This window comes from Enoplosus armatus, chromosome 7 (genome assembly GCF_043641665.1).
Source record: "Enoplosus armatus isolate fEnoArm2 chromosome 7, fEnoArm2.hap1, whole genome shotgun sequence".
NCBI lineage: Eukaryota > Metazoa > Chordata > Actinopteri > Centrarchiformes > Enoplosidae > Enoplosus > Enoplosus armatus.
The window spans coordinates 15,831,286-15,975,464 of NC_092186.1; the positions used below are offsets into that span (position 1 = coordinate 15,831,286).

The 144,179-nt window shown below is 40.4% G+C and overlaps 1 protein-coding gene across 1 annotated transcript; it reads right to left on the reverse strand.

Annotated features, from left to right (window-relative positions):
- Window positions 1-43,437: 43,437 nt before the first annotated feature.
- On the reverse strand, window positions 43,438-116,020 carry adgrl2a (adhesion G protein-coupled receptor L2a). The gene is made up of 23 exons (XM_070908621.1): window positions 115,945-116,020; window positions 98,307-98,520; window positions 87,606-87,715; window positions 80,771-80,785; window positions 78,841-79,641; window positions 67,816-68,112; window positions 66,922-67,025; window positions 66,000-66,185; window positions 65,341-65,379; window positions 63,189-63,372; window positions 62,307-62,429; window positions 61,732-61,943; window positions 60,912-61,085; window positions 59,971-60,180; window positions 58,975-59,195; window positions 58,272-58,338; window positions 54,262-54,353; window positions 51,659-51,827; window positions 51,342-51,470; window positions 50,496-50,592; window positions 48,686-48,814; window positions 47,920-47,937; window positions 43,438-46,018 (listed from the first exon to the last, which is right to left on the reverse strand). Exons 1-23 carry the CDS (start codon window positions 116,018-116,020, stop codon window positions 45,171-45,173), a joined length of 4,515 nt encoding a protein of 1,504 aa, XP_070764722.1. The 3' UTR covers window positions 43,438-45,170.
- Window positions 116,021-144,179: the final 28,159 nt, after the last annotated feature.

The window sequence follows — 144,179 nt, forward strand, 5'->3', positions numbered from 1 at the left end:
TCAATTAGTAAATCAGCAGACTTGAGGATTAAATCTACTGACTTTCAACTAATTATGCAACAGTTTAAGCCCAAAGACTTGACTTGCACTCTTCCATGCAGGCACTTTCAAATCCTCTTTATATGTTACATTCTTAAAGAAATCAAAGTCAAAAAATTGTGCACTCATTTTCGTTTGACTAAAAATCCATCGCCTGATAATTCATTCAGGATAGGATTCATTCTGTTTGACCTGACAGACTACATCACTAAACCATTGTTTTGGTATAGATGATGTTGAAATAATCATGGCAGGTACTTTGGTCTGCGGTATGAAAACGTATATACGCATCACAATAAATAAGAGTGATTGTAAACAAGACAATATGCAAAAGCATGTATCCACATAAACAGTTTTCTCTACGCACCGTACTTTCCAAGAAATGTGTTGTGAATAAGGCAGCTGTCTTAAAAAGGTATCTCACCAAACTGAGTTTTCTACTGCGCAGTGCTGTGTTTCTGTGCATGCGCATCTCCCTGTCTATTTGTCTGCTGAATGTTTTACTCTCTTCTCAGGAGACTCGGCAGACATTTGGTAGGCATATTCGCCATTAAAAAACAGGACCACAGGGGACACTAGCTAAAGATAGGTACCAGGAAACAGCCCCAGCAATCCAAAGCATATGTGGTTTGATATTCCATTTGATAAGTTCCTACATCCTGAGTTAAATTATTTCATATGCTTAGGGAACATTGAGATTTTCATGTCTGTGGAACCAAAAGGAAGATATGTGTACTGGTCATAAGTAACACCACATGGTTTCTTTATTACATCCAGTATACTGTGGGCCAGATTTAACATTATGATCATGTCGGTACAAAAATGTAATATTCATTGACATTATGAATGCAGTTTTATTTTTTATTTTTGTTGCAGGCAACGGCTGCAAATCATAATACACAAAGGCCAGAGCAGATCTGTTTAGAATTAGATAAAAACTCAATTAAATGTACAGGAATTTGTCAGTCATGTTTTACTTTACTGATGCATTTGGCTCAAATTCAGCTATGGCTCTTTCACTCTAAATACAGAACAGTACATGCATTCTAAATTGTATACGTGAGTGCATTTCAGCAGCAGGAGACTATATTAAAACAGATGTGGCCAATATGGTTGACCTCATATGATCAGCAGGTCAACTTTCTCAGGTGGAGTCGGTCTACTGTTTGTCCTCAAGAATGACCCCAAAATGAATATGTATAAATATGTAAATATACTTAACAAGTCTACGTCAAACCCAGAGTGTAATGTATCCTTGACTGTCTAATTTCTTTTTTTCTGGCTAACTCAAACTTGGCCATCAAGTGCAATTTTTGCAATTTTCCTTTTCTAAAAAGGTTGCATTAATTCAGACATATCTGTAAAATGACACAGTGTGTGTTCTCTGATCTGATGTTACTATCGACATGAAAACATTGTTATTTCAAAATAAAACAATTCTCTTATCTCGCATTGCTATGGTTTAAGTTTAGACACAAAACCAACTTGGTTAGGGTTAGCTCACAGTTTAGGTTAAAATTACTACTTCGTTAAGGTTGGGGCCCTTCATCATCATGGTTACAATGAGAAACACTTGGTTGGGGTTAGAGAATGACCACGGCCATGGTGACAAAAGAAATGTTGACTGTTGGTTGGAAACTGGAAACGAATAGCGGTCTCCTGTATTAAATCGCATGTTTTGATCGCCCATCCATCCACCCTGACAGCTAGAGGTCTTTACCTCTTTGAACTTTGAGCATGTGTTTTGGGGTAATTTACTGGAACTACTGATGCTCTCATTGTTCTTCGGAGGACAGTCTCTGACTGCATGTAACCGGCACAACTAAGAACTTGTACCTGATGTAAGAACCTGTAATATTATCCAGAGGTGATGTTTGGGCAACTGCTGAAAGAAAAAGGTCCCAATGATCTTTAATGGATCCTCAAGATGCCTGCTATATTCCAAATGAGTTCACTGTGTGGAATAGTGCACGAGGCTGCATACCTATATTGTTAGATTTTCATGCAGCGTTGGAAGATTTAGCTAATTAACGAAGGTGTACATGGTGTTTGACCCATGTATAATTAACAGCAGCACATTCAAATTAGAGACTGCAGATGGAATGCACATTTCATTCTTGCAGCTGCAGTGTGATGGCTTCAGGTATTTAAACAATGCCAAGGGAAGGACCTTAGACATCTCTCAAGCAGCTGTCCATGACATTATTCATGAGAATGACTCATAACTCTCATAACCGGAACAGACTCTAACCCACCTGTATTGGATAAAACATGTAGCAAACTAAAAGAAGCAAAACTCAACATATGACATTTTGGAGACATCTGAATTTTGTGCCTCCTCAAGCTAAAAGACAGGATTTGCTTTTTGCAAGTACTAGAGTTACACTATATTGCCTGATCTGCATAACAATTCAGCTGCACCAATCCACCAATTTAGGCTCATGCAGGTTCATCTGGAGCCATGAGATTCCAAAACAGGTGTAAACACAACAAAAATACAAAACAAATACGTCACTAAGACTGCTTTGCAGCAGCACAAAATTGAAGGCAATTTTGTAAACAACCTTCTCTCCAACCAGTTAAGAGCAGGATCATTAATCGTCAACCTTGAGGACGGCACTATTGGCCAGTGAGTCATAACTTAATCCCATTCTTTTCTGATCTGATCATTTTCTTTGTGACTTGTTGTTAAATCATCTATAATTTTAAACTGTCACATCTTGATGAGCGCATGGCTAAAATGAAATGCATTTTTCATTAAGGTCAAAATCTTAAGTCAATAAAAGAATTAGTGTCATAAACTCTTATCCATTGTACTGTAATCTATTGATCTGATTATTAACTGATGCTAAAAGTATGTAGAATATCCCATTTATTGTAAATAATATGTCAATTCATGGTTTGTCAAGACACAGCACATGTGTAGGAGGACGTGTGTGCGACATCAAGAAACAGAAGCCATCATCATATTAGTATCAGAGCAGTAAGTGGACAATATAAGAGCTGTGTATAGAAATGTATTGATATCTAGAATATCTAAATTAAATCCTGTGCGGCAGGTGAAATGGCTTCTTAAGCTTCAAGGATGAACTTATTGCAATTTCAATAAAATTCTAAAAAAAATTTTTTTTTTCAAATCCTATACAAGTCTGCAATAGCTACATACTGTATGAATCAACTGTATCAGTCAAACTCTTACTTTTAATTCCTTGAAGAATTATCTGTCAGATTGGACTTGAATGATTCCTGGACCTCCAGTTCAATCAGAGATGCAGCTAAAGTTTCAAAGATATGTCGAATGCCAGACCTAGAGAGACCGGCCAGCCAGCCATGGCGCTTTCAGCCTCAGCTTTATTTGTCCTGGAGTACTGCTGCTCTACTTTTATTCTTTTCTTCCTCATTTCTCATTCCTGTTTTAACCATAACTGTTTTTCTTGTGTGTTTCTGTTTAGGTTTTAGTTGCCTCAGTGTTTCTTCCTTCTTTTTGCAGTGGCGGTCAATATACAGTACGTGTTACTATTGACTCCTGTGTACCAACACATTGTTTCTGATAATGAGAAAGCACAAGGTGTCTCTGGACTGAGCCAATTTACTTCTCCTTCATTAAGTACCATGTCATATATTCAAAAGTGTCTGTGCCTCAGAACTAGAAAACACGTTCTTTTGCATTACCAAATGCACAGTCATTTACTCGTGTGTGATGTTTCAACAATTACAGAGCGAAGTTCTATGGATGTGCTCTAAAATTGACATTGTATACAGCGCAAAGTTCTGCAGATGTCATCACGGTATTGTGATTTACAGACACGCTTGCCAAGACAAGGATAGTCTGTCAAGCTCTATGGCAATTGCCAAGTGTGTAGCAAAGACATGTGTGGCTGAAGCTGGGTTTCACCACACCGGCTGTCTGAGAAAACACTTCCAGAAAGACATTGTGAGTGTCTCAGTGTGTATACCTGCCCTATCCTGCTGCCATTCCACAGTAAATGGCTATTTATCATGGCAGGGATGGATTTGACAGCCTCTACCTACCGCTTGAATTCAACAGCATCCACAGGCACTGCACAGGGTAAATTGCTCCCTCAATTCAGAGGGAATCAACCTTATGAGGGTACAACTTTCGGGTGGCAGATTGGCCTATAGGTAGCAAGGCTGTCTAACAACTGAAAGGCTGTTGGCTCAATCTCTGGCACTGACAGGGGACTTAATTCCAGCAGTAGGATGACAACTGGTGGGTGGATGCTATTATACTATACCTCTATGAGAATCACTGAGACTGCGGAGATGCTTTTAAGCCAGTGAGCAACAGACTGCTGCTTTACAGCTGACCCTGAGCCTTGGATTCTCAGGAGACATAATGTAAACACTTCACGATAACCATCATTACACTTGACTGATCATTAACAATTGATTCATGATAATTTGTTTATTGGGCTATTACAGTGCATCAAATAGTATTTATTCTCCTGTGTTCTACAAAACAGTTGCTTTGCAAATCTTTTGTTAATTATTTAAGGTCAAAACCTTAAGTCAATAAAAGAATTAGTGTCATAAACTCTTATCCATTGTACTGTAATCTATTGATCTGATTATTAAGTGATGCTAAAAGTATGTAGAATATACCATTTATTGTAAATAATATGTCAATTCATTGTTTGTCTCTTACTCTTACTTTTAATTCCTTGAAGAATTATCTGTCAGATTGGACTTGAATGATTCCTGGACCTCCAGTTCAATCGGAGATGCAGCTAAAGTTTCAAAGATATGTTGAATGCCAGACCTAGAGAGACCGGCCAGCCAGCCATGGCGCTTTCAGCCTTGGCTTTATTTGTCCTGGAGTACTGCTGCTCTCCTTTTATTCTTTTCTTCCTCATTTCTCATTCCTCTTGCCATACTCGCATTGGGCTCATCCCCCAGACTTATTAGAATGGCTTTGACCTCATTATTCTGCATAGACCCAGCTGCTTTCTCCTTTTTAATATCAGCAAAAGCTACAAAGAATGAGAGGTGTGTGTGTGTGTGTGTATGTGTGTGTGTGTATGTAGGAGGTGGGTATTGGTCATCAAAATGTGTCCGAGTCCCACAAGCTGTGAGTCAGATAGAAATGAGAAAAGAGGGAAGAAGAGGAGGCCCACTGGCCATCAGGGAAGTGCGGGCAGACCTGGGGAGACATGAAGATGCAGGTGTTTGGCTGGTTTCTGTGAAGCAGGTGTGTGGTGTGTGTGTGTGTGTGTGTGTGTGTGTCTGTGTGTGTGCGCACTCTGGCGTAAGGGTAATGCTAGCCAGCAAAATATTGAAATAAGCACCGACACCACTCAGATTGAGAAGAATAATTTTGACGAGGGACTGAAAGTGATTACCGCATTAGAGTCCTTTCCTCAAAAAACAACACCTGCACACCTCCAGCTTCGCAAGCTACATCACACACAGAGGAGATGGATGTGGATGCCCCTGCTCCCTCTCTTCGTCTCTCACTTTCTCCTATCACACTCACACACACACACACAAACACACACATGAATGAAGAAACATCCTGACACACACACACACTGCGGTGCAGGTGGCCTGGAGGATGTAGAAAGGAAAAACCAGAGTTGCTAATAGATTAAAAGGATCCTCGACGTAATGTTTGGTCATTACATTTTACTTATTTTGTTGCCCTCTTTTGAACGTACAAGTTTGAGCTAATTTGTCCCATTATGAACTGTAAATGAACAAAGCCATTAGGAACATTGAGAATGCACACGAGATAGCCTGAATGTAAGTTTATTTTGTGATTTATCATTATTATCTTATAGAATTCAGGCTTGTATTACCGTTTAAATTATTATAATTTGCAGTGAGTTATTAGATGCAAAACATGTAATGTGCAAATAGAAATATAATTTTTTTTAAACATTTTTTGGGACAAGTTTTATTTTCATTTATCCTCAGCAGAATATAGGTAGATAGTGTAAGCCAACAAATTCACAACAGCCTTTATCGCTCCCTGACAGGAAAAAAATAGCTGGAGAATGTGGTGTTAAATATAGTTAGTAGCCCTGAGGAAATGTAGTTTAATATCCCTCAATAAAGATAGAAGCTGCTCAGGTTTGTCCCCTGCTAAGCAAAAACAGTGAACACCTTTCGCCGAGAGCTGCTGAGAACATTAATAACAGCCCTCAGTCTACGGTGCAACTTCAAACAGGATCATGAGTCAATAACACTTGAGGTCAAAATTAAAATAAAAAAACTGAGTCACAAGTTAAGAGATTCCAAAATGGGGGAATAATACCGGATGAATAATTTATCAATTTCAAATGAGAACACACTGATTCAAGGATGGACACGCAATCCTGCCAGTGTTCGCCCTATAAATAGGCACTTTTCCTCGCTGTGGCAGCTGAGCCCATTCAAACATCATGGATATATATACGGCGGTCCCAGGAGAGCGAGAGAGAGAGAGAGAGAGAGAGAGAGAGAGAGAGAGAGGTGTCACTGGATCGCAACAGTAGAAATAGACAGTGGTTACCATGTAGCCATCGCCGTGGTACCCAGCAGTAAACATCTGTGCCATTACGGGTGTGAGCTCCAAAGGATGAGGCCTGGAAAGAATCCGAACAGGCAATTAGACAACCTCAGGCCAGCTGCTCTCCATCCCTGCAGCAGCGGGGCCTTCTTCTCTTGGAGCTAATTACATAACAAAGACAGTCTTTAATCAGGTCCTGCCTGTCCCCTCCCCTACCCCCACCCCCCAACAGCTTCCTTCCTCCTCCTCTTCTGTCCTCTATCTCCCCTTCTCATCCTCTCGCAGACTGCAGTTTCATGCACTCTGTGAGATTAGCAAGAAAAGAATAAAAGGCAGGGGGAGGCCAGTGGATGGTCTTCCTCATGGTCAACTGCGCTGCTGTCCAACAGGCTAGCTGGTTATAGTTAACCTGCTGACCTCTCATGTTCATGAAGACCCTGACCATAATTTAATTTGGAAAGACAAAAGAAAGAAGAAGAAACATGAAATCAATTGTGTGAGCTGGTTCAGACAGAAACAGCGTTCTGAACATGTGAAATCTATTTTTTTGTGCTTCCCCATAGAAAAAGGATAATTTTCCTTCTGCTTTTGGTTTGTGCCGCCTCTTAATTATTTTACACCTTGACAGCAAAATTAAAATTGGTTTTACTTATCTTTAACCCTACTGTTGTGCTTGGGTTCTTGGAGAAAACAATCATCTTGACACTTAATTTTATGAAAATTGCTTATAAACATTTCAGAAGTTTTCTTCAGAAAATTACACATTACTTCTGTTTGGGGTGTCAAGGACCCAAGCTGTTAAACACTGTGAAACTCAATGGATTTTTACATTCTCTCTATCTGTGATAGGCGTTGACAGTATGTCTTGCACAGCAAAAATCCCAACTTTAGTTTTTTATTGGCCTATCTGGGGTCTAACCAAAACATAAGTAACGTCAGTATGTAGGATAACATATTTTATATTTCTTTGTCTGTGAATAACTTTTTGGCAAACAAAAGGTATATTTTTTCCACACATAGCCCATATAACATACAAAACGTGAAATATTTCCACATGTGGTTTAATATCAATGTTTTATGCTCACTCTGGTGCAACTTCTGTTTGTGTCAAAGGAAAGAGTTACCACTTTTAATATGTTTCTTCATATTTGGTTTTAATAAGGTTAGATAAAGAAAAAAAACAATTATTACTATTATTTCTACAGAAACAGCACAAGGGTCTGTGAGACCCCAAACAATGAGGAAGTGTTTATACTGTACATATTTAACGAGTGAGCTGTCTGGTTGAAAATACTCTCTCTACTTCAAGCTCAAGCTCTGCCCCCCAGACATTTTTGTATATTCTCACCCTAAAACAATCTGTTCACTCTGACCTGAAATAGGTGGGTTTAATAATGAAGTCTGGTGTCCACAGAATATGTCTCATTTACCCCACTCACTAGCAAAGGTTATTTGTTTGTCCACTCCCACAGATACATGGGAGAAAATACAGGTGCAGAATAGGTTTTGAATCAGTGAAGTTTCTGAGGAGAAATTAAATAAAGTTGGTGGGAAAGTCCTTGACTGTTGAATTGCTTTAGATAAAAATGTCTTTTGTATATTCTAACAAGCTAATAAAATTATTTCATCCGTCTATTCGTTCATTCATCCATTCTCCAGATGCTGAAGGTTCAGGGTTTTGGTGAAAGCAGCACCACTTCTAACTCATAAGACTTCACAAAAGAACAGAAAGTCATTCTGAAATTATTTTAAAACTCATTTACAGCATCCCAGGCCTCTTCACTTGCCTTCATCATCCCTTCATATCTCACCAGTTGTCTTCAACATCATACATGCTCTGTGAAAATTAACAGGCAGGCTTTGTAGAGCCCAGTGTAAACAGTGATGGAAAGTACATCTACGCACTACATACAATCTTTAGGTGCTTGTACTTGAGTATTTTATGCTGCTATAGTTGCTGGTTACTTTTCAGATTTTACACACTTTACACGGACAACATAAGTTATGATGTATGTTATTGGTAATAATAATATGATATATGATATATGATGTGGACACTGTGTAAAGAATCTGAATATTGTAAGTAAGGGTAAGACTATCCTATTATCCCAATGTTAAGTCCTGAAGCACATACATATTGTGCACATACATTGTTTAAAATCCTGATCTCTACCAAATGGCATCAGTGGGCCATCTGTGTCTGAGATTATTAAACAGATTCCGTCTTGCTTCTCTCTCTTTTCGTCACAACACGAGCTCTTATCCTCTTGTGCCGTCGAGGCACAGCCATTCTAAGTTGGGGATGAAACATCCATCACAGTTAATGTTCTTAAGGAAACTCTGGGTTATCCTAATTATCACAAACACAGACTAGCACAATTTACTCGTTTAATCAAATCGCATGCTTTGTTTAATTAGCTGGATATGTGCACGGAGAGGGAGAGGACAGAGAGAGAGTTTTTGGAGGAGAAAGAGAGAGAGACTGAGAGAGCCACAGAGAGGAAGAGAGAGAGATGGCTATGCATGTACAAACATTCTTTGCCTGAGGACAGAGGGAATTAGAAAGAAAATTACCAAGCCATTGTAGAATTTGCACTCAAAGCACAAAAATTAGAGACATTTCACGAAAACTCCTGCAAAGACCAATTCAAGGTACAACTAAATCTGCTCAACAACCAGGAAACTACACCGAACACAAAATGGTTGACACCATGACAGTTATTGAACTGCATACTTGTTAGATTGTATTCCTTTGTGTGCCGTACCCAAATCATTTAACACACAAAACTGGTTTGGCTTGCATCTCACATATTTTCATGCCTGTTTATCTTTTCTTTTGACTTTATTTGTTGGGTTGCCATCTGAAAAAGCTCTGTCTTTTAACAAACTGTGATGTCTGTAACACTCATGAAGTCGGGCGAATGTCGCTGTCAGAGGTTAATTACATCTCAACTTTTTCACATGTAATCCACCTTGACTTTCCACTCTTATTTGCTTTGTGTGACAAATTAAGCTCAGGAAAAGGAGAGATCATGCGCTCTTTTGAAGTCAGATACAATTTTCTGAAAAAGGTCCATACTTGCATTAGTCCACCATTACTCACATCATAATTACTCTGTCCTCTCAGAATCCAATATTTAACTCCCTGACCTTTGCTAATAAAACCACAGAGTCTTCATTTGGAATGATTAAAACAAAGGACAAAATCAGGACTATTGCACCACAAACCTTTCTTCATAATCTAAACTAATGCTGCAATGCAATTCTACAAATATGTATGTTTATATAACGTGATTGATAATGTTTAACCAGAGTTGGTTCTATTAAATTTTCATGAATCCATTTGTTTTTAGAAAACAAATTTCCATTGAAGCCAGAAAATCTGAGTATCTAAATTAAACCACATTTTGCTCACATCATGATTTTACATATGTAATGTAGGTTTGCATCATTTGAATCAAAGGTAACATAGTGTATATTATCTATAAAAACATATTCTTCAAATACATTCAAAATGCCTGTACCATTATTAGATAATAAAAGGTAATACAATTTTGATAATGTATTCAGACAGTGTAATCCTATAGTAAATCATAGACATCACTCTCATTGTTATTAACCTGTACAGAACAGCTCAGGTATAATGCCAGGGATACATGAAGGGAAGTTACACAAGTCCAGCTTGCAGTAACTTTAACTTGAAAAAACTTGTAAAAACAATGGATGAAAGCTTTGAGGGCAAGTACCTAAAGTCTTTACTCAAGTGGAAGATTGTGTTCTTTTCTCTCCTGGACAAGAGTGCACACCTGATCCACTCCTCATCCTGTATTGCAGTTCCCCGGTCCGGCTCTCTGAATCTAACCCGCTACAGTGTCAAATGAGACCAATTACGTCTCCCACCAATCAATCGTTCCCAGCAACTGAACCAACATCAAACTCATTGATTGAGAACAAGGCTCCGGTCGACGTAAGGTGATCAACCCTCACAACTGCTCTCAGCCACATTGATTTTTTTGGCACTGCACTCTGGGAAGATAAACAGATATTGTTAGATAAAGTACAGTAGATAACACCTACTGTTAACCGTAACTTCAGACGCTTTTGACCCAATTTCTAGAAAAGTTACTGTGGGGAGAAACAGAGTTGGGCCACTCTCAGGAAACATTTAGGAGATAGAAGATAAAAGACGGGATTCAAAATGTGCTTTCGCTTCCACCATGATGTTACTATGCGTTTCAGATACTTATCTGATGCCCCTTTTTTGATAATAATGTTTTGTAGTCATAGTAACAGTAAAAACAATGACAACAGGGGCTTACATGTTTACATTTCTGTCTATACATTTTGAATCGATGTATATATTGTTGACAACAAATTGTCAACAGAACAGAAAACAAAACAGGACAAACGGGACTCAACACAACTCAGTCTACTAAAAATTACATTTGTAAAGTACTTATTTGTTTTCCTAATTACGATTTGTTGGGGAATGTAATTGCTGCCTGGATAATGTTCCCTGGCCTAGTGTTTGCAAGCACTACATTTATGTACCACATGTGAGCTGTAGGGAGGAGGCCGGGCTGGGTAGAGTGCATACAGAGTGCAGGACTTTGACACCAGAGACCAGGGTCTGCATCCTGAGTCCAGTGTTTGGTTTGGCCGAGGCAACAGAAGGCTAAGGTTAGGCTACGATTGTGGTTTCAGTTAAATGTTGATAAAGTAAACATGTCCTGTCCCATCCTTAGAGTCACTTTTGACATTTTCAATTTTTAAACAAGAACATGATTTTTTCCCCCCTGACCTTAACCAAGTGCTGAGTGCCTAAACATAAATAATAATAAAAAGTTTATTCATTCTTTAGTTGTTATGAGTGGAAATTGTATTACAAGAACAAATAATGTCAGTGAACATCCTGCAGATCCATTCAGTATCAACATTTAGATAAATATGTTAATTAACAACATTTTCTCATTATGTTAATAGAAAATGTAAATCAGGCAGCATTATGTCTCAGCCTAAATGTATTTGACTACCAGGTCTGTTTATACTTGACTTTAACTGTGTGGATAGTTTGAATTGTATGGCACAGCGGTGGCACAGGATGTTTCCAGGTTTTGTGAAAGTAATGAATATCTACTTTAAAAATGCTGTGAGCTGAATAATTTAACAATCTGTCAGGGGATTTAATGAGTGGCTTGTGCACAGTTAGCAATGGTTTGTTAGTGAGTAAGACAAGTTTGAGGTTGTTGGGAATTTGTCGATCAGATACTGTGACTATGACAAAGAAAGGTTCAAACTAAGAATCTCAATTAATGGAAGTTTAACTTAAAGTAACATTAACCTTTGTACAATAATCTCCTATATCCATTGTCATTACTGTCCGTTAACAATAAGGATAGCAAGAGTCAAAGACACACACACGTATATATATATATAGCAGTATAGCAGTTAAGGCTTGTGTAAAATGGAGAAGTGTTTGATAAAGTAATAAGAGCCAGAGGAAAACTAAAAGTTTTATCTTAAAGCTACAATGAGCTGCAAGAGGAAAGGGTGGGCGAGGGGATGTGGGAGAGGAGTATATGAAAATTGTTCTCTCATTTCCTAAAGCCTAATAACTTTCAAAGATACATGAGCAGCATTGTTTTGTCATTTTCACCAAGCTCCACTATGTGTTTTTGTTTTGTTGTTGAAGATTTATTCAATATCTGATTGATAAGTAGATTACAGATAGCGTAGGCGCACATGCTTCTCCCTAAGCTGCTTATTTAGTGGATTCAGCAAGTCATCAGTTACCATGATAACAGGTCTAGTAGCTAATAGTGAAAGGGTTAACAGAGGAATTATTATGCGCACACAAACACAATAAGTAGGTTACAATGCAGAGACTATTAGATATTATGCATGTGTATTAGAATTTCATACACCCAATAACATTTCATTGCATTGTGTAATGGCGGTATGAATCATTTTTCCTGCATCCTGACGGCAGATGATTGTATTAAATATGTCTACTATTGCCTGCATATACTGTCTACCCTCTACTTTAACAAATTTCTTGCTCCATTGCTCTTTCACTTCTTTCAAAGGCAATGTTTAATAATAATGCACTCTGAGAATTGTCAACCTTGTCATTCAAAACAATCGCAGTGACTTTCTGCTACCAGGGATTTTTTTTTTTGCTTTGCGTCTGTACGGTCTTAGGAAACAAATCTCTTGCCCTTGTTGCAGCTCAAGGACACACAATGCAGTGAGGCCAGTATTATCAAATTGTTACAAAGACAAACCTTGAGAGCCTCAGGCTACAACTGCCTGGGAAAGTGTTTTGAATTTTTTATGAAGCCTACCTGATGTAGAGCCCTGGACTCTGTGATAGCGTCATAATCACAGGCGAGCGCAAGAGTAATCAAGTAGTTTGACTCGAGTACTGTGCAGCTGTAGGTAATGCATGTACCTGAGTTGTGAAATTGGAAGAAATGTGATTGTTTTACTGAACTACATGATATATTTAATAAAAAACAATGAGATTCACTGGGAAATGTCATGTTTCTTCCGGGATAAATACATTTTAATACAGAATCTGTGTACCCCTTTATGTCAATTTAACGACAACAGACTTGACAATTCTTTCCAGGATTATCACCATTATAGTCATATTTGTCAAAGTGATACAACATGTCAACATATGAATATAATCATTATTGCTAATTGTCACTTGAAAATGTTTCATGAGCTGAAAATGCACTGTAGAAACTAATTTGCAATTATTGCTGTGCAGATTTTTGTCATTCTGGTTTGAATAAATTGGTAAAAGGGAGTTTGTTTGCTCCACTTTAAAGTGATTTTCTTTTAGTATCAAATGACAAAACTGAGATTAAATCAGCCTCAGCTGCAGTTCTATGTGAAGGAACAAACTACAAACTTTTTACAGCATTTTATGACAGTATTTCATATTCAAAGAAGAGATTTGGGGGTGGATTATCACTTAATGCCACAGACTCTAACTCTAACCCCTGCATGTTAGCATGTTATTAAACATTTTTAAGACGCATTAAAACAGCATTTGGAGGCCATATGGCTGATCTGAAAGGTTTCATGTTGAAACAGGATGTTGGGGCAAAACATGAGGAGGGACCAAAGTGTAACGCAGGGGGACATTAGTTAAGGAAAGAAAAGTGGAATTATGTCATGGGAATATTGTGATTTTATTTGTTGAAATTTTAAGTACATCCATTGGCACAACTGGACATAATCACTAGAGATAGACAACGCAATTTCTAAGGAATTACTGGTGCAGTCAATTTGCAAATAAATTGAAAAAACTTTTTTAATTTCATATCATTCTTTGGTGTCACTTTGAATAGGTGAGGCATATTCTTTTGCATTTTGTATTTTTTCTTATCTGCTCCTCCACATGGGATCAAACTCGTCAGAGGTGGTGGACTAAAACACTCAAACATCTCTTTTGGTACACAAGATTCCTGATTTGACATTATACAGATGTGAACAATAAAGTAAACTGTTAGACATTTCCATGCTGCAAACAGACAGTGCTCTGTTAGACCAAACAGAACCTGCAGAACTTCCTGGCCTTTTTTTTATACCATGTACCATTATCTGTTTTAAAAACACCTCCAATTGAGCCTGGAAGCTCTAAAACTGGAGTCTGGCTGATATTCGGATATTCTGAGATCATAAAAAACAGCAGTCTAGTTTCCCTTTAAAACCTGTGCACAGTGGTCCACCAAGGTAGTCTAAAATGCAGCTCTCACGCATGGTAATTAGATAAAAAGGTTTGCCTGAAACTGTGTGATGACCACATTATAACAGATAACCAGATGATAGTCAGACAAAATCGTCTGTAATAACAGGAAGGAAAATGTTGGACTAACAAGTATCAGATAAATGTGTGGCATTAATCCTCTGTTTAAGCCAAAGTTAAATCCTGTGTTAAAATACGTATAATCCCCTGAAATTGTACTAAGCTTACTTTTCTGATAGATTATGCCTCCTTATTCTACAAAGTCACAAAGGCAATAAGGAACAGAGCATTTGACATTTGTAAGGGTATTATCTAAAGTATAATTTTCTGTTGATTATCAGTTACATGAGAAAAACATCACATCATGTCACACAGATAATGAGGTGTCTGTCTCCTTAAAGCTGGAATGCGGGACTTTTACATGTAAACAAACGTCCGTTATGTTCAAGATGTTGCCAAACAAGTTCACACAATGCTGATGTCTTGGAACTGTGAAATTTCTCTGTATTTTTGTGACTATTTCTCTCCTATTACTCCTCTGATATAGCATTGCACGCCTATAACATTGTCAGACTCACGATGTACAGTTTGGAAACACAGATGCAGCAGAACCAGATTTATCGCCTTTAATTTTAATGCTATTAGCGGCTAATGTAACCTCGAACCGCTAGCCTCAAGCAGAGATGATGAGCAGATTACAGAGGTCTGGTACGAACTTGTAGTCTTCAATCCTGACCAACATTGATCCAAAGGGCTTTACAAAAAAAATTTTCACATATGCAGTAGTACTCCCCAAGACCAGTAAACTTTGACTTTGATGTGCAAAATTGGCACACTTCCCCTTTAAGTCAGGGTCATGAGCTGATTCGTTACTCCATTTGGAATCTCACAAAACCCAGCGTTTTTATTACTGTCAACAATGTTTCCTCTTCTTTAGTATCAGGAAAGTCCTTATTTAACTAGCATTAGCCACCTTTTAGTTTTTCTGGCAGAACCGATGAAGTCTCTAGCTCTTTGACTGAGGAAATACTGCACAATAGACTCAGATTTCTCAGACTTTGTGGAAACAACATGCTGTGCCATGTAGTCATTGTTAGCCAGAGAGTTGAATGAATTTGAATAACTGTCTCAGGGATAACAGTCACAATATTGAACTCAGAGAAGTATTTTTGGGGGGGTGTCAGTCCAAATGTTACAAACAGGCCCAACTGGAAAGAATTAGGTAATTATTTAGTGAGAGGAGCCAATTGAGCCGAATGTAGTGATATGTTTATTTGAAGTCTGCCTGCGAGGGAGAGTTGTTAAAAATGCAGTCACTTAAAGCTAAATCTGAATTTTGTCAATGTACATACTAAATTTTTAAGTATTGGTTAGGAGGTACTAAAGATCGCTGTGCAACTCACTGAATCTTTCCCAGAGATTTCCCTGCTGATTGGGCTTAAATATAGTCTTGACACACATTAAAATAGTTTGCCTTCATTCCATGCCTGGAAGATGATGAGTTGAATTGAGGGGACATTCTTGGCTTGGTGAACATCATCAATGTGAAAATGCACAGTGGCTGCTCAGAATGGTGTAATGCCCCCTTTTTGTAGATAAGGAATTAAATATATCAGTGGCTGAAGAGATAAATGAATTTGGGTGATAGGAACAATTCATCTTCACTGCTTCACTGCACTTATTTACCAAATCTTTGCTTTTACAAAGGCCCCGCAACACTGGCTTTAACAAAGAAGGACATGTCGGTGTGGCTTCTGTGGCAGCTGCGGCCATCAGTCATCTCAGCTGGCTTTAAATACTCCAGAGAGACCCATACATCTGAAACGGCTTATGGTGCCTTACAGCATGAGCTATTTATGTACAGTGATGGGAGTGAACTCACGTCTGACGACTGTGTTTCCATTCGCACAACATTTGAACATTTCTGGAGAAAGTTGGAAAAACTATAAAAAAGCTATATCTAAATTACAGTGAGCAACATGCATAGTATGACTGAACCACAGATTAACTTCTATCACTCTGAAAAAATTTAGTTCCACAACAGGAATGTCTTTTAGCACTCTCCTCACTCAGTCGTCTAATTTGTCCTGACGTGTGGATAATTTTACTCACTTAATCAAATGATCAGAAACAGGCACTGGAACTGGCAACTATTCTGGCATCCTGATGTAGAAGAAGAAATGTGGACTGATACAGGTTGTTTAAATACATAAATACTGTTGTTTATACAGCATGCTGGATGGAACAGACTTCAAATAATGCTTATTTACAAGTGATTTAAAACCAAAGAATTCCTGCCTCTGCAGTTAAAATGAGCGGCAAAGTATCAGCAAATTAATTGTTTTGTTAATATTGTATGCTTTAGAATTAGTTACTTAGTTTTCAGCTGTGTAATGAATAAATACAGAAATCTGTCATGTGATATAACCAAAACTGCTTTAACTTAGACAGAAAAGGTTGTGTTCATGAAGGACCCTGTCAGTCACAGTAAGAAGCTGATTGAAAATATAGGTCTGTTTTAAGGGTCTTTACTGTAAAGGGATACAGTGCTTCAGTCACCATCACAACGGGGTCAGCTCACTGACGAGTGCCCTTAACGACACGGGTGCGTGTCCAATGACCACCTTGAAAGAACAACCACATGGAGGGCATGTTAGCCTTATCAAAGATCTATTGATCACTTTGTGTGAACATTTTTCAGCCAAGAACGGCAGCTTGCCAGCACTTCACTTCTTCCTGCTGACAACACAACTTTAGCAGCGCCACCTCGTCATAAATGGATGAAAATCGGTCTTGTTTTTTTCCCTTTACAGTTGACCAGGCTCCCGACACTCTCGACCATAAATCTTGCCCGGCTTTTCTGCACCCATTTGTTCAGAGCCCTCCCTGGAGCAGCGCTGGCAGGGGCCCCAGTCCAGGGGGTTCGATCGACCTCGCCAGACGGATGGCCCCTGTGCTGTAATGGCAAAGTTCTTAGCAGAGCCTTAAGCTTTCGTCAACAAGGCCTTGACTGATGAAGACACTCATCATTCCAGGTTAGGGGCCATTAGTCTAAGATCATGCCATTTATCTTATCCTGTAAATGCCTAATGCATATTTTAAAATGATGTCTTGTGTTTTTTCGTAATTTCAGTGTTCTTGGCAACTGCAAATAATCTTGCAAGTGAGATCATCCCCCCTTGCACGATGCAGCCAAATCATCTACCTATTTATATAGTAAACGTTTTCTCTTCAGTTTAAGCAGCCTTTGATCTGATTTCACCATATTTTCCTTGTGTTCTTCAGGTGCAGTATAGATCAAAACTGGAACATGGCATTCAATAAAAAAGCTTTTGCTGGCTTTAATGGTAAAAGCAAAGTGTATCTTCTACGCTCATTCACAGGGAATATATTTGTTGCACAGTGTACTTAACATGCATCATGGGCTGTTCTGTTAACGTACCACAAATAAGACTCAATGATCTGAGGATTTCAAAAATTCAAGATGTTTTTTCTGATTCAAACTAAATGGGCAGCATTAGACGTCATTACACCATTAGACCAAGTATACCTACCTATTATACACAATGTTCACTTCCTTACCTCCTCTTCAAAATATTCAGAAATCAGTTGACATTTTTATCACTTAAAGACGTTGAAAGGCCGACAATTACTACTTTTGTATTTGTGGCTTTTCCTGCTCAATTGAGTCCACTCTTATCTAGACAAAGCAGATTAAAGTGAAGGCCGACATTAATCTTGTTGAATGTCTGCAGGAGGAGTGAGGCCGACACCGTCAGGTTAAAAGGTTACATTAGTTGTTGGTTTCTGTGGGAGGGAGTGAGGAATTTTGTCAAATTTTAATCACAGTGCAGGTTGTGGTCGTGTTCAGTCATGACTTTAGTCATCTGACCTGCACACAAATCATTCAGCTCAGTTTTTATCTGTCAGACATGCTGGAGTTTTAGATACAGCACCGTGCTATGTGATATAACATCACGGTGGGTTTGTAGCCAAGAATTACAAATCAGAACACTCCACTCATATAAAAAACAGATTCAAAGAATTAAACCAAAGAGCTTCACAGTCCCATACCATGAACTCTTTTAGGAAACAGAGATGCTGTAAAATCAGTGAGACTTTGGAGTTGTCACTCCATGACTACAACATGATTAACCTAGGATTACAAAGCAAGTCAAGAGTTGATCAGTGGGGGTTATGGGCTAATTTCAGTCATCGACTGATGAATATCTATCAAGATAGAGAAAGAAAACAACATGCCTCTCTTGATCATTCAGAAACTTTTGGCAGAAGTTGAAAGTCTCAGTGAAAACTGCGGACTCCTCTTAATCACTGTGTGGTTTGCTTAGGGATGCCAATGTTTACAGAGAGGAGGCTGATGAAAAACCTTTGATTGCACGATGAGCATCCACATACTCGCTCTGTCGATGCTTTGGCGCTTCATACACTATAACTCCAATTTCATATCATCAAATGAATGTCCAAAAATAAACTCTAAATCATGAGGGATTCCTTTCTAACTGTCCTGATTAGTGGTTGACAAACTAAGAGCTTAAACCAAACAGCACCTTTTGTGATATCAAAATCATACTGAGCAGAGCTGGCAAGTTGTTTATCTTCCATTTCCTTTTGTGCCATGACATCACTGGAAGAAACGCTAACAAATGAAGTCTTTGTCCAAAAAACTTTATTAAATTAAGTTTGTTTTTTTTTTGGGGGGGGCATACTTTCAAAATCAGATATTACCACAATTCCAGTTTTCTTTAAAACAACATACATACTGTAAATGATATACAGTACATTGACTATAAATTGCCTATTCACAAAGTTTCAAAGCAGATCTATAAAAGAGGAAGGCACAGTCTCAGTAAAAAGCTTGAAAAGGTGGCTACACATCTTGAAAACTTGGTGCACCTCACGGAGTGTGAAAAGAAGGGCTGGCTGTACAGTGGAGCCACTGCAGCGTTGCAGTGCTGAATCAAGAGAAACTAAACAACTTTGTGCTTATTGGAGGTGGAGGTTTAGTATGACCTGTACACAACACCCCAATAACAGGCAATAAAGAAGGAGGAAATAGTGTTATTAGTTTAATTAGGCGGACCACTGTTGTTTTCTTTTTCAGTTTGCTTGAAATACAAACTCGCAATCATGCACACTTTTGCTTTTGATTTTTGAGTAGTATTGTAGTAGTATTGTTCGTATTGTTACTAATGACTCCATCAAATGGTTTTGTGTTTTGCTGAGTAAATGTGTTTAAATTAAACTCTAAACATGGACAGAGAAGAGAGAAGCATGTCTTAATAACTTGATGATGCTAATGGGTTTCATGGTTCACAGCCTTTATTTTTATTTCTCTTTGTTCTCTTATTGAAATTTGTATTGTGTATTACATGCTACATACTGTATGTGCAAATAAACAAATGGAAAGTACAGATGAAAAGCCCATTAACAAAGGCTCAACATAAAGCCTACTCTTGAGGGAAGTAGACCATAGGGTTAAAACACCTCATATAATGGTGATAACTAGCTAGCGATCTACTGTATTTCCCAAGTGAACTGTTAGCAGCACAGAAAACAAACAAGAAAGTAAATTAATTTAATTTACTAAGTGTTCCTGCGTCAAGAGGAAAAAAAGACTACATTTATAAAGTCAGTGAGTGGGCCTGATATTTTTACTGATGACAGCAAATATTCATTTTTGTGGCACATATTATAGCAAAGTGGAGTTAAACAAGCATTTCTTTTGTCTGAGTGGGTGAATGGAGTCAGTTGTCATTGCCCATTTTGCAACAGTCATTGATAAATAAATGCTGTGTAAACATAGTGACATTAACTACAGACAGTTAATTAAACACAGTTAGACCTACTTTAAGTTTGACGTCTTCTTCTACGCACACACACAAAAATCTCTAATTTATTTAGTCCTATTTAGTTTTTGAGGATTTCTTCCTTTGTTTCAATACTATAAAGCAATCACAAGCTTTCCAGGTGTACATACAGCATACATCAACAACTCACAGCTGCATTTAGTGTGTGTGGAAGTAGCTTATGAGAAATAAGATAAGATGAAATTAGACAAACCTTTATGGCTCTATCTTCCCGAAACATGGTACAATCAGCCTGCAAGTAGTTGGGCACAAGCAGATATAGATGTGTGTGGTTTCTGTTTTGTTTGATCACCAGGGGAGCAAGAAAAAAGACTGGAAAAGAAGCCAACACAAGGAAAAATATAGTATCAGCAGGTGGAGTTCTCGCCTCCCCTTTAAAAGCTGACGGTTTCCTAATGGACCAACCAGAGAGTCCAGACCAGCTTGTCCTCTGAGAAAACTGTCTCTGGAAGGTGCAGCGTCCCAAACGACACAGGTAAAGCATCCTTAAAGTGCTTCCAAGGTCAGAGGATGTCCCTTTTTGTTTCAGGAGATACTGAAATACCTCTCCTTGTGCGTAGTAATGCACATTAAGTTAAGGCACTTCACTTGAGATATGAAAATTAGAGATGTAAAAAATTTATTTAGATGTGCATGTAAATAACTACATAAAACATGTATCTGTGTAAAATGCAACATAATTTACTTTAAGTTTGTGGTGTTGGAGAGGTCTGTGGTTGCACCATGTTAACTAGTCTTTGAACCTGCAATTACTTTTGCTTGAGTACTGAAATTGCGCTGCACCACCTCATCTGCATGTATGCAACTTCAACTGCACCTCAGCACTAAGCAATTCTGTTCGGAGCCAATAACAGATGCAAACGCAAAGAATGAGTTTGCACCAACAAACTTGCTTAGCACTTGCATAACAATGAAGTCCTTAATAGAGTCTTAAGTACCATTTCCACTCTTGGTCACAAAGTGCTAGTCTGTGTGTGAGTTTCACCATGGCCAAAGACAGGAGTGACATAAAAAAGACACAGTTTAACCTACAATATATTACATTTATCATAAATAATGAATGTGACAAAACAATTATGAAAATGTATTAAATTGAGTGAAATAGATTGTGAAATTATTTTTAATTTTCAACTTAGACAGTTGCAATTCTCAGCGGAGACACTTCAATAGCAACTGTAACAAGATATTGTTTAATGCATGAGTGGTCTCTTCTCCAAATGGAATATAAAGTGGCTCAAATGCCTGAACACACTATTTGCGGTTAGCCAAAGCAGACACTCCTACCAATACCTGGACAGTCACGGGTCACCTCCTGATTAGCTTCCATCGTCACTAATGATCCCTTCATCTGAAATATCATTTCAGGACTTTGACAGTTTGTGCACCAATTTTCAACACATTATTAGGGGGGCTGTCGAAACAGAAACGGGCGACTTTCACGGTTCTACCAAAGCAAATGGCAATGCAAGTCGTGTTAGACTTGTGAGGCCCAAATGATGGTGAGTGAAGGAAGGACTGCAGGAGAGAGTCATTATTTTTAAGCCGCTGGATACGAGCCCAGATATTTTGAATTGGTGCCTAACAGGAGATTAGGACAAAACCTATCAAGGTCTTGTCATTTCACAGAACTTTTTATGAGGCTCCGTACTGTATGGTGAGTGATGAGCAACTTTCACTGCGGGCTGACTGGATGTCAGACTGGGCCACATTGTGTCTTAGCATGACAAGCATCTGCCAGCATACAGATGTTGCTGGCAACAGTTTAAGATGTCAATGTTAGCTCTTAACTTGGATTTAGCAGATTACCAAATTTGACAAATGCAAATTCCCAGTTCGCCCTGTCCTGAACCACAAGTGTGATGTGCCGTCATTAGCAGCATTAAGTGCTTTTAGAAAAGTCATTTATAAAACTCTTTGCTTTAAGGCATCTCTCCATATGTTGGGGGCCGTTTGCTGGGATCGAGAGGGCTCTTGGAGAAATGTGGCACCAGCCAGAACTCTCCCTTACAGTCAGGAAAAGAGGGGTCAAATCTGTTAATGATTGGCCCACTTTGCTGGACGAAGTGTGGACCTGACCCTGCTGCCCCCCCACTCAATATGCCGTCCATCTGGCTGAACCGCTCAGAGACTTTCCACCAGGAATGTGGTTTATACTTCTGTGAGAAACAGAGTGAATCATTGTTCAGGTCTCTGCTTCGCAAACCTCAACTAGAAATCGTTTCTTCTCCAACCATGATATAAACTGCTAAAGATATTGTGTTGATATAAGTTGCACTATGACACACATACGCACTTTGAAGTTTTGAACATCAAGGTATGTACACACAAAGAAATGCTGAAATTAACCCATCATGGGTTTTTTGGTCAAATATGGACAAACCCTTTTAACTTGGTGGGTTTGGTTGTAAAAGCATCAAAGTTATGAGTAATGATATTTTTATTTTTGCTGGGTTAAAATAACCAAATGTATAGGTAATGTGTTTTCAGTCTGCATAGGAAGGCCATTTGTGCTCTAGACTTTCTATTTTACTAGCTACTGTGTAGGTTAATATTTTACATACAAAATACATATCCAGCTTAAAGAAATATGATATAAATGAACTACACAACAGTAAATAAAGTTAAAATTATCCAACTACACCAACTTCACCAACTACAACATTAAACTTATAATAAAAATAATAATAATGCAAGACTCATGCTAGATAATTCACAGGATATTCTAAGACAATAAAAGTCTCTCAAACCTGTGATCCATGCAAAGTGGGAACTCCAGGCATACTCAAGCTGCACAAACAGTCCTCCCTTTGACGGGGAAAACACAGCTTTGAGTTTGATATGAATCACAATCCCTACCGTACTCCGTCCCTATTTTCAAGACAGATACACCAATATTCACACACATGGATGGTTCCAACTTCGAACAAATGAGACACAACGAAAACATGATGATTATGTTGTTTTTTCCCCCATCACATTGAATTACATCTTTCATTCCTCCACTTCAGCTCCCAAATGTCTCCTATCCAAGTTTCTCCCCGTCAAAGTCGTAGATCCATTGCTCTTCTCATGTGTGATGGACAATGTTTACCGTGGCCATGATAAACTATTTCCTCATAAACGATTTTGTCACGGCCTTCTGCTGGCTGTCATGTGGGATTCCGCCTGCAGACTAAAACAACCATAATTCACTGGGTGTATTTACCTCCTCAGAGGACAGAAGCTTGACAGATGATAAATGGCCACTGCTGACAATCATCAACACATACCGCCCTGTGTTTGCCTTGAGTATAAGTGGCGCCAGGACATGGAAATAAGACTTTGACATATCACACATGGGGAGAGAGACATGGAGAGAAGGAAAGAAAAGAGAACAAGAACAGAGAAAGAGAGCCACGGCTCTATTAGAGATTGGTGGAAATCTCTGATATGTATATTGAGCATGTTTGTTTCTCTGTTTCCACGTGTTGACTGTGTAATATTTTCCTACTGTGAATGGATTGATGCTGTACATGCAAACCCAGCAGGGGAGATGCGCAGCTGTAAATTGAAGATGTTTTTCTCTCCCCACTGCTTCTGTGTGGTACAGTCTTACAGCATGTGAGCGCATGACTCAGAAGATAACACAGTCAGGGTGATGAATGTGTGCCTCCGTACAGCACATTCTTGTATAAGGACATTTTCCACATGGCCTAATCACATGTAGAAAAGTCACCTGCTGCACAGCGTGTGCAATCTTTTATGTTTTTTTCTCTGTAGGTGTAGGCTTGTTGACGGTGTGCATACAGTAGCTCTGTGTGTGTGTGTGACAGGGTGGGCTGATGGTTAGAGAGAGAGAGACTCTCATGTAACTGTTCTCTACAGCAGTCAAATCTCCATCAACTTCCATACATCCTTGAGGAAAAGCAACTCCTTATGGCACCTCTTCACTGGCTAGAAGTCTCTCAAAATAAAAGCTTCTGCAAATGCAAACAAGACTATCACGGTGTCTCAAATCCAGACTACATACTGATTCTAAACAGGTTTTGAGTATGTAGTGTGTTCACACTAGAAAAGTGACAAAGTATTCTCAAATACAGTATATGTTTGAGTGTGTTAATGCACACTGTTCTCCCAGAATGCAATGCACGAAGGAAATGAAGGAGCAGCTCACAACTGAAAAAAATGTTGCATCTCTGAAAAATATTTTGAATTCTGAAGTTTAATTTGCAAAGTTACAGTTTGATTGACATCCAAAGTCACACATATCACATAATTTAAAACTAACTGTTAAAACAGTACACTATGAAGATAAGTATGTACTATGGATCTTAAGAGTCTACAGCATCTCTATCCATTACATGAAAAATCAGTGGGATTACCAAAGTCAGTAGGATTCATCCTCTGGGGACCATGAATATGTCTGTTAAAAATGTCATGGCAATCCATCCAACAGTTGCTGAGATATTGTCGCAGACCGACCAACAAGCTGACATTGCCTTGAGCCACGCCGCTAGCTTGGCTAATAAAGGTAATTGTTACTTTTGTGTAATAGTGCTTTCGAACTACGTGCTTGTAACTGTAACTTCCGATACTACAAAAGAAGGACTTCTCAGCCACACTGAACTCATGACACAACAATTTTAAATGCAGTTCTACTTTTTACCTTCAAACGGATACTTTTAACCATAAAAACACGTGTTTTTTTCCACTAGTCAACATGTCTGTGTAACATGTTTTGAATGTACCTCCACCCCTCCACCACATGAAACAAGGATAATTCCTAATCATCAAGCCTTTCATCCAGGTGAAGTACACCCCTGAACACAATATTAATTAGCACCAAGTCTTTGATCTTCTTCTAACATGGAAGTATGCAGAGTCGAATAAAGAGTAGAAAAACACTACTTTTTATGGATTGAGGTCTTTCCTATTTTCCCCAAATTTAGCCGTCTCATCACAGCCGCTGCATCCCTCAGTGTTGCACGTGGAGTTACATCTGTAGACTGTACAATTCTTGGCAACCTTGTCCAAAGATGTTTTGCTGCATCTTGGATAGACCAATGTGGCCTTGAACAGCATTTAACCATTCACTAGAGAAAAAAAGACAATTATAGTTCTCATCTATGCAACACTAAAGCTATTGGAGTGCCTTTGTACTCTGTCCTTCTTCCTCTATGTGCCACACATTATCTATTTGTCAGAGAATTAGGAGATTAGTCATGTCAGACCTTGCTTCCTTTGTGGGCTATCTGTGAATTACACTCTGTGAAGGACATTTTTTGCCAGCCAGCAGTGAAAGGATCCTTCGTGTTTGCATATATATTTCCCACACACATACTTTGCTTGCTAGTTTGGCACACATGGGGAGTCTACAGCTGTTCCCTACCCTCTACCCTGCCAACAATCATTACGATGGATCTGAAACCTAACAATTGGTTGCATTAGGCTTATGCCAGAAAATGTATTCCTTGTTTATTTAAGTATAACAAATACAGAGCCATTAACATGGTGTGATTTTAACTTCCAAACTTCAGAAGAAAATGCAATTCACCCACAAGATTGAACTTTTCCACCAAATGAAACTAAATCTATCCCTTTAGACAGTTTCAATAGGGTCAAAGTCAACAGCATGACATGTGGAGGCACTTCTGCAGAAAGTTAGTGATGCATCTCATATCCAAATAGTTTGAAAAGGGCTCTGAGGATTTAGATCACTGTCTAGATACAGTATATTTGATTTGTTCAATTTCACCCCTGTGAAAATCCAAAGAACAGGCCGTTTTCAGAATGTCAATGTTGTGTATCATAGCTATCATAATGCTTACATATCCTGCTTCAGGACTCTAAGGTCTCTTCAGAATCCCGTGCACACGGTGAAACGGATGATTCCCAGAGATATCCTGGGGATATTGGATTTCCCCGGCAGATGAAACTATTTGTGACCAATATGTCAATTTTTTCCACTCTGTTTGTGAGGGAGCGAGGAATGCAGGTTCTGACATCTCTCAACCTAAGCAGACACATGTTCTGCTGACCAGCAAAAGCTCCGTTTCTAGATGGGGAGAGATTGCTCTGTGGCAATTTATTAACATCCTGTCCAGGTGACTGGGTCAGCTCAAGGCCTGGCTCACATTTAGAGTAGATTTAAGCCTGGCGCTACTCCCTGCCATCAGATTCACAGCAAAAACCCACCACAGTGTTTCAGACTTTATGCTAATTGTGATTAATATGCATGAGATACAATTTAAAAAAGACTTACTAATGAACTGAAATGCACTCTGCTATCTCAGGTCAGTGTTACATTTGCCAAAATTCAATTCAGTCAGGCAAGATATGAAAGATGTTCAATATTTCATTAAAGTATTAGAATAATAATTAAAAAAATACAGACAAAAATAGCTGCCTCCAGATAAATCACCCAAACGATAACATTTCCAGATCGATCAGCGCTGGCAGCAGCCCAGCACTCAGTGAGCGTATCTACTTTTCACGAGGCATTTCTGTTCAGACTGATGTATATAAGAGCAGGCAGGCAGATGCAGCCATTCTCGGCTCGTCTGTGTCATTCTCTGTTCCTCTGTCTGACTTGAGAAAAAAAAAACAGGACTTATTGGCTCTGCAAATGAAATCAGTTGCTTGTGACACAAGCGTGCCTCCCAGAATTTGTTTATTGTGCCAAGTTTCATTAAATTCCCTTTAAAATAAAAGGGATACACGCAGTGCTCCCTGTTTAGTCACATCACTTAAAATGGTTAAATGTTGAAAGGTGACACCTGCTACTGCAGCCGTGACATGTCTGCACTGAACCATTGTCGTGGTCCAGCTCTCTGTCAGTGTTAATTTTCCACAAGTCTCTTATTTAGTCTAAATCTAGACAGATCATCACCACTTAAAATGAGTTCCTGAGCATGCCACTATTTAGCATAGTAACATAAACATGTTTTATTCAAATGACGCGCGATAAGGAGCACGGGAGGAAGCCATATCCCCCTTAGTGCCAGCAGGCAGGCACGTAGACAGATCTAGCCTCGCTGACTAAATTGTGCTTTTTTTCCCCCTGAAAATTGGCAAGCTCTGGCTCACTAGAGGCACACTATGGTGTTGTCAATAACAATGGCTGCCTGTGGCTTATTTATTTTCTTATCAGCTGTAATCAGTCTGTGTTGACAGTGACATCTGCGCTCAGCAATATCCAAATGCTACCAGTTAAGACCCATGTACATATTTGTGTTGTTTTGTGTCATATGGCTGTAGTGTATAATTTGACATTTGTGTTTGAAGATACAATTGACCATCTAATTTGGGGTATAGTCACATATGTTCTTAAAGAGCTTGAGTTACACTTTTTATGAAGAGTGTGTTTTTAGGGATCTTTCTTGACCCACTGCAACACAACACACAGGACAAGCGTCACAAAGTTCTTACAGCCTCAAAATACACAATTATTTATTATTAATTTATGTATCCAATCCAATTGGTTTCTATATTCTTTGTTTAGGTGTTTGATGTTTAGGTCTGCTATCTTCAAACATAGTCATCTTAAATCTTGAACTGAGACTTACTAAATAAAACTATTGGGGGCTATCTAATAGGACTATTTACAGTTATTTCCTGTAAAACACTGATTGATGAAAGGTTATTCAGTTCAGAGTTCATAGTTGACGAATGAGTGAAAGTTGAATAAAAAGACTCTGGCCTTTTGCCCTCCAGTCTCTAACTGAACAGATAGCTGCTGGTTTTGGACAGCTGTATGACTGACTGCATCTCCACTGAGAAGCACATTTTTCCACTTTTCTGCCCTGCTCAACTGCCGGGTATGCCGAGAGGCGTTTGCCTGTCTGGAGAAGCGACGTTGGACTTGTGGGCAAATGTGCGTGTGTGTGTGTGCGCGTACGACTCTGTGTAGCGTATGTGTATCGTCCATGTCTACCTCTCTCACTTGCTGAAACATATCCGTCCAAATTTGACAGCGCGGGGGCAGACAGCCATGTTGCAGAATTCTGATCATTTAAATGCTCAGAGGCCTGCTTGAATAGCAGAGGTGTTAAAAAAAAAAGAAAGACACACTGAGAGAAAGATGGAGAGCAGCCCTCCACATGCCTCCATATCACATAAGGGACTGCCTGCCACTTTCCTGTGAAAAATAATGCTCACTTGTCAATCTTCCAAGAGCCAGTCAGATAGCCGCCAGTCCCATGGAGACCTATTGAGGTGTATGCTTTGTTTCATCTAGGGCATGCCTCAGAGGAGATCGGAACTGTTGTATCTAAGAATTGCCTCCAAAATGTAGGGGGAAAAAGGGGTACATTTGATACAAGCCCTGAGCTGATGTGCTATCTTCAGTATAGAAAACAAAATATTTACTCATTTGTTTGAACAGAGGGAGACATAAAGAGACACAGATAAATGGGATATGCGTTTGAAATAAAGCTGGGAAGTATGCAAATTTGGATATTTGTCTCTAATGATGACATTACCACACCTTAAACTTGATAAAATAAAAGCTAAAAGGCTTAAAAGATAAATAGCATTTACGCCCTGCGGATACTGCTGTACTTAGTATAAAACACTATTTGAACTGCTATTCAATAGCACCATTGTCCCTGATCCTTTTTAAAAAATGAGATTTATCACTGCCCTAATTACTTAAATTACTGTCTGATGATAAATCGACTAGCACGCGGTTATGTACACAAAGGTACTGCATTCCTCCCGAAAAAGCAATTCTCTGTAGTCCATGGCACAAACTATAAAGGTGTCAAGTGATTTATCTATGCGGCAATGCAAATAAAGAAAAACATACCCAGCAGCTTGAGGACGAGGTCTGCATATCTGTCCGCACAAACATTTCCATGTCATTTTGAAATACACCTCCTACTACAGTGTCATGATGCATAGCACTGAAGCAAACCTTACTTGTGTAACTGTGGAAACATAACTTTACCACCAGAAAGGCCTGTTTTTTCTACATAAAGTTAACAACTAATGACAATGCTCCAACAAGTCCAGAGCAGACGATTGCGCCTTCATCCTACAGCGACCGTGTGGAAAGAGATTCTGTCCTAAACATCCCACGGGTCGTCTTAAATGAGGAGCTTTTTTTTTTATCAGTCTATCTCGTACAGAGAGAGAGATTGAATGTTTTGCAAATTATTCACAGGGATTATAAATCACAGTGGTGTCAGTGTTTCCACCGATGGGAGAGGATGCTCTCTCATTCCTTAATACAAATGACATGGAAAACAACAGCTGCAGCAATAAAACGCTCTGCCATAAAAAAAAGGATAAATAAATGTACAAAAAGGAAAAGCCGGGGCTCATCATTAAACATGTCGGCGTGCGTCTCAATGTCATCTCAATGACTTGATGCCTGTTTTATCGTTGTAGTGTTTGCTTGTTTCAGTCTTGTGTAGCCAGTTGTCAAATTCATTCATCTCCTTCATGTCGTCTTTATGTTTATCTTATTGGATTTTAATTGTTATTGTTTTCCTGTCTGTGAAGCACTTTCTCAAACTCTTGAGAAGTGACTTTTACCTTGCCTGGCGGTGACGTGCAACCTAAAGTGACTTCATTTCAGCATCTTGATATTGGTCAGTCAACGAAACGAACGACTGAATTTAGTGACAGCTTCATATTTCTCAAGAACCCAGGTGTCATAAAGTGACACATTTTAATAATGATGGCAGCGTAACAGCCTATTCGCAGATACACTCAGGAAGACACATCGGCTTGGTAGTTTACCACAAGCTGCTGGCAGATGAAGGGCTATCTTCAGAAGCTTGAATGCAGGGTTTAGAAAGAAATGTACGGTCCTCTATAGGGCTGTCACTCTTTCAAAAAAAATAAAATCAACTAAAAACGAGAACACCAAGTCTGTTCAAATTAATATATTATGTTACAAAACTAAAAATACACTGTTCTGTAATTCATGTTGCCTTCGCAGCCTGACTTGAATGACTAACTAACAGCAAACAGGTGACTTCACAATTTCTGTTTCAATTTAAAATGGTTTGGTGTCCTGTTCTGCACGGCTTGCTAGTTTCCTCCATTTTGCATTACAGAGAACAACAATAACACAATTTGCTGAGGGCAACAAGTCACAGAGTGGCTGAGCTCAAGGCTCGTCATGCTTATACACTATGAATTTTGAACTCAGTAACATCATTACCTCATATCATACCATCATAACTCGTTTAATTTTAGCCAACTTTTTGGGGCATTTTGCAGTTGTTTGCATCTTAACCACTAAACCACTGGACACAGTTTTTGACATGTTCAAACTGTAATTTGAATTTCCATTCAAAAGTGATAACCTTATTCCTCCGTCATGTGCTTTTCGAAATTTAACGATAGATTTTGTGTTCCACCGGCTCAGTATTAATGCACACTAACAGTACAACATGTTACCTATAATAGCCTTCTTGTCAAGGACCACTGTCCAGAGGCAGAAATATACAGCAGTGACACAGCTGTAGTGAAAGGATTACAAGGAAGGACAGAGGAATTTGAGAATCTTGCAAGCCTTGTATTGGTCATGAGGAAAAGCGTGACCACGCGGTGTCTGCAATGTGAGGAAAAGAATTAATAGAAAGTGAAGACAAAACCATCTTTCCATTCATACATTTTCTCTACCTGCTGATGCCTGTTCAGGCTTTATCCATTGTGCGTCTATTTCGATCCACGTTGAGCCGGAAGACTGGAAAACACCTTGGACCAGTTGCCAGTCCATCGCAAGGCCCCCTAAAACAGATAAAAATCTAAATCATACTTACAGACTATTAACTCATTTCACCAGGACGTCATGTCTTTGGAGTATGAGTGGCCACTGAGGAAACTCACTTTCAAATAGAGAAATGTGAAAATATTCAACCCTGGATGTTTGTGAGGTGACAGCGTTAACCACTGAACCACTACTGTAACCCCTGTGTATTTTGGATCTTAGCCCAAACCAAAGTGCTGCTTTATTATTTCAACAAATATTTTACTGCAGTACACAGCACACTGTGACCTTAATCCTCGAGTCTGGATCAAAACATAAAAACTAAAAGAACCAAAGTTACTGGAGGTTTTTTTTTCCTGTGACAGCAGTGATAAAAGGGCTAATAAATGACTGATGAGGGATGATATTCTCCGACAGTGACTCCTTCCCAAGGCGAGTGTCACCCTGTTTCTCTCTCCATTTACTGCACTTTGTCATTATGCAAGGCAGCAGCTGAGATGGTTAACTACACTATGGCCGGGTGAGAACGTGTGGTGACACTGGCTAATGAAGGTGAAACACAATGACACTTCATTTCCACATTAGCCTCCCCCTTTCCCCTCCTCACTTTTCTCTGCGGGTTCACAGTGACCTGATCCTCCCTGCTCATCTGTGCCCTGTGACAGGCTCACACACACTCGTGTTTTTATTAATATATTTATGGAGGACTAGATATATTAGGGTACACTGTGAACAACAAGTCACATCCTTTAACCGTCAACGACTTTCTGTTAAATTTTAAAAACAGTATAACCTTTGGTCTCAGGTTGTGCTGGGATTGGCTTGTGGCAGTGTAACAGTGCAATACAGAAGCTTTGCAAGGCAAAGTGCATGCAATGTGTGAAAATCAATAATGATTGCTTTCACTTGTGATGTGTTTCTGCAGGTACATTAACTTATACCATTAGCACTGCACACCTGACCTCAGGTTTAACCCTGACCTTAACATAAGGCTAATTGTAACCTTAAAGGGGAGGTTTTGATTTTGGACAATTGTGACATTTTTGCCAACTAAACCAGAAATAAGACACATAATTGGCATAATTTATGTTGCCTGGATGTCTATCTAATTAGCAGCACTTGTCATCGTAGTAATATACACCTTTAAGGACAAGGCTGGTGATGTTCTATATTGTTTAGCTATTGTCAACAAATCCCATGAATGACCCAAATCAACAATGCGTTTGTCTTCAACTCAACACTGTCTGACTTCCCCAGCCTGTCTGTGGCACATTTGTTCCTATATTGAAGATGTAAATCTTTAAAACCGGGGAATGAATATACAGTATAAACTTTAACGTTTTAAAAAGACAACGTGCATTGATGGGGACTATTTTCAGCCAGTATTTATGGTGGCAGGACAATATATGTGGGCATTGACTCACTAAAACTACAGTGCTCATGTTCATCACAATGAACTTATCACAGTGCAATGCTGTGGCTCACTGATGTATTTTTAATAGTTTTTGGACAACAAAGGACATCTATGGCACAGAGGAAAGAGCTATATCAGGCTTTGGATACATCCTTGTTAGTAGGGTCACCCTTTAAAACAAAGACGAAAGGCTCCTCTCACTAAAATACATTCTTAAAATAAAGTCAATAATTTCTCCATTAATTTACCATTTCAAACTTTTTTCCCTCATCCTCATTCCTGGTCTGTTTTATTTTGGATTCGGCTTCTATACCTTATGAAGAGAGAACTTGCTTGGAGCTGTAGCATCCACATAGCCATAGGTGTATGATAACATGATAAGACAGTGATTGAAAGACACAAAGTAGAATCATGAGGTTTTGGACACTGAGCGGGAAGAGGTGACCCAGAGGAGCTACCTGGGGCGGTTGAGAGTGTCAAATCTGAAGGAAACTGATAGTGCAAGAGTGGAGAAAGTCAACTGATGTTGACTGAAAAGGTTGGATTTTATTTATATGATTTATTTTATCTATATCCATGGTTTTATTAACACTTTGGGTTTAGGGTGGAGTATCACTGCTGTGACTGTAGCAAACAGTAGTAATTTGATGTTGAGTATAAATAAGGAACAAGTGAAACTATAAAGCATTAACATTGAATATTGCCATAGAAACATGTGAACTCAAATGTAAAACATAACTGACAGAACTGTTTAAGCTAATTGAGTATTGAATGAAGAACTAAAGCAGAATGCATAACTCTTCTAGTAAGGTGCTGGCATGTGTATCTGAGAATGGGAGAGAAGAACCAATTCATGATTCTGAGGCTGTCTTTTCAGTTTTTGATTCTAGGATTCAAAGTTTCAACATACTTCACTTCCTTCAGGCCAAAAAGCCACTAACCATCTGAGTGGCCTATATAGTGTAGGACAGGTGAGTCAAATCAATGAGCAATCAGCATCAGCATAGAATCAGAGTCCTTAGAGAGGTCTTTCATAGCCAAAACAGGCCTTCAGGCTTCTTTTGTCCACATTCAAGGAACTAACAAACAAAATCACAGAGTGAAATCACAAAGTAGATCAAATACCTTGTACATACTGAGTCCAGATGAGGTTTTAGCACAAAAACAATAGCAATTGGTCTAAAAATGGTCTAAAACTCATTGGTCCTCACAAAGATAGGACAGGAAAACACACAAACACAGCCAAGTTTCACATTTTTAACCCTCGTTAGGAGCAAGCAGTCATATTAGTCAGCCTCTACATTAATCTTCTACAGTGGAAATGTTATATATATTGGCCCCCATTGGTCAGAACATTGTTTCGGTGCCAGTTATTGATACTTCTCCACCCACCAGAAGTGTCAAATTGAAATGTGCAAAATAAAATACAAAGACTTTCCAAAACAACAGTGAGTGAGTGAGTGCTTACTCCAGAGATGGCTGGATTCACAAACATGGAAACTTTTGCACCTCTTGTCTCTTTTTGTCTAAACTAAATGTTCATCATACATTTGTACATCACGGTAAAAATGGACAAGAAAGACTAGATGCAGAAAAGTACGCTGAATTAGGCCTGTAATGTCAAACTTTTCTCTTAATCCTCTATGAACATTTAAAATTTCTAGGAATGAGTTGTGGGAGCTCTCTGTCACCTGCTTGCACTGTTACAGGATTAATTTCCTAATCCTTACTAATACTTTCACTTGCAAACATTTTTAAGACAGACAAGTGGCCAGTGCGCGGCACGGCTGTTCTAATATTAATTGACTGCTGTCAACTTTTTCTAAATGATGTAATGGATTCTTCAGATTGACTTGGAGCAGACTCATGATACCATGTACATGCTGTTGTAAAGGCTGGGGAATTAAGCATGGAGTATATGACCCCAATTAGCACTTATCTCCATTACTTGGAGCGCTGCAATCCCGTGAGGCGGATTTTAAATGATCATTGTCAGTCAGTAAGAGACGTCAGAGAACTTTGAGAGTGTCTCAGTTCGTCAACTTTATCTTGAGAGATTTGGCTTACTCGTTATAAAAAGTCATTTTTGTATGCAGGGAGATGTGGTGTTTCTTAAGAAAGGATAAGTCAGCAGTTTCTTTTACTGGGTTGTGGCTTAATAACACTGAGTTGCTGCTGAGGGTGTTGATTAGATGCAAAGGTGAAAAATCTACGATGCTGGAAAAAACTAACAAACCAATATATATTCATGAGGTTAATTACAGGATGTGCTAAAATGATACCTTTTCATTATGATGCCCATTGTCAAATAGCAGCTATCGCTGAAAGGTGTCAGATTACAAATCAGTGCCAATTATAAAGATATTATGAGTCAATACTTTTTCTTAGGTTGGCAGGTTTGTGCTGTTGTAGGAGCACTAAAGTACACTAAATTGTTCTGAGTCTGCTGTCAGGGAGTGTTTTTATTTACTGTTTGTTACCTCCACTGTGAATCAGCTTGCATTGGGTGTTAAAAGACAAAATGAGGTGTGGGGGACAGCTGTTGGGTAAAAGTGAATACACAGTAATTCATGATGCTGACTGTCAACTGTGGAGCTTTTTTTTTCAGTGGCTGCAAGAACAAAAACGTTTTTATTAGACTGAATAATATCAGTAGGAAGAGACTCCTTTTTTTATCATGCATGAAATCATTCATACAACGAGTACTTAAGAAAATAGCATATTTCATAAATCATGCAATGATAATCAGAGTTTGCAGGGCACAGTGACGCCGCTAAAAAATTCCGTCACAGAAATTATGTCTTTGCATCTGAGATATCATTGATATCAAATTTAGCGGCACAATCTAAGTGAATGGCACAGCAATTTGGACATGTTTGTTGATTAAGTTAAAATTCAGCACACTCTGAATCAAACACTGGCATGTCGTTCTTTAGCTTCATTTCTTTTTTTTTCTTTTTTTCTTTTTTTACCAGTCTCTGATTTCTCGCAGATGCTAAATTAAGCCATTAATCAAATCATGTTTTCGAGGAAGGTGCAAAATGTAAAGTAAATAAAACACACTGATTGCTCACTGATTTACTATTGTGTTTCACAATTGGTGTTGTTATATCACTTTCAACCAACAAGTGGCTTGTAAACCAGCTCATGCCAAGAAACACGAACAAGAGCGGCATTTCAATGCTTTCTAATCACCTTGCTTATTATTCAGAGTGGTCCATCCGCTGTTGATTACTGCCTGTGAGCAAATATGTACAGAGGGTCTGGTTAATCTGCGGTGCTGTTTTAATCAAGTGGACCTTTGTTTTTGTCCAGTCGTCTAGTTTGTCCAGCAGCCTTGCATGCTCACATGGCCATTATGTATTGATCACAGCAGAGTGAGAAGGAATTCTGTTAGACTTGACTGCTTTTTACCTCCTGCCTCACTCATCTACCTCTACTTCCTTCCTCCGGTAGCATTCAGAGTCTAACCGTAAATCCTCAGAGCATTTTATCCTGCAGTGGCTACAGTGGGCACCCCCTGTCAGCTGCCCTGACCCCAGCGGACCTCTGCCACTATCGACCAAGTGACCCAGTGTACTGTTAAGAGAAAACAACATTTCCTGCAACTGCGGCGAGGTCCCTGAGCAGCGAGAGAGAGCGGCAATGTGACTGACACCGGGTGACAAACACTTTGAACTCAGACAACAGGAAATTAATGCAAGGAGTGCAGCTCAAGGCACAACACATCGCAGGCGGCACACTTAAATTGACACTTCTATCCAGATGACACATGTTGATGCTTTGGCTGTGGCCTCGGTTCAACTTGTGATTCTCTGCATCTGGTTGTCCTCCAACGCTGCTGGCACACTGGCCACATAAAGACAAGACTCTGCAGATACTGGAGCTGCTCTGTGAATACAAATGCAAGTAGCTTTTCCATCCCAGAACAAATCTCAACATGGCATCAGCAACTCTACAAGCGTAAAGGAGGATTGGCAGTTGTTCTATGAAATTGCCCAATTTAAAACGCAGTTTGCACATGAACAGTCTGCGTCCATCAATCATTACTATAATACCAAAACACCTTTCAGTGTTGGCTGTGATAGCATCTGGTTTTTGGCCTCGTAGCCTCTGGAATGTAGGTGCTTAACCCTGCATGCCTACTGAGCAAAAAAACTGCATGTTAGTATTTTCTTCTGCCCTGTTCCAATTAACCCCTTTAAAATGAACCTCCAGTTCTGATATTAATGTTTGATTTCAAAGGTAGTTTCTCCCAAGTTGCACAAAAATACAGAAAAATATATTGGCCACCCTATGTTCCTTCCAAATATCTACTGAAGATCTAATTTATCTGATCTGCCAGCCACAGCTGTAAGCTATAACATCAAAGTGAGTCGTAATGTGGCTCCTACATGATATCACCTTCAAGCTGAAAAGGCCCCTGATGTAGTCAAGACAAAACAACCATTCAACATCTGTTGGGATCCCCCTGGCTCTGCTTTAATGCATTTGAACAGAGCATGTGCGGGGGGGGGGGGCGATTGTAGGTCCCGCACAAGAGAGACAGCACAATGAGAATTTACCATAATGGCTGCACTGCGTTGTAGGCTTATGCAGGCCACAGTCTGTCATTAAAACCCCAGGAAGGACATCTGCAGTGGCGGCCAGACTTGTGTTGTACATAAAAGGTGAAACTAATCAATCAGGCAGCAGCGCCATCATAATCCATTACACTCAACGTTATTGAAATACATTCAAATTAAAAGTCTATTTCCACGGCTTCTGCTGGAACATGTAATAGGCACCATTCATAGTGCTGAGTGTCAATACCATGATTATCACAAATAAGCTCAAAGCAATTTAGCCTTCAGATTAACAGAGGAATGGCTGGTGAAGGCGGAAGCATGCCTGACATTAGACCATCTGATCATTTAAATCTATTTTTGATTGTTGGAGATATGAAACCCCGGCTCAGATATCATTAATTGCTTGTCCTCCCTTTTTCAGTCAACATAATGCTTTCCCCCTCTTCCTATCTGCAACGTGATCCATTCAATCTGAGATGTAATTTACATGATTGGCAAGACATCTTATTGTTATCTGTACGACATCAGACATAAAAAAGTTTAAAGAGGAAGCTTTAAAGGTCATGCCAGTAATTTCATCAGCTAAGAAATTTACTCTGGATTGATTTCAGGGCTTTCCTTTAAGAAGGAAACAATGGCACCGCACTCTCGTACTCTTCTGTTGCTCCATCCTACAACTTCCAAAATAAGGTTTTACACTCGTATTTTCAGGAGGATTTAACACATGTATTTTTTTTTAAACGCCATCAAACATACTTACTAACCCTAACCCTTGTCTCCATATTTTCCAAAATGGTTATTTCAGTTAGATTTTATTTCTTCAATCGAATGTATATTTATATTTGTCAGCCGACAAAGCGGTGCTGTGTGCTGGTACTGCTGGCCATGGGTGAAATAAACTGTTGATGTGCAACTGATTCCTTGAAATGTATTCTCATTTTAATAAAATGAAATCAGATTAGATCTCACAACACTTCACTCATGCTATATTGAAACTGACCTGCAGTTCAGTCAGACATTAAATTATACAACGCACTGTATATTCTGGCTTTCTTCAGGTGGGTTTGTCTGTCCCTGTTTCATTGCTTTAGGAAGAGGTATAATTGTATTTGAGCATGTGAACTCGGTGATTATCAATTACATAAACAAAAGGTGACCTGAACCCAAATGATTTCATAAACAAGAGGAGCTGTTTGTAATTTTTAACCCTTGTTGAATAATTTCTAATCTTAGAAAGAAGATGTGCTTACAGGGACAAAACTTTCTGTTTCTGTGCTCTTTTAACTGAGGAGAGAAGTGGAGCAAGATGTGCAAATGGTGTCTTAACCAATTATTGGACTAAGACAAACTGCTGTACAAATAGGACAATGACATCACAAAGGCAAGGAAAGTTATATGACAAAGATCACAGACAAAAAAAATGTTGTTGGAGATGTATGCTCGCTCACAGTTGCCGGGACCCTGTGGGACCACTTGGCCAGGATTAGCATGACAAGTTTCCTCTGCAAAGGCCCTTCTGAATCTTAATGAGAAACTACAGTCCAACAGAGACATTCATAATATATTTTATATCTTGTCTTCATAGTTTCCTTGCACCTTTGCCACCAGCAAGGAAACTCGGAATCAATATTCAGCCGCGATGCACACCTATACTCAAGGTTACAACTGTTTTCTGTCTACTTATCAATTATAAACACAGTACTGGGCCCATCGTCTGCTTTATGGATCCCATTTATGTCCCAATGCGAATGATTGCGGTTCCCAGACAAGGTGTTGTGAAAAAGTAAAATCAATAGATCTTGATGCCTTAATCATCTTAAATAGAAAATATAATGCATATTTATGCAAATAGATTCCCCCAACATGTACAATTCACAAATTAACACATATTATTAAATGTTCTCTAGTAAAGGCTTTTATTCTAGCATGCCGTTACTAGTTTGTTCTTCATGGAAATAGAAATGCTTCTGAGCTTCAAATAATTTATGATTTGTTCCTGGAGCATGTGAGCAGGTTTTACATTTCATTAATTCAGTTTTTTTTTTTTTTTGGCCAAAGCGTAGACAAGATGTTCAGTAGAGAGCAAGAAATATCTGAAGTGTTTTCCTGATGCTTTAATTTTAGAAAGTGACCTTCAAACTAAGACTTTTTCTCCCATTTCTGCAGACAAACCAACTGGTGGGCGATGGCTGGGAGTCAGAACTCAGTAAACAGTGTGGCTGCTTCGTTCACATAATCTCCCCCAGAGATTTTTTTTAAATAAATATTTTAAGCAGTACCTGCTCTTGTGAAGGTTTTCAGTGCACTTCTTTTATGAGAGAAATGGCTGCTGAAGGATACACATTTATTATTGAGTCTTCAATCAGTCACACGACAGTCCCTCTTACATTTCATCTTTTGGAAGCTCGAACAATCACGAGGAAACGTAACAAACTTCTGTTGTGTCATGTTCAAGCTTAGATGTCAGAGGTTGCTGGTCCACTCCTATTTGAGTTTAAGTGTGTTTTCTCATATCTCTGAAGCTGCTTATTTCAATAACAACAGCACGTTGACTGTAAAGATGGAAGTACTTACCCTTAAGAAGTAAACACCGTAGGTGAGCGGCCATTAAGTTGTTCCATATTCCCTCTCTTCTCGCTGAATGATGATCGAAGATGTTGATGCTGTGTGATACAGCAGCATGATGGATTAGTTTGAAGGAGTCTCAGCACGTGTAGCGTGAGCATAGTGAGTTATCTATATTAGCCTGCAGAAGCTTGTACAGGAGATCCTGTAGTTATTGCTCGAGGCGTCCCTCCAGCAAGTGCCAATGAGTTTATCAGTTGAATGTTAGATTTACTGATGAGACAGAGTCTCTCTGCTGTGAAGTATCTGAACACAGGAAGTGAAGAATGCACTGTCCCTGTTTACAGAGAAACAATGTGATAACTCATACCATGCCAGAATTGTGTTGTACTCTTCCTTAAACACTACTGGATGTTTCTGTTTTGTCATGTACTGCATGCGTTAGTCAAAAATATTCTAATATAATCTGTCAATAAATAATGTTATACAGAAAGGGAGAATTTAGACGATTAATTAATCTATTATTTGATCTAAAAAGTTGTGCAGGTCTCTAAATGTTCCTGTCAGATTGTACAGCCACTTGCATCATCATGTTTCTCAATCAGCCACAAGATGAAAACGAGTTTGTCTTACAGGATGATTTGAATGGTTAACTTGGTTTATCTCATCAAGTATTGAGATGAAAGGGTCTGCACTAGGGGCAAGGCAAGCCACACTAGCTCTCTGAGAAATATAAAAGTCTGGGGATGAATGGGTGACACCTCCATCTGATGTGTGTTGTTTTGCATGGAGATTTGAGTTTATATTTCTCAGTACTATATGCTGAAAGGCTGGAGTGAATTACTTTTAAATGCTTCAAACCTCATTCCTTTTTTCATTGTACATTGCCACATACTCACGTACCTCATTGCTGCTCATTGTCTGGCTTTATTCTAGTTTGAACTCACTAACGAAGGCAGAAGGATGCTAGTAATGTGTAGTAAAGTGTTGATTCATTTTTATTTAATCTTGACCTCTCAAATAAAAGGTTTTAATACTCACAGTCCTCCAGAAGTCAGCGTCTGTACCACCAGAGATCCCACTGTTTGATACGTTTCTGTGAGTAGTCTGGTCTTATATGGTGCATTTATACTTCAAAAGTCATAACACAACATGCAAGGATATCCATTAATCTCCATGGCTATTTCAAGATCCAACTATCCTCATGTTTTTGTTAGGATATCTCTTATTCTGATTACAAGGGCTTCTGCAGGTCTCACCTTCAAACCCAGTCATAAGAATTAGCTGTTCCCCCTTGAGGTAAATTGGAACTCTGTATACTGGCAGGGAATTCTTTATTTCATCTTTTTTTCTGAGCCAGTCGCTCTTATCCTTTTTTCATTTGAAATCCTGCATCTGGTAATTTCATAATTATGGGAGGGAATTATAACGAAGGCAGCTGGAGCTGCAGGTTAATTGGATTTTTCACCTCGACGGGACCGGATCTAAGTCGCCCATGGGCCGCAAATCTGCACATTTGAAGTTGGGGACAGGACAAAAGAGGCTGGGGGAAGAAAAGAGTGAGCAGTTAAAGGGTCCCCTTTGACTTCAAGAGTTTGGGAAGTTACTTTTGCGCTGCCAGTTGCTGTTTGTGGCTTGAGAGGTTTTCCTTTGCTTGTACACAATCGCTTTCATCCACGTTGATGGCATCTATAATTGGCACTGTGTTTTCCGTTCACAGGAGTTACTGCAGTGGTTGCTATTGCAGCCGCTATTGATAACCTCACAGAAATCCCCAAGGGTTTGAAATGGAACTTCTTAAACTGAACTTTCAACAAATACATGAATGCAGACTGGCAAAAATGGCCGCAGTCCTCCACATTTTTGTATGAAATATTGTTGTGTATAATTATTAGGGCTGGAGGCTTACAAATTATATTTAACCCTTCATTTTTTGTTTATGTGGGAATGTAGAATCAAAAAGTCACGGAAGTGGTGATGATGTGCACATATTTGATATCTAATTGAAGTTGATGAAGCTTGTCACAGTTGATCTTAAACAGATGATCAGTTAATTAAATATTTATTAAATCCCTATGTGACCAAAATACCAAGTGCTTTTAGGAAAAGTCTCATTGTTTTCTGTCTCCCACAGAGGACACAAACACATATGGGAGACCTTCGGTGCATTCAGGGATTTGGAAAAACTACACACACACACACACACACACACACACACACACACACATATATACACACATATATATTAAGTCTTTCATCAACAGGAAAATCTCTTTCATGCAATTGCATCATATCCAACGGAAATTCCTTAGATCCTGAAAATTGCCTCTGACTCGACAACCACAAATATCCATGTTTGGTCACACATTAGTCTCATGCCTCTGTTTAGTCAATAACACATTCGTCTTTGGCAGTTTCACCCCGATTCTGCTGACAGTATTCTCTACCTCGGTATCCAGGGGCCCGACTCGCTCCTCTGTGGGAGCAACCGAGCTCTCAGCCCCTCGGCTCCTGGCCTACTTCTGAATCAATGTTTGACAAAGGGCAAGTCTCTCCCTGAGCAAAAGACGGGGAATTAGAGAGGCTCTCGCTTGGTGAGAAGGCCACACGCAAAGCTAGGGGGTGCCCGGTCCACATTCCCTGTCAGACAAATAGCCAATCCAGGATCGTGTTTCCCTGCCCTTAATAAAGAAAATAAACGTGCAGTCGGGTTTATCTGCGTCTAAGGTCACCGTGTTAGGACAAACAAACTGCAGTTAGAGAGAGGGGTAAGGAAAGGGTTGGCAATTCTTTGTTTGTCTGTATTTGAGGAGAGTGACTACCTACATTATTAATGTTAATGTGTACTTTGTATTTTACAGTTTAGACAGAATCCTGCGCTGAACTGAAGAGTTGTCTTTTCTATTTCAGGTAAACAAGCAGAAAATGAGGAGTGACTCATGTGATTTATGCTCTCAAAAGCAATGAACAAAGACAAACTCGCGGGTTAGAATAACTTTTGACAAGGAGACGTTGCTTTTAGTGAGTACTGCAGTGAAAATGTTAAAGTTTAACACAACATTCTGCTCACAAAAAGGTAGATTTTTCCTGGGTGAAGTGTGGGATGAGCCTTCTGACATTATTTGATAACATGAATCCTCTCTTTGTAATTACTTTTGTTACAATTCACAGTACAATTTGTTACTGTCTAACAGAATATCTCTAATTTCTAATATTTGTAATTTTTAACAAAGGATTCTTTTAAAAAAACATTGTATATTTAAACTTTTTGGCTCTCCTACACAGATAAAATGTTGCTGCACGTTTTACAATGCAGGATGGAAATCAATAATTTTTTTTTCTCATTATTATGCACGTCATTATGTCTGCCATTTCAACAGTCAACAATCACCTCAACACTTGATTCCTAACTGACATTCAAGGGGTCCGTACAAGAGATCACAAAAAAAGAACATAATTCTTCTGTGACAATTTGTAGCCTCAGATAATTGCACAAAATGTCACATAATTGTGGAAAAAGTCAAAACAACACACAGCCCACACAGCATTATGTGCACCGGCTCTGACATAAAGTGCATTTCTGCTAAGTTCTGAGTCATTTCCTTCAATGCCAAACGGTAAACAGTGCAATTTCCAGCTACCCCGCTGAGAGCTGTCACTCTGCCTCAACTGGTGTTATATTAAAATGCTTCGTAAATTAGCATTACCTGAGGCATAAACCGTACAACAACCGACTGTGGGCTTCAGCAGCAGCAGTAGCAGACATTAATTAGAGCAAATATGTGTCATACTCGGACATATTATGTGTAATATATTTCTACAACTGCAGCCAAGTGTAACATTGACCCCTTGTTAGGCCCATGGACTCGTTTCCACCCCTCCACGGCATTAAAGCCAACATCTTACAAGATTTCCGTAGCGTCGGGCTTTTTAATGGTGCCAGGACTAGTGCTCATTCAATAATATACTAAGTGGACAATGCTGTGAGCCAGTGTCATTTTCGAACCTTTATTAGTGTTACAACCACACAGAGGAACATTTACAATGCAATTTTCCTACCTGAGTTTCTCATCTTTGAATCACATGGAAAGATTTGGCTTATCTAACACATACGGTGAAATGAGCTCTCTCTACTCTGCAGTGATTGAAGTAAAAAGCAGAACAAAAAGCAAATAAATCCCCTGGAAGAAAAAAAATCACCAATTTACCTTTCAAGGTGCTCGGGACTTACTTATAACCTGAGTCAAAAGTGTATTTTGTCCATAGCAAAATAATTAAACCTGTTTTCTCAAATAGTACCAAAACACAAACCATTAAAAAGCAACTGGCATTTGACAAAAAATCTCACATTTATTTTATTTGTTAAACAAGTGTTGAACTTTACATCAGTCTTAAGTGATGAGCCCCTTGGTAAAATGTTTACATAGAAAACATGAGCTACAGTACAGCATGTATACCAGTGCTGGAAAATATTCACACATTTCCCATTTATTTTTTGGAAAGATTTCAATAAATAAAATGTCCAAACCCAGGCGGAAGAACTACATTTATGATAGAAACTTTATTCTCAAAAGTCAGCTTCATTTGCGCTTGCCCCTCACTCTGCCATGACTGTTAAAAAAATCTATTTCATTTAAAAAAAACTGTGCAATGCATAAATCACTTAACTGGGTTTTTGCATTCCCATTCTACTAAAGTAATGATACTTTGGCAAAATCAAAAAGACATATGTCAATGGGCGATATCGATGGAACTCAATAAGCAAAAAACACTGTTCACAAGTGGAAAAAGTGATAATGCATCTTTGTAATTTGTTGAATCCTCCTTTCTTTTCATAAGCTTTTACGTTCAAACATACTACCATGAATGAAGTGTTGGAACCATAAACACACTGTATAACATATGTGCAACTTCTACACAATAGTCTCTCAAACGTTAAATTTGCAATTAAAAGGTTTCTTCATATTTACGGTTTCCCATGATTTTTTATTTTACACTAGCAATACAACAAAATATATATTTTAGCCATTTTCCTTGACAACAGTTCAATGTACAGTTGAGAAAATATAAGGCCAGGGGCTTGATTGCTAGTGGTTATACAATCCAGACTTCATGGTGATGGAGAGTGACTCTGGGCAACCAGGACCTTATATTCCTTTTCTAACAGTCTGATCAGGAACATCTTACAAACAGAGTCCATGTCCTGGTCCAGGGGTGTTGTTCCGTTTACAATAAAAAAACAGGCTTCAACGAGGATGTTGGGGAGTGTATGTACAACCTTTTAACCGAGAAATTGCTGATCTGATGTAGCCGGTAATGTTTCTTTTTGTTTTTTTGTTTTTTTTTATTTTTTATTTTTCGTACCTTAAATTTTTCTCAATTATTCAACAGCAGCAGCACATTTAAATACATAGTTGGCTTGTCTCTTAAAATTGAAATTCGACTCTGCATTTTATGTACAGTCTCATTTTAACTCTGCACTGCCATCACTGTGCACCAAGTCTGTAGGTCTGCAGGGAAGGTGGGAAGAGTGGCATGTTTGGGGACCAGGAGATGGCAATGCAGCTGGAGGAGGGGGAGGGATTGGAAATGGCTAGTGTGTATGATGGGGCTTCTAAGCTCTCTTCAAAAATAAAACAAACACTTCCCTTCCCTTTACTAGTGTGTCCTCCAAGAGGTCGGGGCTGCAAAAGGACAGGAAGAGGTTTGGGGATTATTTAAATACATTTAAAGGCTTGTCACTAACTGCATCTGTCCTTCCCGTACATCGCCTTCAGGGATGCAGCCCTCTGTAGTAATAGGAATAATGTAACCATCACTGCTCCCTCGGCCTATCTGGTAATAGGCTTGGAGCTGGTGGCCAGCTCCTAAGTTAGGCATGCTCTTGTAGTAAACGTCCTCATTCTCGCTCCCCTTGGAGGGGGACAGGTCCTCCACTACGTCGGGGCTGCTCTCGGGGTACGGAGAGTCCCTCAGATTAGGCATACTAGTGTACAAGGAGTCTCTGTTTGGAGACTGCAGACTATCGTCAGGGTTGGTGGGTGTCAGCTGGCTGACAAAGGTTTCAACTCCCCCATCGGTCCTCACCTTCTTCTGTGGTGCGTACAGAAGCGAGTGAGTCCGCTGGGGGATGAGCGGCGCCTCCAGCTCCTGCTGATGGTGCAGCTCAAGGCCCACTGGGTCGCCCACGTGCACCAAAGACGAAGCGTCTGCGACGATAGCGTCGTCTTCGCTGCTGCTGCCGCCTATTACCGTCACCTTAGGCGGAGCCCGCTCCGTGTGGTGGTGATGGTGGTACTGCGGGGGCTGCTGGTGGTGGGGCGGATGATGTAAACTGGGGTGCTGCTGCTGTTGCTGTTGGTGGCTTTTGTTACAGGCACGCAGGTTGTTGTGTACTAGTTCGGAGATGATCATTTTCTCGAAGGCAGCATCGTCCAGACTGAGGCCGCAGTCTACTACCTGCACACTGTCGCCAAAGTCCCCATTGCGGAGTGAGTAGCTATTGTTAAAGTTACCATTTAGCGGTAGAGTATCCATTGCACTTGTATCCCTCACCGCACTGTTCAGTGAGTGCCCTGGAAAGAGAGGAACACGTGAGGGATTTTACATTAGTCAATCAATAAGCATTAAATAAAGAAACTAAAGTTTAATGCTGTTTAGGATGCAGTTTCACATAAAAGACTCAAATTAAGCCATGCCGTAAATCCATTAGTTAGGCACAATCCTTAACATACAATATATATGCATGCATTATTTGCAATGAGAAATCATTTTACTTTCTCAAATATACATTTTGACTCTCCCTTTTAAAAATGGCTTTATAATAAACAGAGCAGTGTGCATTTTAGTCTGCCACATAAGTGACAAAGCAATGAAAAAGATCCCAAACAACATTAAAAAACAAACTGAACAGTAATCACCATCACAACACACCGGGCAAAAGTAGATGTCCACAAGTATGAAGCCACAAACGGGCAAGCTACAACACTTACAGGTTCTCTAGCAACTAATAGGTTGGATGTGCCGAGGGGAAAGAAAAGGACAGAGATGGGAAAAGATGACAAAGACAGAAAGGGAAAGTAGTCATGTATCAACATGGGACAGCCATCTTTGTTCTCACTACAAGGGGAGCCCACAAGCAGCACTCCACCATCACCACACACAGCAGGTGAAAAGACTCACTTTAGACAACTCACATCATGTCTGTCTGCTCAGGCTATCTGGTCTAAGAGCAGCTGATGTACAAAAGAAAGTAAAATGATTTATTGTAACATGAAGAAGAATCACTCAAAAGAACAACAAAACGTAAAGTAAAATCTTAACTGCAACTTAGCAAGAGCAAGGGTTCAGCAAATGAAACAAACAAGCATTAAATAGCTTTTACTTTTATGAATTAAATAGCCCACATATACTTTTTTTATTTTTTGGGTTGTTTTTTTTTGCGTTGGTACACTTTCTGTCCATTAGTGGGCAGCTTGTGTACCCAAAGCTGGCAAAGGTCAGAGCTTGCCCGCAGCCCAGTGCTTGGCATCCGTCACAGTGACAGTTCCCAGCGAGACCCCGGTCACTAGCAGAACAGCTCAAGAATAACACAGCCGCTGCAGAGGTCAGACGCAGTCATGTTAGGAATTTCTCAAAGCATGGAGGTCATGGAAAACAGCAGCAAAAAGGATAAATATTAGCTATGCCGTGATTGAGAGAGGAGATAACGGAGAAATGTGCCCTGCTATGGCTAACATGCCTCCTTGTAGAATAACAGATGTAAAAATTAAGACAAAGACTGATGGGATATTTTACAGCAATGTTTGCCTTTGTCCACAAAAAAGGGGGAGTCATTGTGAATGTTGGAATCATTTTAAAATGGTAGTTTTTGTGGAGCCTGTTGGAGATTAGGGGAAGTGACAAGAAAGTTCTGAAAAAAAAAAGAAAAAGAAAATAAGGGAAAATTAAACAGCTGCTGCCATGACATCCATGTGTTTATGCCTGCTAGGAGGCAATTTAGCGTCCAGACAGGTGTCGTCTGGAAAGGTGTGAGGGGAATACTACCGGACACTGAGACTGCCGAATGCCACAGGAGGACAGACATTTTGGGAGAAAAGAAAAGAAAAATAAGAAAGAAAGGGGAAAAAAGAAACCTCTCTTATGAAAACGCTCCTTTCTGCCAGAAAAAAAGCAACACATCTTTGGTCGATTAAAAATCACAAATTAAGCAGAAGAGAGAGAAGCAGAGTAATGGGCATTTGCGATAAAGCTGTCAGATCTTGAAGATGACTCCAAACGAATAGAGAAATATTTTATTTCTCTTCAGATTAGAGTAGAATTTGGGGTAGATAATTTTGTGAACCACTTGCTCACTGAGTGTGTGTTAATGGCCTAAAGTAAACCAGTGATTGTGCCAGGGTTTTTTGGTTGTTTTTAATAAGCATGCTGAAAAAAATTTACATTTGATAGGCAAAGTTAAGTTTTACTCCCATACTTGTCTCTCTGTAGGTCACTAGAGGGAAGCACAGGGGAAAAGCACAAAACATGACAAAAGATGCCATTTCAGTTTAAAGTAGAAGAGCACACATAATCGCAGCACAGTCTTTACAGTGTGATATATGCTTAAATGCCATGTGCAATTGAGATATAGTTATTTTTAAAAAAGTTTTTATGGGTATCAGCTATTACCAAATATATCTATACATAGATAATGCAAAAGTTGCATTAAGTAGCTCTGAATTAAGTAACATGGATTTTGCTTGCAGTTTAACACGTTTTATGGGGAAAGCTCCCTCTAAAACACACAAAAAAATAACAAATCACCTGATTGGTTCAGGAGCATAAATCTTAATAATCATGCAGTTTACACTACAGCTTCAGGTCTACACCACTGTTTACATTATCTCAAGGCAGAACATGTAGTATCTCTTTCACATCTTAATCATTATGTCCCGTTCAGAGTTTGGATAAGAGAAATATGAGAACACAGAGGGTGGATCGAGACGAACCACAGAGCTCTCTGTCCTACATGAAAACATGTGCGTACTTTCACACACAGACACACACACACAGTATGTACTGTATCAAGGTTTTGGGAGACAATGATTCAGAAGGAAAGGCGATACTGCAGAACATCCTGCTTTTCAATCGGCCTGCTGTGTACTCAACTGAAGAGACAAAGAGGGAGCGAGAGAAAGGAGTCAAAGAGAGAAGAAAAGAAGAAAAGCCTGCATTCAGGTGAAAGTATTAAGTAAGCACACCTGGCGAGTTAAACACTGGAGCCGTGGGGGTGTTACATACGACTGTCTCAGCCAGTAAGGTGTTATAAGGGTTGTTAGTGCCTTGTGGTCGAAGAAGAGGATTTGTTAGTAGATAATTCCCGGTCATTCCTGGAGTGGCAAGACAGAAGAGGAGCAGATAAGTTTGGCGTTATGTGGTTGAAAGTTTCATGGAGGAGAGAAATGAAGGCAGTTTTCAGCAAGTTTGTCTTTTGAGGCGTGTGGTGTTTGAAACTAGGATGTTTTGAAGTTGAGAATGAAGGATACAGTTTGAGAGGCAACCAGGGAGAAGCAACAAACCAGCTACTTCTGCGTGTGCCAAAAATATTCAACTGTTGCAGGCCGTCGTCACATTTAACAAATTTAGGTAGCAGGTTTGTCAACTCTCAAGTTAATTTGTTATGCGTGTTGCACATCGTTCATAACCCGCTCATTTATAATCCTTAACATACAATATTCAATTTTCAACCCTGTGAGCTCATTATTACATCCTGTCACCAGCGCTTTTCCTAAGTCATATTTACTTATTGTTTTGAGCAAATATCATTTTTCAAAAATGCATCTGCATCTCTGTCACTGGGTAAATGTTTTATTGTTTTAACCAAAATCTCTCCTATGACAAAGAGCAGAATCCTTCCAAGTTTTGGTATCAAAATCTTTATTTAGACTCAGATTTGGCCATTTCCATCCAAACCTCATCTTCCTTTAAGTCCCCCCCCATTGCGGTGTGTTTTAAGGATCTGAGGTATTTCCACTGCCATTTATCACCTGTGTTAAATGCCATCTGTCATGTTGGGAAGTCTCCAGGGATGTTCTTAATGACAGGGAAGTGCTTCCAGGAGATAGAGGCCTCCTTTAGTGCACTGACTCTACGGGGTAACTAGGCTACACCCCGGAGTGATCAATATCCAACCTTTACATTAACATCTCCAGGAAATGGTACTGTGGGAAAAAAAGAAGCCCTATTCCATATTACTACTGATGTATCGGCGAGTCAAAATGTGCTTCAAAGCCCTCGGTGTAATGTTTTACGTTGTGGGAAGTGAAAAAAAGAAAGAGGAGGCAAAAAGCAGCAGCGACAGGAGTCAGAGGAGGGTAGAGGAGGGAGTGAAGTTAAACTACCTCGGTGTAAACCCTCTCTTCCCTCGCATGCTTGGAAAGCCATTTCAGAGGCAGCGGAAAACCTAACAACACACTAAGCACTCCAGGTCAGCCAGAGTTGAACATCATCTTCTCATCATCATATTTGTGCTCAAGATAAATAATAAATGACAGTTTTTTTTCCCTCCCTCCCTCATAAATCCCCCTGTAAAGTAACAGAGGTCACCTTACATGCCAGGCAACAAATGGCCTCTCTCTGCATGTTAAGATTTTCCTAAAATAAAATTTGTTTCCCCACCCACGTTTTTAGTTTTGTCTATGTTTCCCCTGAGCTTGGGTATGAACTTTGGACAACCAGCACTTAAATACAAAAACGTTCTTCTAGCTTTGCCCCAATTTGAGAGTGACGTTACTGGCCAGAATGACAGCGCACAGTATTTGAGGACAGATTTTTGTAATCCTTCACTGGCAGAACAGAGAAACTAAAGGCCGAGATCTTTTTTTCCCTCTTTTCTTTTTTCTTTTTTTTTTTTAACCGTACTGCTCTGTCTTTTCAAGCTGAAAGCATTTGAAGGCAAGGGATCGTCTATGGTGGTGTGAGATCATTGGAACTTGGAGGAGGTATTTTTAGCTGGGATGATGAAATGTGTGCATAGGTGTGCATGTGGAGAGAAATGAGGTGTGAACTGACCTTGGTTAAGGGTGGAGGTGCTGTTGATGTCACCTGAGATAAAGGAGGACTCAGATTGCTTTCTTACGGTGTCATTCCACATTCTCCTGATACGACTCTGTCAGGTCAACAAGGGACAGTCATTAGGCCTTTAAACAAGCCCGCTCACCTTTCAGATCAACTTTCATTTATTGTCTATGTACATCCTACTGACTTTATCACTCCTCACATGCCTACTTGTACGCAGTGAAGCAAAGACAATACTAATGCTCCCTTTCTCTGTATGTGTCTTTCAAAACTAATTTTGCATCAACTTTTGAATGACTTCAGCTCCAGTCACGAGTACCTTGAATAAGGCTGGAGGTTAAGGGATGTTTCTCTATAAGCACAGTACATCTGGAGGTATTATCTAAAAAGGCCTATTAGCCTTTAACAAGAAAGGGACAAAGCAAATATGTTTTTTTGTTCAGCTTTCCCCACAGTAAAATGTGCTTGCAATGCTCTTGAAACAGCGCAGTACTATTTCCCATGCACATGACGTTAGTGAGAAAAAAGATAAAAGCAAGTGCTAAAGGGGGCAGAACAGAAGAAAGGTACTCATGCAGTACAGCAGATGCTGCTTGTAAAATGTGGCATAATGTTTGTGTCTCTTGATCTACCTCTGAAGCTAAAATGCATGATGTGCATTTCCTTCTTTTTTTTTGGTGCAACCTACATTCTTGTGATAAAAGTACATTCTCATGAGCAAAAAACTTCACAACAATGTAAATGAGCTGTACAATGAGTGTGTGTGTGTGTAGGAAACACTGTGTCCTTCTTTGTTTTGACACTCGGTGAGTCTTTGACTGTATGAAGCTGCTGGTCTACCTGAGTACCAGAGGAGTAGCGTGCGCTGGTCCGTGTGGTGGAAGTCTTTGCAGAACCGTGGGAGCTCTCGGTTGGCAGCCCTCCGCAGCAGTAGGTGTGGCGGAAGCACTTGCTGTACTCTTTGCGGACCTACGCGAGCAAACAGCCGAGTGTTTACATACATTATTGACTTTACATATGACTTAGCCAAGATCTTGCAGCAGGCAGTGTTTGTTCTTTATATCAGCGTGTGGTGCTCTGTGAATTCCGCATGCTGGTGCAAAGGTCTGTTCAAATTCAGGAGCGATTGTGAGCACTGTGGACGACAGGAAACTTACTTTTTTCTGGAGAAGGCAGTGGAAGATGAAGATAAACATTCCTTGGAAGGTGTTGAATATGGTGAAGAGGTACGCCATGACGATCGAGGCCTCGTTGATGAAGAAGAGGCCGAAGGACCACGTGAGACCCAGCAGACACAGCAAAGCGAAGGCACCCATGACCCAGGATCTGAAGGACGGCAAAGAAAACAAAAAACAAACACAAGAAGAGGACAAACCCAGCATGAGAGGAATTTAGGGATCTGAGAGGATGATGAGTGGGATTTGCAATCACCATGAAATACTAGGAAAAAAGCTGTAAAACCAGGTGAGAGGAAAACGATAAAATGACAAACAACACCTATGCCATCCTCACAAACTGCCCCCCACCCCTCTATCCACACACTCTCAGCGCAAACTCGAAAACACACAAGAAGGAAGCAAAATCTTGATCTGGTTTTCTGTAAATAACTTTTCATATGTTAGAACATTCAGAACAGCAGAATCAGAAAGCACAGTGTGTTTAAAAATGAGGCATTTTTCACTATCATATACTAAATGTTTATCTAGTGAGTGTGTTATCAGAACTGGAGAACGAGGCAGATGTGGAAAGAGTTCAAGGAAAAAAAGGAGATTCCCTGCCTCGTGTGTGAAGGTCCTGCGGAGCCTTCAGACACCAGCAGCGGTCACAGTTCAGCGCTCAAACACACAACAACAACAACACTGGATTTCAAGATGACGGACACGGTGAAAGTGAACAGTCACAAGGACAGTGGATGAGTGGCTTTCGAAGCTGCAGTTTGGGAGGGGATGAACCGGCGAAGGAGAGAAAAAGAAAGAAAGAAAAGGATAGAAGAGAAGAAGAAAGGAGGAGAGAGAAGAAACTACAAGCTGAAGAGGAGACTTCTGGGCAACATGTCCTTACTTGATAAACTGTTTATTATCTTCATAGCTAGAGAGCATGATAAGCAGGAAGAGAGAAACACAATTAGATCAGAGCGCATTACAGTGTGGGTTAGTCGGCATTTGAGTAAGATATCTTCAACTTTGATCCAAGGGAAATCACGAGAGGCAATGAAATTAAGGGCCTAACAAGAACTGAGAGTTGTATGTTTTGCTGTTGGTGATTCAATTAAAAAACTGTGTGTAAAACATTTGGTCAGAGCACATTGTCTGTGGTTGCATTTATGCTACTGTATGTGTGGGTGATGTTGTGTGGGTAAAACTATCTGAGGTGTACAGTAAAAGCTTACCCAGGCAAATCTGTATTATAGTAGCCGTCACATACACGATAATTACTGGTGTGGAGCGCAGAACAGAGAGAGGAGGAGAATGACAGAAGAAGAGAAAGGAGAGGGAGTGTGTTAACTTTGCCTTTGCATGCAACATGCAATGACACTGAAAGAAACAGCTATTAATACACAATGTATTTCTGCAGTGTAAACAAGCTTAAGAGAAATAATTTCTAGCATCCAAGTACAAATGCACACCAATCTGAGCGTCACCACGTTCGGCAAATGTGTTCAGTTGTGGTTTCCTTGACAAGGGAGTAGTCCATCTTAAATAAACCAAAAAAGTCTAAATAAGCCCTTTCCTGACTGTTCTTCCTGATTGCAGTTTTACCACAGTGCTGTAACGTTGCACACATTCATTAAGGAAAAATGAAAAATAACAAACACTGGATGAAAATAGCAACCCTGCTGCTCCTACGCAAAGAGTGTTGGAAGTTGAAATACGTAATATGATGGTGCAAACTAACATGGGGACTGTGCTACCACGAGGAACAAAACCATATAATCCCCAAATGGAAGAGGCCCTGAAATTCAGCCTGCAGTTAACAGCAATAAATATTGTTTTCACAGAAGTGCAAAAAAAACAAACAATTAGTGCTTCAGAAAACATTGCTTTTCTTCCCAAAGCAAAACACATCATAAATGTTGAGGCGACTCAGAGAGCCTCGACTAGAAGGGGATCAATGGGGTGGGGTGGTGGTCGGGTGGTGGCGGTTGTATAAGGAAGGAATTTTTTTCTTTCTCTGGGATTAGATGCTGGGATCTATAAAAAAAAAAGGTTTGACATGTTCCAACGGCAAACACACATGGTAGCTGTTACACTGTACCCCGCCCTAGCAGAGCTAACAGTGCTGCAGCCTTAGAGTGATGTGTGTCATGCCAGTGCAATTCTGCGGCTAGTGGCTTGGAGCACAACAACAAAGGACGAAAAAGACGACTCACAAAAGTCTGCGTAGTCATGATGACAGCCAAGTCATACCAGACGTCTCAGTGAAAAACTGTGTAACATTTGAATTCTCCAGAGTCAAAATAATGAACTCCTCTGGTAAATGTTCCATCTTATCTGGATAATTTCAAAAAAGGATTGAAAAAATATATATAAATATATATTCTTATATCCTAATGTCACTTGCTAGTCCAGTACTGAAATTTGGCTTGGAGGAGAGGGAGGTAATGCATTTTCCCATGAAACATTATTAAGTAAAAAAAAAAATCATTACCTCAAGAGTAAAAGAGCCTTAGTTTTCCTGGGGGTAGTGGCAGAATAGCACGAGTGTTATATTGCTGATAAGCAGGAGAATGCGGGGGTTCAGTATTTGACCCTTTACTTACTTTATATTCTCCAGTCGGCTAGAGTCTGGTTTCAGGGTGGTGGAGTGCTTCACCATTTTGTACATTGTGATGACCAGGAAGATGAGATTGAGCTGTCAAAACAGAGTAATGGCAGTGTTAATACATGAAGATGTATGACTCAGGATACAGCAGACAGAGAGAGAGAGAGGAAAAAAAGAAGCTGTTAATTTGTCTGTAAGTATTAAAAGAGGAGAGCCTTCAAATCTCTGCATGTCCACAGACTAATCCAATAAACATCTATCCTTCCAGCCGGACTCAGACGGGCCGACTGGCGCCAAATTTAGTGTCATTCTATATCAATAAGAGCATGGAAATGCATTAAAATCCATCACAGTAAGAAAGAAAGAAAGAAAGACAGACACAGCCACACAGCAGCAGCAGTCTGGCAACGTCAGAGGGGAATGAAAAGTAGCAGGAGAAATAAGAGACCCTCTTGTTTTACAAAACAACTGCATATCATTTTATGCACATAGTGAAATATTATAAGGCATAACCAGCTGCAAAAGGCTTGAGGGAACATGGTATATTTTGTTCGATTCTTGCGTGTGGACAGAGAGAGAGAGAGAGAGAGAGAGAGGGGGGTGGGGGGGTGGGGTGGCGTTTGCTTGCTTGTTTTAATGTATTAAATCTTAAGGGAGCCAGTGGCACATATCAAGTCGAGACAAGGATACTATGTGCTGTGTTTCTGAGCACATTTATTCGGCACCTTAAAAATCAATACCGTGATTTAGAGACACAAAGGCTGGATGGACCAGCAAGGAGCCGCTCCAAATAATTTACTTCAAAAACATTTATTCTGGGGCAAACTAGTCCCTGACACAGCATGTACACGCACTCGCAGCAGAGGAACCAGACTGTGTTTGTACTGCAAGCCTGGCATGTATAAATAATGTCAAGGAATATCTAAGAAAGAAAAATTGAAATGTGTGTCTCCAATAGTGCATATCCAAGGATCAGAGAACAACAAAGATACAGCAGACAAATATATGTAAGCTTATATGTAAGCTGCTGTATGTGAGTGACAAACAATCCAACGTACAACTAAACACATTTGAAATGACTACCTTTCTTCCAAATGAGCTTTATAAACAACGGATTTCAGTGTTATCGTGTTATCTTTAGAACGGCAAAGCTTTGGCAAGACAAAAAGGGGAGGCACTGCCGGCATGAGGGCATGAAATAAATGTATGACCTTTGTGAGCTGGACTCAGACCACGGCCATTCACTCTTGAACAGAAATTCTCCGTGTTCCGGCGCACACTGCTATCAAAAGACTGCCTGTGATCAATACATCACCCCTCCACATGCAATCAACTCATGGAGCCGCTCACAATAACCCGGGCAGTAAAAGAGAGGGACGACTGGGAAAAAAAGAGAGAAAAAAATCCTGAATCGTGAACCTTCTTTTATATCACAGACGGCACTGAAACTATGTTTTGTTTCACAGCTATCAGCCATTATTTCTATCAGCCGCCTGCATGAGTCAGACGGGGGGGTGGGGTGGGGCAGGAGGGCGAGGACTTTTGAAAAACCCTTTCACACAGCCTGGAGTGGTGACATGGATCCAATGAGACAGAGGAGAGGGACACAGTACTTTAAAGTAACCTAGCAGCACGGCACATGTTCCTACCCCCACCAACATGCTTTCGCAGCCCTTCCTTGGGGGGATCCCCTTTGCTAGAGCGGAGCTGCCTTGCCTCCATCCTTCACTCTGTCTCTGAATCATCACTGCAAGCCATGCAGAAGCACCTCGCCACACTGGGACTGAGGAGAAAGCTTTTTTCTGAAGTGGACTGTGTGTGTACACACTGAACTCCAAATGAACTGCTGGGGATAAAATATTAAAGGTGCAGATGGAGCTGTCCAGATGATAAGAACTGCTTGCGACGTGTCATGATCCAAGAGGCCTTGTGTTGAAGCTATCTCAAGCATACTAATGGCTCCCCCCACCACTCATTACTTCCATGTCCCCCTTTCATGGAGCTAATACCCCCTGTGCCCAGAGACGGGGCAAGCTCTGCCTGATCTAAATGCCTTCCACCAGCTTTTGTTTTCAGTTAGTATTTAGAGACGGTTTCAGCCAGAAGTAAAAATGAAGTAAAATAAAAAAACAGAAAAGGCAAGAAAAGAGGGAGAAGGAACAAAAAGGATGACAAAAAAGCACGACCACCCTAGGTCAAAACCAATGTTACTTGGCAAAAATGTGGTTTGGGTGGCGGGTGGGGATCCAGACATCAGCCAAAGCAGCACTGTTTTCTCTCCTTTTCTCTGGCTCATGTGCCTTTTCTCCTCCTCCCCCTCTCTCTCATTGACAAGGACAAAGCCAATTTGTAGAGAAACCAGGGTCACGGATGGTGTAGACAAACCTTGCTCCTGTATGCTCCCCTGAGATGCCCCTTTCCACAGTACTTTGTCTTTTTGAGTCAATTGTTGCTCAGTATCAGAGGAGCAGTGTGCGATGCCAGAGCCAGTGCTGCGAAACCTCATTCCCGTCACACACTAGCTCTGCTACAATACATTAGCTCCTCACAGGGTCATGATTCTATCTCTCCGGTCATCACCACCGGGATCCCGATCATCATTTCCACTGCAGTCGCATTTTTCATGCAAATCATAATACAAGCAACAACGAGCGCCCAATTTAGGCAAAGGAGACGTATTCCTGTGTGGCTGACAGAGCATTTGCTGAGACGGGGAGAAATCTATGTTTGTTTTAATACGATGTTAGCTTTTCCTCAATTATAAGCTCACACATTCAAAGCGGGTGCTGAGACAAAAAAAAAAAAATCAGTGAAAACAAAAAAGAAGAAACAGGCATTTACTCAAAGACATTTCAGTCCGACACAGACCTTCGTCACGTCCTCTGTGCACTTCCTCCTCCATTTTTAAATGCTACATCGAGTTCCAATGTCTCTCTTTGAGGAAACTGTGCAATGCAGCCTTGTGAGCAGATTCGTCTTTTATTTATTCTGTTACCACACAGACAAAGTGCTGTGCTATATCTTTACTCTCCTAAAGCTCCTAGCGGGCTGCCAATGGTGTGCAGAGACCTGCTGGAATTTGACATGGGTGCCCCCTCTCTCTCAGTATATTTTCAGTGTCAGTTTGATGTTCAACAGAGGTCACTGCATCTGTAGATACAGTGCCAACCATTATGCTGGATAATGAACACAGTACTGAACAAATACCACCCGTCCTCCCTGCACAGCTGCAAGACAAGTTTGCAGAGCTTCCTCATCCCTTGGTGTGCATGAGGGCAAAGCAATACCTGGTGTGGAGGATATATCTGAGGAATATCACCTGCTATATATTTTTTTTTCTTTTGCGCAGGGAGGTAAGACTCCCTAAGGTCTCATTCTTCTGAGCCTCTCTGATGGAGCGAGAGATAATAATGTCATGACCAGTAAATAATTGCATGCCTCAATGGGACATATGTCATCATGATATGCTATATGTCCTTCACCCTGACGGTCCTTGACCAAACAGAGAGGTGCCTTTGCATTTCTCCTTCTCCCCTATGCTGTCATCTGCTATTTACTAAAGGCAGACAAACACACAAGGAAGGCTGATGCAGAGGAGGAAACACAGAGCTATAAAATCTAACAGTGGCATCTTGCAGTTACAGTAACTGCAGTTACAGCAAAATGCACACATTGAGGCAATTTTTTACCTTTTTTTGTTCCTTTCTCATGAAAAGTGTAACTTGAAGGCCATTAGGTGAGATTTTGGGAGTGTATGCATGCGAGGTTAAAGTACACTATCAAATCCTGACCCTCATCACGTGGCGAGAGGCAGAGGGAACTCTGGCGCAAGCCTTTAGCGCAAAATTAACCTGTCATCACTGTGGAGCCAAAATCCGGCTGGCTTTTCCTTCAGTTCAACCATCTCACTTCCTTTATCTCCCCCCTTCATCTCTTTCATCTCAGCGTCTCAGTCCCCTTCCTCACTCTGTCAGTCTCAGTATTCAAAGGAAAGTAAAAACAGCTTACCATGATGATAAAGGTGACAGGTCCTATAAAACTCCATATGAAATGATTGTCCACACTTAGCCAGCACCTATGACAAAAGAAACAGAAGCTTCAGTTTGGGGGCAACACACATAACAAAAACTATAGCCTTGTCTTAATGCTCCTGCAGAATGTTAAAAGGAAGAATGGTTACTTGGGCTGATGACACTAATTGTGTAATTTCTAGTCAATATTTAACTTGGGACTTCAGTCGCTCCTTTCACAGGTGGAACATTAATACAGTTGTACTAAACAGAGGGAAGACCCCGAGTAGCCCCTCTTGATCGCTGGGTCTTGGCTGAGGTGCGGCCATTAATCTACGTAAAAGGCTTTTTCTGCACAGTGCTCTTCTCTTTAAGAGAGCATTTACAAACAAGAGGTCACAGGAGGGTCTTTAAGCAGACAGGCATTAATGTAGCTGCGGCCCCCCTGAAACCACAGTGTTGAGTCTGTCAGCCACTTTCAAATGACATAAAAAATTGAACAGCTGCCCATCCCTGGCAAAAGGAGCTCAAATGTTTTGGTGTAGTCTCCAGGGATGCACATAAGGCGCTGGCAGAAATGATGAGTAGATTTTCTTTTCAAAAGCTGCCACATACAGACACAGCAGGTAAGCCCACACAGTGTAGCATCCAGCGTGTCTGCTCTGCATTTCCAAAGGATTTGTTCAGAAAGCTGCACTTACGCTTTCTTGGTCCCGTAGCTCCTGTAGTCGATAGCTGCGGAGACACCGACCACGATGGCAGGGAAGAGGTAACCAGACACGTAGTAGTACTTTTTCCGGGAGTATTCGCTCTCAAAGACCTCCACAAGCATGAGGTACAGCTGGACCCCCTCAAGACACATCCAGGAGAAGGAAGCCAGGAAGAAGAAGTGGAGGATCCCCGCAATGATGGCGCATCCAATCTGAGTTAGAACAGTAATCGACAATCAGAAAGGAAAAACAAGACTAAACAATCTGATCACAGTTTCCATAAAATGGGGATTTTTTAGATTAACTTGTGGTACAAAAATGATTTGTACATGACAAGAGGGATCTCCATAGCACTTTCTTTATTGAAAATTGTATATCATACACCCCGTCTTTTATTAAAACCCACTGAAAAGACGACATTCGGTGCTGCTGCCTCCCCCATTCAGTGGAACACATATCAGTGAGACTGATGAAAAAAGGTGATGAATATTCATTCACCACATGGGCTCTGACTATGCACAGGTTTAACTTTCCATCAGGACGGTAGAAATTTAAATGCCATCCGTATTGTAAGGTTAGAGTTAGTAGATTTAATCATCCGGCTCAGCATTTGAAGCTTTGATTCCCAGCTGTATGCAGCACAAAAACGTTTTTGTGCTTATAGAGATTGGAGGGGAAATGTAAGTGAAAAAAAAGTGAAAAGATGGTATGGATGCAGGCTCAGCCATAGCAACTGTGGCTTTAAGTGAAAGAGGAGAAAAGACCTGTCAAGTGGAAGACATGGCCCCTTAGTAATCTATATTAATGGCGCTGTCCCACTCATGTCATGTCAGGGACAAGCAGAGAAGGTTACAAACAAACAATGCTTAAAGTCTCATCCATTTCACTCTGAAAGGGTCTTTTGTTTTGTTTTGGGTGGTGAGAGGAGATAAAGTGAGGGGGAATGAATCAAAACCAAATCAATAGGGTGCAATTGTTCCGGCTTACCCTGGGTTCCGTCATATCGATACCAATTAGGAATATTAACTCTGCGATGAAGAGATTGATGCACAGGTTCTTGTGGATGGTGTTGCGATCGCTCTGCAGGCCCCGGAAGAAGCAGAAGGTGAAGATGCTGATGGTGAGGCAGACGAGGGACACCACGATCCCAACGCGGGTGATGACCGTCAGAAGCAGCTTATGCACTGTGTCGTTAATCTGGAAGAAATGAAAGGTAAATTAATAAAAAAACATGTTTGTGAAAACAAAAGAAGCTAACATGCTTTTCTTTCAGCTCTGTGAGGAAACATTTTATGTCTCAAATCATGAGACTTAATTAGAAGCACTAAACTTATTTTATATATCATATTAAATGAGTGAAAGTAATATTACAGGTACCTTAAAACTACAACTTGATATCTATATATCTGAGGGGCCACAAGATGCTTAAAGGGGTAAAAAAACATCTTTTTCTTACACAAAATTATGTTTATTTTACTCTGACTTTTTTCTTGAAATTTGATACATTTAAAAATACTTCAAATGAAGCAAAAACAGTTTGGTTGAACTTATACTAAAGCTATTACCTGCGATGGAGGGTCACAAATAGACATTGCTACAGAACGTCACTTTAAGTCTTTACATTTTGATAAAATGTACACACTTTCTGCAGGAACATTTTGTAACAGTAGGCTTTGGAAGGGACAAACAGAGTTTTACAAAATTAAACAGCTAATGAAGAAAGCAGTAGAGGGGCTGCAACAGCAGTATACGCAAGTTTTCTCTCCGAACCTCGCTGTGATTACTGTAATCAGGTAAGATGGGCTGTTTAAACCTAGAAACAAGAATGCCTGAGGTTTTGCTTATGAAATAAAAAAGGCTTAAATACTACAGGTGAGTTTGAAAGAAAAGCCAGTTAGGGGTGGATATGAAAAACGAACGTAACGTACTGAGATTTCACGGTGCGCCATGAGGATGGCAAAGTTGGTGAGATGGCTGCAGGAGCAGGTGGTGTGTGTTTTATTGGAGTCCAAGAGTTTGCAGCCTTGGGTGGACCAGTAGCCCATCATACTCCTCTCAGAGTAATTCCAGAAGGAGCAATTGGAGTTGAAGTAGTGCTCCATCTGCAGATAACAAGAGATATGGTTAAGTGTCCAAATAATTGACTGCCTGAAATTGAAGCACATGTAGAACACAGAGGCCATTTACCCCCTACTCATACAAAGTATTTTTTCCGCACTGATATGGATGAGGATTTTTCACTTCACAGCTCTTATGAAGCAATTCATATGTTGTATCTCATTTGGCACATGCTTGCCAACTCAACCGAAGCATAGTTGGGTGGATGAGGCCTTAATAACAGAGAGGCATAATTGTTTGACGGCATGTCTTTGGAATTGCACAATTTCTCTGATAAAGAATGGAGTCCCGCATGGCCCTCTGGGAACTCTGGTGACAACTTTAAAAGACGAAAGATAATTGGTGCTCCAGTAATTTCATCCTAGATTGTACGGCTAATCTAGGAGTTAATTTCCCCCACTATAAAAGAAAATGGGTATCATTTATATCCCAATGTTGATTAAAGAATTAGTTTTCATTAAGAATTCACTTAGGTTCTAAAGACTGCTTTAATTTGATGTTCAATGACTTAAATAAACTGCCGACTGACCTAGCCAGACATTTACAATTCAAATTGCAGATCTCTGTCTACTCTGGATGTTCCCTCCTGGTGTTTTTTAATTTGACCTCTCCATTCATTCCAGCGGGGACACTCACATCAATGTGCTCCAGGGTGAAAATCACTGGGTCATTAATGAATACGCGGCTGGACTCTTTGTTGATTGAGGCAGCGATGATGTCGGAGTTGACGGCCACCGACACGTTGCGGCCGTAAGCCTCGTTGGCCATCTTGATGGTGGCGTTTTCTGCGCTGAGGAACTGGCCCAGATTTTTGTAGAGCACAAAAACCAGCTTGGCGACTCCTGTAGAGCGAAAAGACATAGACAGACATCAGCGGAGGAGAAAAAAAAATCAGGATTCAAGAAGATATTTAAACACTCCATCTTGTTGCAATGTTATTCAATTTAAATATTCAACAAAGGAACTGCAATTTTGATCAAAATCGCAGGGCTCAGGGTCTTTGAGACAAAAGCCTTTGTTGTGCTCCTACACTAATACAGACTTTGCCTTTTCACAGAAACAAGAACAGGAGCAAAAGTCAAACACACATGCATGCATTTACCAGTTTCTCACACAACGCACTTAATTTCTCTTAGAGAACGCAGAACTAGGTTAACCAAGTTTCTCTGTCTTTTCTTTTTTTTGGTACATTTAAGAGAGCTCACCGTTCCGACTGTTGAGCTTGACAGTGTTGGCCGACAGCTGGATTGAGATACCGCCCTTGCTGGATTGTGGGAATTTAAAATCCTGGACCTGGCCATCCGTGCTGAGTACATACACATCAAGGACTGCCACGTGCAGAAAGGCAGAGGATGGGTTAGGGAGGAAAGATGAAAGGACAAGAGAATGAGATATTGGTCATTTCAGACTGTTTGACTTAGACCCAAGGGCATTAAAACGAAACAGTGGAGAATACTGATGCCAAAGCTTTCTTCCTGACATTTCTACACAAGCTGAAATGTTGGCACAGACCAAAGGACGTATCAACGACTGAAATACTAAATCTTTGTGACACTGAGCTACATCATAAAAACGTCAATCACAAAGTGATCATTTCAGCCCAGCGAGGCTCTTAATAATATGAATAAAACAACACTGCAGAGAGAAAAAAACAGCGAAGGGGAAGCCTTCCTTATACGGTCTAACAGCAGAAGAAAATGAGAGAAGGAGGAGGAGGCTGTGGATAAACTATGTACGTTTTCTGACTCCACAGCAGGCTAATGTTCACATTAATGTATAGAGTTACAAGGTCTAGACGCATACATTTATAAAGTAAGTGTGCGCAATCAGAGAATCCAGTCTATTTAATTGTCTGATATTCATCACTTTGTCAGTAAGCGACTCGTTAAACCTAATATGCGTTGTTTTTCTGTTCCCCCGAGGTTTAAAGCCTTATTATGAAAACAAAGTCCCTTTTTTATGTGGCGGCCTTGTTTTCCCATCACAAGAGTTACTCTCTCAATGAATTGAAAGAAATCAAATTAACTGAGCTCGCATCAATCGAGAGCGCTTGTCATTCGCTCACCACAAACTCTTGTTTTACTTACTTATGTTGTCTGCAGGAACTTTGACGATGGCGGGCTCCATGAGGTTGTCGGCGAGAACAAAGGCCCCCTCCTCCAAAGTGTCTAGTAACATGGTGGCTGCGTGCGTTTGCTCCGTGCTGTTCATGTCTTGCCAGGACTTCAGGGCCTCTGGTCGCAGAAGGTTATCTACCGTGTCCACAATGGCCTGCGTCGCACCAGACAAACAAACAAACAAACAAATACACACACAAACAAAAACAAATATACTTGAGTAACTCAGAAAAAAAGGAATTGGTTTGCAAGCATAAGCAGTGACATGCAGACACTGAGATGAAATGCTGATGCGTCACATCTGTAAGGATTAAAATGAACGTGATGAAAGAAAAAGAAGCTGAAAGGACATTTTTTTATTGTAGATATGACAAGATCAGTTAATTACAGATGTTTACTGAATAGGAAAGACATATTTTTTGTGGGATGTTGGTAACTGTGGAAAAGAGGGAGGGAAGAACAGGAGCATCATTGGAGATGGAGCGGATTCAGTTTCTTTTTCGAGGACGTTGCATCAGGACGGACACTAAGGGACACAGTGTGTTGAGCCTATCAGGTCCAATAGCAGGATATTAAGAGATGGCCTGATGAAACCAAAAGCTGTCCTCAATTAAAATTCTCTAATTGCAATGTTCAGTGTTCAGCATGTAGAAACTTTTAACTTTTGACCTGCAGTCAATTTGTACTCAAGTACAAATAAACCATCAAGTCACCCTGCAAAAAAGCACTAAAAAAGGACAAGGAAATGTGTGCAAAATGAAACAAAATTTGACATGTTCAATTGTTTAACTGTGTCCTTCACGCAAACAGTTTCCAGCATCACACTTTCTGCCACCCGAACAGCTCAGGGCAGACAGCGGATGAATTGGGCGTAGCATCCAGACGAGCTTCTTCTTCCTGAGCTTTCTTCAGGAAATAATCAAATCAATGTGTCTAATCAGGGAATCAATGCCGGCGACGGCTGGAGGGAAGGGTGGGGGTCAGCTATAGTGATGTTGCATCAAGTATGGCAGATGTCAGATACCGCTGACTCAACGATCTCTGTCCCAGATCCTCTCAGGCTATTAGTCAAATAAATGACTGTCATTTCCATCGACACAGCCTCTGTAACGCTGCCGCTAAGTTGGACTTACAATCTACATGTTGTGACATTAAAAACCAAAATGATGATGTGACATTTTTGGGGAGGTGGTGTGACTACATACATGTATTTTCTTCCCCTTTGCCTCCTTACTTTTTATGAGCGCACGGCCATTGAATGGCTAATTAGCTCGATCCATTTTAATACCCTCCCGAAGGAGAGATCTGGATTGAGGGGGGTGACTTTGGTGGCAGGTGGAGGACACTGATCTCCCTAATGGTTGAGGAATATATATGGCCAAAATACTTTGATGTAGGAACCCAACCTGAAAAGGGGAAAAAATGGTTTGACCCAGCAAACCCTATTAACCAGAATGAGTTGAAGATTTGCACCTTTAATTTATGAAACAAATGACTTCTGTGACCTAAAACCTATGTCCTTGTGAAACAAGAGCCACAATTTTTACTTAACATGCGGGGAAAGGTCAGGTGATGGTCCTTGAATAAATCACAAGTGAACTGTGTTTGATGCAATATTCAGGAGTGTTTTATACTGAGGGCAGCTCTCATATAGAAGCAAAAATTGCAACAAAGCAGCAAATCCTTCAGCAAATGAATAATGAGAGGGATGTAAGAAGAGGATGTTTGTATGAGGCATGGTGTTATGCATCCAGACGTGCAATCTTGAGTAAACACTTAGAAAACATACAATCAGGGGAAAAAAAAGAATGAAAAACAAAAAACACCATCGCTGTCAACGCATAGAGGAGGTGAAAAACACAGAGACACATACACATCCATGTAAAGAAGCCACCTCAGTAATTGGAGATGACTTCTCTTTGACTTAGAAAGCACGTTGGGTACGATTGCGTCTGTGTGTAAGGCAATTACTTAAAAAAAAAGCAGGAAGCACAGGGAGGAGGGAGTACACGACAGTGCAGAGGGTACATGCTGCTGAGCTGGGGCTGGGGCATATACAGTAGCACAGGAATAGAGGAGGGGACGGCAGCAAGCAGAGTGGGCAGAAGCATTGCTTCAGTACCTTCATGTATGCCCTGCATGTCCTTTCTCGTTTTTGAAGCTTTTTTATTAGAAAAGAAAAAGAACAGATAAAAAATAGAGACACATAATTTGCAGAAGTTCATGAGCTTGAGTAAAGGCTTCATAGAAACAAGGCCCTGACTGAGTGACCGGTATACAAAGTAACTACTGAATGACTCCGAATCAACATCCCAGCCACTCCCCATCGCCTGCTGCACTCACGTGCAGCTGACCTGCTTACCTGGAGGTTGGAGTAAAAAGTGCTTTAGCTCACATTTATGACATGCTGTATTTTCCTCTCAAAGCCTCATGACACATTATAGAAGTATCACCATCGGCAGAGCCAAATTACCACAAAAGTACAAACACTGCCATGATTATAGATCTCTGCTACATGTCAGAGTCTAAAATAACATAACTGCTTTTTTGTTTTTGTCTCATCTGTGTCAGAGTTTGTTGTACTCGAAAATAAAGAGAAAGAATGCATGTGACAAACAATAACAACTACTGTACATAGTACTGTAGTATTTTGGGGAGCACTGTATGAGCAGTGTATTCCCTTCCACATTTGTCACTTAAAAGCATTAATATGTCAGTGAAGAGTGATGCAGCAAGGAGAGGCATTTTTGTTGGAGGAGTTTTCCTGGTGAATGTGGTTACCTTGTTGAAGCTCCGCCCCGCAGAATCCTTCTCGCTGGGTCTGAGCTCCTGCAGCTGAGCATCCAGGATGTCTACCAGCTGCTCCATCAGGCGCACCGAGGAGCTGACGTCCCCGGCAAAGATGGGGCCTTTGGTGTGCTTGGCTAACTCGTTGGCCAAGTTAGCTGCATTTTCACCGCTGCGGATCTGCGGGGGGGGGGAGTGAATAATATTCACAAGAATGCAAAAAGACAGACGGGGAGGGTTCTTTACAGCCCTGTCTGTGATATCAAGTCACACTTGAAAGAGTCCTTGAAATGCCAGTTATGAAAAGAGGGTTTAATGTTTTCTTTACGTAGGAGTTGCCATGGTGGCATTTTTTTTTACTGTGTCATAAGTAAAGAAATAGGTACACAGAGAGCTGCTTGCTATATCTGCTGTTACATCTATGGCACACATTATGAAGAAGGTAGAGAAAATATTGTTAGTTTTTTCTGTGAAATACCTTTAACTTGGAAACAAATGTAATCATTCCTACAAAACCAGGGTCATATTAAAGGCACGCCAATTGGTAATATTATTACTCCTACTAATAAATAGTTTATGCTTGTCATATCTCTGATGCAGTTTGTCTCTGTCAAAATTTTCCTTTACATATAAGCCTTTGTAGTCTTCATCTTTGCAGTTTTTTAGTTGTCTTCTGAAAACACACATATCAATTTCCAGATTTCCTGTTTCCTGTTTTATAGCTGACAAACGCAGCTTTCAAGCCAATCTGACACAGTTTTGTTGCCATCTTTGTAACTAACTACAAACTAACTTACGTCAGGGTTGAAATCCTTTACAAGGACGTGTTTCCATTATTTTTTCTACCCTCCCTCTTATGTTTTTAAGAAACATATTCCACTTAGAAGGAAAACAGTGAGGCAGAGCTCATACAAACCTTTTGGGCTACTTGGTTGACCCAGTGGGAGGTACAGTTGCTGAGATCAGGGCCCTTCGGGTGCCAGGCCCCAATGGAGAGGACACATAAATAAGAGGCTGTGCCTGGCAGGGAAAACAAGAGCAGAATAGTCAAGCTCAATCAAGTCAAATCAAATGTATTTTCCCATGAAGTCCTTTACAGGACAACAAAGGACACAGACACAGATAGAAAAAAGGAAACTGCACAGAAACAAGAAATTTACAAACATGCAAATTAATACATTTTAAACAAATGTCAAGCCAGTGAACTCAGTCTGCTTGTATGTGCACAGAAATATCAGCCCTGAAGGATATTTTGTTTTTTCACTGTTAGTCTGGCAACACTGTTTGAATGCTGTCAGAGGACAAATTAAACTGAAATTGTTGGATACAGTAAACTCAAAACATGCAAAGTCCCCAATTTTGATTCTACAAAATTATTTTATGAAAATATTTTCAACATCTTGCTCCTGTTTTTGCTGCAAAGTGATAACTATTTTTCATGCTGTCCTAGTTAGCCCTGTGTCTGATGAACTCTGAGTGCTAACACGATTTCACACACAATCCATTGAGGGACGCACGTCTCCACGCAAGCTGCAGGAGAAACAGCTGAGCCCGCTCCTCTGCAAACAACACAACCGTTACAGATTGCTAAATCATGTTTCGACCTGGAATGACACAGTTACAACCTAACACTGTTATAAACTGTCTTCACTGATTCCCTGAACACCTACTTGAACTGGTGCTCTTTATAGATTAAAAGAAGATAATTGTGTGCAAGAATATCAGACAAATCTAACAAACTCAGGGATGTTCTACTGGGACGCCTCAGGTCATATTGAAAGCAGCAGAGGTGAGAGAGAGCCCTGTTTACCTCGTGTTCCCTTAGGGCAAGGTCGCTCCACGAGCATGCCCCTTTGGGTCTGAGGCCACATTATGTCTCTTTTCTCGGTGGCCTCGCAGAAGCGCTGAGGTAAAGGGAAGGACTCGAGGGGCGGAGGGGAAGTAGTCTGTGGAATCACAGGAGGCGGCTTGGGCGCTCCCCTGCTGCCCTCCTTGAGCCCTGTTGTGGTGGTAGTGTTGGCCACACCCCAGTGCACTGTGGTTGTTGTGGTGGTGGTTGTAGTTCTCGGAGGCTGAGGGGACGTGGTGACTTCTGACAGTGGTGGAGCTGTGAAGAGACAGAGGGTACAGAGGGATTATGTTTAGGTGGAGCACTGTGATGGTGTGCAGCGCAGTGGGCAAAACATCATCGCTTCCATGATTTATGGAGTTTAATTCTCACTGGGACACATATTTATCTGTCTTTATGAAGGCATGATACAGCACAGTGGTAAAAAAAAAAGAAAACTAAATGGTAGTTTGACCTGCGGTCGCTGTGTGAGGTCAGCTCGTTAGTGTGGCTACCCTGGGGCACAAAATGTGGACTACATCAAGTATTTCGCTAAGAATATTTTGGTAGGTATTCAGATCTTGACCTACTGGTGGGCAGATGTCCTCATGTACCACTAAACCTTAACGGTGCCCCCTGTAAGTAACATTCCTAATTTTTTTTTTCTCACCATGTTCAACACTGTAATGCTTATACATCCAAGTATCCTGTTGTGTAAATTGCCGCTAAGTGCTTTGTGCAACAAGCGTATTTGCCTTCCCGTTGACTATGGCTTATCCAAGGCACTCAGTCTGCAGTGAACAAGACAATAATTACAGTAACATCCTCCTGCCTAGCAATCATTCTTGCCTGGGAGATTTTGTGGCATGGCTGATTAAATTTCACTCGAGCAACACAGAGAACCTGTATGTGTAGCCATGGTGCCTAAACATTCGTTTTTACAGTTGTTTCTAGCTACAACTCATACTCTGATAAAACCAGGTGTGCAGTAACTCATGCAATGCCCCAGGCAAAAACAATATGTTTCAGTCCTGGCAAAGGAGAAAATAGTACACTCCTTACATTTAACATGAGCCACTAAGGAAAAACTATGAAGACATTCTTCATGTGATACACCAGAGAAGTGTGAGTAGCACTGTAATTACATTTCATAAAAGACGAACATAAGGGAGTTTCATAGATGAAATGTTGATAAACACTAACTATTTGATATAAATCTGCTCCACATCTCCAAGCACAAAAAGAAAGCATGACCCCCCCTCTTAAAAACAGTATTTGTTGGTTGAATTTAAAAGGATAAGCTAGATCAATCAAAGGGGCTCTGATTGGAATGCAATGTGCATACTGAATCTAATCGCATTTGAGTACTTTGATTTCCTCCATTAGGCTGCCTGTAGAGCATGCAGGGAATGTGAAGAGGTGCTGTTACACTGCTTGAGCTGAGCGTTCTCGGTAGTACAACCGCTGGTGAAAACATCGTAGAGACAGAGCGAGTCAAAGAGAGGGAGGGAGTCAGAGGCAGGACAGGGGAAATGTAGAGAGGGGGATGGTGGAAAATAGAGGCGCGCATAGAAGACGATGACAGGAAAATTCAGAAACAATGGGGCCAAGTTGGAGAACAAGGAGACAGTTTCTGTCTTCCAGAGGATTGAAGAAGAGGCAGCCAGACCCCAGGCAGCAACACCTCCATATCTATTGCCTCCATTGGATAATGGGTCTGGCTGATAGCAGCAACCCCCCACTGACCCCCCCCCACACACACACACACACACACACCACTACTACTATCACCATAGGCCCCACGGTGAGGAGGCTTCAGCACAGTTGAGCTGAGGGGAAATCGCCTTTGAGGCTGGCTGCTACCTGTGGCGAATTAGGCTCCATTGACCAAAGGAGATGACTGTGTGTGCTCCCTCCTGGTGATGGAGGTATGGAACTTCATACACACAAACACACACACAAGCAGGTGACATGCAGGTGTACACAGCTGACTGGCTGTTTTGACATTGAGCTGAAGGCAGATTTGGCTGGCTGGCTTCACCTCAGCCTCCTCTTCCCTTGTCCCTCCTCCCCTACCGGTATCCTTTTACTCAACACAGTGAAATTCTCTGCTGTACGGCCTGTCACAGCGGTTGAGAGACAACCTGTGCTTAGTGTCCTTTCAGCACTAGCATTTAGCTGGCTGGGAGAAATGTCTGTCTCTATTCTGCACCAATACCCTTTTATTGCTATATCCCTTGTTTTTTTCCTGACTCACTGAGAAGACTCACAGAGGTGAAAGCAATATTCACAAAAAAAAAAGGCATTTGCAAATTTCTGGTTAAGTTCACACACTACGGCATGTAATGTTGCAGCTCCGTCTAAAGAAAATGAATGTGTGTCGACATAGTGAGTAATTATTATCATTGTTTCTTTTTAAACATCTGGGTCAGGGTTGCTTGGCAGACCTCCCGAAGATTCCCAAGAAACTGTGGGGCCCTTTTATAGGTTTCTCATTTCCAAAGTATGAAAGATGATAATGATAAGATCCCAGCCTCCATGGGTGGGGAGTTTAGAATCCAGACAGAAATAAAATGAAAATGAATCGCTGTTCGGCAGCATGATTTAAGATAAAGGGCTCGCAACCTCAGGCCAATAAATCAAAGAGGCATCTGCTGTAATCCAAGCACATTCCTTTAGCATGTCAACTAACAACTGTATCTTGTCTACACCCCTCACTCAAGAGGGCTGCTTGTCATGGCTCGCTGGGATGTTGAGCCCTGTGTTCCAGTTACAACATGTACAATTAATCTCTTTCAAGTTTTCCTTTTTCGTTGCTACCTGATATCAGCTGTGAGACTGTGGGGGTAATTAATGTTAGACTTGGTTAATACCATCTAATGGGTTCGGCTCTCCTAAAGCGTTCCATTGGAGAGGGATTGCTCTATAGCAAACTGGATCAGCTTTGGGAAAGGGGGTGAGGGGTGGATTTGCTGAGCCAATATCTGTGCAGCACGAGACAGAAAAGCTGTGCTGGCACTGCTAAAGATTGTTATTCTCAGTGTGCACCGTCATAGAATACAGCTGTACATTAAAGAGCTTCATTAACAAGGGGTATCATGAAAAGGACGCAAGTAAAAAGGGCTAAAATAATCCTGTTTCATGTTTATGATGCAAACTAATCCTCTTTCCTGTGTGAAAAGGAGGCTAATGTGAACGTGGGCTATACTTCCCAGGGAGATTCGTGCATAAACAATGCAGCCTCTCTGACCACTACTGATGTTCATGTGTACATAGCGTGTCAGCCCGTAATCCTGCCAGCAACACAATAATCTTATTACCTTTATGCCATAGCTTGGTTTAATTTGATCCAATGAAAGCTGGGAGGAATTAACTCATAGGTATTAAAAAAGACACTCGGGCAGTGACTTCTTCACAGAAAGTGGATAAGTTCATAAGCAGTCACTGTGAGGGATGAGTATTGATCTGTTGGTAGTGCTGCAGCAGGCTTTTCCATAGCTTTTGTGATTCAGAACATGGACCAAATATCTCTGCTTTCCGCTGTGGCAACACAGGCCTGACACCACTGAATACCTTCCCTGTGCAATATTCCTTTGATTACGACGATAGAAGCAAATCCCACGTTTGGCTATATAGTGAAACCAGGACAGGATCCTTGATTATTATGTCTCTGCTGCACTCAGCCCAAGGGGAACCTTCAATTAGCTGTCATAGAGTGCGAGCGCATGGAGTGATATTCTCCAAAGTACTGCCAATAGCCGGGACAGACTTATTCATAACCTCTTTGTGTGATTCGACGCCCACATATTGTTGCACTTGAATGTATCGCAGCGGTTCTGTTATTACCGCTGGGGTTACAGGTCTGGGATTGACGACAGACAATGTGATGGTAATCCAGACGAGAGGAGCACGGCTTGCCGAGCATTGCCAGAGCCTATGCCTACACACAAAACACACACACACCCGGAGCCCAGATGAGACTTTACCAGGACTCAGTAGTCATGCCGGGGTGACAAATGAAAACCGACAGCGTGTGTGTCTTTTATATTATGTTTAATGGCTTCACTTTCAGTAGGCACCGCATGGTTGTTCATCAGGGTAATGTTTCATACACATTACCAGGTGCTGTTTATCTTGCAAGGGAAGGGGAAAAAAACGGTACGGAAACACACACATTTGGCATTTGTTTCAGCTAATTTGCCACATAAAAAGTTAAAAGAATCATTAGATCTCACTCGTCCCCTCCTCTATCCACTGCTCTGCCGTGGAATAATCTCATGATGATGTGAAGGGAGGCTGTTTGGGAGATTTACCTCTTTGTTCCCATTTTGTGGGAGACTTACTCCTTGCTAAGGTAAAATGTCTTTTGTACACTGTGAAATGCGGCTCCCGGGTGGTAATCACCTCCTAACGGAGAACAGCAAAAGTTAACAAGTCAGAGGAACCTCAAACAATTCAAAGTCTGCTTCTGCCATCAGAAGGGGGCCATGCTCAGTCTTTGTGAGGGGACAGAGAGAATCTAGTGGATGGAAAAAGAAATGAATAACCCATCAGCTTTCAAGTCATTCGGCACAGGTTAATTGAGATAAGGTGTTGAACTGTGAAAAAACAAAGTGTAAATTATTTCCTCTGCTAATGCTGCCGCTGAAATGTCTCTGTTTCAAACATGCCTTTCAGTCAGTCCCCTCTGGGTGCACCCTTGTTTCTAAGTTCATATGGAAATGGAGCTGTTCTTGAGTATGAAATAGTGTGATGATTTATAATACGTTTGTGATGCATTTTGATATCTACCAATAATAACAATAATACACAAAGGAAATTGGATTACACGTCTTTCACTCCGCGATGCATTTGTAGCTGTGGAGGGGAACACGGCGCATGATTGCTTGTGTATCAGCAGTAAATATGAAGAAAGCTGAGTGAAAATTCGTGTAATTTCCCACGAGTCATGTCCTTGTGTGTACAGTATACGTCCATGTCTTAGGGAACAAAACCTAATAGCTGGATTATGTTATTTACTGCTGTCTCCAATATTTCTCTTTCCCACAATACAAACGCATCGATTCATACGGACACAGGCAGGCAGAGTGCACTCCCACACACACACACACACACACACACACACACGGTTAAAAACACATGTATACACTCTCACACACGAAATGACACCAAAGTATAGAGAACAGACATAGCAGCTGCCAGACTACAGCCAGCTTTTTTTTCTTTCCTCCTTGCAGCTTTCTCTGTACTGTACGTGCCTCAAATTTCAAGCATTAACTCTAAGTGTGCCAAGCAGACTGATATTCAATGCCGTGCACACAGGAGGGTGTCTATTTTAGAAGCGTCCATATACGCGCACATGAGGATACGCATCCAAACAGATGCACATACATAAGCATGCAAGCACACGCGCACGTTAACACAGCTGTGTAACAGGAAAAGCACGCAAAAAATCAGATTGGAGAAAGACGGACACACATAGACACAATAATCAGGCCTGTACAAAATAAATCTCCTCAAAGGCGTGTGTCAGGGAGTGATGGGGGACCATTGTGATGTCTGAGTAATAATTCTTTTAATACGCCTTGTTTCACAGTCAGACTGTAATCAAACAAGAGACTGTGGATCCCCTCGGCTACAGAGCTCAGTGTAACCACAACCACACCCCCCTCCTCTCTCCTTTATGTAAAACAACTCTTTGTGACATTCTAAATCATAACCCCGGGTTTGCTGTTGCCAACATACTTGTACGCTGTCAGCAAAGATCATTTGGCCATGCACAGTAGTTTAACATCAGCGGGCAGAGACATTCCAGGAGAAGAGGTAACTAGCTGGGGGTAGGAGGAAGCATTATATTGAGGTGTGTTTTTGGATAAGAGGCAAAAGGTTCTTCCTTGTCTGGCAACAACTGGCCCTCATGTCTCACGACGTTCAGCACTGGAGGAGCTGCAGAGATCATGATCAGATTTCAGAGGAAACAGGTGACCTCCCGACCTCATGTGCTGAATAGCCTTTATTGCCGCCAGACACTGGATGGTTAGGTATTATCCCAGGATGTAATATCAGAGACGTTGTGAACAAGACTGTAAATCCCCATCGTGGGATTTCCCCCATTTTATCGGCCCAGTTAAATTCACCCATACATCGTAATCAAGAATGAGACCAGTGGGTCACGATGTAGACAGAATAATGTCATAGTATGTCATAAAATGGTGGTTGAAAAGGCTACATGGGAGGAATAAAGAACGGAGGCTGGCATATAGGGAGATCCTGTAGTCCAGCAGTAAAGAAGGAGGTCTTTAGCTGAAGATACACTCCCCCGAAGTGCCCTAACATCCCAGAAATTCTTAAACAGAGCACAGCTAAAAACCTTACCAGTAAGCTGGGCAAAATTCTGGGATTTAGGTACTATAACAAAATAAGGGACTTGTAGAATTAACCTGTCACTGCTACCAACACACAGTTTTAAGGCTATAGGTCCCTTTAGGGGATTTTTACACAGATTCTGGGCTGTTTTCTGCAGAATGTTGTATATAGGTGAAGTGTTTGATTTGGTCTGTTTCCTGGCTGGCCGGGTTTGTGTAGTCAGTCAACATCGGTGTGATCCTGACAACAACCAACAGGAGTTAAGTTTGACAACAGGAAAGAACGTGAGAAAGAACCAGAGAGAACTTGCTCATAACATTAACTTTCACTCAAATAGGTACTTTCCATCAGTAGCAGTTCCCAGCACCACTTGGCAAAAAAGTCTGGATCAATCAAAATGTGTGCAACTACAACTTCGGCAATACATTCAATGGGATAATGTCACTAAAATATAAACACTGTTATAAACTCCGGTTTCCTCTGGTGGATAAATATTTCTGAATGACAAAGCAGTGTTGTGTGTGATCACTGCTCTTCATGTGCATGATGGTCGTCTTTGTCCTGTTGTTGTGCATGTACAGTTTCCCAGAAGGCACAGCTAAGGATTTACTTAAATCCTGTCATTTAGTGTGCGCTGCTCTCATCGGGCATGATTTGAACAGTTGGAACTAGGCTTTAGCCTGACTTCAGGAGAGAAGCCAAACAGACGCATATATGTGTAGACACGCACACACAGAAATGCAAATATCCAGATGTAGGGCACACTTCGTGGATGATCATGGTGGAGGAGGACTAAGAAGAACAACAGAAGGGTAGAAGAGGGAAAAAGAGACAGAGGGCAGAAACAGTGAGACTGAACCCAATAGAGAGATTAAATGAAAGAGAGAGACAACAAGATAGAAGCAGACAGAGAAAGAAACAATGAGAACGAGAATATGACAGGAGGACAGGAAAAACAAAAACAAAAAGGGTGATTTTCCACATCAATATCTTCTCCCCTTCACACCGCTGTGTCCACTTGGGCAGCTGACAGGGGGTTGGGAGGTGTGTGTGTGTGGGGGGGTGTTGTCAAGGCAAACAAACAAATTGGCCATTTTTAACACATCCTGATAGTTTCTCCTGCACCAGTGGAGAGCATGTAGGCGACAGATGCCTTTGCCATTTTACCAGAGCACCTCAGATGGCTGCGAAAGCTTGATGTTGATGTTTAAAGTATCCATATCTCTCTAGCTCTCTCTAGTTTTCCCTGTTTTCTCTCCAAACGTTGCCATGCACAAGTTGACCTCTATGTAAGCACTGCAGAAGACAGGAATGAATCATACTGCTGCTTATTAGAGAGCTGTATATTCATCAGACTATAAGAGGTAGGCTCTCTGGGGTGACTGCTAATGCATGTGACTCACAAGCATCTGTAACAGCTGAACATTTTTGCATTGTAAAGCACTTTCATAACACACAAACTACAGGGCATTGTTTTGACCACATGCAGAGTTTTGTAAGCTAATTGGCAAGTCGCGTCTGTGAGCCATAATTTCAAACAAATTGGGTCATCCTCTTCCTTACGATCCCCACTTGCAAATGTATAATTTGAGGGTGCAGCAAAGATTGAAACTGCATGCAAATGTATTGACATTTGAACAATTAAAGAGGAGGTCTTGATTTGTGTGGGTGTTAACTGCAGCGCCGGGGGCTTTTATACAGAAGTGATTCAGAATCTAATTTTGCGACAAGGGATAAATAAAAGGTTTCCGAGGCTCACCTGTGTCCCATTGAGGCAGTGAATGGAGTCTGTTTGTGCATACTTCTGGTAAAAAATAGCTTTTGATATGCTTACTCAGTGGTTTGAGGCCACGTATCAGAGCCTGGCATGAATAAACGGTCCATAGAAATGGCTTCATAATGAGTTTTCTCTGGGAATACCTCATTTAAATCAATTTAATCATCTTACTTACAAGATGCAACAAAGGAATGTGTTTTTTATGAGCTCCTATATGCAAGAAGGAAACCAGGCATGGAGCCATGGTTAAATGAGTGGATTATGGCGCTGCTGGTCAAAGCCAAGAGAGGGACTTACTGACCCATTTAATGTCCACTTCTAGTGGAGCCGCTTGTTGGATGTGACCCCATCCACTCCCCCATAATCCTACAAGAGATGATCTTGCCTCGACACGAGCAACGTTATTGGACTTGACAAGAACCCAACTGTCTGCCACGCAGGGTCTCAACATCACTTCGATGTGATTGCATTCCATGACGGAGCGAACCATGTGACAGAGTTGTTTGTGCACTTGAAATACGTGAAACGAGGGTAGAGTAGGATGAGCAGCGTACAGTGGCAAATGCATACAGTATCAATCTCACCCCCACCCCCATTACGTTGATGACTCCTCTATACATGTTTTGAAATTTTCTTGAAGAAAAAAAGTTTTTTGGTTTTCATCTACATTAATAATTAGCCATGCACTGTTATACAAATGCTTTCTGCTTGGGATGATTTGAGCAAAGCTGAAATGTTCTTTTCATTTTTTGTTTTTTGAGTTGATTTTGTTTTTTTTAGCCAGGCGCTGCTCTAAACACATGTACCGACAACTTTTAACACCACAAAAGCATTCTGATGGCTTGTTTCGGTGCCTAGTCGAGCAGGCACCGAAACAAGCATCAAGATAGAGAGGGCATTCAGTGACAGCCAGAAAAAAGTGCCATCATTTATGTGTCAACATCAGCCATGTGGGAGGACAAGTTTATTGACATCTTGATGATCATCCTGGACCATTCTCCCTTGCACTCATCGACTGCAACTCAACATACATTAGTCAGCGGCAGGGCCAGGCTCCTGTCTCATTTGTCAAGAAGGGAGAACAGAGTTCTCGTTGACATTAAAATAAAGATGTGTGAATACAGAAGCCCTGAGGAGCAAATACAGTATGTCAGGAAGTATATGTTTCCAAACATAATCTACAGGAAGGGAAGTGGGTTCCTTTGGGTGCTTGGGAGGTCTGACTGTGTGAATAAACACTTGTATGTTTCTCACACACATGTACTCAGGCGCAACACACACAAACAACCGTAAAGTAGATTCCGTAAAAAGATTCTGTTAAAGCCTCTGATTTCTCTATCAGTAATCAGTGTCCATTCAGAAAATGAATAAATCAATTGAGCGTGCAGCCCGTCTATACACAGCTTATTCCAGGAATCCATAACAGCTAAGCTGAAAATGAAGGCTGTTGTGGAGGCTGTTCCTTGACTGCTTAATAATCAGTTTACTGTATATAAACACATCATGGCATGTAAAGACATGCTCCAATTTATTCTTATTAGATAGCAGAACAGGTGATATTATGACCACTTTTACAACAGCTGCCTGCAAATGCAAGGCACTGCTTAAAAGCTCATTTGAATTCTCTGAATCAGTGTGTGACATTATGTTTTGGACATGACTAAAATAAGGAAACACCTTTTGACAGTAGCATATTCCTCAATTGCTCTAAATTTACTTGGAATATGCATATATTTAATTTAAAAATCTGTCTGTATCTGTCTTATTGGCAGTAAAGTAACTTCAAACACATTATTAAGAGTTGAAAAAGAAACATGTTTTTTTTTCTTTTCCCCCATGATTGTTGCAGTATTATACTCAATGCTCCCTTTGCATATTAAGTTTGCTTTCCAACCTGGACTACATTCTTCTTCTGTTACAGTAAAGCTTGCCTTGGTCTGGCCAGATTGATGCTGTTCCACTGGCTGAACCCAATTTAGCAGTTCTAGCGCATGTCCTATCAATACAAGAGTGGACGAGCAAACACATTAATAAATTGAGCTCTCGGATAATCTGTGGAAAAGTTGCTTGACCTCTCTGGCTCATCACTGACTGCGTTGAGCATTACGTGGATTTAGGATTCTGGGTGTGGAGGGGATTAGGATAATTACTCTTATTATATTCTCAGTGTAAGGACTATCGCAGGCCTAGGCTAGCCTCCCCTCAGCTCTTGACAGCTAAATTAAAAACATACGCTGCTGATGTGACCCTGGATGATTGATCCCTCTCCCTTGTGTCTACCATCTCTTTCTCTCTTAGACAGAACCATGAGTCCTTACACTCTGCCAACAGAGTGTCAAGTATTTTTTTTCATTTTAATGGCCGATGGAGATTTGGAGTTTCAGGATCGCTTGGGGAATGATCTAACCTTGCCCTAGGCCAGACTTTGCACCTGTCCAGGCATGTATGTTTCCAGAGGTGAAAATATATCTCTCTCTCCCTGTTTTACTCTCTCTAAAAAAAGGGATATGCTAGCAGGGGTCCCTTGAGTGTTAGCACCAGGGACTCAGGGAACGCCCGGATGGTAAACCTCCCCAAATCCCCAAGATACTGATCCCTTATGATATGGTAACTAGCTTCGAGGTGTTGTTTACCACAGAGCCCTACTCACTTCAGATGCTTTCCTACACTCCAAAGCTTCGGTAACATATCTAGCACATATTAGATTCTAAATTAAAAATCAGTCAGCTGTGACACTTAATACATACATGGGGAATACCAAAGGAATATCAAAGCGCACTTGACAGCAACTTAAATCACGACTTCAGCAATGCAATTTAACAATATTATCTGCAAAGGAAAATGATGGGGGGCTGGGTTCTTACCATGCGCTGGATCAGGTGGGCCGAACTCCAGATTGTATCTCAGGATGTAAAAATTATTCCACACATAGAGCTGATTATCTCGCGGATTGTAATCCACAGCTGCAATGTACTGGTACTGGTTGGGAAAGTGGATATCGACGTATTCCCCACGGTTCTGTTTGGTATTGTAAATGTAATCAATCAGGCTCTTGCTGACCTCGCTTTCATTGTCTTCATAGGTGGAGCGGACCACATAGAGTACTCCACAAACCATGAAGGCATTGGAGGCTGAGCGCTTATCATAGGTCGTGTCCCAGGTAGCCTCAAAACGCAGCGTGTAGGGGTTCAACTGGCTGATTACCATCATGCCGTTGTTCTGCTCTGTGGCGTAGATCACCCACAGCCCATTCTCATCTACCGCCAGGTCAATGTCTGTTTTACCACCCCACTTGTAGGGTGACGTGTCGTGGTAGTTGGCGTTATTGATGATGGCCTCACCACTTTTGATTCGAGTCCGCAGGTCAAACTTCACAATGTTGCGGGTACGCTCCTTGTTGAAAAACACAGCCCCGTCATAGACCACAAATCCAGTCCCATCCACCCGGTGCGGCAGCTTATAGGTGATGGTTTGCCGGGCATTTTGGAAGTCATCCAGGGAGGAATATTCAATGAGAGTGTCTGTCCTATAAGGAGTCCAAGGCATGAAGTAGATTTTGTCGCCGGCTTGCAGTGGGTCTTTGCACCAGGCACCAGCTTGTTGCTCCGCTTCAAATAGAAAGGAGGGATCACCGACAGCTTTCAGAGTCCCAGGACAAAGAAAAACTAGTAATGGGAGAAGAGTAGAATGAGAAACAGACACAGGTTAACATGTGAAAAATAAAAACCATACAAAACTATATGTAACATCCATATAATCTCTAATGTCCTTATTTTGTTTAACAGGTTGTCCACGAGGAGTGGGGACAGACACACATTAAAGAGTGGCCAAAACACACTACCACACACTACCAGCTATTGCCAATGTTCACAAGCAGTATAAGGATTTTGGTTTTGTGCATAGAATGAAAAAAAGGAATAGGAAAGTTATTGAGCATAACGTTTAAATATATAAAGTTGTCTGAAACAAAAAGAAGCTTGGCCTCATAGACATTTACTGTTGGGAGTAGAACACAAATGAGGGGAAATAGAACAGAAACAAAACTTAACGAAACAATTGGTCCTGTAAACGAAAAAAATGCAGCCAACTAAAGTCACTTGGCAACAGACGGGAGAGGTTATGAGAGAGCAGGAGTCAGCAGAGTCTGCAAAATGTTTGTGTGTACTTAGATGTGTCTCAGTTACACCATCTTTTCTACGGTATATACCTGAGAGGCTTGTCATTACGAAGTGGTGCAAATGTCACAACCATTAAGATTTTAAAAAACTTTCATTAAGGGTCTCTTGAGGTGTTTTGGTTGTTGCTCTGAGGCATACGAGGCATTAGAATCAACAGAGAAGAGAGCAGCAAGTGGTCAGGTGAGAATAATGGGGAGAAAAGTGAGAAAGAGGGGGGCTTGGAGAGAAAAGGGACAGTAGAAAAAGCAATAGCTTGAAAAAAAGGGCCAAGAAACACTGTTACCATGGCATGCTATGAAAAAGGGTTTGGAAGCCAGGCAATATGAGATTCTGCTGAGTAGCAAAAGCACCCAGGGAGAATGAGGAGAGGAAGCCCCTGTGGACAGCAGCCAATACGCCCCCATTTACATCTTTTGGCTGCTTGTGTGATGTCTTTTTTTTTTAGGGCCAGCCTCACTTCCCTTGTTGCACTACACTGGACGTTAACATTACAGTAGGGGGATTCTGAAGATAATGTCTGTGATGGGTTTGAAGGGGCCACCATGGGAAAATAGGTAGTTTACAACCAGATGCCACAAAACAAGGAGCTAGGGTTTAGGTCGTGTCTGTTATTTACCTTTTTGCTCCACTTCTATTTTAAGCGTTGGAAGAGAGAATGAAAGGGGTGCAAGGGGAAAAAAAGAGATTAATATGAATTAACTGTCATCGCTACGATTACAATATGCAGAAACACGTTATGAGACATGGACAAAGATGGGTAGACCTATTCAGAGAAAGCAGGAAAGTTGTGAGTAAGGCGACACACTGCCGTCAAGGTCCTGTCTTAGAAAAAGGGTTTGATCAGTACATCGTTTGTGATCATGACCAATCATAACAATTGGTTTAAAGCACAGTGGTGGATGGATTTTATACTGTCAAATGTCTGCAAGTTATCTGCTATCACTAACTTCATCAGGGTCAACTTCTCACATTTGCAGGAAAAAGATCTTTGATTTTTGTTTGATACAAAGGTACACAGGTCAAGAGAATGATTTCTCTTTATAAATATTGCTCATCAATCCTACGTCAAAGCCATCTTTTGGATACTACATTTGTAGCATAATTTTATCGTTTTGTTGAAAAGCCAAACCAAGTTGCTTTCAAACTGTGGTCTGTTTTAATCCACCCACCACCATAAACCAAGCCTAATTTCATAAAAATGAGTGTCATTTTTTCAGTTAAATATAGATTAGTATATACCTCTTAGCTATATCTTTGAAATACATTAATACAATAAATATAAAAATAATGCCATTTTACTATTCTGGACAATGTAACACCTGACTATTATTTACAAAAGTCTCCACGTAACACTCTAATCTTACTTGTCCACTTTTACAATTATGAAGCCACATGTATTCAGAAAAAAACAAGTGATTGTGGCCTTATCAAGGAAGCAGGTAACCAGTGGAGCAAAAATACATTAATATAGCTTATGTGCACTCACTGTTGAAGCATGTATTTAATTCCACAGTACAAAACTGCACTTAATTTGTTGAGTTATTTTGTGCTTTCTGATACAAGTCTGCTATAAATTAGCCAACATGGGCACATTCAGACAAGGCACTCTGATGACAACTGTGCTAAGAAGCATTTCCCAGTCCATTAATCTGAGATGTCTATGACTGATTTATAAAACATATCATGAGACTTAAAAAATAAAGAAGAATGCGTTAACATTGCATGAATATCACCAGCTTATTTTTAACTGCAACAAGACTGAACATTTCTAGAAAATGATTTATGACTAGTTTACAAACAAACAAAAATTCTTCAGAAAAGACGTTTCTCAGGTTAGTCTGAAGCCTCGGTCAGACTAGACTCTTTCCCAACTGGGACAGTTCAGCTAAATAATTCATCTGCTTGGTGTTTAATTGGCAAGTTGTTGATAAAATGTGAGGGGACAAAGATGGACATCACAGATTTCTTTTGATTAAATCATTCAATGACCTTTTCATATGTGTACAGAAAATCTCAGGAAAATTATCATCATAAACCTGAAGCTCAACCACTTCTTATTACATGGCAACAGTTTATACTTCACCGAAAATGTAGTTTATCTAATTTCATTGTTTTGAAACCTACTTGACTTAAAAAATTATTTCTACTAATGTGGGCTGATTTTAGGCACATTGCTATTTGATATAATTCAATTTCAGATTTATTCTTACAATATACACTGTTATATATATACTATATACTATATATATATATAATACTAATATTTAAGAATAGTATGGAGGGAATGTTTGCCAAGATTGTTGTTGATTGATGCAATGTATAATATGAGTTTATATCCAATGATCCCTGGACCAAGTAAAATAACATCACACTGTACCACTTTAATAGATAACATATTTACAAATGTTATGGAGGACAAGACAGTGAGCGGTCTACTAATAAATGACATCAGTGATCACTGACCAGTTTTGGTAGTTTATGACTGTACTTATAATATAGAAGTGAATTACTAACACAAAACTGGAAAATAATATATGAATACAGTAATAAATAACTAATAAATTAATATTCAAATGTATGACAAAAATTGTCCAATAAAACAATACAGCAGAAGCCAGAACTATACAGAAAGTCTGAGGATCACAAAGGGGCTACAAAATGCCTGTTAAAATTACACTATATAGAGAATTATAGAAATAGAGATGCAGAAAATAAATATAAAAAATATAAAGTGAATAAAGGTGAATAAACAACATGAATAAAACTCTCCTTGTCCGTGAATGGGGTTAGCCTCATAGAACTAGAGCTACATCTAGTAACTACTATTTTCTGCCTGAGTCACATCAGTTAGATTTTCATTGGCTATGGTGGTTGTTTAACAATGAAGACAACAGCTCCCATGATCCCACGCTACTTCACAACGTCAACTACGCCTCGTTATTGTTTTCACTGAGAGACACCTAGCAGCAGAAATTACATTTTGTGTGCTTAAATTTGAACAAAATCAAGTTCATGCTGTTGGGAAATTGAAAAATAAACACTCACGTACAAGTGATGATAGACAATGTTAATATAGAATACGAAAATAAATTTCTGGGTGTGATATTAGACCACAAAATCTGCTGGAAACCTCAAACAAGATATGTACAAGCAAAGTTGGCAAGGAGTGCTGCAGTTCTGGGAATGGATCATAAAGCGTTACACACTCTGTACTGCTCACTTGTATTACCGTATCTGAATTACTGTGTAGAGGTGTCAGGTAACACGTACAAAAGCACCATATACTCATTATGCTTACTACAAAAAGAGCCATGAGGATAGGAAACAATGTAGGATTGATGTTTTTAAAGACAAATGCTTGGATCTAGTAGAATTTAAGACTGCACAAATAATGTACAAAGCAAGAAATAATTTACTTCCTGGCAACATACAAGAAATATTTCCAGACAGAGAGGGGGGTTATAACTTAAAAGAAAATGTAATTAAAAAAACATTATGCTCGTACCACTATGAAGAGTTAAGTTGTATATGACAAACATTAAGGTAATTATTTATGTGTCTACATGTGATAAACATTAAGTTCATTATTTAAGTTACAGAAAAGGGGTAGGACCAAGTGTATACTTCTTCCTATTAGTATTCCATGTAATATTCATATATTTTGTTTATTGAGAAGTTGCTGTATATGTTTACTGTTCATTTTCTGGGCTTATCCTGTTTTTATTATTATTTGTTACATGTTTGAAATAAAATCTATTCAATTCAATTTACTGGTGGAGATGTTAATCTAGGAGTACAGACTCCATGCATCAGTTCTTTTGCCCTTGATCTACACTTCTATTGGTTTTTGGCTGTGTCTTTCTCAGATTTCAGTCTCAAATGGCTTCACAATACAAAGGCTCAACCACAGAAGGCCTGCGAGAATCAACACTGAAATACTAATTGTACACATTTCGGGCCAGTTTGCACTGTGGGATAGTGTGAGCAATCATAAATTAGGTTCCTCTTGAATCCTGCAACCCTCCAGCTCCAATTAGAGCAGGTTCATATTAGAATTTGGATCTGTTATAATTGTTGAGTCTGACCTAGGCTTCAGCTGCAAAAAAAAGCAGTGGAAACTAGAGATTCAGAAGGGTCCATAAATGAATGCACACCATTCTGCAGAAGAAATTCAAGTGTGTTGCAGCTAACTAAGAGATCAAACACGGATAGGAAGCAGTTGAGTTCTCAGAAGCCGCCTCAGTCGTATTAAAACAGAGGAGACGAGAAGAGGACTGAGAGAAATGGTGAGAAGGAAACCTGGAAAGAAAAGGAGCACACATGACGGAAGACCTGATGACATTAGTAGAAATGTAAAAATAGAAATAGCAATCAGTGTGATCAAAGATCGGTCAGTGGATGAAGAGAGTGAATCAGATAGCCGATGAGGTTTCCTGCAGATTGCACAGGGGAAGGGAAGAGAGTCAGTCACTTTTAATATAGCAACATTAAAACAAACAAACATGAGACACATCCCAACCCACACTAAACCCAAAGACCTTAAACTTTCTCTCCTCGACATTACTGACTTTCTAGGGAATTCCTGCTTTCTATGAACTATCACTAATCAAATTATAAAAACTATTACTAATCACTGTTGATATGGATGGATATCTGCTGTCAACGGCAGACTCAGTTAGTGGCTCCACAGTGTTTAATCGAAATTAAAGCATCATGTAAATTACATTGAAGAAATAAGGGGAGGGGGGGTGGGGGTCTGAACACAAAAACAAAAACACCAAAGGGGACCCAAACATCATGCTGTTACAGCTTAACTTCAATTTTCATAATCTGTCCATCAATGTCACATGGAGCTGAGGGTTTACTGGCTTTAGAATGTGATGAAAAATGAAAATATTAGGATTGAGGACTGTTTATGCCCACTGGCATGACAGTTTTGCCAAGGGTACAATGGGAATGGCAACTCTTCTAAAAAAGATTTCTCCATTTCAAAATAGCATGCACGGCGTGGTCTTAATAAAAAAAAAATGTCTTGGCTTTTATGTTGCCTGATTCAAGCAATTACTAGAGCCATATTCAAAGGGCAATTCAGTGCCAGGTGAAGGCAAAATTTACATCCTTGGCTGGAACGTGAAGATAATGTTGCTAATGAGGGCAGTTCATGACAAGAACCAAATTATGAAGCCAAAATGATGAAAATGGTAGAAATGCAGGCAACTTGTTGCAAAGGCCACTTGCACAGAAGGGGAAAATCCAAAATTGCTTGTGTGATTATGCAAAGACTTAAGCAATAGAATAAATTAATTAAATAGCAAATTACATTCAGTCAGTGAGAGAGAAAAACAAGTGTTTATCATATTATGTTATTAAACTGCTGGTTAGATTTCATGGGACAGACAGACTTTGAAGGGCAGCAGTTACTAGTCAAAATGAGGACACTGTCTGAGGTCCCGTCCGTTGATCAGCTTAATGGGGATTTAATACATCTTCTTGCAAAAAACAACTTCTCAAGTCTTGTATCTCAGAAAATCCAGGGATCCTAAGCTCCTGAACCACTGAAATGTTTTTAATCACAAATCTTGGCGTTTGGCATATGATCTATTCCATTTGAAAACTGGAAAACTGGAGGAAGATCTTTGCTATCCCATCTGAAAACTGTAGTGAGGGTTTGCTCCAGTGTGGAAAAGCTCAGTAAATCTTCCCCTATCATTGCCTTTCTCTGCGTTAGTTTTAAACTCTCCAAAATTAACTGGGGTATATGTATTTTATTTTGGGGGAAGAGGAGACAGAAGACTGGTAAGAGGGAACAAACATAACACGGAACCTGCCTGTAAATCACAATCTAACACAGTTTACAACAGGGCTTGAGTGGGAAAGGCTGGACTGGACTTGTGTGGACTGGATCAGACTGGGAGAACACTAAGCACTTACCAGGGCAGTTGCGATAGGATACATTCTGTGTTCTTGGTCCTATTCTGGTTGGGCATGGACCTTGAGAAGCAAAAAGACGGGGCTACAGACATGCATGTTTGAAACTGCTTAGAGTGACCTGTTTGGGATTTTTGTTAGACAGACTTTGCTAGGACTGAGAGTCCTTGGGCAGAAGTTTATTTTTCACCACACTACGGCGGTCTTGACTGTTTCCTTGGTGCAAGAAGGAGGCAAAAGACAATCATAACAGTGGGTGGACATGAGTGCACCTTGAGGCTAATCCTACTATTAAGGTTTGAGGTAACACAGAAAGACATGGGATCAATACTTCACTTAACTATGAGGCGAGTGAAAAAAAGCAAAAACAAAAAAAAACAAGCAGTTAGGCATTTAAGGTAAAAGCTACAGGATTTGGCTTTGCTCAATAATGTGGACTCAACTACTCATTATTGCTTATTCCATTTTTAATTACAGGTCCTCAAAGCCTCGGAGAGGTTAACCTTTAAGTTGTAATGAGTTTCACCATCTAATGATGTTCACTAATGCATTCTGATTCAACACTGAGGGGAACAGCTTGGACAGGTATACTGGTAATGAGCAATGTAGAAGAAATGTGTTTAATATATAGAAAAATAGTACAGCAGAATAAAGGTGCATTATTTATGCATCTAAAGACATCGATGAGTAAAATTCTCATTTAAATCTACAAGAGCTGCCAAATACTATCTTCCCATCACTCCCACTCTAATTATTTCACTTCCACCTGATTAGTGATTCTGGCAATTCATCTAAATCTTTGTCATTAATCAGTTTGTAAAGGTTACATGGAGGAATTTCCTTCACAAATTGCAAATGAACATGGCGAGCTTAAAGGACAAAGGGCAATCTAAAGATTGTTTGGGAGCTGAATGGCAATGAATATTTTAGCATCCAAGGAGCAGACAAAATGTGAACACTATCTCTTTAGATGAAATATTACCTTGTTGACTTACGAGTGGGGCCATTCTGTTCTGTTACATAATGAAACATCTGTTGACATACTTCAACACCTGTTGTCTGGATGTATATTAAGCCATCAAGGTGAGCTGTGTTTTGCGCCTGATAGACTTCTCCGTGCAAGACTTGAGTAATGAAACACTTGCTTGCCATCACAGAGTCAGCATGACTTCCTCTACCCTTCCTTCTACTCTGCTACCTCATAACCAGGCTCGTCGATCCACTGGAAACACGGCGAGCACATCAATAATAAAGGCTGTACAGAAGAGGACCAAAGGGTTTTACAGGTCATATTTCATGAAAAGTTCATGGTGTGACACAGATGGAAGAAGAGTCAGAGGAAAAGGGTGCTGGAGGGTGTTGCATATGAAGAGAGCAGACTGTCTGGACAAGGCAAGAGGAAGAAATGGGACAGGATATGGTATGACACAGAAGAGAGAGAGATGGCAGAGAAGAGGAGACAAACTGAAGATGGGATGGTGGGGGGGGTGGGGGTCAATTCATGACAGAAGGGTCATACTTACTGTAGGGCACACACTCATACTGGACCTCCAGGTACTTGTAGGTCCCTGGGCAGGGGTCAGGGAAGACATCTGAACCTGTGATCACAATGCACTGGGTCCGATTGTTGCATCTGACAAAAACAAATACAAAGAAACAAATTTAGCAAAAATTACTCTTGTGACTAAATACATCCATGCAAGCCTTTTCAAGCAAAGCAAATAGTCGAAGGAATTAAATGCATGAATGTTAAAATACTGTAAACAAGCACAGGCTCCACAAAAATGCAAAAACAAATGCTCTTAACTCATGTTCAGGCTGGGAAATATTCAAATCCCCCAACAAAGAAGCTAATAGAGTAACACTCAGCCAAAAGAATGGTGAACTGCTGTTACCACGTAGCAATGTAAGCTACGGAGTCAGCAACTCCATTGCCTTTCACTCAGCGGCTGACTATTGGGTCTTGTCCGCTGTGTTCAGCAGCGTACTATTCCATATGTCGACTTTATGAGCCTGCATAATGTGTCTGAATGTGTGCAGGCCAATGAAAGAATCCAAAAAGGTTCTGCGGCATTTTTTATAATGCACTATTACCTGTCTGGTCAATAACTGGCCAACAGTGTATTACATTCTCAGTTTTCAGAATGAATCCTGCAGTTACACACAGTTTGGTGCTTCGTCTGTTCTGTACTTTGTACCTGCTGGTCACGATTAAATGTACATGAACAGCACAAATGCAACAAATAACGGTGGAAAACAGATAAAGCCTTGTTCACACTGGACTACAATTGCATGGGGACCTCATGTGATTTTAGAATTTACCCCCCACATCGGTGTTTGGTGGGGCGCATTTGCACGGGATAAACAAAGTCTGTGTGTTGCACTCAAATGTCCCGACTTATTGATTTGTGCTTGCTCCATCTCTGAATGGGTCTACATGCTGAGTAGCTAGATGAGGCTCTTGAATTTTCACCCAAAATGCCATCAAAGGTCTCATTAATGATTTCTACGGCAGGCTCTATAATTCCAGACCCGGAAGAGCAGAAAATACCAAAATACTCATCAAGGCAGTAAAATTATCAGAATTAATTCTGTGTTTAGCAAAATGTGTGTAATTCATCGTACATTTCTTATACATGGGATTAAGAACAGAGACGACCCATGGTTTTAGCTATATGTACATTTTGTTTTTCATTTCACCAGCCATTCGAAGCAGTGTCAAAAAGCTAATTTCGGTCACTGCCTTTAACATCTGGAGAGCAGACAGTCTAATTGAGCCTGTGGTGTGCTCTGAAGCCCGGGGAATTGCAGGTGACCACCCCTTTGCTGTACTGAAATCATGATAATGACATCAATACCCAGAGCAAGCCATCTTTGCTACCAAGGGGACTTAAAATTCTATTGGCAACGTGAGAAGCCAGATCAATAATGCTGTTCTGCTGATTTAGCAGGGACCAGAGATAATATTTGTTTCTTCTTATCACAGACCAGTGCGCCCATTTACAGCAGATCATTGGAAAATGTATTACTAGTTGCATTGTATTGTGCTTTGGGTTTTGCCTTTGTTTTGGGCTGCAGAGGTAATCACTGCTCTGTGTCCAAACGTTATTAATATAATATTAGGTAGCGCAGTGAAACACTGGAGAGTTGCTTACTGTTTGAGGTGTATAGCATTGAACAGACACAGGGGGGCTGGAAATTGCCGCTGTTTAGGTTTCAGATTGAAAACAACCACATTTTAGCTGCATACCATGAATGCATGCAGTGTGTTACAGTTTACAGCACAAAGAATTATTCAGCAACTTAAACAAACGGCTCCTGTGTTCAAATAAAAAACCCACTAAATCACAATAACGGCAGGGAACGGAATTAGCCATTACTTTTTTTTTTCAAGCACAAAAGCAATTCATCTCCGTCTTCCTCCTGTTCTATTTCTCCCAATCAGCATGTATGCCAATTTTTTCCCAAATACATTTGAAAGAGAGCACTTTTTTTAGAAATAAAAGGTTTTTTAATTTCTTTTGATTTGGCAATGTTAAAGGAATGTATGATATCATAGAGCCATAATGTTTTACATATTTGTGTCTATATTTTTGTGTGTGCATCTGTGTTTAGTGGAGGTCTCAAGGGGAATTTCACTTTATTAATGACCTTCACGTGTGATAACAGATGAGAATATCAGCATATTGTTTTTGTTTTTATGGAAATGAATTACAGTTTTGGAATTAAAACATGTACCTCATGCTGGGCCCATAATACGCCGCTTGTTTTTGTGGGTAATATTTCATGACTCTGCAGCACTTTCCATATATTATATGGTCACTTTGATGATTCTGTCCCCTTTGCTCATGCATACGCATATCATGCAGGAGCAATATAAATTACCGTGCTTTATCTAGCAGATTCCAATGAGACCGGGAAATGAATGCCTGGTTTATATTAGGCATATGAAACAGAATGATATCTAAAATAAAATTCATGACACTAATGAGACATAGACCTGCCATCGTTTCTCAGGCAAATGTATTAAACAACAGAACATAAGCACCAGAAAAGAAAAAAAACTCATATTTCTTCTGAAACAATGTTGACATAAGTGTTGATAGCTCTTTCTGATATATTGCCCTAATTTTAGAGCTGTGGAGCAGGGGCGCTCTGATCTACGGGACTGTGCGACTCTGATTCCTTCTCAGCTGTGAAACCTTGGACATCTCCTGAGACCAATTGAAAAAGCCCTAATGGCTTCTTCCATGCATAGTCCTAGCCCTCAATCTGAGAGAGAGCATGTAATTGAAATTCCTCCCATAAAAAGTTCAGCATTTGGGCCTGCCAGGGCACAGGTCTCAAAGTGCACACTAATTAAATACATGTAAAATATGATATCTCTGACTATCTTTTGATAGTCTGAGGCTATATAGTAATTAATCATGTACATAATGAATATTAAGTCAAAGGAAGCTTTTCTCCACTTTTCTCCAGAGTGAAACATTCTATTTCTATAAATACTGTGACTGCTCAACAGGATTTTACTGAAGCAAAAGCGGAAAGGGTACTCATTTATTGTATCTTGTAATGCAAGAGAAAGAATAATTAGCCAGCTGGAAAAGGAGCTCAAGTACTTTTGAGCACAAATGTTGCACGTTGACTTTTCTTTGGAGGGACATTACCCAGTTGGTAATATTTCTGTATTAGCTTATATCAAGAAACAGTGCTTTTCTCTTGCTTTTATTTTTTTTGACAAATTGGTACAACTATGTCTAACACATCAAGGGTTTTCCTGTTTCCAGATCCCAGCACCCTGAATATGACTAGAGGTTTATTGGCTAAAATCCCAAAGCTGTAAATCACATGTAGGACACATTATGATATTTTTATGTAAAAAATCTCTGAAATAAACTAAAATAGTCAGAAGTGTCAACAATAAAATAAGTGCAGGATGGAGCTACTTTGTGCTTTGATTGCTTTCATTTCCCCTACCAGCCTGTTAATCATACTGAAGTATTCCAAATGTAATCCCATCACATATCTGACCTTTTGGGAGAGGCAGACATCAGTACAATTAGAGTGTCATAGAAAATGCTGCTTGGATTTGATGCAAATCTCCTTTAAAAATGAGCACTCCCTGCTGACAGCGGGAAGGGGTGTGATAAGATGCCAACTAGGTGTAACTGATAGCACTCCTGATACCATGTATCCACATGCAATTTAACCTTTTCCACCGCCATCATAAAGCATGTCAGTGGAATAATTGGACATGGAGATAATGTGCTAAATGAATAATAAATTGCCTTGAGTATGAAAATCTCTATTTCCACTAACAAACGTAGGAACATGTGTTACTTGGGTCTAAAGCCTGCGTAAATCATTAAAAGACTGTGATTCAGATCTGTTTTTCGCTAATCCACCTTGAGGAACAGATACAATGTCGTTTTAATCAATGCCGCTGTGTGCAGTAGATCAGCGTAAGCTTTCAACTCGGCTTTGCTTCGGTGCACTACTCTAACCTGTGCAAGTTTAAGTTTTATGTATATTTTATTTATAATTTATATTAAAAGTAGCGGTGCATATAAATAATGAACAAATGTACTTCTGGATGAAGCAGTGAAGCAGATATACTGATTAACTTATCATGAATATATTGTTATCATCAGGTATGTCAGACAATAAGTAACCAAAACCAATTGCAGTACAGATATGCCAAAGATATGTTTAGAAACAGCATCACCATTACACTGTTTTTATTTCTTAACTGTGAATCAGCCTCCTCAGTACACATCTTGGTCACAATTGTTTAAAAATGTAATCTAAGGGATCACCGTTATCATATGTAACTATTTATTTTTTAAAACTCTCAAATATTGATATTGGTTTTGGCCTAAAAAATCCATTATCTGTCAGGCTAAATAAACGTAAAATGTAAAATATTGAATTACTTGACAGCTTATTGCATACATCAATATTCTATGGAAAAAATAAGTCTTTATGCCTCTTGACTGCTTTTAAAGCAAACCAGTATGGATAGTCATGGAGGTCTCTTGTAACCATTTAAAGTTGCTCATGTGACACGACCAGTTTAGACTAAGGGCAAGATGCTGCTTAATTGCTGAATCTTAGATTGTTTTGCCCCCACTGCTCAATTTTCTATCCCTCAACGCTCCAGGAAGGCGTTCAGGAAGCCTAAGCAGCCATTTGGAATTCACAATATAAAAAATAGCATCAGCAGCGAAAACAATCGCCGTGTAACTGGAGGAGAAAGGCGACATGAGTGAGGGGAACACATTACAGAAAAAGGCCCAATCTACTTCCTGGTGCTCCCAGTTTGAATTTCAATCAAATTAGCATCTCTTAAACTCAAAGTGACCCGTCTAGCTCCATTTCATCTGAAATGCTGATGAGGTTCATGGCACAATTATCAAGGCAGACATCTCTCTCAAGAGGCTAGCCTGTTGATAGCAGACAGGCCATTGATAAATTGAATTATTTCCAGGGCCACAAAATGGCAGAGAAAGAAACATTCTGTTGAAGACATGACACAAAACACACACACACACACACTCACACACGTTAGATGTATAATCACCTCCAATATCTGTATATTTAGACCATATTCCAAGGGGGTGGTCCAATAATGTTTCAGGAAATAGGTCGTTAGAAATTAACCATTAGCATCCTGCTTTCAACTTGAGGTCTGACCCAATATCCGGGTAAAACTTGTAATTACTGTCATATGCTTGTGTTTATGCTATTTTTACTGGAGCTGCCAATGGTGCTCAACGGGGAGATTCCAGGCTCTTACAGAGTCAGGAGGAAGGCTGTCTGACTCACATCCGTCTACCTATTGATTTTTTAAACCAGCAAAGGTATGTCGCCATGCCACTCAAGTCAACGGTAATACTATTGTGACATTCTGCAGGTCTAAATGTGACCTTTACAAGATGGCAGAATGCAGTGCTAGCACACCCAAGCATAAAGCCAAAGCTACACAGGAATGGCTTCAGAACAACAATAAACTGGAGTGGCCATGTCAAGAATTTGAAAAAGGCTGTTCAATCATGATCCCCGTGCGACCTGACAGAGCCTGAGCAGAATTGCAGAGTCCAGCTGATGGAGCTGAGTTTTCTCATTTAAAAGTGATTTTAGATGTCTGATTCATCTGAAAATTCATAAACTGTAAGTACCACGACAGATTTATATTTACAAATAGTACATTTTAAAGGGCACCATTTAAACATCTGTGCAAAAATATGCACCTCACACACATTATTATTACTATTACTATTATTATCAAATGGGGATGGGCTTAATGGATAAAAGAAGAAAATGTACATGTAATTTACATGCGATATATATATATACATATATATATATATATATGTATATATATATAAAATTGTCTGTAAACTCAAATGACTGTTTATGGATAAAATAGCCAGGCAGGAATGTCTGTTTTTGGCAAATCCAGCCAATTAAATAACTGACAAATCTATGACCATAAAGCAGTCCTGCTCACTGAACATTGCCCACACTGGTCTAATACATCCAGAAATGTTTAAGTGCTAGATACCATGTTAAAAATGGTATGGCAAATATGGTATGACTATTGACAGTATATACTGTCATATTGCTCAACCCTGTTGTCACAGTAATTTAACACAATATAACATGTTTGTTGGTAAGCCTACCAAAATCCATTTCTCTACATTTTAACATGAGAAAAAGTTTTTAAGAGTTATTTGTTGGTATAAGCAGTTGTTTGGATGATGAGGATCATTGATGACCTACACTTTTTAAATAGCACACCATCACCAACATAGTCTTGAGCAGAGAGCAGTTTCATGGCTCGTGAACTTGTGTACGTCCCTCTGAACCGCGCAAGCTGAATCTGGATCTTTATGAAATCTTAATCTACTGTGCTTTAAATAAACACTAACACTGTATGTACAGAGAGGAAGAACAAGGCAGTGTGCTGTCAGGCGGCAACGATGGAGCTCCTTGGAGAGCCTTGCAAGCAGTCCTGTCACTGATATAAATAGTGTAAGCAGTATCATTTAGTCTCCAGAACTGCCTCACATTTATTGACAAGAGCTTGAAAAATACAACAGACCCTAACGCTAACACTAACCCATTACTGGGTCATTTCAACATTACAAGTCAGCTGTTACCAACTCTATTAACTTAATAAAAATGTCACATTCGAACTGTTCATATGTCATTACAAAATAAAAATGAATGGTAATGATCATTTTCAAGATAATTATTAACGATAATCAACTCATAGCTGTCCTGTAATCCCACTAATGAATGTCACGTCCTCTGTTAGAGAGCATCTGCTTTGATCATTCTCAATGATACGCTCCTTGGAAAACCCATGATCCACAGGCACGGCAGGACCCGGCCATGTTAAGTTACAGCAATCAATGACCTTGTTATCGAATACTTACACTGAAGCTCATTAATCAAAGAGAAATCAATACATGTAAGCCACTTATTCATACTGTATATCTTAATGTGCTCTCTTTGTGAAAATGATTGGTCAAGACGTGTCATTGTCATCTTTACTGCTCCTCAAGCTACTGTGATAAGGACTGGTGGTCATTCATAAATCAATAACAATTAAGCACCAGATGGTTAGTGCAAGTTCAACTAAATGTACTACAAAATAATATTCAAATACATTCAAATTACACCTTTAATCCTGTAGATGTTATCTGTGTGGTAAGAATGTGTTGTGGTTGCAGTCATTATCATTATCATCAGCGCAGATGAGGAAATGTAATTATTAAAAACTAAAAACCTGAAAAGAGGAACATGAAAAACCACCTCGCTGAATATTATTATCAATGAATTAATTATTTCAAACTGTACTGCCATGCAGTTTCACATCTGCTGGGGAGGTGTCCACATGAAGAATTCCTGTACAGATTATCACCCACTTGAGTCGACTAATTGCTTGCAGCTGAATGTTCTAATTGAGCCACAACAGTCCTAAGGCTATTTTCATAAAATCATTGTGCTCATGAATATAATATGCCAGCCAGACATAAAAACAACTTGGAGTGCCAACAGGATCTATCAAACTCAGCGAAGCCTCAATCCAATTCTCCACACTTCAGGACCACATCAATTTCGGATGTTTAAGAGTGAATACAGTTTTCCACACAAGTGCTAATGTAATTTTGTCCCACACACTTAAATTAGCCGGCCAGGGTAATTATGGCAACAAATATTTTTGGCTCTTCAATCCTTTACTGATGGAGGCTGTACAGTAAGGAAAGACCGTTTCTTTCCACACGCAGTGTGTGCAGTGGGTTACCCACATATGGAAGACTTCAGCTGGGTTGGCCTCAGCAAGAGTCGAAGCGCAGACCAGAGTTTTGAGAAGTGAAGGGCTCAGACCTCATAGCGATGAAACAAACATTGCATTCCAAATACAAATAAAAAAAATTCACCACATTTCTCGATGGAGGATAATTATTTTTGGCAGCTGAGGCATTGTTTCATTCGTTTGCTTCCTCCTGTATTTTAGTCTATTTCTGTAAAACAAGAGACGACAGAAAACAAATCACTAATTAGTCCCATATGTAATCTTGGACATTTGTCAGGCTGTCCTCTAATCTATTTTCATGACAGTGGACCGTTTTAAGTTTCTGCACGGATCATACAAACGCTGCTTTCATGATATAGACCTACATAGACATTAAACTGTGCATCTTAAAATCTATGCCTCACTTTCACATCGACAATAAATAAATATGCTCTCACACTTTCTATGGTTATATATTTCAGAAGAACTTGCACGTCTATGTATGGCACTTTATGTAAATATGCCAGTCACTTTTTTTTGCATCAGTTGATCTCTCTTTTGGATTCCTTCCTGCGGTATCAGATGTAAACTCTTGTGAGGTTCCTTTTGGTGTGATTTTTGAACCCACGCACCTGAGAAAGACCTTTTGTATCACAGGACTTTTTCTTAGAACGCACATATCTCTCTCTTTGCTCTGAGTACAATGGCTCAGCAGTGACATTGAAATGCTAAAAACACATTTAAAATAACATCTGAACTACGGCCCTCTGGCACTCTCAGGATATGCATATGAGGAATGAACCAGGGTCCTCTACAGACGGTGGTGGAGAGACTGGGATTTGTTGTCAGGTGGCTCCTGCTGGGTCAGTATTTGTGCTTCAGTGGACTGTTTTTGTACGAGCGAGGCTGAGGGCAGCATAATACACAGGGCCACAAGCAGGGAGCAGGCAGGCTGCAGCCTTTCAAGACAGACAATGTGAGTCAGCTATCTGACTTCATCAAATAGGGCTTGACAATAAGCCCCCTGAATACAAGAGCTCTACTGTTTTATTTCATTATTTTTTTTATTTCCCAAGGCAGCTTGCCAGAGTTGCTGACGGTCTCATACCGTCCAATATCTCTCTCTGTGGCACTCGTATGTCATTCCATCCCGTGCACTTTGGCTCAGATGGCATCCCTATGTGACAACTGGTCTCATGTATAAGGTCTCATGCGCACAGTGTTGCCAGTGGAACCCTACTGAGTTGCGTGTGTGCGCGCAAGTCCATGCACCTCCGTGGGTTTGTATTCCACACTAAATCAACGTGTCTTTGCACATGAGTGGTAGCTACGGAGACGGTGGCTTTAAAATGTGGGACGTCTCTGTGGTCAGTGATCAATCTGTACTGCAGTTTTCACAACAAAATGTACTTGGAAGTCTCCAATTTAAAAGTACCCAGTATGCAGATAAAAAATTTTTTTTATTACATTATATGATTCAATATTATGATTTCAGCATTTATATGTAAACAGTAATTTAATGTAATTGGTCGAGCTTTAACTATTTTATATACTGTTGGGTAGTTTAGTCTAACAGTGTAACAGTGCATTATAGTTTATAAACTGAGCATATGTTTTGTAAGTAAAATCTAAATATGAAAACAAACTAACAAACTATACCTGTTAAATAATTGTAACGTAGGGAAAAAGTGAAATATTCGTCACTCAGTGGTTGTGGAGTAAGTATAGGTAGCAAAATGGAAATACTCAAATAAAGTACAAGTACCAAAAAATTGTACAGTATTCAGTAAACAGTAAATCTACAGTATTTGAGGAGATGTACTTATTTTCCACCAGTGGGAAATGCTCCGATAATGATCCTCAGGAGTCCAAATATTTGAGATTTATTAAAAAGGAAAAAAAAAGAAAAAATTAAAGTTGAGAGTTGAGAGAACGGTTGCTCTATTACAATAATTTATGATTGGATTGGCAATATATTAATTTACATATTGTATACATATTTTATGTACCACAAATGTATTTTTTTCTCTCTATCTCTTTGTGTTACAGACACACAGCACACACACACACTGCATACTATGCCGCCACACACACACACACACACACACACACACACAGGTACACATCACATGGATTTTGCTAAGAGCAAGTGGCTAAGCTTCACTAATACGACAAAACAAAGCTAACAGCGATAGACTAATGTTAGCATACTGTGTGCACATTTGCAAGGTAATGTCTTTAACAGAGTCAATTACAATAGACAGAATAAGTAACTCCTGCAAGCCGGATCAGATCTGCAGTTTGTCAGTCGTGTCAAATGAGGAAAGACTGATTATAGCTCTTTGTTTCTGAGAAGGTTGTTGAAAGGTGAATTTGTTATGTTCATATTTTGAAATGTGAATGTTGTATCCATCGTGATTTTTTTTCTGACTAATTTCTGTTAAAAAATCTGTTCTGTTTTCTCTTGTTTATCAGCCCTGCTTCACCTCCCAAGTTCTGTTGGAAGTTGCTAATTCTCTTTCGATCAGGTTCAGCTGTCTCGGTGTTGCTGCTAACATTAATGCCTTGCCTGTCAGCATCAATAACCTTTTTTTTTTTACTCCACACTTGCTTTCAGTTTTGCTATTTTCAATGGAGTAAATCAATCTGACGACAGCCCTGTTATTCTCCTTGGCGGAGGATTTTACTCCACAGGCAAAGGGATGCAAAGGATTTTTTTAAGCACAGGAAAAATGGATGCCAACAGGGGCAACCAGGCAAAATGAAATGGTTGACAGTGGTCCATATTGTTGCTCAGGGCAACAAGGCAACCGTTACTGTTGAACCCTGTCAATTATTTTCTAAGGGCCCTGTAACTTTGGCAGATACCTCGGTTTGGAATCAATTTTTTGGCAGTGCACAGAGATGTCTGCAGTTTTACCTTTGTGACATGATCTTGTAGGCATCTGGAAGATAGCAGTTGATGTTCTCCATCTGGAAAGGGTCGGCGTCGCAGATCTTGTCGTCTGTTCGGCCATAGTTGGCACTTTCGATCATTATGACATCACTTCCTGGACACCGCAGATCGATCGGGTAACCCTCACAAGACAGCTCTCTCCGTACTAAGCCAAATGGCAGAGCAGCTCGACTAAACCCTGAGGGGGAAGGGAGAGAGAAAAGAGGCTCTATCAGTGCAAATCGAAGAGAGATGTGTAGCTGGGCTGACACAGAGGAAGGCGGTGTGAAAGGCAGAAGACACAGGATATCAGAGCTGGGTGTGCTGGATATATTTACACAAAAGCAGCATTTTTGTGCACGTGCATTCTTTTTCAATCAAAAAGCTGTAACTCTTTAGCAAGATGAATCGCGCTGATATGTGGATGGTGAACCATGGATTGGACTACCAGCCTGACATACATCAGTATATTGAGTGAACATTTCAGATCTCAACCGCACCAGTGAGCTAATGGTGCTAGTATGTCATCCCCATGACTAACTGGTCCTGAAAATCGATAATTGTCAGCAAAGTCTAGTTTGTCAGTTAAAATGTCTGGAGCATTGTAACAACTAACGACCGTCTATGTACAGTAAGCACACTGAAACAACACTCATAATCTGACAGTTGATGTGATGGTAAAAAAAGTCCATTAAGAATTAATTTCGTAAAACCTTTTTGTTTATTAAACAGTCTGCCATCACAGTTTTTTCTTTGTCATCCTGCTATCCAGTGTTTCCTTTCAATTTGGGGACACAATGTCATCGCAGAGTCCATCACTAGAGACTTGTGGTTTACTTTTTCTATCCAAAATGAAAAAGTACAACAAGCATCTGTACAACATGAGTGTAATTTAATCCACTTTGCAGCACTGACAATCGAAGGGCAGGCTGTTTGGAAGCTGAAAAAAAAGTTTGTGTGTCTGTGTGTGTCTGTGTGTGTGTGTGTGTGTGTGTCAGGGAGGGTGAGGGGGTAGGGAAAAATAGAAAAGAAATCAATATTGTGGCTTTGTGCTCTACAAATGTGAACAATGCCAAAAGCCACACTTAAACTAAACATGAACTACATACATAACTTACACCAATCAAAATATGGGATATTTCTGGTCAGAGCAGCTTTCTGCAGCTATGACATGTCAAGTATTAGAGGAGAGTGGCATAGAGCTTAAAGAGATTGCCAGCTGCCCCTCTGTCGACTTTAACTAAACCAGTGGCGGCACTGAATAATAATACAGCTTCCGTGCATGCAGTGGTGACTCCACTGTCACCTCCTTGAATAATGGTGTTGTTACCTGCAACTTGGTTGATGGCTGTTGTTAGTGTTTCCAAAGCCTCTATTTCCCTAATGAGGTTTAGTTCACAGTCACAGGGGAAAGAAAAAAGAAAGAGTGTCATTACTCCTTCTTGTGCACAAATTTGTTTGTCACCTGGACAAGTCGGACCGATCCATATGTGCCATTGTTTATAATTACAAAGCGTTTTTTCTTTTCATGAGTCATCCCATGAAATGTTCTTTGTGTGGCAACAGTTTACTTAAAGCCACTGACTCCAGCTCTGCTATATTGGCCTGGAAACGCTGAGTTCATTTTACCCTATTGGATGCTTCATCAATTAACTACCAATACAATTATCTTGTCTGATTAAATGCTATGCTACAATAGCAGAGAATTAGCATTCTGTATTGTACCCCTCGCCAGGAAATACTACTGTGGTATTTTACAAAGGAAGATAAATGTCAGTTTGTATTGCCTGATCCTCCATTTGTGCACCAATCAGGTGGAAGTACTACTTCTAAGGTGCTCAGTGAAGAGCTCAAGGTACACAAAGGATATATCTGTGTCTGTATGGAGGAGGGCGGCTGGCCTATCTAACCTCTATAAGACTTTATTTGTTTGGGAGCATACAATCATCAGGGAAGGATCTTTTTTCCTCTAGTTGTTCTTTTTGACAGCAAACTTTCTCATGTGACCAATAGGCATGAAAAAGAAAGGCTTTCAAATATGACAGGTTTCAGCCATATTTCATTTTGCAGCCCCTTTTCTCTCTGGAGTCAAAAAGAAACGCTTAAGGTGATAAACAATTTATCAGAGATGTTGGCTTGAGAGAAAAAGCCCAGGTGGAAAAAATGAAAACACGGCATGTTAGAAACAGGACTTGACAGCCAATCTTGAGTCCATGTCAATGCACCCCAGCATAGCTCCATCAAAAGTCAGCAATACAATGTGTAGTAACTATAAGAACCTATGTAAAACATCCGTCAATGCCACATTACAATTTCTATACTCAAACCATGACTTGAAAATGGCAGATGTATAATGGAGACACATCTATTGCTTTTCTCTCACCCGTTAGTCTTATCAAAGAAAAAGACAGCTTTCATATTGCCCTCATATTGTGGAACTGAGATATTTAAAAGCTTTTTATAAAATATAAGACACAAGCAGAAGAAAATAACATATTATACCTCAATAAGTCTAATAATCCAATATATGAATATATATTCGTATGAGTATCGTCAATACTTGAAACAAACAACATTTCTTTCTATTAAATGCACTGAATCCTGGCTTGTCTTACAATAGAGGTCACATAGACTTCACATGGATCAATTGGGCAGTGGTTACGTATGGCTGGGTGGGATACATTACCTTGCATTGGCCTACTTTGTGGCTGGAAGTGAACTGGTTATTTGGCCATGTGCAAGACCTCTGAGTTTGATCTCCAAATCCACAGCCAAACCCACTGATGCCCTGCGTCCCGGGAACACTGTTATAACACTTAAATCACTCTGCAGAGCCTTTATAATCTCATCTTCTGCTTTTATGATTTAGAACTGATGCAGTCCCCCTGCATAAGAAGGAAAACAGAGACCGGAGCAATGAGGAGATAAATGTGTGCTCAAGAATACTGTAAGAGTCCTACTGAAATACACTAGCAACCATTTCAACCATGCTGATGACAGGCCCTGTAATAACGGTGCATTTTCGTGTGCAAATCTCTGGAAATCAAACAAAATTGCCATCTTCTAAGCGCACTTCATTCGCCAGCTGGGTTTGTGCATCATGGGCCAAAAGCATAGTCGTAAACAACCTCAAAAAGCCTCTCTCCATTGATTAGGCCTGAGGCTGAACTACTTTCTCACCCTGGTGTTGGATGGTATTTTTGGTTCATGGGGAGATGAGTGACACAGACACATCAATATGGGGACATACGATACGCAATAGATGAAAGTCCTTATTACAATTTAGTCAGCAATCTTCTGTTATATTCTACAATGTTTTGTACAATAATTTTACAAAACATTTTGATTCAGTTCACTATCTTTCTTTTCTGTTTCTCCTCTTGAAATACAAATTTCACTCTGAAATGGTGTGATCCAGCAAAATCATTTTCAACTACAACATTCATATACAGAAATATCCACTGGTCAAAATAAGCTAAAAGAAAAAAGTATTTATTTTACTATACTGACGTATTAAAATCTGATCCTGGTATAATTGTTTTATATTGTATAATGGAGGGTTTACGTGACTACTTCAAATACATCCTCTTTCTCTCTTTTCATACAGATAATATGAGGACACCAAAACAACATCGATCACGGTCTGGCACGACAATGCATTGCAATTACAACAGAATAATATGATCACAGTGAATCTAACATAAACAAAATCCAATGCTTACTGTCTCACTTAACTAAATAATGTCATTATTCAAATGAGCCAGAAAAGTAATCATTATTTTGCTCGTGGGGTCATTAGCATAATTATTCAGGGAATGCATGATATGAAGATTATTTACTTTCTATATGGTAGCAATATGTCCTGGATGTTTAAATATTGACAATATAAGACACCTACATTCTTTTCCCTCGGCACTCTTCCTGATAAGTCTTCTAAAATCCCATCTAGAAAGATCTCAACCGTTTATAGCACTTGTTGCTATATTGTGTTTCAGGGGCCTTTTTACTTCTGACCTTTCTACAATTGGAAAAAGGCTGCTGAGCAAACAAAATGGCGCCACACAAAGCGCAGACCACTAGTGCATAGGTGCAGAAGCATAGCCACATGACTGCAAGTGAGAGGAGTTTTTAAGTTGTGTTTGTTTCAGGTTGTCACACACACATATGCACACTGTTCACACTCAAAGGGAAACTCAGCACCCTCCTCTTCACAGGTAGCACACTTCAGACACCTCCTCAAAATATGAGATGTTATTTTACTAGCTTTGATGTACTTTCACTCTGTGATAGTGCACCCAAACCTATACAAGGGCTGGAAAGAGAGATGCCTATCAATTAAACACCTACAGTAAACGGAGGAGTTTTACAATTCTCTGCACGAATTAAACGCCAGGAAGCAAAGGATCAAGGCATAGTCAATAATATTATTATGTGGAAAGCTCAATCCCGTGACCATGGCAACATGGTGCAGCAGATACATTACTGGTCAGATCCTTATCACGGCCTTGCTGACCCTCTTCCTAATCAGCCATTCTGATCACCCACCCCACCACATCACCACCATCACCGTTAAAAAAGCATTTCAAATCCTCTTCATCAGCTATGTAGCAATATTGATCTGAGAAATGATCACTGTACAATAGCAAAGCATTGAGTTGGGGCCCTACCCTTTCTTTCCCCAGTCTAAATTGTAAGCCTTGAAAACACTGCATATTTTACAACCAACATGTTCAAATTAGAATTAGAGCCAATTTTCATTTCATCCAATAGAAAACAGCTGCTTGTTTTTTTTCTTTTACAGCACATGATCACTCAACCTCTTGACATGTGCTTATTCTACATGTTGTTATCACATGCTAGTAATTGATTTTGAACGTTGCACAGGAACTCTATTTCCATGGGTTATAACACTTTATTACACCAATGAGGAACCTCTATTTAAAGCTTCCCAAGCTGGCATTTACTGCCATGTGTAACCTTTGCCATCACATTAGGCCCGTGCAGAATCTGCTGCTGAAGAACTGTGAGAAACTCCCGTATGTGAAGGGGACCCATTATGCACTGTCTCTTTGGTGCTGTAATGTTTTAATTTAATTTTTTTTTTTTTTTTCACAGATGAGCCAAATCAATTGGAAAGTGACCATCTGGTAGGATACGAGTGTCACTGAAGCAGAGGTAATGAACAAAATGTCTTCCTATTTCACAGAAACGAGGAGTCATTAGGATCATCAGCCATGTAGGGACTTTCCACCATGTAGTCCCATGAAACTACACATTACCATCAAACCCAAAGGGACACACTATGGACATAAAGAACATGAAGAGTATACATGGCTAAAATGCAGCTTCTGAAACAGCTGTACATTTAATGAAGGCAACAAACGTGAGTCTCTTTCAATTAAATAATCTTATTCCATTATTGCCTAGCGCTGATTATGCAGCATGAATGACAGAGGAACTATTCTGCTTTTCATCAGGACTATCTTGCTTCCAGTAAATGGTTTTCATATTAAAATGACCCTTTGTAACTTGAGTTACACATGCTTCCAGAGTTAGTCCAGGGGCAAAGCAGAGGCTGATCAAAAGGCCTATTCAGACTCTCATGCTGCCGTCATTGTGGCCAAAGCACAAAGGAGGTCCCCAGATTATTTTGATGTGAAACCAGATAATTTTTCTGTCGAGAGCCAATGAGAAGTGTGACGGGGACGCTCCCAATGCTTGTCGTCTACCGTTAACGCACTCCTTTGATTTTCCTCGCTGTTCTGATGAGAGCTAAACAGCTGCTTGTAAATGAGCTAGCATCTCTGCTCGGCCTGCCATTATTCTGCACTCCTGAGCCGACAAGGTCGCTTGCTGGGGGGATTTGGGGTGAAAGAAAAGTATGGCCTATAGCATTAGCTTGGAGCCACAGGAAACGCAGCTTGAGTGCTCCAGGTTGTGCCCCCCCCCCCCCCCCCCCCCATCGTACAAGCAAAGGAAGTCTGTGAAGGAAAAGAAACCTTTAAGTCAAGACTCTTCCCACAGTGCTGATTCTATAATCCAGAGATATCCTTTACAACAGCATGCATTCTTAAGAAGTCAGGTCCACACAGGGGAGGAGAAGAAAGAAAATATTGCATATATCCTGTAAACAGCAGGGTACAAGGTAGACTGCTGACTTTGTGTGGCCATTGTAAAAAAAGAATTACACCACTGGTTTGACAGATATTAACATTATTTTGAATTTCTTAACATTGACTTTAACCCAAGACCATGTTTCTATTTTCTCCACTTTGTGTGTTGAAAGCTGATGTCATTACAGCCAACGACAGTCACTCATGTAGAGGTTTGTTCTCCTCTGTAATTCAGCCCATAACATCTGTAGATTATTAAACTCTTTGACAAGTGATGTTGAAACTACAATTTATGGGGCACAGAATACTCTGACACGACATCTTAGCTCATTTTTATATCAGAGATGATCACTGACAACCCAAAGTTATTCTGTAGGGGGAAAACTATTGATTTTTCTGTTCTTATTTTATCCATCCATCAGCACAATGCACAGCGCCAGACTGGAAAAAAAAAAAAAGAAATTTGCACAAAGCCATAGTGGTCTTGCCTTAAAAAGAGAATATTTTAACAGTAAAACAGATAAGAAGCCATCTTCAAAAAAAGAAATATAAAAAAGAGAAGATCCCATATCACATTATGTAGTGTCAAAATGCGTGGAATACTGGTTAATGTTAGGTCTTTGAAACCTGCTTGCACAGAGAGAGGGAGACGGGAACAGAGAAAGATATTGGGAGAAGGAGAAGAAGAGGCGAAGAGCAGCAGGGGAACGAGCATTTCAACCTCATTTGTATTCTCCACCATCCAATTCACTCCAGTTCATTTACATCTCTGCTAGTTCCATAGCAACAGCAGGGGGGCTATCAGGAGCATCTTTGATATAGGTACATGACTCTGAAAAAGATCTTGTCATTTCTCTCTGAATAGACGCCATGAAAAAAAGACTCAGATCCCACTCCCCCTCTTTTGGTGTTAAGGTGGGCTTCTCTACGCTGAAATTTACCCTGCCAGAGACGTTTTTACATTTACTGTATTTCCTCATCCCCAACCAGCACTTGCAGACGCATAAGCCTGCACAGGAAATGCCATCATTGCACAGAAAAGAAACATGATCCTGTAGCTTAGTGCTTGATGATTTTACTGTGTTCAGACAAAACATGGACACTAACAAAGTCTGGGAGCCAAGACAGGTTTATGTTTCTTTTTCTAATCTAGAAGAATTTGAACAGATACAAGGCATCAAGTGTTGCTGCCAGACAAAATGAAAATTCACTGCACCAGCAGGAAAACACAGCCTCATCAAATTCCATGTACACTTGTATGTAAATCAACCTTAAGGCCTAATTAAGCTCTATGGGGCTCATCAAGGTCATAAATCCCCTTTTTTCATAATGCATTATTGACTTCACATCATCTGCACATGTCGGCTGACTGCACTCGCACAAGCACACAATGTCATCTCACTGTCTAATATCGGATAGCCCTGGGGCTTGTGTGTGTATTTGTGAGTGTGTGTGTGTGTGTGTGTGAGAGAGAGAGAGAGAGAGAGAGAGAGAGAGAGAGAGAGAAAGAGAGAAGGGGGGAGTGCTTTTTAGGTCACACAAAAAAGCAAGGACATCTTCTGGTAATGAAATGGCTGTGATGACCATCAAACATAAATTTTGTCCCATGGTCCTTAACAAATGGTCACTGGTAGATTTGAGCCTTAAATTACAGCACATTTTCAGATTATCAAGGATGGGTCAAAGCTGTTTGCCTGTCATTATCATGACAGTGTTGAGGTAAATTTGGGTACAATTTTAAAAATTCACATCCTTCAAACCAACACTAAATTAAGAAATCATGCAGACTGAAGGCTTTTTCAGTATTAGGCGAGCTCTGATTTAACCTGACTTTGTAAATTTTACAAATTGAAAGTGAGCTGACTGCACTTTAAACATGTTTTGTTTGATTAGCAGAGGGCTGATCCTATGAGTCATTCTCAGACAATTGATATAGGGCAGTCCCTGCTAAGAGTCATGGTGCCTTTTAGCGACGGCAAGCTCTTCGGACCTCATTACTCAGCTTTATCACCGACGGTATCAAATGATCCAGAGTTTAGATGTGATAAGGATGTGAGTCACATTTTTTGAAAAAGACCTTTCAGACTTGATTTGCTATGTGTTTGTCAGCTCTTCCTCTGGACTATATCAGCTCCTCAGTTTCCATTACAAATGATGAAAAAAATGGACTCAGATACATTGGGTAGCCCAGACTTCCTTCTCTGCTCCAATGAAGCGATTGATGCGCCTCCATTCAATAAGGAAGCATTTCCCAATGGGTCACCAGTGGCAGTACACACAAATGAGAAGGGTCCATCTGCTTGGTTTGCATTCCCAAAGTGCACTTCCTCAAGCAGACCACAGCAGTGGTTCCTCTTCCCGAGACTCTGCCCTCATGTGTATGCATTTGTGCCACATTATTCAGCTAGTGCTTCAACTGACCCCCACCTGGCATTTAAATTCCCTGACCAACCGGGTAGTCATGCCCTGATGACACGACTGCTGCTCCAACTGAATTCTTTATGCAGCTCTTATTCAGACTAGACTGCAGACTTCTAGGTGAGGCAGTTTGTTATGTGACACAATGCTATTTCACTCAGATACACTGGTCTCCTAGGCTGTTGTCTCCTGACTAGACTCACTCAAGGTTATGCACATATTCTGCACACCTACAGAGTCCTTATCTGACAAATGCAACACAAGGGATGCAATAGTATTTTCTTTTTGATGAAGATATATATTTTTTTAAAACCAAGAAACTATAATCTTTTCTTCGTTTCAAGGATTCCACCTCATAACGCTTGAAGAGAAAGCTGGCCAAGCTAAAATTGAATTTTACTCTTGTTTCAATTCATCAAGGATTTATTGGCTGCTATTCATTATAATCCAGAGGCTGAATATTATCTTGATGACCTTCCATGCCACATGTATTTTTTCCCTTTAGTGAACTGATTGTTATAACGTTCAAAAGAAGAACCCCCCCCCTCCATTTTTTTATTAGAAACTTTTAGATTTGGATTAACCTCATTTGAATCAAGTCCACAGACTAAGCCTTCTTCCTAACACAGTGTCACTCCTCCATCTGTTTCCAGCCCTCACACGTCACAGCAGGGGCACTTTGAAGTTCTCATTTAAGGATTTATCAGATGTCTCTCATGCTTATCGGCCTTAATTATTGCTTGTTGGCTATTTAAAAATAATTTGGGGACTTGTGGGGGGGGTGGGGGTTAGGGTACAAGAGCAACTATTAAGCAAGAGGTAATGGTCCAGCTGAGCCGAGTCAGTATTATAAAAGACACCCTTATATACAAAGAGGGGTTGATTCAAAATGACTTATTTCATTTTATATTGATTTGTAATGTTTCCACAGGGGATGACTATTTTCTACAGTCCATCATTTACTTGAGAAGGGGGTCTTAAGAGCAGAGGCCCAAGCCCTTGACATACGGACGCACTCAGGGGTCATTAAGACTCAAAAGGTCAAAAGCTGAGTCACATGCGGTCAAGTCGTAGTGATCTGCCGGAGCACAAATGGCCCGACCTGACATGTGTTATGTTTGACAGGAAGTAAACCAGCACTTCATGACACTATAAGGATGGCCGACAAAAAACGGTGCAATGAGCTAAAACAACTTTATTACTGACTCAAAGCATATTTTAGCAGCCTGCTTTTGGTCAAGAAGGTTTTGGACGAGCTTCAGTATAAAGAAAAGGCTTTAAGAACTTTGAACAAAAGGGGAAAATACTGAATGTACCAGTGAAACTCTGCAAGTTAACAAGCTTCATAAATGTGCACTCAGGGTTCCTTCAAAAGGCCCTGGTTCTAAATCCTTTATATTTATGGGCGTAGTTTCACCACCCCTCGTTTACAGGAGCCTCTTCAGGATTTATAGCTGCTCTAAATCAGGACTGAAAGCAAGAGGACAGAGAGGATTCCACTAAGGGCAAGCAGGAATATCTTGCATCTGACTCTTAAGAGCAAAATGTGAAATCTGTTAAATCATAAGCCTTTGGATATATTACGTTATCTTTAACAGAATCTGTCATTACATGTTCTGCAATCAGTTTTCATTGCACGACATCCAAACTGTAACCACACGTTCCGTGCTTCAGTGAGCAGCATCCTCACAATGAAAACGTGATTACATACCCCTTGAACACCTGCAGATTGTTGTTGTTTACATTAGGTATTTCAGCTTATATGGAATGGAAAACTCACAGGCATGAGTCAATGGTTGCATAAATAGCAGTTCTCATAAGACCACTTCAATGCATTCATACCTCAGTTGCTCTTTTTCGCTCAAATCAGGAGGTGCGGAGGAACTGAATTGCTCGCATTGATAAATACATGTAATTCACTCTATAAAGGAAAAGTGCACAGCATGCACAATAACAGTTCATTCATAACAGTCGGCATCAGACTCTAATTCACAGAAAAAGCTCAGACCTATAGAGATAGATAACAAGCGAATATTGCAATGCTGCACTCCTTGTGACCTGAACGCTGCAGTCTAATCACCTTAAAATTCCACAGCGTTACAGTAGCAAACAGGAAACCAGGCTACATTTGCCCTTTGACCAGCTGAGCTGGTTCATTTGTCTGGCGTGAGGTGTACACGCTGGTTCCTGTTTGAAATACCATCTACACTGCATAATCAAAAACATTGTCCTCATCTGGCCCTTCCAGACAGCACATCAGCAGTCCTTGCGTGAGGTCTGTCTGCAGTCCTTGATGTCCACTACACAGGCTCTACCAACATAAAAATACTAAGGCACTAAAGAGCGTGTGCTATTTCTGTTATCATAGGGGTAGCTTTAGGTGTTTTCTCAATACACATGCCTTTTGCGTTACAAACACCAGAACCTTTAAAATCAAATCCTGCAGCCAACCCGAGTTAAAGCCACTTTTTCACTCTACCGCAGCAAGTAACAAATATAGAACACGGGAGCAAACAACGAGACAACTTTTAAAATGGAGGCATATCTCTGACAAATTGAAGCCTGCTTATACAAAGATGCCCACATACTGCTAGTCACATCTGCCACGGCCAGATCAGAGACAACCAACAAAAGCACAAAACAATAAATGTTCCATGAATAATAGGTCTTTGGTTATAGACCACTGCACTGGAGATTGATAAGTCATATTTGTTTTTGTCTGTATGTGGGATTCAGAGAGGAGACTCGATGGGTTTGTTTTGTAGATTGCTTGGGATATACTTGTTAGGGGCCCACACGTTTCTACCTGGGCAAGAACAAAGTGAGACAAAGCATGACGGTAAAATCCAAGGCAGACAGGGACATGTGGGTAGATGACTAATCTAGGGTGCCTGAGATCCCACCCAGCGAGGGCCTCATGGGACCCGTGTGAATGCCCATTATCCACAAAGATCAGCACCGAGAATGATGGGAGAAGGTACGTTTCACACTAAGTCTGAGGCTCTGTCATGCTGAACCACTCTACTAGACAAGTCTGAAACCCAATTAAGGACCATGTTAGAGGTTGAGCACCATGTCAAGAAACACAGTGCTGTTGTTTTGTGCGAGAAGTCCGCAATACTCAAGACTTAATTAAACAAATAGCCACATCTTTGCAAGAGAAAACCTCTTTGTTTAGGTTCATAAAGGAAAAAACATACAGCTCCGGAGCCTAGAAATAAGTGAGACGTTGAGGGATAAATGGCCTCATGAAATACCATTTATAGTGCCCCTGCTATAACTAACACATGGAGGAGAGTAATTGGAGTTGAAACAAGGCATCCTGTCTCCTGTCTGAAATGCCACATCGGTGTCACGGCCGAGATCTCAGCATGAGTTATGGACGATGACAACACATAACAAACTAATGGTGCTTCCCAAGGTTACTTCTGCATAAATAACCATTAAGAAGAATGCTGACGCAGCAGCCCAAACCCACAGACACCTAACATAGGCCACCAGATTGGCATTAAAAACCTTTGGCAAGGGCAGTGAGTTAATAATTATGAGTTTCATACATTTTGGGTTAGTGGAACATCTTTATACTGCCTCCGTAGCCAGGTGAAGGGAGGGTCTGTGTTTGGGTGGGAGGGAGGAGGGTGGCAAGATGTCAAGAGCTCAACCATGCTCTTGCATGACAAACACCAACCTGGAGCCTGCAGTGACAAAGCCCTAATCCAGAAAATCCCTCCTTCCTTTGCTGAAAATCCTAATGAGGATTTGAAGTGCTCGGCAGGGAGGAGACCCAGGGGCTGTGGTTACACCTTGCCACTGCTTGCTCTCCCAGTCATTGTCTCCTTATCTCCTTATTGGCCAAGCCTGGCTGGCGATGAAAGAGACATGACAGCATGGTGGGCCTTCGTGCACAGGCCCCACGCCTGCCTGGCTCCACGGGAAGCCAGATTCCACAGTCTGCCGCAAACAACCAGGATGACATCAAGCGGGAGGTAGAAAGACAAAACCAACAGAAGTTGTTTACTAAAGACACACGAGACAAAGGACAAATTCTCCCCTTTAGCCTTAACTGTTTTAGTGCTGTTTCCAATGTGAAATAAATTGGAAGCCGTAAAAACTTAACTTAATAGGAAAATAAGCGTTTCATAAAATAATTACCTAAGAAATGATTTGTTTCTATTAACAAATTAGCTATGGTCCAGCCTTTTCAAAGTACCTTGAATACCAAATTAAGTGGTCAGGGAACAGGAGTGTGGTGACGCAGTGGGGTACTATTCTTTTCCACGGACACAACTCTGCCACAAATTAGTACTTCAAAAGCACAGGCCTACTGCCCGTGGTTTCGCTTGACAGACAGTATTTAGATTTTTTTTTTTTTTTTAAAGATAACACACAAACGCAAAGCTGCTGAGAAAGAGGCCCCTAGTGGAGAGAATTAAAAGCAGATCACTGGGACGCACAGACACTGTATCTTTGCCTCTGAAGAATAGACTAATGATAACTGGATGTATACTTTACCTGGTTTGGATTTACCTGTTAGATACTAATCTGCTTCCCATGACCACGATCAGCCTACATATACTGTACTTAGGTGTGACATGAGGGCAGGCCAGAATTAAAAGTTCACAGAGTGTAAAAAAATGAAGTAATATAAATATGCTTTCATGGTTACAAGAAAAGGCTAACCAGAGCAAATAGTTGGTTGTATAGCACTAGGAGGTGCTGGATCCTGTTCCTGCAGGTTCTGGCTCACATTAAGCCCTGGGCTTTTATTTCCAGTAATTACATTTCAGAACCGCTTGATTGTCTATTTTACGCTATTCATTTTGAGATGAAGGCTTTAAGTCTCTTCTCTTTTCCTTTCACGTGGTACAAAAAAGAGGACTTTTAAAGGTGCCCTTCCCTGTTGCCCTTGAGAAATCTCAAGTGCTTCAAACATTTCAAGCTTTGAGGAGAAACAATAGTGTGGTTTCAGAGTGTATTGAGGGAACAGAAATTCTCTGTGTCAGACAAGTTCACACAAGCCACTGAAACGCAGCTTTAATATCACAGGGAAACTCTTTGTGTGCCCTTCACCTCACAGACAAAACCAGCACAGGTTGCATAGTAAAGGAAGGACAAAATGCAATCCAGAGAAAAAAAACTGTTGAATCATTGTTACACAAAATCTATCCTTTAAAATGATCATATTTCTCTAGAATGTGGTCTTTTGCGTATGGTAAAGTTAGCAGACTATAAAGCCAGCCATGCTACAAGATGAAGACGAATCACAAATCCTAAAAAGCATCCTCTATGTCAATACAGTGATTTTATTTATCAGTTGGTCATATTTTTCTGATCACTGATCATTTCATGACAGTAAAGTTGATCACAATAAAGTGAGATGTGTCAAGACAAATACCAGAGAAACAGACACATTTTCTCCTCATATATTCTTGGCACTCTGTCTGGCATGTTGCAAACTTCACCCTCCCTACCTCTTGACACAGAATCCTTGCTCTGCTCTCTAATTCTGTCTCACCGTAATTCTAACAATCTTCTGGAAAGCCTTTGAAGAGAGCGTGTGGCTGAGCTTGGTGTGAATTGTTATTCTGTCGCTGATACTGACAAATCCTTTCAACCCCACCAGACTTGACTAAATTATTTTGGAAGACATGTGAGCCGATTTAACCATGTGTTGCAGGGGAAATCACCATCGTTTTTTTTTTTTTTTTTTTACATTTTACAAAAAAACATTATTACTTCATAAATAACACCTTCACCTCATTTCTGGTGGGTTGCTATGGTGACATCCACAGAGGACACCAGTAGGATAAAAAGGAAATAAACCTGCTGCTTTAAAGAAGATCACTGTGAATGCCAGAGGGCAAACTGGTGTTGATGCAAAACAATATCAAAGCAGGTCAGAGTAAAGCATGCTGATTAGAGATGTCTGTTCCTTCCTGACCTAACTCACCTGCCTTAGTCATCTGTGTTAAAAACGACTCAATAAATAAATCTTGTCTCGGGGTATTGAATATAAACCAAGCTCATTACTTTGACATACAATGAGCCCTTTACAAAGCTGGAAAATATTGAATAAATCCATTATGACACTATTTTTGACTTTAAAATTCAACCAATGGTGCTTTCAATTCAGTATTTCACAAAATCTGAGAAGTTTGTGAGACACAAATGAAAAAAAAGTTAAAACTGATGCAGCAGACACCAAGATATCCCGTCTTTTAGTCCCCAAACGCCAAAAAAATGGGTTCCCTTTCCCTAATGCAACTCAGTAACCTCTCCTTGCCTGATAAATACCTGTCTTTCAAACTCCACACACGGAGTTTGTAATGCAGACTTTTTGTTAAAAATACTGTCAAGAAAAGAGCCTCAAGAAAAGGGAAGTCTCAAGCCCAAGCCGGCATCATCAGGGGTTATTTTTTCAGACTTCGGAAATCTCCCTCCAGAGCCACAGAAGACATGATACAACTGTTCTAACAGGCTGAGTGGTACTCCTGGTGATAAGTAAACTAAACTTGAAAACTTGATGCGTAAAATTGGTGCATCTTTAATTAAATTGAGGCCAAATTGTAGAATTTACACGTGATAACCTTTTATAACTGTAATGAAATGTTTGAGTTCTATGTTATAACCAAAATCCCAGATGATATGTAGTCTCATATCATTATGCCGATACTGATATTGATATTGATTACAGTATCTGTGTCACAACAAGGCCCTGGGGCGTTTGTAGGAGTATGCACAAACTGCAAGAGCACTGGCTCAAATTTATGTTCCAGGATTGTCAAACAATCACAGTATATAAAACTACCTGCATTAACAAAATAATTGTCATAGCTTTAACAGTTGTACCTTGACTATAAACAATACTGCATTTAAAGAGTAGCCGTTCATAAAAGGGACGGGGAAAAAAAGAGCTAGTTTTTTTTTTGTGCTGGCCCTAGTAAAACAGTAGAGAATAAGATGATTAATTCCACATCCATATCATTAGGTTCACAAACTCCAGGCCCCAGGGTTCCTTTGATATGTATTACACTGTGCTATATATATATATATATATATATATATATATAGCATAATTAAAATAATAAGCCAAATCAATTTCAGAAACTAATGTCACTGACGGGGTTGTGGATGCATACAAGCAATTTTTCAGAGTTAAGATCTGAGGAAAATAAGGAAAATGGGAGATGAAAGGCTTCGAATGGCAGTGAGTCAGCTGAGCAAATACAGATCACAGACATGTATACTCGTCGACACAAGTCCAACCGATGGAGTCAAATGTGGAAGATGAGACATGTATTGTATAGGAAGGGGTCAGACAGGAACAATCCCCCACAGCTACAGTTTCAATCTTGGCTGTGTGTCTCTCTTCCTTCACACGCAAAAAAACAAGGAAATAAAAACTAACTTTAAACTATTTACAGCATTCCACTATCCCATTTAATTCAATTATAAAAATGCATTAAAAAGATATTAGGGGTTGGCGCAGTTTAATGAAGCATGTTTACTTGGGGATACTGTTCGTAATGAACTGTTTCTGGGCTGATCTCTGCGGCTGAGATGGGAAATGGGAAGGATGTGAGGGCGGAGGGGAACCAACAAGAGGAAAAGGTGAACGACAAATGTCATCAATAAATGGTTTCTTTTGTTGTTAGTCCTTCTTTCCCCTGATTTGGAATAAGCACTTCCTCGTGTAGTGAAGTCACTGCTTACTCCCTCTGTTTGCCTGGGGAGTGTTTACATGATGTGTCACATCAGAATGACATGGAGTCACCTGTTAGCAAGGAGTCTCTAACCCTAATCACCCTATCGCATCCCCTTTGGCAGATGCACCCTGACCAGCCATTAGGAGTTAGTAGTGTAGTGTAGTGTCAAGGTCCCTCACTGGCTTCCCACCTTTCAAACACAGTTCTATGGCGTGCCGGGTGAAACCAGAGGCGAGGTCAACGGGGACAGAAACTCACAGGGTGGCGACTATCTTTCCAGCTCCCTTAATAGGTTTACTTATATATACCTTGGCCTTGAAATTGCAAACTCTTATCTTTGCATGAGGAAAACGATATGTCAGAGTGCCGACATATATGGAATACATATGATTATGTACAGCCACTTTTAACAGATTTCTGTGACTTTCTGTGTTTCATTAATCCACTGAACCCCATAGAGACCTCATACTCCTCAAATTTCCACACTTCTTGTATGAAAGATCAAATCCAAACCAGATGCATACTTGAGAAACACATATGGTAACATATAACTGGCAGTGTGACTTGCTACAGTGTAAATTAAGCTTCTTGAGAAGTCATTACCTTCCAAACTTGAATCAATAATCCTACATTATTGAGTGTTTTTAAAAATCAATAAAGCAGGTATAGTGAACAGTTGGCTGGAGCTTCAACAGTTGGCACCAACGGACCAAATCTGTAAAGGCTCTTCTGATTTATCGCACTGAAAAGATGCCAACATTGGTTTATTCTAAATCCAATCATCAAACGTCTAAAGTAATGCACCTCTATTCTTGTGATTAAACGCTAACATGTTAAGGATACAGTTTATGAGATATGGTTTGGATGCATAAATCTTATAATTATAATACAGCTGAGAGTGATTTCATCAAAGCTAAATGCACTATGATTAAAACACATTCAGGCTTTATATTTTTCGAGGTGTGAAATCTGTGTGTGCCTGCCATGAGACAGAACATTTTAGCGAGGAATTTACAAATGGATCCAGCTCTGATGCCACTGGGAACAACTGGCGCTTTCAAGCAGAAAATCTCAGACAAATCACAATTTACCAACTAATGAAACCACTCAAGATTATCCCCCATCCGCCTGTGCCCACTGTCCTCAGAGCTGCATTACTTACACAAGCACCGCCTGCACTCAAAGGAGCAGCTTTGGCTTGAGTCACAATTTCACTGTTCACGTTATGTCCCTAAATAAGACAATAGCAAAAAAAAATATTTTCTGGCCCTGGCTGCCATTGAGCCTGAAACTATACTCATTCAAAAGATGCTATAAAAAATACAAGCATGAGAACAAATCAGTACGTTTATAGAGAAGACAAAAACAACCGTTTCATGTACTTACCCTCTGTGGAGTGTACTTGGGCTAGCGTGATGAGAAACCAGCAGAAGGTGTGCAGTTTCCACAGGGAGCATGCCATGGCGCCTGGTGTCGATGGTTTGTGGCAGGTTTGTGTTGTGACTAAAAGGTTCTGATTAAAGAAGTCCAAGCCAACCGGTCTCAGAGATGCTCATCGTTGATCCTCTCACCTGTGGAGCAGAACGAGAGAGACGTTCAGTTCAGGGATGAAATTTATTGCACGTGCGAGCTCTGTCCCTGTGTGATTTTACAGAGGAATTCAACCTGTCACACTCTTATCACAAGGCACTTGATGCTGCATTTACATTCCATTGCAGAAATGTGACAAACCTTAAGCTGTGAAATGCTACAAACCCACACAAGCCGCTAAAATAAGCCCAGAAGGTCAATAATCCTGAGAAGGGAAATCTCTTAATGGTTGCTGAATGCTAACCATTTCACTGGCAGGCAGGGGGGAGCGGGGTGGGACCAGCGCTGTCATCAAACAGATAAGGCCCACCCTGTCCATCTCCTCGGGACCTTTAGCAAGTGATACTAACCTTATCAGAACTGTGTCAAATTGTATTTTCTGTACCCATTGCAAAGAACCTTTCTGAGCATTTTCAAATCTTTAAATTATGTAAGATTTTTACTTTCCCACTTTTTATCACAGAGGGACATATCAGTAGGCATGCTAAAGCAATGTTGATTGATAGCAGCACATTTCCAAAATTCATGTTATTGTGGAACAATAAATTTAAGCCCAAATCAGAATAAAAATTCTGCCGACTCTACAGAAGATTTGCATCAGGAACTGGCCAACTGTAAACTGACTTGGCATCAAAAGTCTAAATCATCAGAAAAAATCATCTTGTTTGGTCAAATGCTGATGTTATTTTAACATCACATTTTTTCACAAGGCCAATTAAACATCTAGCATCACATATTTTACAACATGTGGAAAAGATTGTGTGTAACAATGTAGGAAGCTCAGTCGCATTTACTCAAGGACATTTTAAATTACCTGCCTTATAGTGTTATTCAAGTACACTTTCCTACTAAAGGCATTTTCACTTCTACTTAGGCAGAGGTTTAAAAGCAACAGTGCTTCTATTTGACTGATATTTTCAGGCCCTTTCCTCCCCGGCGCCCTAGCCAAACAAACAAACAAAGAAACACTACCAAACAAATGGTCACTTCTCTCTGTTGTGAGTGACCACAAACCACCTTATCTCTCCAACCCCCCCCCCCCCCCCCCCCTTACATCTCTTCCAGACCAGAATTCCTCTCTCCCCACCTCATCCATACCTGTCCCTTTAGTACCAGTCTGTTTGAATGTTTGTTTTTGCTCTCTTTCGCTACAAAAGCAAATGGCCTCCTCCCTGTCATGGATACAGAGCTGGAGCTTGTGTAGGGTGAAACCTAATGCCTACCTGCGCGCCTAGGCATGCGTTTCACACTACTAACGGCTCCCTTTTGTCTGTGTGTTTACACTGCTCGGCTAAGCTCAGTCCTCTCACTCCCATGAACCATTAGCACATACGCCATGGGATATGGCATCACTCTGGCAACAAGGCACATAGGAGCCCATTAGAAACTGTTTTTTTTGGCTTCTTTTTTAGCACATTCAAAAACAACATTCCATTTTTTTTTCTGTGTCTACAGCCAGCAATTGTTTGTTAAGATTCAAGGGACTGAATGTTATCCATCATACTAGCAGCTAACAACAGAACTCAACTGAAAAGACGGTGAGGAATTTTGTTTGTGATGTACAGTCAGAGCTGCACAAATCAGCTTCGGCTGGCTCCTCCACACTGGAGAATATCCGCGGCCTGAAGAGTCTTTGATCTATTTTGTCTGAGTTCTCAGACAGTGTAATAATTCATCACCGAGAAAACATGCGGAGCGCACACATTAACCAACAAAGTTATAATTAAGCCTGCCATAATCAGCTCATCTAGTATGACATTACGCCTCACCTGAGACCTCTAATTTTAGAGCCATTTAAAAGAGGTTAACAGGAGCTGAGCACACGCCGCCACAGTGTATTTAGTTCCAATGGAATAATATGCAGTCATGAGACTCGACAAATGAAAGTTGATCACAGAGATCAAACATATTGGATTCCACCAAAACCCTAACCCCTGTCTTTTAGCTGATCAGTGCATGTGGAACCAATTAAATTTATCAGGCAAGTGGTTGCAAATAATCAGCCTACACTCGAGGTCCGAACAGTATAACAATGCTTTAAGCAGATTGCCTCCACAATAAAGCTGTATAGTGAGCATATAGGCTTATGGATCTTCATCCGGGCACACAAAGTCTTAGCTGTTTTGTCCACTTAGTGAGACAGACAATACTTAGATCACACACACATTTACATGTGATTATAATCCCATCAATCGTTGTATTGTCATGCACAGAATAATTTACTAGATTAGTAAATTACAGTTTGACTGAGGTGTTTACACAAGTTGTTTGATATATAAATGTATATACAGCCCAACAGGAAATAGTAATATAATGGGAAAACGAGAGAGACATCTTCAGTGATAATTGTTTTCCACATCAGATCTTACGGAGGAGAGTCACACAGGCGCTATCACTTGAGGTCTTAGTTGTAGCATTAAATTCGTTTCACTGTCACTCAAAAAAATGAGTTTTATTTTCCCACCATCCCGAGCCTTGTCATTCTTTTATCAAATATAGTCTCACTATGCATTTGGTTCACTCTGTGACCTCGGTGGTGCGTGCGCAGAATCCAAACGCAGACACCATGGGATCTACGTGCCAAGTGCAATTTCAAAGACTGATGCTATGCCTACTCGGCTTACGGCCTTGACGCAAGTAAGATAACCCGGTTAAGGTTTTTACATGACAGTTGCATTAATTGGTGTATTGCCTTACTCTGGTTGTAATTGAATTATTTGAGTTTACGTAAACACACTGGCTTTCTCATCACAGTTGAGATTAATGTAGTGGATTAAGCGCCTTACCCAAAACTTGTTTAGATCTATCTGGAGAATGCTTAAAAGTCAAATCACATGGGCTCCTTAACCCCCAAACTATTAGCTCAAAGCAGTTTTATATTCCTCACTTTTGCAAATGAATTACGCTATATCGCAGTACAACAATAATTACATCTGGAACAGGTTAAAAGCGTGCAGTTCAGTATATTTGTGTCTCTTTGGTGGCTGCGGGTGCTTGTGTTTACATATGTAAACAAACTATTATAAGTCTCAGCCTGAGATAACAGTGTTGAATCAATATGATTATTCTTGCTCCCCTGTCATCATTGCTTAGTGTGAAAAAAAGAGGCCGCATGCTCAACAGACCTCCTGTGTCAGAATATGAAGACAAAGACAAAATGCCTTTAAACAGTGTTGCCTCCGAGGCAGTCGAGACCCCCTGCCACGAAGAAAAAATGCAGAATGTAGATCCCTAGTACATGGGGATGGGTGTTCTGTAAATCGATGATAACAGTCCTATACTTTAATATATTTTGTATCATGCTGTGAGTGTTTAACATGCTGAGACACCAAAGGCGCAGACTTGGAGGGAGACTGCTTGACTGCCGTTCTCCTCATTAAACGTGCTGAGGTCTCCCCTCTCAGCTGGGGGTTCCTTTTCTCTCTCCGCCTTGAAACAGAAACCGACGGTGTTCATACCTTGACTGTTTTTTCAAATAGCCCTCGATGTGGGCGAGATCTCTGAACAGGTTTTAGCATCTGCAACAATGTGCTGCGGGGACTGGGGTTTGGAGTTTATACTTGGGGGGGGGCAGATGATGAAGAGCATCATCATCAACATGGCTGCTTCTAATGCACGAGACACACGATCAAGGCAATTTCCGTGATTGTTAAGCACAGATTGCTAAAATGTCAACAGGCATCACACTGTTTTGGCTAAATATGAAGTCATTGCAGACAGATGTTTAAGTACTCTGAGAAATGGAGAAGCCACAGGGGCGTTGGCCCAGAGGCTTCAGACATATGTGTGCTTGATATATTCACAACACAACAGAATGCTTTATAATCGAGTGACAAAATTTCAAATTGCAGAAGCTCAGTTGGCCTTCTTAAGAAAAAAAGAGAAAAGGCTTAGTAACTGGGAGGAAGGGGGTTATTAGAAGGGAGGGGAGGAGGGTTGATTGAAAAGGACAGTTTGAAATTTGAATGAAGCGGGGGTCTGAAAACAAGAGGCAGATGTGAAAGAATGCCGGCCTCCTTAGACAAAGCTCCTGGTTGTCCCTCTCTAGCTGTTAGAGGGCCACAGGAGAATAGAAGAAGAGTTGGGCCATTCAATAAAAGAGGTCTGGGAGAATGGAGGGGGGGGGGGGGCCCAGAATAAAGAACCTGAGTGGGGGAAGGGGGGCTAGAGTTACAATAAAAGATTGACAGCTTGCAAGTCTTGCTTGACCCTTGAATTAGCCCCTGAGCTTTCAACAAACCTCAAGAAAGAGTTGGGATGTTAATTGTCACGGAACATCACAGGGATGCAAAGGAAGGGAAACATGGGGCCGGAGATTCACTGAAATGTAAATCACAACCAACAGACCACCACATGTTGAATGAGGGGAACACATTTGGTTTCTGTTGGGTTTTCCCAACTGCATCCTCATACATGAATTCATACGTACTATAAGACTCCTCTTATCTCTGTTTCTCTTCCCCACTTTGAGGGGAAAACTGAAATACCTGGGGACACAGGGCTCAGTCACAGAACACTCAGCCTCAGCTGTGGAGGAAATATATTCCCAAAAGAGATTGTGTTCCTGCTTTGACACTGCTGAAGATGTACAATTTGCAAGCGTAAATCAGAAAATTCGCACTCCAGAGGGGAGAGATTGGGCTGGTGATCGGATGAGTCTGGAGCCCCACTGAGTTAGAGATATGGGGCAGAGAGGAATCAGACGCTGACCCCTCTGCTGAGGGAATGATTGAGAGCAGCAGAGTGCCAGAGGAGCTGAATGACACCCAACCAAACACTGTGTGACTGCTGGTGCCCCAAACGCAGGCCCTGACCCTGACAGGAGCTCAGCCAGTGAAATACCAGGTCAAACACGCATGCTGCGCAGCAGGAAGGCTCGGCTACTTTCGGGGGGAGACTGGGTGGAGGGTGGAGGGGGTGGGGTGATGTGGGAGATAAAGGAGGGAAAACAATGCAAAGCATGAGGGGTTTTCTGGTTGGAGGTTTCTCCGTTAAAGCTGTTATATAACATTATATCAGAACATTGTTAGCAAAAAATAATATCTCTGATATTTCAAGCCTATTATAGCCAGAGATGTCTGATTAGGATGGCTATTTTTTTCACATCCCTTGTAGTTACCATTTTCAGGCGTTACGTAACCCATTTCATCTTCTGAGTGTACATAAAAACAATTGCTTTTGAATCTGAATCAGAATGTTTGGATTAAATGAATCATTACCGAGCTCTTATGCAAGCCACACTCACAGAAAACATAGTAGCAAGAGAGAGCCGCAGCGTGTGACATAAGCGTGGTGCTTGTCATGCTCATTGCTCTTACTGTTTGCACCATTGATCATTTTTATGAGCCACTCAATTAATCGATTAGAGTACTCCCCACTGGTCAGGACATATGGCTACTAAATAAAGCAATCATGCGCCAAACCCTGGAACACTGCAACTCATCAATACATTTACAGAGACAAAAAAAAACAATTCATGAGATGGGAAAATATCCATTTCAGGTATAGTTTTCAATATGAGAAACTCATGTTTCTCATGAATTACCCCTAATTTAAAACATATAATGTGTTGTTGTTTTTTTATCAGTGAAGTCCCCCTAATTTAAAACATATAATATGTTTTTTTATTGGTCTCACGTGTTTATTTTCAACTGTATCCCGAGGCGCAGAGTGCTACATTGCCCTCTGCCTGAATATATATTAAATCCATAGCCTCATAATCACTTTAGCAATGCAACAAAAATCCTATTAGTGCTGAAAGATTCCTACACCTGTCTGTCCACATGGATTATAGCCAGATGATTTGCCACGGTAACAAAGTTTTAATACAGGTTCCATACATTTTTAGTTGTAATTTTGATGTTTTACTGGAAAGTGAAGTGGATTATCTCAAATGAAATTTCAAAATGTCATTTCCACTTGCTGATAGCACAAAACTATTCCTTTCAGGTCTGTTGAGATAAGAATGATTCAGCCAGGGCCGTTAAACGGTGTCTTTGCCAAATGTTCCTCCGCTTAGGAATTAATAGGCTGACATTAATACAGCAAGATAAATAGGAAGGTCAGGAATGGGAGACCTGCCATTATATGGGCATCTCATGGTGATAGTACCTGCCAATCAAGTCCAATAAGTCCTTGACACGGCATGATTCACCTTGGAATACACAGAGTGAATGCAATATGTAGTGTATACTGCCCTGTCCTGAAACTCAATCCAATTAGTATGTGCACATAAATACTTTGCAGGGTTGTTGCTCGGAGAGCACATTAGGACACCATAAAAGAAACATTTGTTGTGTGATCCAGTTTGCCATGGCTAAATTAGTCAAAACAAATCAAGGATTACACAAACTGAGCTCGGCAGTTGGCCAAAACACTCTCCCAAACTCATCTTCTCAATTTAAGCATGAGTACAATCATTGTTGCGTTCATGCAAAAATAATACAATGCACTGTGGCGGGGCAAAGTCAAGCATGGACAAAAAACACGAACAACTGCACAATCACAGCAACACACAGCTATTGTGAGTGTCAGGTAAAGAGTGTTTGAGTCATTCATGTTGCTTGCATGCTTGAAAGTGAACTACAGTGAACAAATAAACAGTTGAGGTCAGAGATTTGCTCACTGGGGTCAAATCCACTGAAAAACTGTTATTGAGTTTGGCAGCTTGTGTAACTTATTTATTGTTTGTGTTGCCACTCATCTAACTCGACATGTTTGTTTGCAGAAAAATGACTTTTTTGGGTGCACAGGGCCTGGTTTTAGTCTATGATAATAATGTGCTGTATTTACTCAGATATGCACCAGTAAGCAGCTTTTGTGACCCTCCTACCTCCCCCTTCAAAATGAGCCGCTGAATGGTTAAAAACCCTGCACCATCCTCCTATTAAGGACCTCGCCATCAATAATGCACTGTGATCGTGAGGCGTTATTAAACAGGATGATTAATTTTTAAGGTAGTGGGCAGCAACACAAAACATGACGAAGGTAATGGAGAAGATGACTTGTGAGAGACATTTAAAATGGAAGTGGAGCACGTAGGAAAATACGCCATTTATCTGTGTCTTTACTCATTTAAGCGATGAGAAACAAAAGAGAAAGAGGGCAATTACCTTTGGGACCAAAAAACGGGGGGGGGGGGGGGGTTAACTCCACCTTGAATGAAAAATGTGTCATTAAGTAAATCCTTGGCTACACGAAATGTACAATCCTGATATTGAGTCATAGCCCATTTTGCTCAATCCACATCTCAATTGTCTTGTTTGCTTTGCTTGTGGAGCTACATCGCCTCCTCTGTGACTGGTATATTTAAAAATGGCTTAAAAAGAGCTTTTACCTGGATTCACCCCACCATTGCACTTAAGCACGCGTCATACATTTTTCTCTCAAAACACATTTGTTTAAGAAAGCATCATGAAAGATCCTCTGTCTTTGTATATTTCTAAAATGACTCAATAAATCCTAAAAAAAAAATGCACAAGCTTGGAAAGCAGGGTTTGTGTTTCTAGAGTGGTGGATATTTAGATTTTTGAAGGGTGCTAATTCTTTCAGATTAGAGGCATTGTGCAAAATGTGGCCAACCTTGGCTCAGTGTCTAATTGGGGCTTTTAACCTTTCTGTGGCTCAGAGGAAGGACAAACACAGCCAAAATAAGGGACACCACATAATCTCAGTTCTCACTAAAATAGAAAACAGCACAAGGGCTTTAACCTTACAGCAGAAGCAATACTATCCAAATGATTTCAGCAGTAGAGTGGATCTACTGTAGCCTACTTTATCCTAGCACATTTCTATCCCAGCGCTGCCGTATCTATTTTCAATCTAAAAGATGGCATGAATGCTTTTGTCAGACGGGGGAAGCGGCGTGTGTCAACCTAAAACAAGGTATAGCACTGTGTCTCGTCAGGACGCTCAGACAAAAGAAGTGGGTGTAGTCTTTCCTGAATGCAATCACTTGTCAGCCCTAAATCTTCCCTCAGTACTGCCCTGACAGGTAATGGTGCTTGTTAAACCTGATGAAGGTATATTTTTTCTTTTCTCAAAGACTTGGAAAAATGTCTAAAAGGCATATAGCTTCTGCTCAGAAAAAAATACTTTACACGCCCGGCTGCTCAATAACATGAAACATATTCTCAATAGTAAAAAAAAAAAAAAAAAGAATTAAACAGAGGCAAGAATCTAGCAAGCCCCCTTTTTTCTTTTAATATTTATACACAGTGACATGACAAAATAGAGTAATTTAAGTTGCTTTGGATTTTCAAGCTGCATCATTAGATTTCCTTGTGCAGTTTCAGTGTCACCACTCCTTGCCCTCTCCCCACTTTCAGCCGTGAAAGAGAGAGAGGATAGTTTTAGGGCTGAGCCTTCTCCTCAGTGTTCATTAGCATAACATCAGCGATGTGTGGGGGATTGTGATGCAAACAAGCTCAGATTGGCTCATTCCACCCCCCTCTTTTTAATAACTGTAAGGTGCTGTAGGATGTCACTCCTGCCTGCCCACTGTACAATAGATCGGCCTCTTTGGGACTGAGAGTGAGAGAGAGAGTCGATTTCTAAATTTGAGAAAAGTTTCAACGTCAATTTGGATGTCATCAAGCACACACTTCACGTACATTCAATAGATGACGGTGGAGCTGCTGTGAAAGGTGACAAAAACATAATGTTTGTTATAGGTGTAAGAATATGCCCAGCTTCCAGCTGACCACAATTCAGGCTTGACATGATTAAAAAAAAAATATGTAAATGGGTTTGTGGCTTATGTTATCGCCCCCTGCCACCCACAGTAGGACAGCAGATACAGCAATCACTGCTTCTGCACCTTGTGTATGTTTAATATGTGTTTGCTTTTTTGTGATAACAAAAGGAGGGGGGGGCTTCTTCTTTTGTTCTTTTTTTCTTTTCTCTGAATAACTGGACCAAAGTCAGGGAATCTAAAGACACAAGGAGAGAGAGAGAGCAGGCAGAAACAGGAGACTGTCAAGCAGGCTGCGATAAAACATTCACTAGGAAATTATCTGCCTGTCATAAGGCCCTCCTGTTTTGAATACCAAAGGGATTCAAATTCCCAAACAAACTCTGAAAGGTTGACCAATTTCGTGCTCCGCAAAACGATAGCGGATTGCAGCGCAGGTCGCACCTTTGAACCGCCCCGCTGGAGGTAGTATAAAGCAGAGATGTTAATCTGTGTATCTCTGCATAGGTAATCCACTGAAGTGTAATTGCTACAGCTCTAAGTTATACAAAATAATGACAGGAGAATAAGACTCACTATGAATATGAAGTGAGTGTGATAACAAAGGCTCATGTTGGGAGAGGAGGTAATACTTCAACAAGCGTTCTTGCTGGGGAGGAAAATTCTCCTCTGAACAACAACAGGCGACTCTGTGAGGTGGTTTCTCAACACTACGCAGCATTCAGAGCAACATAATGAACTGTGTAGATGAAAGATTATGTTTTATTTGACCAAAATGGCTGGTGGATTATATAATTGAACACGTTTTACCTTTGCATGCACCCTTTTTGTCAAAGCATAATCAACAGTTTTTGTGTTCGATCTAATGAATGCGAAACAACAAAAAAGAGACATATGAGACTGAGATGCACTCACTAATGTTCAAAGTGTTTTGTATTTTAGTCAATATGGTCTTTATAAATTACGGTTCAATCTGCAGCCTTAGATATAAGACACATACAGTTAAAGTTGAACCTTTCGCCATCGCCGCCCTCTGCAGCAGCGTGAACCTTTTTGAAAATCAATCATTGCAAAACACGGAAAAGCACCAGCTAGTTAAGACTGTGATAAGACTGGATTCATGCTCAATTACAAACACATTTTTATACTTTATTGTCAATTACCTAATAATTCATGAAGATCCGATCAACACTTCTTACGATGGAGAGCATCTTGTGTGTTTGACGATACTCAAACACAACCGTATTGTATATATAAACGATTTACTGATTTAAAAAATGCAAAGAAAAACTTTATAAATATCGGCCGATACAAGCAATGTCTTGACTTGCACTTTATAAAGTTTACTAAAATGTGACCAAACAAAAAAGAAAGTGTTTGATTAACAACCACAGGTTAAAAGCACACACACTGTGTGACTTCAAAGGAGAAATTATTGTCTAGCTAATAAATATTCAGCGCCGTCCTCTGTCATCCTTTCTATGGTTTATACACCAAGATATTCACGGCGTCAATTAGCACTTTTGTTCGGGGCTATCGTTGCATGCTCCAGTTGTATGAATCGTGTTATGAAAGCTTCATTACACATTTCTGCCTTGGCGCAAAATGTTTAACTTCTGTTAAAGTTTAAATACCAAGTATGCAGCTGAGAGAGTCTTGTGGCAGTGACTTCAGAATATTTTTGCACTGTGCTCGACTAATGTCTGCACACCCCTCCCTTTGCTACACTGCTTCCATTATGCACAGGAGCCTACGAGCCTTTTCAGGTGAGAGAATAAAAGATCTCTCTATTGGCTCTTGCAGTACAGTGAGTAGGCGTTGCGGTGTCTGCAACATTCACCATCTTTTTCTGATTATTAGACTGAACTGAACAGTTTGTGGTAGATACATTTCAACACCACCATTGACAGAACATAAGTTTCTGGGGTTCATCATCGTCAGGTCTTTTAAAGCCATGCTAAACATCTGAACAAAATGTACTACGACCTCACCTCTATACCACATAGATGTTATCACGCAAAAGATGGCAAACTTTTCCATCCTTTAGGCAGGTCTCGGCCTCCTCTGCAGCTCCTTGCCTACCCCCGGGCCTGCTGAACCTATTTCTGATGGTAATGGCTGCAGGAGCCGCATCCTGTCAGCTCACTCCAGACTCACTAGTAATCAGCTCGGGCTGATGAATGACAAAGTGCCACTGGCTCCACTGCAATGACAAAAAATGCACCCGTTTCTGCCCCCCATTTGACTGTCCTCTTTACACTGCTTTTTTTCCTCCTCCCATTTCCATCAACTACTAAAGAATAGCACTCATCACATTGGTTCAGCGACTGATGCTGAAGCTAAAAATGAAATGTGTGTTGCCGGGCGCAAATGCAGTACTTGAGAATTCGTGCAGCTTGCTCAGAGCTTTCTGTCCGGTCTTCATTTAACCTGGCTTTGATTTTATCACTGGGTGACTCATTAGGACAAAAAACACGTTTGGTTTAATGCTCCTAGTTGTTATTTCTTATGCGAGCACAAGCGGAGGTATATTGTAGACTAAGCTTAAAAATGTTTCCTTGCCGATTCTGACTTTTTGCTGTTTAATTACTTAGATGGCGACGACCAATCAGAGCCATCTATCCTCAAATAAGGAAGGTTCCTCAAAAAGTAATTTCAGGTTTTATAGACTGATTTTATGTAGTTACAGTCAGCTACTTAAAATAGTCTGTAAAACCTGAAACCTTTTTTTTTAACAAATTACAATTACACTTTCACACTCACAGCGTATCGGAGCTGATTACACACCTACAATTATTATAAAAAGTAGTTTGACGACCAGTTAGGAGATAAAATGCTAAAATTCTTTGGTGTCTTTCCAAAATTGGGAATTTTGACTTTTATAGATTACTTGAAGGATCACGTTTCCTTTATGGACTGAAAAAAGGTCTGTATAAATAAATAAAAGTTGACGTTTTGGAGATACGTGGTCTTCATAGGACAGTGAGGCAAAAATGATATTGAATGTCCTTACCATTACTTTCGTTAAATAATGGCTACCAGCAATTCAAGAGTAAAAGCGATAACCATCTGGATATTAGCCCTAAACAACAATTTTAGTCACGCCGTCAACACATATATGTATGTGCTGTCCTGATTTGGAGGAATCTATAATGAAGCCTCCTCGACTGGATTGTCATTTTGTAGCTAATTCCATTTTTTCTTGCTTCTCCACAACTACGTGCCTCGCTTCCAGCTGTAACATACCAGGTGTGAAGTAGAGGCTGCAGTTCTCACACTCGTCTTAATTACTAAAAACCAGTTTGCTAGGGACTGAGTGGCTGAATGAGACAAACAGGTCGGTCTAATGGATAAAGCAGTCAGGGGATGTGTGAGTTACAGCAGAATTCACACCAGCAGAGCCGCCTCACACCTCATTTAGAAGGAGGCATGATGAATTATTAGGGCCGCCTGTATACGTATTTTTCCCTGTGCAAATGCCAAAAAGATCAAATCGGACAAAGACACACTGAGGTGTCAATATTAAGTATTCTGATTTTCATTATAAATACATGAATAATTCGATGCCTCTGTCTACACACACACACACACACACACGTTCAGGAGCTCAACTTATCTGCAGTATTTAAGATGTTCATTACCTAACCCCCCGGCAGTGGAGGAGGAGTTGGATCCAACAGGCAGCAGTGAATGCCAGGCCTGGCACAGCTGTACAAGCAAAGCTGTAAAGAGACGTCACCGGCCACTGTCGCTCAATCTTCCCCTGTGTTAATCCCACACTATCTGCATTCACGTCAGCCCCTCTCCTCGTGTCCCTGCATTGCTTTTCACACTCCTAAGTTCAATTTGGCAGGAAAGTGGACATGTTGCATCACTTCTCCTGGCTGAAAATCCTCTCGGCATTGTTCCCCACCAATAATCTTTTTTTCTGAGACAGCATGATGATCCAATAGTCATTTTCTGCAAGATATTTCTTGCTTCTTGTTTTCTCTTTCAGGTTATTCACTGAACCAAAGAAACTGTGTGCAAAAAACGGAGGTTTAGTTATGTGATTCAATACTAGATCCTAGCTCCGTGACTTTAAACGGCAGCGTAGCAAATATGAGTACATATGAGATTTAAAAGCCTTTAATGCTCCTGAATCTCTTCTTAGCTGATCAGATCATCTTCTGAATGGCCTCAATACACAAGCAGGGCGGTGTGTGTACAGAAGAGTCAGCTCCATTTATCTGTATTCATCATTTACAATATCAGGGAGAGAAAACTTGCTGTCATGGCATACCCCAGACTGTTACTGTAGCTGGACAAATGCACTGAAGAATGAACACCAAGTGGTGGTCAGTTTTTACTAAGCCAGCGCTCTTGAACCCCTCTATGTTTTACAGACAGGAATTTTATACCCAAGCTCCACCGGAACCAAATCCTGGCCCTCAGGGCAGAGATTTTATTTTAACATCTCTTTTCGGCACTGACATTTTGTCCTCTGTTTTCAAATGTTTTCCCAAGAAGCTTCTCTCCAGTTGACCCAAGCGGAGACCATTGCCTCTGGCTTGTCACGGACAGAAGAGTGATGCGGTTCTGTGGGCAACAGAGAGGGAGGCTCTGTACTGAGACAGCAGCAGGTGCAGCTGTGACAGTTGCCGTGTTGTTGCTAGCCCCACACTGTAGTCAAGATGAGGTTCACAGATGTAGCCACTCAGTGCAGTGGTTTATTGGCTGCCTGAAACAATGCATCTCTGTCAAGAACAACTCCTCCTAAGGCCATTTCAGTCTAAGAGTGCTCTGTATGAAACAAGGCGTAGAAAAACCTCATTCTGACACACAAGGTCAATTCTGCTCCATAGCAACATAATCAAAGCGGCCCCTGCTCTGCCAAAAACAAAACACATCCCAACCTGAAGCAATCGTACTGAAACATGGGGGTTTGAGCCATATTTTCATGTCAAGCGATGTGTGTCTAAAGTCAAAAAAATATAATAATGTGTAATTTATGCATAAACTAAAATATTTTTATTTATAATGTTATAATTCTAATGATATTTAAGTATATAATTAGCACACATTTCTCTACTAATTATTGCTACGAGCATTGTCTATTTGTCAAAAGACATTTCTGATTAATTATTGCTAAGCGTCTCTCGCGCGCATGCTTCCTAAGTCAACCAAGAACCACCCAAGGCTGCACTTTACCCCCAGGTGGATCTAGCAAGACATGCATTCCAATCATGCGACACTTTCAATATACCGCGCCTACAGAAAATGAATGGCATCCATTTTTTTTTGTGGAGAGAAAGCAAACCTGATTTCCTTTCTTCAGTTCAGACGCTCGAAGTAGTCCACGAAGTCCAGTCCAAGGTAGTGTTTTGTTGAATCTCAGAGTGGCAGAGATCTGAGATAATATGACTATTGTTTTCCTGTAAAGCACCCAGTCTCTGCTTGTTCAATTACTGGAAGGAGCCTCAACGAGGGCGGTTAAATCATTTGCAAAGACATTATCTACGCAGAGAGAGAAAGACAGAGAAAGAAAGAAAGAGAGAGAGAGAGAGAGAGAGAGGGGAGGGAAGAGAGGGAGGGAGGGAGGGAGGGAGAGAGAGAGAGAGAGAGAGAGAGAGAGCAGACATAGGGGCCAAACTTAAGTTTGTAGAGGAAACAGAAACATTTTTTGTGGACCACACATGGAGGTTACTGCGAGCATAAAAGCAGCAGGATTCATGATTCACTGCAGGAAATTAATAGACTAATACACTTCTCTCTGTTTCAATGCCAAAACCCACATCATAAGATAAAATTGTTTTCATTACAGGTGATGATGGATATCTATGTAGATTATGAAAATGTACACAGGATTTATGAGTGAGCAACCACAAACTTTCATTCTTCCTCACATATGTCTCCTACAAACAAAAACCAACTCACAAGCGCTCATCTGTCAGCGTGAGCAATCATTAAGAGATAATTTGATTGTTTTTTCAACCTCGGCTGTGTTTGATGTCTCTGGCATGCTAGCAATTGAGCAGACAATTATTTTGTTGATTAGCTTAGTTTTTAGCAACTTCCAATGCCTGTGATATTCCTCTGAAACTCCCAGACCAGACGCTCAACTCCATCTGACTTGGCAACTGCATTGCAAGAACAAAGCTTCCACACTCCCCAACTAAATACTGTACAATAAAAATATCACTTATCAAAGCCTCAGACTTCCAAACCAACCAGACAACCAAATAAGCATATAGAAATATGAAATACGTGCGGTGGTGCTTATATGTAAAAAAGTGAGCGCAAACATTAGATGTAATATGTATCTGGCAGGATTTCAACTGCAAATCAGCCAGTACACAGTGTTTTAGAGTAAATTCACTTGCATGGCTCATATTTTCCCACAGTTTGATTTTGGTGTTTTTGATCATCCAAAATCAACGTTGCTTTGAAAACTGGCATTCCAACATACAGACGTCAATCTAGGTGAGCGTCTACTGTAGTTTTCTGAATTAAAGCGCTCCCAGTATATCGAAAGAACTAGCGAAACACATAATTTCTACTGAATCATAACCCGCTCTTAGGTCCACTTACAATCCACATACAATTGGTGTTTTTTTTTTAAATAGTTTCAATGGGTTGCTGCTACTTCCTACTGACGCTATCTCTCAGACAGTTTTGAATTTATTTATTATTCAGTATTCTGGGAGAAGATCATAGTTCACTTAATTGCTAAATGGTATGTAACGCAACACAATACGTATGTACATCACTTGACAGACAGCCACAGCATCTACAGTACAGCACCAGGGAAATAAAAAAAAACATTTGAACAGAAGTAAAATTATATTCTATTGTTGAACACTGCTTACCAGTTTTGCACTTCGCTGGAATAATGTCAGTCTCAATGTACTGAAGAACGCCCACATCTCAACATTGAATTACTTTTGAAAAAAAGAAAAAAAAAAGTAGGCACGGAGAGTAAAACTTATATCACTTGCAATGAGCCTCAATTGTCAAGGACAACAGCAGCCTATATGGAGGAAATATATTGCTCTGGCGTGTTTACCCACCCCGTCCCTAAATAACAGCCCTGTCTTGTTGGAAAAGGGGCTTTTAAGTGTGGATGTGCTCCGCTCTCCTATAATCCAGCCGAGACATTACTCCTTCCCCTGGCAGACGTCCGCAGATCCCCCCTCTCTCCCAGCCAGGCCTTGCTCTCGGCTGCTATGGCAGAGCCGCAATAACTGCTGTTTGCTCAGAGCCTTGCCTCCCAGGTTCTCCTCTGTCACACAGAAATTGAATATTTTCCCAAATAGTGTTGCAGCTGTGCACAGATAAGGACAAGTCCTGTTCACATAGCACAAAGAGAGACAGGGTCACTGTGTGTGTGTGTGTGTGTGTGTGTGTGTGTGTGTGTGTGTGTGTGTGTGCGTGTGTGAGTGTGTGTCTTCTTTAAATTATAAAAAGAATATCAAACTAAATGAGAGCAAGAAAAACTATCATGTATAAACTGTAATTATGAAAATAATTACAACATTTCTCAACAATTACAAATGTGCTTATAATTTCCTTATCATCTTAAAAATTATCCAAGTGATGAAAACTAATTATTACTGATGTGGCGGCTCTAATTTTAATCTGTAAAATAATAAGTAAAAAAAAAGTTGAAGTTCTCTTGCTCAACACTATATTGACAGACATTTCTTTCTCTCGTTTGGGGAGTGACCTAAACACACACTGCTAATAGGACCCAGCATATCTTATCCGAAACACACCATAGTGTATTCAACATGATGTGAAACGCATACGCTACCATCAGAAACAGGCCAATGTGCTACACCCAATCGTATTATGACTAGAGGACAGTTTTTTTACGACCCAGTTTTGCACTTTGCACTTCCTTTTCTTCTAAATACCTTTCAGAGAAGCACAAAATGAGTGAAGCAATAAAAAAAGAGATGCCAGATAAGCTTGGGGAGGCTGCCACTTAACCAGAGAGCTACATGAGAGCCATCGGCTAATATCCATGTTGTTTCTTGTCACCAGAGTTTGAATTGACCCTCACTCTCCACAGCCCATGTCCTTGCTGTGTATTGTTCTGCTAGGAAATTATTTAGGCAAGCAGAAAGTTTCACCTGCCATTTCAGGGGCACCGAATCCCCCGTCGCACCAGAGGCCTTTGGCAAGTGGAAACAAATGTTTCACAAAATGGCAGGGAGGGGAACACGCTGGCGCACAGCGTTTTACTGATTGCCAATCGTAAAATAAAATCAGTCATGAAAGGGGAGGTATTTTGGCCCACCAAAGGCCTGCACGTTACATCAAATTTGCCATAGCTTTCTTTTACAGCCGTGTTTCTTCCCCTTAATGGCGAGCAGTTATCCGCACAGTATGGCTCCATGTAGGTGGTTTAGCAACAGAAAAGATCGCATCTGCAAACACAAACCCACAATTTACACGCCAAATAAGCAATGGGATGTAAATCTAAATGCTTTAAACTCCCTGCAATCCTCTACTTCTGACGCATTCCCAACCTCCATCATTTGCTTGGTTTTGAGATGGAGTAGCTAACACATCATTTGTAAGAATTGCTACTTGAAACGGGTCCCTGTTCCTTACGCACTGTTTGGCAACAAAGACCGTGATGCTCAAGAAAAAAAAGAAAAGAAAGATGAGCGTGAATTTGGTGGTGTCCACTGTGAATAAAAGCACGACAACCCTGTAGTGTATCGCTAGCACAAACAATCCTTTCAGCCACAATGCAACCTTTAAATCAATCATATGGACTCACCAATCGCTGCTCAAACAAAGACAACAGGCTTGCGAGAGAGAGCAAGACACAAAAACAAAGTGAGCCAATGGTCAGTGTGCGCGCGCTTATGTTGAATTAAATCAATAACAAATTACCTTAAAAAATCCAGAGTGGAAGTGCCTGGCTTGTTACTATAATTAAAAAAAAACTGGAGAGGCTCTGAAAGCTGCGTTATGATCTGTTTAATGCACCAGTCAAATATCCGTGGATAGCACAAAACCTCAGCTGCTGTTCTGGGGGGAAATATGTGCCAGCAGAAAATGAAGCAACAGTCCGTAATGTCACAAATTTTGATGCGTTCACACCCACTCACCCATTCACACTCACTGAGTCGTGCTCGTGTGCTGCAGAGAGTGCGATATAAAGAGTTGAGAATAGAGCGATATGTAGCACTTTGTCTCCCCCAAACCCATATAGACGTGTGCTGGGCTGTATTGATCTGCGAGCAGAGATGAACGCACAAGCAAAGAGGGGCAATCTGGTGCTCTGGCAGATCAAGAGCAGCTGCAGTTCTTTGAAACCGGACGCACTTCCACTGAAACGAGGCTATAGACTGAAAAAGGTACTCTCTCACAGTGGATTCAACAGGAAAATGCTCATAATGGCATGCTTGAGCCAAAGATATCAAGCATCCGAGACATCCGAGAAGATAGTTTCCTTCTTTAATCCGCGTTCACAAGTAGTTTGTATTATTTCCAGTGAGCGTACACACACCTGTTATTACAGCCGCTGACTATTTTTTTGCTTCGTATTAATGAAGAATTTTAAAAAAGTCATGCTTTGCAATACATGTTTAGGAATGTTTCATTTTGTGTTATTTTTTTCTACTAAGAACCAAATTACACTGCTTTGTGAGTCACTGTACAATTACCCTGTGGTGTGAAAGCTTTGACATATTCTCTCACACTAACACACAAACAAATACAAGTGAGATTATGTTATACACAAGATGTCACACGGACCTACTTACAAGAAAAGGGGGGACATGCACAAGTCTTTCAGTTTTATTCCAGCTCACACATTCATTCTCAAGCCTTTCAGGCTCAGCCAAAACCAGTGGCAGAAAATACGACTCCTTCCATTGTGCAAGGGCTCTGTCCACTTTGATATGCTAATATGTTCCTTCCAAACAGCTGGAATTTGCACTTGCATTCATTCAAAAAATGTTTTATGCACAAACATGTGAAAATGGAGTTTCTCCAATAGAGAGGCTTGACTAAAAAGTGTTGCTCCTGGAGCCTGATAAAAGAGTTTATTAGCTTATTTCTTACACATTCCTGAAAACTCAATACTTATTCACAACTAGGCTGCCTTTGTATTAAACTGAATGCCACTTTGTTAGATATGGCAAGTGGTGATAAAGCCACTTCATCCTCCAAACACGTGGTTTATTCTAGTATGTTCCATCATCTCCAGAGTAAAGGTTGTGCCTGTTCAATCAGGATTGGTGCATTGGATCATTAAAATGCACATTTGACTAAAAACTTAGCAGATGTCACATTTCACAGTAATTATACTGTATGTTCCTCTAATGGTCAGCTATGATGAATGTGCTCCACAGAGATGTTAGAGACAGAAATGAGACACATTCATGGACTCTAATCCAGGCAGGAATTCGTAGCTCCATTTCCCTTAAGATCAGGCGCACAACCAAAAAGCAAAACTAAAAAAAAAAAAAGAGGAGGAGGAGGAGGGCATGTTTAGACTGGAGCTAAATTTATCCCAATCCACTGATCGATCACTGAAGATTGCCGCTCTGCTCCAGGCTGCCATGCATCACCGGCTGGCCGCTGTGTGTTTCTCGGGGGCCAGGAGAGGCTCACACCGCACCGCATGTGCGCTCCTGCTGCCTTTACTCTTTAACACATGGTTGACAAGACGCGTTCGGAATCGGTAGGCCTAAATAATAAATGTGCAGTAAGAGGATCTAATTTTACTGCCACTCTGCGCCGACTGGTTTTGAGTTAAGTCTAAGCAGCAAAATCCGTCCTCTTTTTATGGCCTATATGTTTCATTTTTATTTCTCCCCTTTGATGGATTTCCAGGACATCTCCTACGCTTGTAGCCCATTGCATCATTGGCTCTCTTCGGCCAAAACTAATTATTACATCGGTAGGCGAGGCTTGACTGATTTTTCTTTCTTTCTCTGGACAAATAGCCTCGTCCCAATTATAATGGATTAGCCCGTGAATGCTCTCTGGAATCGCACCGACATCGCTTCTCAGGTCACAGCTCCCAACATAAATCCCTATTCAAACCAACAAGAGCCATCAGTGGATTTAAAAGCCTCGGTGACCAGCACCACCAGCAAACTACACTTCAACTCTGGAGGCATAAATGCCAATTAAATGGCGCTTTACATGTTCTGGTTCACATTCAACGCACTGCCCCCCACCCCACACTTTTAAATAGTTTCCATTCAGACAAACTCGGCAGCCGAACAAATCAATCCACATCTGGTTATGTTTTGATTAACCATTTTCAATTAACTACGGTACCCCTCGGACTATATAACTCGCTGCTAAAAGAGTGAGACTCGTCAATTGTTCGACCCCAAATTATGTTTCTCCAAGTAAAACCTGACCTTGTTTTGTTTCAAAGTAGCTCAAACACTCTGTAGACTTGAGTCATGAGCCCCGAAAGCAAATGCGAGGTTGTGAAGTGACCGAGCAGCAAGAAGAAAAGTTACTTCACTCCACATCAACTTGTCAAAATGCTGCTCATAGGGTGTGATTTATAAAGTAAAAGAAAAGGAAACTCTTACCTTTCTTGAAAAGCAGTGAAGCCGAACAGGGTGAAATGAAGTCAGCAGGGATGCGAATTTAAAAAAAACAAAGAAAAACAAAAAACAAAAATGTCAGATTGTGACAAGAGAGTCTGGTGGGAACTCCTCTGCAGCGAAGAGAGTGGGTCTGCAGGTCTGAGGCATGCTCGTCTTATCTGGGACAGAGGCTGGCTATCAGGCGGCAGGTCCCCCTCTCAGCCCGTACATTCCCCTGCACCGGACACACACTTCCATGGCAAGCAAGGTGTTGCTCTGCGCTCAAGTCCTGACTCATCAACAACCTTAATGCACCTCGGAGCAGCTCATCTATTCTCGGCTCTCCTGTGCGCTTTCAGTCCCGGAGCAGCAGCAGCAGCAACAACAAGCAGGGCGAGGAGCTCGGGGACCCAGAAAGAAAAAAAGACTGAGTGACTGAGAGGGACAGACAGGAGAGAGTGTTGGGGGGCTTTCGGTGTCTGATGAAGGAGGGGAGAAGACACCCGCTCTCCGCTACTTTAGCCGCCGATGCAGCTCTCCCGGCTCCTCTGACTGAGACTGTGAAGAGTGGGCAAGTTTCAGCGGCTCGCCTCTGGAGAAGATCCCGCTCAGTGTTGAGACACTTGGTGGAAGCGGCGCGGAGCGGGCTTCCAGTAAACAGTGCCAGTGCAGTGGAGAGCAGGCTGCCGTCTGCAGGAGCTGTCTGAGCGGAGGACTCCACCAAAACCTGACATGGACTCCGCAACCGCGCCGACTCGGAGTCTAGATCTGTGCAAGGGGACTATTCACATCAACTTATTATCATGCCAGGCAGGAATCAGCTCAGTTTTTTTTTTTTTTTTTTTACCTAAGAGAAGATTCATCTACGTCATACAGAAAGGAAGGAGCTTATCAATATATTATTCCCCCTCATTTTTTGTCCCATTTTTTTCTGCTTAGAGATGCAACACTGGCTTCCTTTTGGGCATGAGAGGCCCATGCTCTGTCACAGTAGGCAGTCCAGCCTATTCAACCAATGACAGTGGACTTATTCTACTGTAATACTACCAAGCATCAAAAGGAACATGGAAGCACAGGCAGACCCCCCCCCCCTGCCCCCTCTCACTCCAACAGCCCCACAGGATAACACACTGGCCCGGGCAGCAGTGGTCAAGCTGCTGCTGGTGCATAGAGCCAAGTGTGTGTGTGTGTGTGTGTATGGAGCCAAGCAGTTTTTCAAACCGAGAATCTCTCCTCAATTGTGAGTGTGTGTGTTTTTTTTCTCCCCTGCACTTTTCTTTTACATGATTCATGATGCCATTCGGCAGTGAAGGGAATTTTGTCAGGCTGCTGTGGCTTTGACCCTTGCAACCCTTCACGTCTTACTGTACGCTTTATGTTATGTAGACAATCCACAGTTTGTATTCACTGTACAATGCAGGTGATCACAGATCGCTCTGCACACGATTTCTAAGGGACATTCCTTTTGAATCGAAGCCGAGTTGTAATATATGATTTTATTAGAACCTCATAAAAAATCAAATATAATTCTCCAAGTTAGAAAATCTAATTTCCAATGCAGCTGCTATTTTCCATATTTTCATCAGGGCCTCTATCTTTGAATCAGAATATGGAAAAAAAAAAAAAATAAATAATAATAAAGCATTGCAGGTCACAACGGTTTCATGTTTACTTCTGCATTTGGTGAAGACTTGGAGCATGTTATGATCTGGTTGAGGAATTCTGTCCAGAAACATTATCAGGCAGGACGTGGGTGCACACCTGGCTTCAATAAAAACTGTCTTTCACCCACTATGTGGAAATATGAAGTTGAGTCATGCTTGCCAGGTGAAGGTGAACGCAGGAGAGGGGCAGACTTGTGTTTTCATAAGCATAATTTTACATAATAATACGGCCCTTTTTTTTTTTTTTTTGCAAGGGACAAAAAAGAGAAAACAGATGTAATAAAAGGTCACCCAGTGGCAGGCATCCATATCTGGAGAAATGTTTATTTATAAGCAGAGACTAAAAACACATGTGGTGTCTCTATGGCTGCAGTGTTGAACAGCTTAAACTGCCATTTTGCATGAATTCATTTGAATCTGCTTCCTCAGATTGTCAACAGAGGGCATTAGACTTATGTTGCTGTTTTTCTGAATGAACATAATTCACAGAACTGTAAGACTCACAACCAGATAAAATATGAACAGGTAACAACAGAGATATCAGTTTGAATCACACAGTAATTACAATTTCTCCGGCTAATTATAGACCACCTTATATGTGTGTGTGTGTGTGTGTGTGTGTGTGACCCAGGCTTGTGCAGTCTTTTCTTTGACGAGTCACAGCGGCTGCACATAAATTGTTTATGTGCAAGTGTTTATGATAAACTGTGAAATTCATATCTTGCAAAGGCAGCACAATATTGCACGTAATCACTCACCAAATGGTGCATGATGAGTCCTGGCTCTCTCACGCAGCCAAAAAACATTCAGAGGGTGAAAAACAAGGGCAGAAATTACAACAGCATTTTAAAATATAAAGCATACATACACTCCAACAAAACTGAAAATGTAAGTGTATGTTTGCAGGATAGTAAAGACGTAACTGCGCTGTTTTTCTGTTTTCATATCTGTTTGAAAATGATGGCAGATGCTTTAGACAGACCTCGGTTATCCATGGTGAGAGCAAACACATCTCTCCATTTCCCATGTGGCTCCAAGCCTGCCTCTTAACCTTCAATTGTTAACCTAACAATGCTTATTGGTTCCTTCCCAAAATATTTGCACATGATTGACATTTCAGGCGCACATGACCAGTCACGGGACTACTGCTGACCCCAACAAATCGGTGTCCTTTCTCTCATGACGGACAAAGATTTGGCCAGGTTATATGCTTCAGAGCACAATTAACAAAGCCACGTCTAACCTTGATCACTCAATCATTAGTTCATTTAGTGTTTTTGACCTTCTTTATTTTCTCCTTTTACTCAATTTTACCGGGCTTGACCTAGACATACATCTACAGAGTTTTCTTGAGTCGTGTATTTGTGTTATTGATGTGACCAAAACAATATAAATGTGTTGAACTGCTACTGTAATCGAGACAATGTTTAAGCTAACAGTTTACTTAATTGTACTGATAAAAGAATCAGCTTTAGGACACTGAAAGGGGCTGCGTTTCCTATTTTCTTCTCATCACATCCCTCCCAACCACTCGAGCACAGAGTTCAAAGTGAAGTTTCAAATATGCGAACTGCGAACTAGTGATGTTTCTTTCCCTGCTTCGTTTGCATGAAATCCAGCAGCTTGATCTGTTCCAAACCAAGTGAAACTCCTCCACATCACAACTACACCGACTCTCTCCATATTCGCTCATCAATTTTGTCAAGCTGGCTTTAGTGGTCTCCTTGGATATCAAACTCGGAGTAGACTCATAATCAAAGAAGGCCTCTCTACACAGTGGAGACTCGGTTAATATTTATGTAGCCATGGGCAACCATGCAGCTTGGAGTTTTGGCCTCACTTCTGCAGCACCTCGAGGAGCTGCCCTGTTTCTGCACTGGTTGAACCAGAAACAGAGCTTATTTAGGGAAGCTATGGGCTTGTATAGGCTTATTAAAACAACCTGAGGTTTGATTGTGTATAATGTAGGGGTGTATCGGGTCTGAAACCGAGAACAAATCTGCGATACAAACGGCCGCGGTCTTGAGTCGCAGTTCCGTCTTCTGTGTCAGGGACCTTCTGTTAAAATAGTTTATTTATCTCAACTACTCGCACATGTAGAACAGAAAGAGTTTTTTGGCAGCGCACCAGCTGTCTATCAACTGTAGTATGCTAGTCGGCTTAGCCCAGTTAGCCAGGTTAATCAAGCTCATGTAGTGTTACTGCCTCTGAATGACAAACACAAATGAAAGACCAGAGCTGGAGGATCCTCCTGTGACATTTAGGTCCACTGTACGGGAGCATTACGGTTTGCCAGTTAGTTACAGCGGAAATGGACAACGACTAATGCCGACATTGTTCAACTGAAGTCGGGTCTGTCTGCGGAAACGCTTCAAACATGACATTTACAACGACATCACCTGAATGTGTCGATTAGCGGAACGAGACAATTGTGTTATTTATTTATTCTTATTGTTACAGTAAGAATGATGGCCAATGAGCTACTGTTGAATGATTCATTTACTTTTTAAAATAAATGACAAAAATACAATTTTTTACATTTTATTGTTTTCCCTGCTGTACCAAAAACTTACCAAACCGTGACCCCAAAACCGAGGTACATACCGAACTGTGAATTTTGTGTATTGTTACACCTTTAGTATAATGTTTAGTATAATTGTTTTTAAGTTTGAATACTTACAAAGCTTTTTCTGTAAGTTGTGCATGAGGATGTTGAATTTCAACCTGTGGCTGATAAATACTATATAATTCAAAGCTCCCTACTGAAATGTAGTAAAAGAAATGTCTTGTAAATATGGATTCTGACATGAGACGACAGCTGAATACTACCGTCATTCAACAGGCTTTATTTATAGAGACTTCTACCAATACTTTTACATGAATATCTTAGCAGCTATGTCACAGATTTCCTTTTGAAGTCATATCTTTAAGATTGCAAGTTTTATCTAACTGTTGCCAGAAATTTTGAAACAATGCATAATCATCAACCACTGTTACTATCACAAGTATCTGGAACAAGACGGAACATGTGAGTGCAGCTTGACACAGACATTATTTTGCTTTTACTTTGCTGCTAGGGTTAATTAAAATGAATGGATTACCATATGTTAATGAAAAACTGTTTTTATGTGTTTTTAATTCGCCTGCTGACTACTGGTTAATCTTTTGAGCGTTTTTCTCAAGGCTCACATTTTGTGTTAAATACAATACCAATGGGGTATTTACAGTGGCATGCACCCGACCCAAAATCAATAATGGATAGAAGAGTAAGACGGCCTTTCTCTCCTGTCCCCTTCTTTTCATTAAACAGACCGAAGAGAGGCATCCCAAGCAATCATCTTCTGTCTGAACGTAAATCAACATGTGTATGCTGTGAGCTGGCACACCAAGTAAAATATTATCAAATCAAGTCCCAATGAGTGATCTCATCATTCTGCTCAAATTTCAGTTATTTAATCACTCCGTCTATTCAAAAATGCTGCTTTAGTCAGTCCCCCCTAAAAAGGGCCCGGGACTTATAATTGACCCAGCAGACAGGAAGCAATTAAAAAGAAGTCAAACACATGAGGGGCTTTGAGATCAAATTAGAAAAAAGCACGGTCCAGTGTGGGCATGTTGGGCCCTGGCTTGCACAACTGTCAAATAAGTTGAGTGTTAGAAGACCACACTACATAAACAAATAATTTAAAGCAAACTGCGTCGCGGTGTAAACATTCAAGAATCATAGCGCTCTTTAAACTGTGTTCTACAATCAAACCTCTTCAGAAAAACACGCTCTGGTACAAAACTGCCTCTTGCTCTCTGTGAGGTTTGATGTATGAGATACACACTGGTTTAAGCAAGCACAGGGGAGCAACAGATATAGGTGAAGAATCTCTATTCAAATGTTTTGTATGGAAACTTAGCCAAGTGGAAACAGATGTGCTTCACTTGTGACCTATAAAAAAAATGATGTATGGTCACCAGTAATGTGGTTCAGCAGAGGCCAACGGTTCCAATTTGCTTCACTTTGCCGTGTTGCGCTCTGTGTTGTGTAAATGTGGACACATTTTTCAAACAAAAAGATGTGGCATTTTCACTGTAAACCGAGTGGATTCTCAGTATACTTTGAAACGACTGGGTTGAAAGAGAGATCCATTTATTCATGACTGCAGTGCATTTGACACCACAGGTTTTCTGTCAAGCACAATGTTATCACAATTATAATTCATCAAGTTGATATATTATAATTCGAGTTGTTCATCAACAGAGAACATCTGTGATGTGTTTTTCACTTTTAAATTTTTCAAGGAACTGAAATAATAAGCTAACTTTTTTTTTTTTTGCATCGTAGTTATTCTTTAAGTGTCTCCCACAGATTTAAAGTTAATATATCCCCAAATATTCCCACAGCACTGAGAAAAGTGTCGGACTCCAGACGTCTTTGCAGGTTGCAATAATGCATCAATTAGATGTACTAAAAAGAATAATATGTCTGATTCTGGCTTCAGAGCATGATTATTTTCAACAGCCTCACATTAACATCCATTAAACCTACACAGTACTTGAATGTATTTGCCTCTAACAGAGTTCCAAGTCTAAAACCCAGGTAGGAATTACTTTTTTTTAATGCCTGATGAAAGGACATAAAGTCTGATGAAGAGGAGGAATAGGTCAGTGTGAAGAAGACAATGCTCCAAAACCTGCCGTTACCTGGACAGACAATAATAGAAATCAACTTTATTAGTGAAGTGTGCCGAGGATAATCTGTCTGTGTTAATACCCTCTAGTACGAGAGGAAAACGCCTTCAATTGTTCTCTCTAATGAAGATGAATACTATACTGCAAAGACATAGCAAAACATGTGACCTCACCAGTCCCTTTAGAGGTCAATAATCTTTTAGAATAATTGCCTGAAATTTTAATTGAAGCAAAATCTTACTTAAGCATTCATCATTGTGGACAGACATTCCTCCCTTCAATTTTGCATTCCGATTAATTCTACTAATTTAAAAGTAACTGCTTTGTGCCAGTATAAAGGAACACAATTATAAGTTTTAAATACATATAGCTTATTTCCATAAAACATTACTGTTCTAAATACAGAGGCTGCTCACCAAGGCATAAAAAGTGGGCAAATTTATGTCGGCTATTGCTGTAGATGCTTAAACGTATTACCAAGTCAACAACAATCTTTGAAGGTTTTTCAATTTGTCAAAACTTGCACTTACGACTATATAACAACTTGTTCTTGAGGGCTGATTACTTTTTTAGAGGTGTGTTTCCAGCCACACGCCTCAGGAAGCACAGGCTTCTTGCCAATGTGCAAGGTCGTATGTAAATACTGTCAATACCAAAAGCCCATTCTTTAATACACATTCGTTAATAGGGCTGGAATTGCACTCGTCCAAATCATTTGACTCAACTGTTTATTAAGCCAAATTAGTCAGAGTGAAATCTTTCCAAGCCAATCAAATAGTTTGCCTGATTAGTGGTGTGTTCTTCCTGGCACACTGAAGAACAGATGAATCCAATAGGGGAAAAAAGACAAGGAAAGGAAGGGCAACTCCAATTTCTGAGGACAATGAACTAAATTGTTCTGTCCCAATTTCTCAAGAGATACTTTGTAATCATGGCTAATTATTGTTGCATGGTAAAGTGGGAAGGAACAATAGTCGTTGTTCCAGACTTTCCGCGAGTTTGCAAAAAAGGGATATTTTGAAGATTTACAAAAGTTCCATTAGTGCACACCTGAGACTGTCTCGCAAGTTCAACACTCAATGTTGTCTTAAAATCTCTACTCAGTGTTTCATTTGTCTCAACTTTTGATGTTCCCAACAACACACTGCACACACTTCTACATCTGGAGTTTGACAGATACTAAACATGCCAGTGTGCAGTGGTGGAGGAAGTATTAAGATTCTCTGCTTCGGTAAAAGTAGCAATACTGCAATATAAAAACACTTGCACTGAAAGCAAAATATACTTCAAGTATCAAAAGTAAAAGGACCCATAATGCAGGAAAAAGCCTCTGCAAGTGTTGTACTATATCATGGGATTATTATTACTCCATTAATGTGTACGTAGCATTTATTGCTGTAGTTGCTTGAGGTGTTGGATGTTATCCAAAGGGACTACTTTATA

Bases quoted from the DNA above. Each gene is read 5' to 3' on its own strand.
- adgrl2a (XM_070908621.1), bottom strand. From the start codon at position 116,020: ATGGCATGCTCCCTGTGGAAACTGCACACCTTCTGCTGGTTTCTCATC. The intron at 66,186-66,921 runs GTTTGTATGAGC...CCCCCCCCGCAG, and splicing joins TCAACCAAGTAGCCCAAAAG to ATCCGCAGCGGTGAAAATGC. The intron at 50,593-51,341 runs GTAGACCAGCAG...TTGACCTGACAG, and splicing joins GCTACTCCTCTGGTACTCAG to AGTCGTATCAGGAGAATGTG.